The sequence below is a fragment of the Rattus norvegicus genome, chromosome 19, assembly GCF_036323735.1.
Source record: "Rattus norvegicus strain BN/NHsdMcwi chromosome 19, GRCr8, whole genome shotgun sequence".
In the NCBI taxonomy this organism is placed as follows: Eukaryota; Metazoa; Chordata; class Mammalia; order Rodentia; family Muridae; genus Rattus; species Rattus norvegicus.
Genome location: NC_086037.1, coordinates 13,362,910 through 13,504,267, shown reverse-complemented (window position 1 = coordinate 13,504,267; position 141,358 = coordinate 13,362,910). Strand labels below are relative to the sequence as shown.

At 47.8% G+C, this 141,358-nt stretch overlaps 4 protein-coding genes, 2 long non-coding RNA genes and 1 pseudogene across 32 annotated transcripts in view; 2 read left to right on the top strand and 5 right to left on the bottom strand.

Moving 5' to 3' along the window:
• The window catches only part of Mcm5 (minichromosome maintenance complex component 5), a 21,319-nt gene extending 5,864 nt beyond the window's left edge, over window positions 1-15,455 (bottom strand). The window contains exons 1-13 of the mRNA NM_001399204.1: window positions 15,403-15,455; window positions 15,115-15,289; window positions 14,796-14,922; window positions 14,582-14,710; window positions 10,403-10,575; window positions 8,829-8,984; window positions 7,200-7,366; window positions 5,224-5,395; window positions 4,000-4,111; window positions 2,588-2,731; window positions 2,231-2,296; window positions 1,791-1,967; window positions 321-433 (exon numbers count right to left, since the gene is read on the bottom strand). Coding sequence (NP_001386133.1) covers window positions 321-433; window positions 1,791-1,967; window positions 2,231-2,296; window positions 2,588-2,731; window positions 4,000-4,111; window positions 5,224-5,395; window positions 7,200-7,366; window positions 8,829-8,984; window positions 10,403-10,575; window positions 14,582-14,710; window positions 14,796-14,922; window positions 15,115-15,281 — 1,703 coding nt within the window. The 5' untranslated portion in view covers window positions 15,282-15,289; window positions 15,403-15,455. The remainder of the gene's footprint in view (window positions 1-320; window positions 434-1,790; window positions 1,968-2,230; window positions 2,297-2,587; window positions 2,732-3,999; window positions 4,112-5,223; window positions 5,396-7,199; window positions 7,367-8,828; window positions 8,985-10,402; window positions 10,576-14,581; window positions 14,711-14,795; window positions 14,923-15,114; window positions 15,290-15,402) is intronic.
• Window positions 15,456-24,444: 8,989 nt separating this feature from the next.
• Hmox1 (heme oxygenase 1) lies at window positions 24,445-51,903 on the bottom strand. Of its 10 annotated transcripts, XM_063277778.1 has the most exons (10): window positions 46,454-46,547; window positions 41,667-41,925; window positions 37,012-37,223; window positions 32,026-32,322; window positions 31,871-31,928; window positions 31,128-31,395; window positions 29,106-29,226; window positions 27,788-28,279; window positions 26,179-26,278; window positions 24,445-25,139 (listed from the first exon to the last, which is right to left on the bottom strand). In XM_063277778.1, exons 6-10 carry the CDS (start codon window positions 31,148-31,150, stop codon window positions 25,006-25,008), a joined length of 870 nt encoding a protein of 289 aa, XP_063133848.1. In that variant the 5' UTR covers window positions 31,151-31,395; window positions 31,871-31,928; window positions 32,026-32,322; window positions 37,012-37,223; window positions 41,667-41,925; window positions 46,454-46,547; the 3' UTR covers window positions 24,445-25,005. The 10 variants fall into 10 exon arrangements, with proteins under 10 accessions (XP_063133848.1, XP_063133849.1, XP_063133851.1 ...); XM_063277779.1 differs by lacking the exon at window positions 32,026-32,322 and having other exon boundaries at window positions 31,871-31,972; window positions 41,667-41,975; window positions 46,454-46,555; XM_063277781.1 differs by having other exon boundaries at window positions 31,871-37,223; window positions 41,667-41,975; window positions 46,454-46,557.
• Window positions 46,715-51,749, top strand: LOC134483111 (uncharacterized). The gene is made up of 2 exons (XR_010060044.1): window positions 46,715-48,039; window positions 51,069-51,749. It is a non-coding gene; the product is annotated as an uncharacterized LOC134483111 (long non-coding RNA).
• A 6,235-nt stretch (window positions 51,904-58,138) lies between the features above and the next one.
• On the bottom strand, window positions 58,139-93,041 carry Tom1 (target of myb1 membrane trafficking protein). 4 transcript variants are annotated; one of them, XM_006255145.5, is made up of 15 exons: window positions 92,902-93,041; window positions 77,937-78,021; window positions 75,749-75,827; window positions 74,533-74,664; window positions 74,115-74,249; window positions 73,878-74,024; window positions 71,029-71,145; window positions 68,873-69,006; window positions 67,943-67,976; window positions 67,508-67,601; window positions 65,852-65,972; window positions 62,609-62,684; window positions 59,882-59,941; window positions 59,073-59,112; window positions 58,139-58,984 (listed from the first exon to the last, which is right to left on the bottom strand). In XM_006255145.5, exons 1-15 carry the CDS (start codon window positions 92,951-92,953, stop codon window positions 58,830-58,832), a joined length of 1,461 nt encoding a protein of 486 aa, XP_006255207.1. In that variant the 5' UTR covers window positions 92,954-93,041; the 3' UTR covers window positions 58,139-58,829. The 4 variants fall into 4 exon arrangements, with proteins under 4 accessions (XP_006255207.1, XP_017456799.1, NP_001008366.1 ...); XM_017601310.2 differs by having other exon boundaries at window positions 74,515-74,664; window positions 77,937-78,032; window positions 92,902-93,039; NM_001008365.2 differs by having other exon boundaries at window positions 74,515-74,664; window positions 92,902-93,024.
• LOC102556139 (uncharacterized) lies at window positions 89,693-109,952 on the top strand. Of its 11 annotated transcripts, none has more exons than XR_010060043.1 (6): window positions 89,693-92,990; window positions 93,383-93,482; window positions 99,110-99,255; window positions 102,201-104,064; window positions 107,602-107,839; window positions 109,248-109,952. It is a non-coding gene; the product is annotated as an uncharacterized LOC102556139 (long non-coding RNA). The 11 variants fall into 11 exon arrangements; XR_010060040.1 differs by having other exon boundaries at window positions 89,695-92,990; window positions 102,201-102,286; XR_005496828.2 differs by lacking the exon at window positions 99,110-99,255 and adding an exon at window positions 96,963-97,052 and having other exon boundaries at window positions 89,696-92,990; window positions 102,201-102,286.
• Hmgxb4 (HMG-box containing 4) lies at window positions 94,962-133,709 on the bottom strand. Of its 5 annotated transcripts, NM_001415031.1 has the most exons (12): window positions 133,645-133,709; window positions 129,045-129,148; window positions 128,291-128,439; window positions 128,112-128,190; window positions 127,890-128,004; window positions 126,411-127,345; window positions 106,288-106,369; window positions 104,354-104,418; window positions 102,995-103,100; window positions 102,186-102,355; window positions 97,332-97,454; window positions 94,962-96,916 (listed from the first exon to the last, which is right to left on the bottom strand). In NM_001415031.1, the coding sequence occupies exons 6-12, from the start codon at window positions 127,275-127,277 to the stop codon at window positions 96,872-96,874; spliced, it is 1,458 nt and encodes a 485-aa protein (NP_001401960.1). In that variant the 5' UTR covers window positions 127,278-127,345; window positions 127,890-128,004; window positions 128,112-128,190; window positions 128,291-128,439; window positions 129,045-129,148; window positions 133,645-133,709; the 3' UTR covers window positions 94,962-96,871. The 5 variants fall into 5 exon arrangements, with proteins under 5 accessions (NP_001401960.1, NP_001401961.1, NP_001401959.1 ...); NM_001415032.1 differs by lacking the exon at window positions 127,890-128,004; NM_001415030.1 differs by lacking the exon at window positions 129,045-129,148.
• A 5,783-nt stretch (window positions 133,710-139,492) lies between these two features.
• Rps2-ps41 (ribosomal protein S2, pseudogene 41) lies at window positions 139,493-140,415 on the bottom strand (annotated as a pseudogene).
• Window positions 140,416-141,358: the final 943 nt, after the last annotated feature.

Here is a 141,358-nt window from a genome sequence, read left to right as displayed (position 1 = left end):
GAACAGACTTATAGGTCATTTATATACGAAGAACAGAAGAAGCACCATGTGCCCCAATGGCAGGTACACTGAAATGTACTGAGGAAGGCCTGGTGTGGGGAGGTGCCAAGAACTTAAACATAAGCCGTGGGAACTGAGGCTCAGAACACTTGAGCAACCTGCCCAAAGCCATAAACGTAAACTCATGGAGGGTCAAATTGACAGACGGGAATAGAACCAAGTTCAGAACAGGGTTATCAGGTAATCCCGAGTAAGGAACAGAACAGGACTGGGCTTTCCCTCCATCCAAAAAGCCCATGTTATCATCTCCCAGCACTCACGCTCGGCAGTAAGCAATGAACTTCTTCATCTTGGCAAGGTCGATCTCACCCTCCACAGCCTGTGTCTGTGTCAGTGCACTCACATGCAGAGTGATCACATGTTTGGCCAGCATCTAAGGAGCACAGGGAACACAGGATCAGCTCACGGGTTTAACAGACAAGATGAAATATGGCAAATGCTTCTGTTCCAGTCCCTTTGGCCTGTCCACCCTCACTGGGGCAAGTATCTAGACAAGCATGGACACTGGACATGTCCAAGCCAATGAGTCCACTCTGCCACTTCTGTCAGAACAACTGGAAAAGGCTTCCCCATCTTCCTTCCAGGGCAGTTACAGCAATAGCTAATCTTAAGATATCTGGTCACGGGGCTGGGGATTTAGCTCAGTGGTAGAGCGCTCACCTAGGAAGCGCAAGGCCCTGGGTTCGGTCCCCAGCTCCGAAAAAAAAGAACCAAAAAAAAAAAAAAAAAAGATATCTGGTCACACTGTGAACCTGAGATTTTTTTTCTTGTGTGGTATGGCTCAGCCCTTTATTCCCAAACAATGAAGGCAAAAGTTTGTTTGCAGAAGGAAACACCTATGCTTGAAAGTGATGTCTAAGTGGCGACAAAGTGACAAATCAGGGACAAAAAGGAATATGCCCAAGTCTCACATGAAAAGAGAGAAAAGAAAAGCAAGCTGCTGAAGGGGCGGGCGGTCCAGAGAAAAGAACAAGGCAGTTTTAGTGGGACAACTGTGGAAAGACAGGTTGCAGGGGAAGAACAAGCTAGACAGAGGTGAAGACAAAACAAACCAGAGAATAAGGAGGAGCCAGAAGATTAGAACACGTTGCCAAAGTTAGTTTGAGGCCAAGCAGAACAGCTCAGAGAAGCTGAGAGAAGCCATCTTGAAGGAGTCTGAGCCAGGCAGCCAGAGCTCAGAAAGCGTGTACCCCTCAGCCTGGCCAACACAGGCTTTGTCTTTACCACCGCAGGCAGCAAATGTCTGAGAACAAAGCCTCCAAAAGGGAAGCAGAAACAGACAGCTAGTCCAACAACCTAGGTCCTTATGGGCACTACACCTATGGACTTAGCAAGTTCCATAAGCTATTTTCTTTCAGAAATTTACTAACTAGGGTAGAAAGTGAAGCTCAGATTTTTAGCTTCTTGCTTAAAACACACACACACACACACACACACACACACACAGACACACACAGAGACACACACACACACACACACAGACATACACAGACACAGACACAGACACACACACACACACACACACACACACACACACACACAGAGCACCTCCCTCAGTGCATAAGTAGGACTAGGTCTTAGGACTCTAGCTTCCTCTCCAACTCTCCACAAGCCATTAACAAGTCATTTCATATGCTTCCTCTGATCACCAGCATTTCTGTGGCTAACTCTCTTATCCACCCTCATGACTATGAACCTATCTGTTGTCACCAGCCTAGCCCGAGACATACCATGTCCCTCTCCTCATTGTGCTCATCTTTGACGATAAAGATCATGTCAAATCGGGACAAGATGGTAGGCATGAAGTCAATATTGTCCTCCCCTTTTGTCTCATCCCATCGGCCAAATACTGAATTGGCTGCAGCCAGAACAGAGCAGCGAGAGTTCAAGGTGGTAGTGATCCCAGCCTGAAATAGAAAAGGGAGTAAATGGACCAAATAACCAGAAATCCTGGAACAGGCTTCCCCATCACATTTGAACATATGAACTCATACATTACATATATGCATATGCATGTGTACATGCTTGCACATGTGCGCTCTTGCTCCCCCACCCAGTTTCCAGGCCTGCTGCTGCTAGCACAGTCTTGGGCAAAGAGGACTTGGTTACATCCATCAGAGCAGCCTTAGAAGGACTTAGGATTGCTGAAGGGTGGGTGGCTGCCACTCACCTTGGCAATGGAGATGGTCTGCTGCTCCATAGCCTCATGGATTGCTACACGGTCATCTTCCCGCATCTGCATTGAAGGGTTTGTCTATCAGAACCCTCACCCAAACAGAGAAGAGGGCAGAAAAATAACAAGGAGCCGCTACCATTCTATAGTAGACTTCAGGCCAGCCAATAGCAGATAATCACAAGGGCTTGGCTTTCACTCTCCTGAATTTCCAGAGAACCCCAGAGAGGCGAAGCAGCCTATCCTAAGTTCCCCCAGAGTGATGGGTACAAGAACTACATAAAGTCTCTCAGAAGTGGTATCTGCTTCCACACCTGAAGCCACACACTCCACTCCTGTGACTAGAAGACTCACCTTGTCGAACTCATCAATACAGACAACCCCACCATCAGCCAGAACCATGGCTCCACCTTCCATGATGAAGTTTCGCGATGAGGGGTCCCGTATCACAGAGGCAGTCAAGCCAGCAGCACTGCTGCCTTTCCCAGATGTGTACACCTGGGGGAGACAGGAGGTGTCAGTACTCAGTACTAGCCCCAAGGGACAAGAGCTCAGAGGACTGTGACTTATCCACATCACACTGCAAAGCTGACTGAACAGTACAGAACTCAACTGTACCCAGCTGGGCCTCAGCCTTTCCTTCCTTAGAAGGAAAACGGCTCACTGAGCTACAGCACATCCCTGAAAAGGATGCCTCTACCCTGAGTCCATCATCTGTGAAGACCTGTATGCTACCAACTGACAGACCCCTTGAAATATATAAATCCTACCTGAGGTGCACGTGAGGCATGCTCAGATCACACTGTGCTAACAAGAATGCCAAGTATTCGGGGTTGGGGATTTAGCTCAGTGGTAGAGCACTTGCTTAGCAAGCGCAAGAGCCTGGGTTCGGTCCCCAGCTCCGAAAAAAAGAAAAAAAAAAAAAAAAAGAATGCCAAGTATTCAATACTTTCATGTAAAAGGCCTGGGATGTACCTCAGTGGTAAAATATTTCCCTAACATGCACAAGATTTGGGGTTCATCTACACTGAAAAAAAGATGCTTATATTGGACTTCAGGCTAAACAGATTATACAAATTAATTCCACCTATTCTTACTTTATAAATGTGGCTACTCTAATAAATATGACACAACTTACATTTTCAGGCCTTGATATTTCTATGGGACAGCGCCAATGTGGTTAACTTAGCACACCTCCTCTCCATCCAAAACCGCCACTTCCCATGGCACAGCCCACTGGTCAGTCATCACCTCTACCCTCTCCCTGACCCTCACAGACCCAGGGCACCTGGGTCATTAGACACACTGGCCTGAACCTCGTTCTAAAGTTCCCAGCAGTGGGATCTTAGCAAGACACTTCCTCCAAGGCACAACTGAACACTTCACAAGAAGACAGGTAAATGAGTAAGCCGTGGCAGGCACTTCAGCAAGCATCTGGTCCTTGATCCCAGCTATTATCATGAGCAGTGTCATTATTTAGCAAACGGGCAAGCTGATGCTCAGAGAATCTAGGCTACCTCTTCCAAGTCCACATGCAGCTACTGCCAGGCTAAGCAGCAAAGCAGGCCTGACTCAGTCCAATGCTCATACCACCCACCCCTACACACACACCCCCTCTGCCATCCTGACCACAGCCAAGATGAATAAGGACGAAGATCTGGTTGAACCAGATCCCATGCATGTCCAGGAACTAGGCAACTCTACCCTGTAGCCTTCCTCCCTGCTGGGGCACCTAAGCTAAGAGGAAGTTGTCCCCAGCCACTCACCCCAATAGGAGAGCACTTCTCCACAAACTTCAGAAGCTGTGACTTGGCTGTGCCAGGGTCCCCCAACATCAGCAGGTTGATATCACCTCGGCGAGTGAGTCCATCTGGGAGCCTAGAGACAACAGGTAGGTAGAAGACAAAGCAAAAAATCTACTTGAGGGCCATCCTCTGAACTAACTCATGATCTTCTCACCTCAGACTTCCCGATTCTAGGACTGTACGTGTGCATCAGCACTCCTGGCTTCCTGTGAGCTCCTCACCCTCCCCTAAGAGTCTCAGAACAGGTGGAAATGAGTTTGGCCCAGAAACAAGCTCACCAGTTATCTGGCTCCTAGCCCAACACTGGAGGGTGGGGTATATAAGAATGTAACAGAAATGGCACTGAGGGCTGTGTACACTGCAGAGTAGCCACAGGGCAGAATCCAGCCCAACCTGTTACCTCACGCAAGTCCTTTCGTTCTCTGTGCCTCAGTTTTCCTCATCCATGAAATGAATACAACACTAACATCCATATACACTGCTAAGAGGACAGGCTAGGCTCAGGACAGATTAGGCACTTACAAGAATGCTCTGAACATACAAAAAGCATATTTAACAGTAGCCACTAGTGTACACTATCATTGCTTCTCCTGTCTGAGCTTTGTTTTAGAGCTTCAAAGGGACAGACAGAGGAAACCAGGAACGGTGACAACACCTGTAATCTTAGAATCTTGGAGACTGAAGCAGGAGGATCATGAGTTTGAAGGACATTAAGACCTGTTTAAAACGGAAAAAAAAAAGGGGGGGGGGGGCTGGAGAGACGGCTCAGTGGTTAAGACCTCTTCCAGAGGTCCTGAGTTCAATTCCCACCAACCACATGCTGGCTCACAATCAGTTGCATTGTTATCTGATGCCCTCTTTTGGTGTGTTTGAAGAACTCGACAGTGTACTCATGTACATAAAATAAATAAATCTTAAAGAAGGGAAGGGAGGGGAGGGAGGGGAGGGGAGGGAGGGGAGGGGAGAGGAGGGGAGGGAGGGGAAAGACAGGACACCTTCTGAGTATCAGGTATTTCGCATGTCTTATTCTTAGACACTTTGGTTCAAGGTGGGGTCTCTCGCGCTAGACCACAGAGCCTAGGTCTTCCCAGTGCCAGCAGGCTGAGGGACCAAGGCTGGTCCTCATCACACAGATGTCCTCCTGGAGCAGCCTTGTCATCAGCACCCTCCCTCCAGACCCCTCACCTCTTTCGGGAACCGCCAAAGAGCAGGCAGGCAATGGCCTTCTTCATGTCCATGCCCCCAAAGATGGAGGGAGAAACACTCCTGGAGACAAGCTCATATATGTTGGGGAGGGCAGCCAGGCGACGGAATTCCTCCTCTTCCTGTGGGCTGACAGACCCAGCAAAGCTGCGGCCTAGGACAGTTTGCATAAGTGAGCAAGGGGCGGGCATCTCCTCCAGCCTACTGCTGAGACCAGCCTAGATCAGAAGCACCCTGACATGCCGTCAACACACCAACCGCTCTCAGCACCAGGACAGTCAGTCCCTCAGGAAAAGGAAAGCTAGGGCACGGGGCTGCATCAGTCTTTCAAATCTCAAGGGGCCAGAGAGGAAAAAAGTTCCAAACAGAAGGCCAGATCACATACTCTTGAGGACACTGGAAAGTCTCTCATAGACAGATAGTCAGTGCAATTGCTCGATCAAAACAGCTTGAGCTGCTGAGGAAAGGAGATGGGACAAGTGAAGAGGGTGGGACAGGTGAAGCGGGTGGGACCAAGTGAAGAGGGTGAGACAAGTGAAGCGGGTGGGACCAAGTGAAGAGGGTGGGACCAAGTGAAGAGGGTGGGACCAAGTGAAGAGGGTGAGACAAGTGAAGCGGGTGGGACCAAGTGAAGAGGGTGGGACCAAGTGAAGAGGGTGGGACCAAGTGAAGCGGGTGGGACCAAGTGGCAGAGGGCTTTAAAAAAACAACCCAGGAGACAATAGTGGGACTCAGAGCAGGGAGGTAAGAAGTGGCCATAAGGGCTGGAGAGATAGATGGCTCAGCGGTTAAGAGCACTGACTGCTCTTCCAGAGGTCCTGAGTTCAATTCCCAGCAACCACATGGTGGCCCACAACCACCTGTAAAGAGATCCGATGCCCTCTTCTGGTGTATCTGAAGACAGCTACAGTGTACTTATATATAATAAATGAATAAATCTTTAAAAAAAAAAAAAGTGGCCATAAAAGTAGAGCAGCCAAGCAGCTTGCTTACTGGGTAAGGGGATTTAAAAAACAACATAGGGAACTGAAGAGGATCTGGAGGATTTGCTAAGCAAGGGGAGGGAAGGCTAAAGAAGAGCCGCTTTCAAGAGATGGGAAATGCATGAAGTGATATGGCAAGTCAGGAAGAGTCCACGTCTGGAATATGGCCAGATGAACCCATAGCTTTTCCAGTTTTAACCAAGGGAGCTAGCTCCTACCAACACGAAATATGGACACAGTACTAGAACTCCATCACTCTAGACCAGAGGTAGGGACCATTCCTCAAGGCAGCTCCCGCTGTCCCTGGATGTAAGCATGAGATCTCTGCTCCATCTCAGAGTTGAGGCTCTTTACTTGACCCCTACCACTCGACCCTGTCACTTGCACCCCCACCCCCACCCGCCCTGAGTTCCCACCAGTTCTCCTTTATACTTGAAAGGACCTCCCTCACACCGACACCCTTCAAAGCCATTGCTCACACTCCTGATAGACGACTCCTTCCCACAATGCTCAATGGAATAAAGCAGTTCAATGTCAGATACCTGTCCCTTAGGGGCTCCTTTTCCAACTAGATCCTGTCTGCTCACACTTATGCACTTTTTCCTTTCCACCCACCAAGATGCAGCACAGGACACACACCTCATCCCATCTATAACACCAAGTCATGCAACTCAAGCATGCATTCAGGCAACAACTTAGGGCAGCAGCTACAAACTACACCAGTAAGTAGAAAATTTAGGGCAACAAACTGTTGCTGTAAAAATGAACACCCTAGGATAGGGAATACTGCTAAGTGGTAGAATATTTGTCTAATGTGGCGCGCGCGCACACGCACACACACACACACACACACACACACACACACACACACACACACACACACACACACACAGCACAGCACATCCTAACGGTTTGAGCAATTCAAGAATGCCTAGGTTATCACGTGAGCAGCTTGTAGAATTCAAAGCAACTCACCAGAACCATCTGTGTCTACCTGGATGCCCAGCACCCGGATATAGGAGCTCCGAATGCCCACACCCACTCTGTCCCGGCCCTTGCTGGGGTTCATGCCAAACTTCTTGATGGAATAAATGCCCATGATGGTGACCCTGTTCCCAGGAACAACCTTGTCACACAGGTACCTGGGTAAAGTGCAGGGAAGATAAAGATGAGCAAATGGGATTCAAGGTGATGGACGGTGTGGTCAGCTCAGTGCTTCTACCCTAAGTATCACTATCAAGGCAGCTCAATCCCTGTGTGGTTTAAGAGTTAGTAACGGAACCTTTCCCTGCTCCTGCTACCACACACGTCAGCCTGCATAGTTAGCACAGTGTCAGGATGTTGGCCTGACTCTCACTGAACTCAAGAGGTCAGGTGCTGTACTGGCAGAGGTGAGGCATGGTGCCCTTGCCAAGCCTTCAGAAGTCCTAGCTTATTTTAGCTGTGACCAGGCACCCTAGGGCAAACTTCCTCCTCAATCCCTTACGGACTACGTGCTAGCGCTACCCTCCCTCCCTTTCTGCCTCCACCATACTCCCTGAGCTCAGCGCGGTCAATCTGCCTCTAGTTTTCAGTCATCTCTTTAACAATAAGACGTTAAGCAGTTAAAGTCTCCATGTTTCCCCAGAATCAATATAGCTTAAAGGACCATAAGGTAGCTGTGTGAATTCAGAAGTCACTGTGCCTCTCTGAGCTTGAAAAGAGGACTCTGACTTGTCTCAGCTGTTGGGAATCAAGCAAGGTAACCAACAAACTGAAAGGTGTTCTATGTATATCAAATCAGTCTCAGCGAGGACAGATACTATCAAATCAGTCTCACCGAGGACTGTTTTTGCTACATACACTGTCCTATTAACTTCCTACCCATTCCACGATGCAACCCCCCAGTTCTCTGAATACATAAGAGAAGACTCTAATACAATATACTCAATTGTGTTAAACTCTTGATAATGGCTTTTCAGGCACTCTGTCTAGGAAAAAAAAATTGGGACTTAGTATATAGTTTCCCCAAGCTGAGTCTGCACAGTTTTGTCAATGATAAAGCTGACAACTGTGGATCCACTCCCCAGCAAGCTTTACATCTGATACTCATCCTCAGGTATATGAGCCCAGGGTAAAAACTCAGGGATCCGTAAGCCTTCATCTAGGTCATTTTGTGACTATTCAACAAAGGCCCAAACTAGATAGGAGCTAGCACTGCTTCTGGTTATCCAGCTCTGTACTAGGAGGGATAGAGACTGTCCTGGAAGACACACAGGCCTTAGTTCTACTCATAAAGTCATCTGACCTCCCTTAGTTTACAGTACCCATGTAAATAAAGTAGGAGTGGACATGCCTTGCAAACTATGGGAAACAAAAAATGACAAAGTCGGGGCTGGGTGGCTAAGAGCACTGACTGCTCTCCAGAGGTCCTGAGTTCCATTCCCAGCACCCACACGGTGGCTTACAGCCGTCTGCAATGGGTCCGATGCCCTCTTCTGATGTGTGAGGACAGCGGCAGTGGCTCACACATAAGATAATGCACCAGACACAGCGAGGGCTTGAGCCTACACTGCCACCAGATGGAGTGGCGTGCACACCAACCCACAGCCCCTGCACACTTACCTGTCACAATACAGCTGCATGTGCCTGGGCATCTCACCATGAGGGACTGCATCAGGCAGTTCCTGCAGTTTCAGGGTCTGGAAGTCCACACACTTGCACTTGTCAGGCATGATGAAATATGGGTCCAGTGGGCACTTTGGGCGCCCAGCCTGATCCCTGGGCAAGGGAAGAAGTGGTCACTAGAGCTACCCTGAGAACCCAAAGGCGGGACTCCCCCATTCAGCAGCATTATAAGGCAGAGCTGGGGCATATCTGGGAAGGCCTAGGAGTTTCCATGGTGGCAGGGTGCTAGACCCAAAGTCACATCTTCAGGTGTCTTGGCTTCTCCCTGTCACACTGAGGTGGCAGTCACTCATCATTCCCTCATGAGGCCTCTTGTCCTCACAGGTGTAGGAGGAGCTCTATCATCAAATCCCTTACAAAACCCTATTCTTAGCCTAGTATCTTTTCTGGTGAGATTTTACCACCTCTAGACCATTCTGAGGGTGCAGACTCTGAAGCCGTACAGTAAGTCTACTCAGCAAATACAGGTAAGGACACAGAGCAGTAAACCTAAGCCTCGGGTCTGGGAAGCTAAGTTCCCATCAGGATTGAAAAACATCTGCATAGTATAAAGGCATGCAGTAAAAACAGGCAGATTAACATGTGCAGGCATGTGTGAACCAAAAACAAACATGGGATAAGGAAGGCACCTTTGGGGACAAGGACATGTAAGGAGCTTGAAGCGGTAGGGACACTGTGGCAGCCTGAGGGAAGGCCACTTAGGGGAAGGCAAGTGCACTAGAGCAAGGCAGCCGATGGAAGGGCCAACCACTCTGCTCCTTTACAGGGAACAGACTGAGGAGCAGTGAAGGTGGACAGGGGATGGGGCCAGCTACCCTGTGGCAGCAGGTGAGGGTAGGCAACAGCCCAGGACAATGCCAATCTGCCTCAGGCAATACGGAAACTAGAAGAGAAAGCCAAAGCAGCTAAGATGTAAGTAGTCTGTAAGGCCAGAGTCAGCAAACATTTTCCATTAAGAACCATACAGTAAACTATTTAAGTCCTATTAACTGGAGGAAGTCCATGCATTCTGCTGCCGTAGTTAACAATATGCTAAGTATCAAGTAGTATAGCCGTGTTCTTAGGCAGTACAGTGAGCACACTGGGTTAGCCATCCAGTGGCTTTGGAAGATTCCATAAGCCAGGTGGCAATGGCACATGCCACCCAACACTCGGGACAGAGAGGCAGGCAGATCTTTCTGATTTCAAAGCCAGCCTGGACTCAGGCTGAGTGAGCTCCAGGATAGCCAGGACTACACAAAACAGTTCCCATATAGACTTAATCCTCTGGACTGCTTCCTCTCCAACCTTGGACTCCACAGAAGCCATGCGGATTATCTAGGTGGGATGAAGTTCAACCACATGAAGGGACACTGGCTGGGTTTGTTGTTCCTGCCTAACTCAAGGATATAGAGCTATGCCGTCTTTGCCTTAAGGTCTCCAACGAGCAGTGCAGGCAGCACTTGCCAGGGTTGCCAGCTTTTCTGCTACTTCAGGTCATTTCCCCCAGAGTCCCTCCTGGCTATACTCACATATTACACTTCCTGGGAAGGGCATAGCCCTCTAGGCCTGGGCGCATGGCGATGTTGGTGAGGGTGTTGTGGCAGCTGCGGCACTGAATGGAGATACGGGTAGCCTTGGCACGGACTGCAGAGGCCGAGATGATGATGCCAGGGATCTTCACCAGGTGTGACATCATGTCTGACTATAACAAAGCCACAGAGAAGCTTGATGATTAAGGAGAAGGAGGCGATATGGGAAGGCTGAGGAATGACATCTTGAGGGCAAGATCTGGAGGAATTGGCAGTCATGACTCACAGTTTAGCTCAGTTTCCAGAGCACCCACCTAATGTGAGGCCACCCGGACACCAGGCTCAGGGGCCTGCCCTGAACAAGCCCTCACTTTCCAGGGCCTTGCAGAACATGGCAAGGAACTGGGAGACAAAGGAAACATGAAACATTTAACAACACAACCAGAAGACTCAAACTCCAGCTCTGACAGTAGCTTCCTGTGCTGTTCCAGAGAACTGACTTGGACAGAGACCCTGGTTCTAGCTCAATCCTGTCACCAACTGCCATGGACATTCTATCAGCCTCAGGCTGAAGTGAGACCAAAGTTTAAACGAACCAGGGATATGTCTACCATGGCAACTTGATCAAGGTGTGAGGTCCCACCCACCACTGCCATCACTATTTATGTAATGTAAACCCCATTCCAGAGAAGAGTTTCCATAATGGTTCAGGCTTTTCTTTTCTCAGTATGAGATTCCTGAGGAAATGCCAATTTCTTAGGGGTCCATGTTTTAGTAGTCTTATAGCTAAAGTATCTCTTGAGAACGTATTCATCTGTTAGGACATTCAGTCAGGCTGTAAATGATCCCCTGAGCCAGGCACAGTGGTGCACACCTCTGATATCACTTTAAAGACAGAGGCAAGTGGATCTGAGTTCAAAGTCAGACATAGTAAGTTCTAGGACAGCCAGAGCTGCTACATAATGAAACCCTGTTTCAAAACAAAACAAAATAAGACCCTCATCTTTCAGGGATATACACTGTCAGGAGTCAGGTGAAATGACAAGATAAATCATCGGACTTGTCTCAAGAGCTCCAAGGCCTCCTACAGACAGCATGACTGCCCTGTTACTAGTCATTAAGCTGGATGACAAGTCCTCTCCTTTTTATATTCTATCTTCACTAATAGTGAGACATTCGCACACATTCCATTGCCTCCTGTGCCAGCCTCACCAGTCTACAAGACTGGGACAATCTCCCTGCCATTTCTCCAAGTTGGGGCATATTGGGCTTGATCAGAAAACAAACACATGCACAGGACTGGAGCTCTGAAACTATGAAAGGACTACAGGGACGCCAGTGATAAGAATGTAGCACACAGCACCAGCATGACCCATGAACATTTCTGCTCGGTATGTCAGACTAGAAGGGAACAAGACCTCTGAACTAACCGACCTCCAGACTGCAAACAGACTGAAGGTGTGCTTCAATCCAGCCACGCAGGCCACCGTATAAATCTACAAGGCCACACATTCCTACAGGACAAACCAGCCCTTCCTCTACTACAAACTAGAAACTGAGAAAGGAATTACATTCAGAGAGTAAGGAATGCTTTTCTGGAATGAGAGACTTAAGACCAATAACAACCGAATACAACATTTGATTTTTCCTAAAACACATCCCTTTAATCCCAGTACTCAGGAGGCAGAGGCAAGCGGATCTGGGTTTGAGGCCAGCCTTGTCTACAGTGAGTTTCAGGACAGGTAGTGCTGTTACACAAAGTAACCCTGCCGCCCCCATTCCCCAACTGCATACTGGGAGGCTAGCAAGAGAGCAGCTCCTCAATCTCCAGCACCCTTACGGTGGATGAGAACAAATTTCCTCATGCTGCCCTTTAACCGCCTAATTAATCTACACCATGTGTAATTTACTTTAAAATCCACTTTAGATTTTCTACGTTTATTTTGGGTTGTTTATAAGTCAAGATCTTACTATGCAGCCCAGGGTGGCATAAAATTTGTAATCCCATCTTTGACCTGTTGAATGCTGCAGTTAAAAGCATGTACAGCATTCAGCTTACAATTCTTCACGGGGGAAAAGCAGGAAAATAGGCAAGATATTAATACTCAGTCTCAGGAACCATACTGGGGCTCATTACATTTTCTCTATATACCTCTACATGTGATGGTTTTCATAATGAGGGGTAGGCTAGAAACGGCTCAGCAGTTAAGAACACTCACTGGCTACCCTTCCAGAAGTCCCAAGATCAGTTTCTAACACACACATGGTAGCCTACAAACACTCACCCATAATCCAATTTTGTCTTTCTGATAGCATAGGCAGCAGGCACATGCACTAATGTACTATACACAGACACACACACAGGCATACATATAAAACACCCACATACATACATACATACATACATACATACATACATACATACATACAGTCTAAAACAATTAACAAGCAACATTTCTCCTCCTCATCGTCCTATTTCAAGCTTTTCTGGGACAAAAGGATTACAGATTCACACCAGGCCCTATAAAATCTTAAATTTGGAAGAGAAACAAGGAGGGGATCCCCTGGGAAATAAGAGTGGAGGCACAAGAACCTGCCCAGACATTAGAATTTTTGAACAATCCACAAAACAAATTTTTGGGAAAATTACCTACAAGGGCCCAGGTATCCCAGTCCTCCGGAACACCACAAAGTAAAGAAGCCTGAGGTTTCAGTCACCCCTAAGGGGGAATCCCTCTAAAGCAGTGATTCTCGACTTTCCTAATGCTACGATCCTTTAATACAGTTGTCCAGGTTGTGGTGACCCCAACCATAAAATTACTTTTGTTGCTACTTTCTAACTGTAATTTGTTTCTGCTGGGAATCATAATTTAAACCCCGCAGTGGGGCTGTAACCCCCCCTTTAGAATCACAGCTTTAGAGATCCAATTACTCCTGCGACCAGGCCTTGCAGTACATTCCAGAGTGCTCTGTCCCTAAAAGAGGAACAAGCTTGTCTTTCCAATGAAACAGCAGCCTCCGCTCAGATCCAATGCCACCATCACACTGGCACTGTAAGGTGCAGCTCAGTTCTAGAGTGTGGGTCTCTAGAGCCTGCAGAGAGAGGACTCAGAGCTGCTTCTGGAAGATATGCTATCCGTGCTAACCAAGAGTAACTTGACTCCAAAAAAAGACCCAGAGCTCTGAGGGCTTCAAACAATATGAAATACAGCTTTCTAAGTACAACACACAATGGGTGGGTGACACCAAGTGAAGAGGTAACAAATGCCATGTCACTGCACTACTCGCAAAGCCTGACCCCGTGTCCTGTTCTTTTCTCATCAGTCCTAAGATAGAACAAGAAACATTATGTCCTCCTTCCTGTTTCCATGTCTGCCCACTTTATAACTCCTCTTCTACATACCAGCCAGAAGAATTGGACGAATTCTGAATTCGGGTATCAGAGTCTAGGGCTTGAGTTCAAGAAAGCTTTGCCTGACACAGAAGCCCTGAGATTAACCCCCATCCTCATAAAAAGAGAATGGAAGCAGGGCCAGCGGGACATCTCAGCAAACCCAGGAACTCACATGGTGGAAGACAGGTGACACCCAGGTTATCCTGGGCCCCACCTCCTCTTTACCAACAGGCAAACTCAGGGGCTCCAGACACACTGCTTTCTTTCCATGCCTCCAAACAGGCCACCACTGTCACCCCAGTGCCTCTGCACCCACTTCCAGGTTTTGACCTGACTGGCTACATATCATTCAATTTCAGTTCCAACAACCCTTCCTGTAAGTGCTGTCAACTCTCCACCCCTCTCAGTAATAGCTACAGTGTCCCCACCCACTTTCTTTTAGTGTTGTTTTGTTTTGTTTTGTTTTGTAGACATGGTCTCATCTCATATATACCAGGCCTCTACCTCCGCCTCCCAGTTATGGATGGTGTTTACTATTTTTTTTTTTTTTTTTTTTTTTTTTGGTCTCCCCAATGGATAGGAACTCACTGTTGTTCTCCAAGACTCAACTCTGCCTTCCTTTTAGGACATCGATCCACTGAGGTAATTTTACAGGATACAGGCTAAATTACGTCAAATGTCTCGGTCAGGGTCGCACATCTGGTACTCCAGGCTCTCTGTCTCAGAAGCCTTCTGCACCACACAACGGCCATGCCACCCTGACTAGCCATCCAATAAACTCCTACCTTCAGAATCCGAATGCTGGACGGGCTGGCATCTGACTTGAGCATGACCTGAATGTCCTGGAGCAGCTCATCTCCAGCAGGCCGGGGCCGGGTCACCTCATCAGCTACCTCCTTGGCAGCTTCCTCAAGCTGAAGAAGAGGAAACGAACGCATCAAGTTGCTGGTGATGGGGCAGGGCTAGGCTTTAGGAAGCTCTGAAATGGGTGCTACTCACCAGTTGCAGGTGCTCGGCTGGCTGTTTATACAAGTAATCAGCCAGTTCCTCGTCAAAGCTGGCCAGGTCTTCCATTTCCACCTCGATCCAGTATTCACCCAGGTTGTAATGCCGCTTGAGTTCATCCCTTTAGTGGTCAACAAGGGGGCAGGGGTGTCAGCAGCGGTTCACATGCACCCCGGCTTCGGTGTCTACATGCACCAATGGTCCCACCTCTCTCAAAACACACCTAACTATAGACCATTCTATACTTTAGGCCTGAAGAGAGGCTGTCAAGAAAAGGCGCCCCCCTAATAATGACTCACGGACGCTGTCCCACCTGTACTTGAAGGTGAAGCCCGTGCGATCGGTGCCCACTCGGTACTGTCGTAGGAACTCCTTGAAGCGCTTCTGTAGGTGCGACTTGCGAGCCTGGCCCTCTTCCGCACCCGGGTCGCCACCGAAGCTGTCGCTGTAGAAAATGCCCGGATCGTCGAAGCCCGACATGACTGTACCTGGGTCAAGGGAGACAGAAAAGAGAAAGAGCTAAGCGGCCTGGGGCGGCAGGGATGCTCCGTCGCACTGGCCTCTGCCCAGGCTTCCCTAGCCGGTCCTGCAAACCCCTCACCTCACAGAGCCGCGCCACACGAACCTCCACCCTCCTAGAGGAAGCCGACTTTCGCGGGAAAAACCAACCTGGGAGTTCGTCCGCCGCGGTCTCTGCGCTCCTATTGGTTCGTCCGGCCCCGCGGACAGCTATTGGACCGCTCTGCGCCAGTGGAGTCCCGCCTCCAAGGCCGGATTCCCAAGATGATTGGCTGGGGCTTTTTGGTGACGTCACTGACCAACTCTTTCCGGTCTCCATTTTATGAGGCGGGACGTTTTGGCGCGAAACTTCTGAGCTAGAGGGAAGCTGTGACCGTGGCGCTAGCTGAACAAAGATGGCGCAGAGGCTTGGAAGCTTTGTGCGCGTTTCTTAAGTCTTAGGTCTTACGAGAAAACCTAGCCCGGTGGCGCAAGTCTGTTAGCCCAGCTACCCGTAAAGTCTAGCAGGGGGATCGCAAGTTCAAGGCTAGCCTGGGTGACTCTCCCAAATAAAATGGTGGGATTAGAGAGATGGATCAGTGATCAATAGCGCTTGCTGTACTTTTACAAGACCCAGTGACTTACATGTAGAGAAAGAAAGATACAAATATGTATCTATACATACATATACTTTTTTTTAAGTAAAAAGAAATGGACTGGAGCAATGGCTGAGCGATGTAAAGTGCATTGGATACAGACACATAAATAAAAGGTAGACTTATCAGCCCTCACCCATGCCCGTGAGTATGGTGATTTTTTTTCTAGCACTAGGGGGGCTGAAGAAACCTGCCTTTAAGATAACATTAATCGGGGCTGAGGATTTAGCTCAGTGGTAGAGCGCTTACCTAGGAAGCGCAAGGCCCTGGGTTCGGTCCCCAGCTCCGAAAAAAAAAAAAAAAAAAAAAAAAAAAAGAACCAAAAAAAAAAAAAAAAGATAACATTAATCGTATATGAGAAAGTTACTCCTTTCAAAGCTGCTGAAGAAAGTATTCCTGAGAAGTGTCCTCTTGCTGCAGCCCAGCAGGAGGCGCCAGAGTGCTGTCTCGGCAACTTTTGAGCCAGGTGTGTTCCCACACAGCTCGGAGATTCCACCTCAGACCAGTCAGGATGGCAAAAATCAAAAACTCGGATGACAGCAGGTGCTGGCGAGGATATGGAGAAAGAGGAACGCTCCTCCATTGTTGGTGGGATTGCAAACTGGCACAACCACTCTGGAAATCAGTCTGGGTGGTTCCTCAGTAAATTGGACATAGTACTACCTAAGGTCCCAGCTATACCACTCCTGGGCATATACCCAAAACATGCTCCAACATGTAACAAGGACACATGCTCTACTATGTTCATAGCATTATTTTTAATAGCCAGAAGCTGGAAAGAACCCAGATGTCCTTCAACAGAGAAGTGGATACAGAAAATGTGGTACACTTACACAATGGAGTAACTAACTACTCAGCTATTAAAAACAATGTCTTTCTAAAACTGTTTTTATTTATTTACTTATTTATTTATCTATTTATTTATTATATATAAGTACACTGTAGTTGTCTTCAGACACACCAGAAGAGGGCATCAGATCTCATTACAGATGGTTGTGAGCCACCATGTGGTTGCTGGGATTTGAACTCAGGACCTCTGGAAGAGCGGTCAGTGCTCTTAACCACTGAGCCATCTCTCCAGCCCTCTTCCTGAACTTCTTAGGCAAATGAATGGAACTAGAAAATATCCTGAATGAGGTAACCCAATCACAAAAGAACACGCATGGTATGCACTCACTGATAAGCAGATATTAACCCAAAAACTCAGAATACCCAAGATACAGTTCACAAACCACAGGAAGCTCAAGAAGAAGGAAGACCAGAGTGTGGATGCTTCAGACCTTCTTAGAAGGGGGAATAAAATACTCAGGAGGAAATATGGAGACAAAGTGTGGAGCAGAGACTGAAGTAAAGGCCATCCAGAGACTGCCCCACCTGAAGATTCACCTCATATACAGACACCAAACCCAGACACTATTGCTGATGCCAAGAAGTGCTTGCTGACAGGAGCCTGATATAGCTGTCTCCTGAGAGACTCTGCCAGAGCCTAACAAATACAGAAGCAGATGCTCGTAGCCAACCATTGGACTGACCACGAGATCCCCAATGGAGGAGTTAGAGAAGGGACTGAAAAAGCTGAAGGGATTTGCAACCCCATAGGAAGAACAACAATACCAACCAACCAGACACCCCCAGAGCTCCCAGGGACTAAACCACCATCCCAAGAGAACACAGGGATGGACCTATAGCTTCATATGCTTATGTAGCAGAGTATGGCCTTGTTGGGTATCAATGGGAGGAAAGGCCCTTGGTCCTGTGAAGGGCTCGATGTCCCAGTGTAGGGGAATGCCAGGGTGAGGAGGCGGATGGGTGGGTGGATGGGGAAGCACCCTCATAAAAGAAGGGGGAGAAATTATGGGATAGGAGGTTTCCAGAGGGGAATAACATTTGAAAAGTAAATTTTAAGAATCCAATTAAAAAATAAACACTTTTACTAATTAAAAAAGAAGCAGGGCTTTGCAGTTGGCTTTGGCTGGTCTAGAGTTTTCTATGCAGATCAGGATAACCTTGAACCCATAGAGATCCATCTGTCTCTGCCTCCAGGATTAAAGGCATTTGACATCAAGCCTGGCTGGAAAGACTTTTTTTTTTTTTTTTTAGAAAGACACCCAGAGGCCCACCTGCCACATGGCATACCATGGGCAGCGCTATGATGTGCAAGTATGTGGTAGAGAGGTGGGAGAGAAAGAGAAGCAGAAAGCACGGTGAAGAGAGACAGAACTGGAGGTGCAAGAGCGATGAGGAACAGCCTGCACCACCATCTGAGGCCATGGTGAAGTCCCAGACTGTCCTGCTGCTAAGAGATACACGTGAGTCCATGACACCCAAGTCCCTGTAGATATCCCTGGTCTGGACTGCCTCCTGGGACCATGTTAATGTCAGCTGGCCCTGCCCTTCACCTGGGAAGCTTGAGTAGGGTGGGCCCTAAGGGTATGAAAGCTAGCCCAATCTTGCAGGCTGTTGAAGTGGAAACTTCTGGATCTTTGGAAAGTTAGTTATATCAAATGATGTTTTCAAATGATGTTTTGCTGGGGCACACCGGTGAAAGGATGTCCTGCTAAAGCAAACAAGTGGAAGACTGTTTTACCGAGGCAGACACAGGTGAAAGGATGTTTGTATATAGCAAACATGTAAAAAGAGCTCTTTTTTTTTTTTAAGATTTATTCACTTATTATATATAAGTACACTGTAGCTGTCTTCAGATGTACCAGAAGAGGGCATTAGATCCCATTACAGATGGTTGTGAGCCACCATGTGGTTGCTGGGAATTGAACTCAGGACCTCTGGAAGAGTAGTCAGGTGCTCTTAACCTCTGAGCCATCTCTCCAGCCCCATGAAAGAGCTCTTGATTAAGGAGTGTAAATATGACCCCACAGGCAGTGGGGAAAGAGCACTTAACCTTGGTTTAAATTGCCCCACCTTGCTAATCTTCCAGAAGTTCACGAATGCATTGGTTCACCTTACATAGTGTTGAGCTCAACTTGTGGTAACGCTGCCATTGAGAGAAACTCGTCCAAGAACCGCTCGTGAGGTTCCCTACAGCAGCTTGCCGCTTCTGCAGCCTTGCTGAGGGCTGGTTGGTGAGCCTGGCGGTTTCTTCAGTATTGAACTACAGTTGTTGGTTCTACCTTAAGTCTGCTCGCTGAAAGGACTGGACTGTAGCTGCCAGTTCATTCCTGATGTGTGCCTGGTGTCCGCCTGCCTAGAGGACTGGTCTGCCGTTGCTGAATCATATTTGGTGTTTGCTGTGGGACTGAACTGCTGCCCAAGAATATCAAGCTCACCCCAAAGAACTACTGCTGAGCAGATCCACTTACCCCATATCCTAATAACTTTTCTCTTCCACAGCCTCTGTTGGGTGGTGGGCTAGAGGAGAGGTTGAACCCTTACTAAAAGCAAAAAATGTATGCCTATGGTCTGGGGCACTTGAGTGAGCTAGCCAGAGCAGTGCCAGAGAGCTGGTCCCAGTGGTGTGTCCGTGAGGGTGTGGGTCCAAATGGCTTGAGCACGGGAAAGCTGGTCTCACCCCTTGCCTGGGCAAAGGAGGGGAACTGGCCCTGCTAGCTCAGGTGCAGGAGAACTGGTGGGACGACCAACTCAGTTACCAACCCAAGCCCAAATCCAGGGCTTTTGAGTTGGTCTGTACCAACATCTACCCCGTCTATGCACTACTGGAGCTCCTGAAGGGGTCTACCCGGCAAAAACAAAAGCTGCAGGATCTCCATGACACAGGGCAACAGCAGGATATCCTAAAGTAGTCCCTATGAAGATCTGCTATTGGTGTAGCAGAAGCCAGAAGCCTCCAACCAGATTCATCGCCATGAACATTTGCAAGTAAAAAGATGTGGACCAAGGGCTGGAGAGATGGCTCAGCGGTTAAGAGCACCCGACTGCTCTTCCAGAGGTCATGAGTTCAATTCCCAGCAACCACATGGTGGCTCACAACCATCTGTAAAGAGATCCGATGCCCTCTTCTGGTGTATCTGAAGACAGCTACAGTGTACTTATATATAATAAATAAATAAATCTTTAAAAAAAAAAAAAAAAAAAAGATGTGGACCAAAGGGTAGGCAGTGGGACACACAGTGCCACACTGCAGTCTCCATGGTGAGATGTTTTTTGGGTTTTTCGTTTTTCTTACTTTTTCTTCAAGGGCAGAGGTCGGATAGGAGGTGATGGGGAGATGGGTGGGAAGGGGGGTATACAGTGTCAAATTCACAAAGAATCAATTAAAATTTAAAAAATATATACATGGGTCTGTTTCCAAACTCTTCTCTGTGTAGCCCTGGTTGCCCTGGAACTCGCTCTGTGGACCAGGCTGGCCATGAACTCAGAGATCCTCCTGCCTCTACCTCTGAGTGCTGGGAGTAAAGGCGTGCATTGCCACCATGCAGGTCCATTTTTTTTATTTTAGATCAAAATAATTTTATCATACATAGATCACATGGGGATCTGATGCATCTGCACTCGTGAGAGTTAAGGGATCAAGAGATGACTTGGGGCTGGGGATTTAGCTCAGTGGTAGAGCGCTTACCTAGGAAGCGCAAGGCCCTGGGTTCGGTCCCCAGCTCCGGAAAAAAAAGAACCAAAAAAAAAAAAAAAAAAAAAAAAGAGAGAGATGACTAATTCAGTAAAACGCTTGCTGTGCAAACATGAAGACCTGATTTTGGTTGTTCTGTGCTCACTTAGAAAAGGTGGATACAGCGTTTGCTTGTAATCCCAGTCTGGAAAAGTAGAGACAGGGCAAATCTTCGAGGCTTGCTGGCCAGCCAGTCTAATCAGTTGATAAGTTCTAAATTCAATGAGAGAACTTGTTCCAAAAATTAGCACAGAGCTGAGAATCCAGCTCAGCGGTAGAGTGCCTTCCCAGCATGTGTGAGGACCTGAGTTCACTTCTCTCTCTCTCTCTCTCTCTTAAAAGACTTATTTATTTATTTATATGAGTACACTGTAGCTGTCTTCAGACACACCAGAAGAAGACCTCACATCTCATTACAGACGGTCCTGAGCCACCATGTGGTTGCTGGGAATTGAACTCAGTGAACTCAGGACCTCTGGAAGAGCAGTCAGTGCTCTTAACCTCTGAGCCATCTCTCCAGCCCTGAAACTTTGTTTTTAATTTTTATTTTATTTTATGTGTATAACCGTGTTTTACCTGCGTAATTGTTTGTGGATCAGGTGTGAGAGTCCCCGGAATAGATACATGTAAGAGTACTAGGAACTAAACTCAGAAAGTGAGCCCTAATCTCTCCAGTCCCCTATGTTGAAACTCTTGACCAGTAAGCTAGAGACATGAGCCAGATGTAGACAGGTGAGGGTGGTTGGGCTCCTTTCCTGCCTATCCCTGCTCTGCCTCTATCTACAAACACTTGACTGCGCGCTGATATTTGGAAAGGCTCAAGGCCATATCTCTAGCCAGAGAAAACTAAAGGTGACAAAATCTTGGTCACTGTTTGCTCCAGCCAGCCCTGGAACGGGACCTGTTGCCTAGTCTCTAAGATTCTCTAAAAGACACAGGGCAGAGGTTGGGGATTTAGCTCAGTGGTAGAGCGCTTGCCTAGGAAGCGCAAGGCCCTGGGTTCGGTCCCCAGCTCCGGAAAAAAAAAAAAAAAAAAAAAAAGAAACTAAAAGGCACAGGGCAGGCTGCGATTGTGGCTTAGTAGAAGAGAACAGAATTGGCATTCGTAAGGGTCCTAGATTTGATCTACAGCACTACATGTGCTGGAAAGTCAAATGCTTGTTCACCATTGTACAAGTAGATGGTGAGGGTGTTAGCTCAGTGGGAGAGCCTTGCCTAATGTGAACAAAGCCCTGGATTTGATTCCCAGCGCTGGAAAGGGGCAGAGTCAGGTCATGCTGGATATTTCTTTTCCTATTGATACAGTTATTCCTCTTTTTTTTTTTTTCTTTTTCTTTTTTTCAGAGCTGGGGATCGAACCCAGGGCCTTGCGCTTGCTAGGCAAGCGCTCTACCACTGAGCTAAATCCCCAACCCCAGTTATTCCTCTTTTTAAGTCAGTCCAGTTTTAACTCGTCTCCGGCCTTGACAGTTGACAGAAAGTCTATTCTTTTGTAAAATTCAAAATTGTTTCTCTTCTCTCCCTTTTCTTCCCTTCACTTGCCCACCCTTTAGGCACCAGCGTTTGAACCTGGGACATCCCATATGTTAGGCAAGCATTCTACCACTGAGCTATATATACCTAGCATTTTTGCTTACTTAATTGTATATGTATAGGGGTTGGGGATTTAGCTCAGTGGTAGAGCGCTTGCCTAGCAAGCGCAAGGCCCTGGGTTTGGTCCCCAGCTCCGAAAAAAAAAATTGTATATGTATAGATATTTTGCCTGCACACGTGTCAGTGCATTGCATGTGCACCTGGTGCCAAAAAGGACAGAAAAAAAAATCATTAGATCCCCTGGAATTAGAGTTAAACCGTTATGAGCCACCATTTGGGTGCTGGGAATCAACCCAGGGTCTTCTGGAAGAGCAGGCCGTGCTTTGAAGCACTGAGCCATCTCTTTAGCGCCCCTCCCCCAACTTGCCTTCCTTTATCACAATACATATTTTCACAGATGAGGAAACTAAGCTCAGGATAGGAGAGCTAGCTCAGGGTAGGAGAGCCATCTTTGCTATCTGACATCAATGTTTTGCATATATCTATACCCCGATCCTTAATTTCACTTTATCCTTAATTTCATAAAGAATGGCTTCTGGCCAGGTGGTGACGTAAAGACAAGCATATCTCCATGAGTTTGAGACCAGCCTGGTCTATGGAGCAAGTTCTACAGCCAAGACTTCAATGAAACCCTGTCTTGAAAAAACAAAATGACAACAAGAATGACTTCTGGACCTGGCTGTATGTATATGAGTCTTCCAGAATGGCCTTTCTTGTGTGGTGACTCTGGGACACCACCTCAGAGCTCTTTAGCTATGTGCCTCCTTGGAGTTCTGGAGTTTCTGTGCACAGACATCACCGGATTCCCTCCTCAGCTCTGAGAGACAGATGTATTGCTCATCTTTCCAGGGAGGAAAATGAGATTTGAAGCACTGTGCCCAAGACTTGGCAATAGAGCCAGTATGGGGGACAAAGACCCTCTGACCCCCAGCCCTCTAGCACTAGTGGGACATAGTAGGTACCCCATCCCCGTTCGGCCTTCACTGACGTTTTCACCTTCCCAGAGTGGGAGCTGTATGTCTACTGTTTGGGTGGCTTTCATCACCTGGGTCGAGCTCAGCAGACCTGGCTGAAACCCTTCCCGACACTGGGCAGATTGGCCGTGATGACCATGTACACAAGCATGACAGGTGACTGACTCTTCCAGTACGACAATCAGGAGACACTGGCCTTCTGCGCACAAGAAAGCCAGGCCTTGGATTTAACTTGCTTCTCAAGACACACAGGTGAGGTCAGCATCATCATTGTGTTATCACAGGTGGTGAGTCTGAGTCCCTGAGGGGTTAGGTGACCAACTCCGAAGTGGAGTAGCAGATGGTTCAGCAGGTCAAGGGCTTACTGCCCAAGCCTGAGCTCAACCTCTGGAAGTGGAACCTTATATAGATGGAAGGAGAGAACGGTCTCCCCACGCTGAGCGATGTGACTGTGCATACCAAGACAGTGCACTCACAAGAAGTGAAATTAGAGAAAACATGAAGCCAGGCACTTGCCTCTAGTTTCTAAGTATCATGATTCAGACAGAGCACATCAGCTTTACCCCAGAATCTGTCCATTTCTTCCTCATAAAATATATAAGTCTCGGGGCTGAAGAGATAGATCAGCCAGTGAGTTGGAGCCCATGTAAAACAGGCATCGTGGTGTGTGCTCGTAAACCCAGCACTCTAAAAACAAAGTGTACTGACCAGGTGTGGTGGTACATGCCTTTAAACCCAGCACTTGGGAGGCAGAGGTAGGAGGATCTCAGTGAGTTCAAGGCTGGCCTTGTCTACATAGCAAGTTCCAGGCCTGTCAGGACTACGTAAGAGAGACCCTGTCTCAACACACACACCATCTGTCTCCCCACAGAAAACAAGGTGGACTGGTCAGGTGTGGTAGCATACATATATAATCCCAGCATGAAGGCAGAGGCAGGAAGACATCTGTGAGCTCAAGGCCAGCTGGTCTTCATAGTGAGTTCCTCCAACCAGGGCTTCCCTAGTGAGATCTTGTCTAACTAAAATAAAACCAAGGTGGACCGTTTCTAAAACACACCTGAGGTTGATCTCTGGCCTCCACATGCACACACACACACAAGCATCTGCGTACACACAAACACACACACACACAAGTATCTGCGTACACACAAACACATACCCCCACACCCACAGTCAATAAGATCTGCCCAAATGCTTGAAGCTCACTTCCAACTCTCAGACACAGTGGACCGTCAAAGCTACTGATGCCACCACCACCTGCCCTCCTCCTGCCAGACACTGAAGAGACAGGAGGAGCAGGGCCCTGTTCGTGGACGGCAGAGACATGAACGAACTTCCGGTGATTATTAGATAATGCCATTTATTATTTCACACAGAAGTTAGAGACCAAGGTTACAATTATTAAATACCACCCACCCCTCAAAAGACAGCCCTACTTGGTTAGAATAAAAAAACAATCGATACAACAAAAAATACCATTACACTGGTAGAACTGGGGAAATAACAAAAACAAGACAGAAACACAAGACAGAAAATCTCTGCACACTGATATCAAAGTGGCCATGACGCTGGGGGAAAGCAGTCATGGTCAGTCAACATGGACGCCGACTACCAAGGGCACTGGGCTCAGAACAGCCGCCTCTACCGACCACAGTTCTGGGGCTCTGTTGCAGGATTTGGGGCTGCTGGTTTCCAAGTTCAGGCCCCTGGCTGTGCTTTTGGTGAGGGAAATGTGCCAGGCATCTCCTTCCATTCCAGAGAGACAAAGGAAGACACAGGAAGGGGGCGAGGAACCCCAAAAGCTTTCTTAGAGGCCCAAGAAAAGAGAGCCAGGCAAGATTCTCCCCTGCAGAGAGAAGGCTACATGAGACAGAGTTCACAGCCTCTGGGGGCCAACACTGCATTTACATGGCATAAATTCCCACTGCCACGGTCGCCAACAGGAAACTGAGTGTGAGGACCCATCGCAGGAGCGGTGTCTGGGATGAACTAGTGCTGATCTGGGATTTTCCTCGGGGCGTCTCTGCAGAGGTAGTATCTGTAGGAGAAACACAGACAAGGTCAAACACACAGCCTGGGGTGGATGACACTGCACAGAGCAGAGGACACTCGGTGCCGTGTCTGCTACAGTTCCAGTCCAAGGCCAGGATTCTGCTACAGCTTGAACCACTAGCCACTGCTTAAACACCTTCAAAGATAGGAGCTCACCAACTCCCCCACGCTGTTCCTCCTGTGCTCCGCCAGGCCGCAGCAGGTCAAAGACTCCAGACCCAAACAGGTAACTAATTCTATCAGCACTGACCATATTTCAGCCCACCAGAAACAGTACCACTAATGACAAGGTGGCGGGTCCTGCCTCCCTTGGGAGAGCCTTGGGCAAAAGGTGGGCCCATTCAAGCAATCAAGCTTCACGTAACCTGCCCTGCTCAGTTTCAGTCACCCACTCCCTGGGCCATACTGTCCCAGGGGTGATAGGCTCAGGGAAGGCACATTTTCTGCCACTTTGGTCTTTTTAAGAACCCTTACTCCTGCTCCAAGGGTAGTGTATCAAGGCACAGGAAAAGGGCTGACACTCCAGTAATTACATGAACTCCGTCGTGTCTCCTGGAGGGTCAGCGCTAGAAATAGCTTCCCAAATCCTTGCCTCATATGGGGCCTGCATGGGAGCCTTGAGTGGGCCTCAAAAGGTAAACACACCCTAGATTTTTATGAAAGATTGAAGCAGGAGGATTGTTTGACTCCCAGGGTTTGAGACCAGCCTGGGTCATGCAGCATGGCTCTGCCTTGGGGGAAAAGAAGTGGGAGGCGGGATCTAAATGAGAGGATCTCTGTGCCAGTGACTTCTGAGGGCTTTATATGCCCCTCAGCCAACGAGCTACACAGCCCCCAACCTCCTGATTTTCTAATGTGGAGAAACTAAGGTAGAAAAGTCTTATAGCTTACCCACAGTCATACTACAGACTTACCCTGGGCTCTTTTGTCTGCACCCTATCTCTAATTTAAAACGTTCAGAATGGAGAAGAGTAAAGAAATTCCAGCTGGGCTAAGGAGAGCAGAAGCCAAGAGGCCATCTTTACCTTGAACCAGGCTAGCAGGCCTCTGGCGAAGAAACTCTGTCTGTGAGGGACTCTGGTCTTTGTGTTCCTCTGTCAGCAGTGCCTGCAGCTCCTCAAACAGCTGAAGACAAGACAAGACACACTGCCTGTTAGTGATACTCACAATGTGGGGGGACCCCAGGGGAAGGCACAGCTTGAAGCCTGTTGGGAAATATTGTACAAATGACACGACTTGAGGAAACTATCGCATACCGCGTCTTTCACTTATCTCATGAGATGTGACAGGTTTAGTTGGCTCCCTGCCTGTGCGTCCCCGATACTGTCTGTACCCTCGCTTGGACCCCACCAGTAACGGCTGCCCTGAATAAAGACTTCAGGAGCTTTTCTGTATCCCTATGAGGAGAACCAGTTTGCCTCTTCGGAAATAACACACGAATGTGTGGGAGCCGTGCAGCCTACATCCCGTGCTCTCTTCATGACTGTACTTGAGCTCCTCCTTGCTAGGCGGTGTGTCGTGTCATGGAGTATGGTCGCTGCTTTTGCAGGTCAGGGAACCACAGCTCCTGGAGCAGGGCTTTCTTGAGATCGACTAGGGGTCAGGATGGAGACCCAGTTCTCAGCTGGGCCTGTGTCTAATCCTCTTTTCTTGTTGGTGTTTTGTTTTGTTTTTCAAGACAGGGTTTCTTTGTGTAGCCTCGGCTGTCCTAGAACTAGCTGTGTAGACCAAGCTGACCTGGAACTCACAGAGATCCTCCTGTCTCTGCCTTCTGAGTGCTGAGATTAAAGGAATGGGCCATCACTTCCCCACTTCTAAACTCATTCTTTATATCATGTCCTCGGAAGGCCTCAGGTGAACGGGCCTAGATGAATTTAGGACATCTGAAGGTTACTTCTCTAACAGGTGCTTGCCTGGTGGAACTTTTAAAGGCTCTCAGGCTGAAAGTGGGGAGAGACAGGAGGTCCCAAATTGGAACCCTGACCACCATAGCACCCATAGTATAAATAGGACAGTCTACTCCCCCAGCTCTGCCTTTCGGGGCCTTGCTCAAAACACCGAGCTAAAGATAGTTCAAAGATTAAGAGCGTTAGTTGCTCTCCAGAGGATGCGGGTTCAATTCCCGGTTCCCCTGTGGCAGCTCCCAGCTGTCTGTAGCTCCACCCCCAACGAATCTGACACCAAACAGATATACCCGTGGGCAACACATCAATGCAAATCAAAGAAAAGGAAGCAAATGCCACCTGGGACATGTCAGCATCCGAAGCCTGGACTGTGCTGGCCTGGCCATGCACCAGTACTCAGGCACCCCAGGTCCAGCTACACCATTGTCAGAGGATCACAGCCCACCACACAAGAGAGCAATGACATCAGGGAACTTCCCCTGTATCACTCCTCCCACAGGGACTGAACCACAACTTGCTTGCCCCTCTCGCCTTGAAGATGGATGCTATTATTATCCCTATTTTGGAGATTTAGAACCTGAGGATGAAGAGATTTGCCCACAATCACCCAGCTAGTTAAGCAGCAAAACAGGACCCTGGCTGGCCCCAAGTCCTTGTACTAACTGGGACTCTGGGGACCCTTCCTCCAATAACTGGAATGAATGGGGCTTGAAGGAACAGTGGGGCTCACCTCAATGTTGAGCAGGAAGGCGGTCTTAGCCTCTTCTGTCACCCTGTGCTTGACCTCGGGGGTCATCTCCAGAGTGTTCATGCGAGCACGATAGAGCTGTTTGAACTTGGTGGGGTTGTCGATGCTCGGGAAGGTGAAAAAAGCCAGGCCTTCCCCAGAGCTTGGCAAGGCCATGGCCTTCTGCGCAATCTTCTTCAGGACCTGACCCCCTGAGAGGTCACCCAGGTAGCGGGTATATGCGTGGGCCACCAGCAGCTCAGGATGAGTACCTCCCACCTCGTGGAGACGCTTTACGTAGTGCTGTGTGGCTGGTGTGTAAGGGATGGCCTCCTGCCAGTGGGGCCCATACCAGAAGGCCATGTCCTGCTCTAGGGCAGCCCTTCGGTGCAGCTCCTCAGGGAAGTAGAGTGGGGCATAGACTGGGTTCTGCTTGTTTCGCTCTATCTCCTCTTCCAGGGCCGTATAGATATGGTACAAGGAGGCCATCACCAGCTGAAAAAAACAGAATCAACTTGTCGCTAGAAGAACCCTTCTGGAAGGACGGTCTCCTGTCTCCACCACCCTCCACTCCCCACCCAGTCAGTGCTCTCTTCCCTGTGTCTGATGTTTGCTGCAGACATCAGTTCCACAGCTGGCAGGAAACAGGGTCTATTGTGTCTACTGTGCATTTCAGCCCAGCTGTCAAAACCCCATTCCTCAGGCAAGAGGGCTTGGGAGGTTAAATGAGGTAGCCAATCTCACTGTGGGAACAGGACACTGCAGGGCTAAGGCAAACTTCTCCTTTCCTTCAGAGGCAAGTTGAAATTGGGTCAGGAGATTTGGGTCTCCCATGGTCCAAATACCCGGGAGGCTGACGCAGGAGTATTGAGAGTTCCTGAACTGTGTAGTGAGACCCGATCTAGTAACCTAAGAGCTTGGATTGTGGGTCAGTGGTAGAGAACCTAGCCGGCATGTATGAGGCCCTGCGGTAACCAGGTCAAGAGCGCAAGCTCTGAAATTTGGCCATCTTTGGTTTTGGTCTTTTCCACTGAAAGCTGACAGGATGGCCTCTTTAACCTCTCTGTTCCTTCCTCTTAGGCACTCCTCAAGAACATAAAATGACCAACATAGAATACGTGTTCACTTAACCACCCCACTGCACCAGCTCCTCCACCAGCAGACCCTTTCCTCTCTGAGCTACAGGGTCAGCATTACCAAGATGGCGTCCTTGGACAGGCCCTCATCACTCCTGGCACCAACCTCCCCATTAAACTATTGGCTTAAGCCCTGGGTATACCTGCTATACCCCAGTGGTCTGGTCAACCTACACGTCACGTACCTTAAAGCCTTCCCTGGACACCTGACCCTTCTGAAAGTTCCTCATGAACTCAGAATTCTCTGCACGGATGTGCACCTCCTTGGTGGCCTCCTTCAAGGCCTCGGACAAATCCTGGGACATGCTGTGGAGGAAGAGAGGAGAGTCAGCCGGGGATGCCTATGAATGATTAGACCAGCAGAATAGCTCCAGCCTCCAATGTAGGCCAAGCCATGATCTTAACCATGCAAACAGATGTCAGTCATTAAACACTATGTGACGTAGTCCCCAAAACCCCAGGGAGGATTCCTACGCCAGTTATCCCCAGTGAAGAGGAGGCAAGGTATGTCCTGACCTCAGGGAAGAGCCACGCCAGTCCAAGGACCATACTCAAGGGCAGATTTTCTCTTTCCAAGACAGCGTTTCTCTGTGTAGCCCTGGCTGTCCTGGATCTCACTCTGTAGAGCAGGCTGGCCCAGAACTCTAGAGATGTGCTTCCCTCTGCCTCCTGAGTGCTGGGATTAAAGACATGGGCCACCACAGCCCGGCTAAGGGTAGATACTTTGGTGAGCTTTTAGATCCAACCTGAAGATATTTCTTAAAAAATTTCAGTTACAGATTTTACAAGCAGCAGGACGTGATGGTGCACACCTTTAATTCCAGCATGCAGGAGGTGGAGGCAGGCAGATCTCTTAGTTTAAAGCCAACCTGGGTCTATCTATATAGTGAATGAATTTCAGCACAGGGCTATGTAGGAAGAGTCTCAGCAAAACAAAACAAAAAACAAACAAAAAACCCATCCAAAACCAACTATACACTATACTCAAAGTTTCTGCATTAAATAGTCTATGTATCCCAGCTTTATTTAGAGAGGTTCTGCAGCAGAAGATTCAAGAGTTCCAGACCAGCCTGGTCAACTTAGTTAGGCACTGTCTTTAAATAAAAAAGGTGCTGATACTGTACCTTATGGGTAAAGCGCTTGCCTAGAATGTTTGAAGTCCTAAGTTCAATCCTTACTGCTAAAAGTTGGAGGTGAGGACTAGACAGTGTAAGCTCAGCCAGGAAACGCACTTGCCACCTGATAAGCCAATCTTTCTTGGAAGCCACATGGTAGACTGAGAAGTGACTTTCTTCAAGTCGAACTCTGACCTCCACATATTTAGTGTGTCATATATGTGGCCACTCTACATGCACGATAAATTAAATGTAACTCGAGACGCTTTAAATAAAAATATAAAAATAAAACTGGCTTTATAAAAGGAAAAAAAGAAAAAAGAGCTGGACAGAGTGGTGCAGGCCTGTAATCTCAGCACTAGGGAGGCAGAGGCAGGCAGATCTCCGAGTTCTAGGCCAGCCTGATCTACAGAGTGAAGACATCCAGGGCTACAAAGAGGCGCTCCGTCTCAAAAAAAAATCAAAGAGGAGAAGGAGGAAGAGGAGAAGGAGGAAGAAGAGGAAGAGGAAGAGGAGGAAGAGGAGAAGGAGGAGGAGGAGGAGGAGGAGGAATAGAAGCCAAGTGTGGTGGCGGGGCACCTTCAATCTCAGTACTCAGGAAGCAAAGGGAAGCGAACTGGAGTTCAAGGCCAACTTGATCTACACAGGGACCCCAAAGCAAAACAGAACAAAACACCAAGCAAACAAAAAACTTCCTGTCCCCCCCATCCCCAAACAAAAAACACCCAGCCTCAACACCCTCTAGTTCTGCTACGGCTGCCTCCCTGCGTCTTACAAGTCGTCTGAAGTTGGGAATTGATGTGACCACTCCGCGCCACCAAGAGGGCCAAGCTCCCCAACCCCCGCCCCCTAGAACGGTGAGTCCAGGATCCAGGACTCAGCACTGTTCATCCCTCAAACCTGGATACTACAAGACACACCCATCCGGTCACCTCCAGCGTGTCAGAGGGGTGAATCACATTTTCTCCCTCCAGCTGCCCATGGCTACAGGTAGACTGGGCGGCAACTCGTTCCTTGGTCCCGCAGCCTGCATTTCTAGGCTGGACAAGGGACGCGGGACATCACAGTTCCCGTCCCCAAGTAGTCGCTTGCCTGTCGAGCTGTGGGCGCTCCATCGCGGGACTGGGCTAGTTCAGGCTGGCTCCGCTCGCTTCAGGCTCCGGGCTCCGCTCGAGATGGCTCTGCTCCGGCAGGCTCCACTCGCTGGTTGGAGGCGGAAACTCTGGAGGCGACTGGCGACTGTGAGCGAGCAGCTGCCCGCGCCAGCCCTTTAAGTACTCGAGTCACGTGGTGGCCGCCCAGCTGAGCCGGCGTTCTGGCTGTTGTTGCAACACCCCGCCCCGAGGCTGGTCGGCCTGGCCTGTATGGGGATAAATCATATGACTCTGGCAAGCTCTTAAAAAAAAAAAAAAAAAAAAAAGGAAATCTGAGTGAATTGCCTCTTAGCAGAATTTTTTGGGTCCTTTCCAGAACCCTCTACTCTATTCAGTGATAGGAAGGCAGGAGTAGCCAGCCTCTCAGGAATCTGGAAGGTTCCAGAACTAGGAGACAATTCTAGCTGTGAGATGCTGGTGGGCAAACCCAGGGATTGACCCATCCGGGCCCCAAGTCTACATACTTGAGTCTACCTTCCCGGAACTCTAAGGATGACTGGTTTTCTCAATCCTTTATGTACATAGTCCTGTTTGTTTTACTAACACCTGCCTAGACTGACTTTTCCAAGGTTCATCCCCATGTGTCACAGTGGGGGATAGATGGCTCCAGTCTTACAGGCGGGGAATGTGAGCTGGAGGATGAAGCTTTCTGCCCAGGGTCTCATGGAGTGCAGCACCCACCTCTGGCGCCTCCTTGGTGCTCTCCTAGAACCTGGGCCACACTGTGACTTCCTGGTGCCTGAGTACCGGAGACTGAAGTCAGGACACATGGCTCTGACACATCTATAACGGCAGATAACCCACCGAAGCTCAGAGGGGAGGACTTGGACAATTACCCTCCGAATTCCTGGCGAGCTGGACCTTTGGTACAGGACAGAGAATACACAAACATGCTGGGTGGTTCTTCAAAGCCTCCGTAGTTCTAGTTGTCCTTTTTTGTTATTGTTAAAAGTATTTACTTCTTAAAATACCTCTTTAAAAAGTATTTACTGTTTTCCAGGTAGTGATGGTACAGGCAGGCCTTTGAGCCTAGCACCCAGGAGGCAGAGGCTGGCACATCTCTGTGAGTTTGAGGCCAGCTTGGTCTACAGAGGGAGTTCCAGGACAGCCAAGGCTACACAGAGAAACCCTGTCTGGAAAAGACAACAACAACGAAAACATATTATTTATTTTATGTGTGTCTGTAGACCCAAGTAAATGTATGTATGTATTCATGCCACGTGCATATAGATGCCTGAGAAGAAAGAAGAGGGCATTGGGTCCCCCATGACTGGGAGTCACAGGGGGTAGTGAGCTGCCCATGTAGGGAACTGAATTCAGGTCCTCTGTAAGGGCAGCAAGTACTGTGAACCACCCGGCCATCTCTCCTACTCTAAAGTGACTTTTGATCTCAACAAGGACTTCACTTTTTGTGTCTTTGTTTTGTTAATCCTGAGATTCTCCAGAAAAACCAACTCTAACATTTTGGAAATTAGAAGCAAGCTTTAAATATTAAATACTAACAAAGTAATGGACTTTGGCCAGGTATATTCTCTAGAATTTCCCAGTTGAAAATGGCCTTGAGCCGCATGTTGCAGGGGATTATAAGGACAAACCTATAGGACCCCGTACTTTCCCGTGAGGCTTTGTTGTTGCGACTTACAGGTTAATTTTGGACATCATATTTTCTCCCCGCAGCCCCCTCCCCCAGACATGGTTTCTCCATGTAGCTCTGAATGTCCTGGAACTCACTTTGTAGACCAGGCTAGCCTCAAACTCAGAGATCTGCCTGCCTTCTCCTCTCAAGTGCTGGGATTAAAGGCCTGAGCCACCATGACTGGCTCTCCTTCTGTTTTAAAGGCTAACATTTAGAAATGGTGGTTGTACCCCAGCTCTGAAAAAAAAAAAAAAAAGAAAAAAAAAAAAAGAAATGGTGGTTGTAAGTCCTTGGCTCTGAGAAAAGGAAAACGGTGGTCAGCAAACTGCCCATCAAGGGTTGATTCCCCACAGAGGAGAATGCAAACTCTCACCTGCATATACCCAAGAATCTGTGTCACTTGGTAAAGAGAGCTGCCATCCCTCTGTCACTGGAATCAGTGACAACAGAATCGCAACTCACAGTGACTGAAGGACCCCCTGCCCCCTGCATGCACAACTCATCCCACACTCTCAGGAACTCCACCAAAGACATACAGGGAGTAGCTGGCTTTACAAACCAGGAAACTGAGGCTTAAGATAAGGGTGTACAGAATTCACTGTAACAAGAGGACTTTCGCATTCCTTGGAAAGCAAGTGGCATATCTTCTGCCTTCGAATGGTGCGGGTAAGAAAAGAGGCTATCACCACTGCCAACAAGCAGGTGCTTTTCTAGTTCTTCTGGAAAGGACCGTCTTCCCCGGGGTGACCCGGAAAGCAGGTGGGCAGGGACACTGTGCCCTTTGCTTTATACATCCCCTGGGCTGGACCTGTGCCGGGCGGGCAGCAGCAGTTACTGCCAGAATGAGTGGCTGCACCAGGGCTCCCCGTGGGAATGGGGGTGCAGCTGTTTGGCTTTCACGCCACTGAGGTGACAGAAAGGGGCTGAAACCAAGCTGTGATGGAACAGTGTGAAGCCAGCCAACCTTTGTGGAACACCCGCTGTGTGCCAAGGCTCTCCTACCCTGATGGCAGCCCACAGGTTCTGTACAACCGCCACTGACATCTCTGTTCTGTCTGCTTGATTCTAGTGAGGAATAGGGAAGCCAAGGAATTTTCTTCTCACGCAGCAATATTGACGGCAGAACGGAATTCTAGTCCTGGTAATAGAAAGTCAGACCTCCCCAGTCACCCTATCCCAAGCTCCTTCAGAGAGGGTCCAGGACTTTAGGGGGATAATGAGACGTCTGTAGATCTAGAGCCTGTCATTCAAGGACCCCAGAAAATGACTCCACACAACATGAATCCCCCTTTTCACATGGAGAGCTGGGGCACCCAAAGACTGAGACACTGACGCAGGCTGCACAGAGACACACTTGCTGAGCCTGAGTTTCTGACTCCTGGTGCCTAGCTTGTTCTCTGCGATCCCCGGATGTAGCTAGAAGATAAACCACACAGGATTCGGGGACTGAAGTAGCCATACCTGGCTGTTCTGGTCCCTTCTCAGCCTCCGTCCCCGCCCCTGAGCACAGACTGACTTGACTTCTGGACTTCCTTGCCTCCTGCATCAGAAAGACCCCAATCCGTGCCCTTCTTCCTCCCGCAGTGGTTGACTGAATATCCCACCACACCCTGACATCAGGACCAGACAGAGCTTCTGAGGGTGGTCAGAGGGTTCTGCAGATGTGACGGAGTCCTAGACCGTCCCTCAGGATCCAAGATCATCACAAAGTGCATGATGGGTTCAGACACAGTTGATGGATGAGAAAGGAGAGGGGCAGAAGAGGACTAGAAGATCGCTACCCTGCCTCCTCTAAAGATGGGGGACACAGCCACAAGCTGAGATGCACAGGTAACCTCACAAAACTAGAAAGTGCCCCCCCCAGCCCATCTCTCAGGGCCCCATGGTATATTTCAGAATAGGACAGACCTAAGAGAGGAGTCAGCCATAACTCCAATGCTTTCCATTAAACAGATAGAATTGCCAGCTTCTGTAACTGAGAGTCATGGTGGTGGTAGTGGTGGGGGGAGAACAGCAGCAACTCTGTGTGTGTGTGTGTGTGTGTGTGTGTGTGTGTGTGTGTGTTTACCAGTTTAAAGTGTTTCAGATAGGGCTTTGCAAACCATTTAAAACCAAACAAGAAGCTTCTGTGCCTTTCTAGAGCTTTCATTTCCTTCTGCCCGAGGTTAAAGCCGTCCCCTTTTACCAACTATTCACAGAGGCAGAAGAAGCAGAGCGTGACTCAGCAAAATCCGCCTTCCGCTCTGTCTGCTCGTCACCCCTCCCAACCATGACACAGCATAAAATCAGCTTCAGGGCAGTGAGGAAATCACAACTCAGCATTCCAGACTCTGTGGTAAAACAAAGTCCGGATATGGTGGGGGCTGGAACCCTGGGCGGCGGGGGAAGGAGCTCTTTGTGTCTTTTGTCCCAGTTAGATGACAGTAAGGGAATTTGTGTGGGTGTCTTCAGGCAGGGATCCTCATAGGCGGCAAGCAGACTGACTACGCTATGCCTGAGATAGACTAGGACGGAGACAAGTCCCTAGCCCTGGAAGTGGGGCTTTGCAGCCTACATATACAGTGTATCAACAGGGCAGACAGTCAAAGCACAGGAAGCACCCAATAGCTGATACAAAGACACGGAATCCCAAGGACAGAAGCATCCACGAGTAAGGTAGAACCCTTACAGGCAGACAGATCTGTGCCGCCATACATGTAGGGCAGAAAAGGAAAATTCCTAATAAAACAACTGCCCCAAGCAGAAAGACCTCACAAATGACAACTGCCCCTGGTAGTCCCACGGCAACCTCTCCCACAAACAGCAGCAGGACAGCTGAATGAGAGAGGTGGAGCCCCTCCTCATCCCCATTTTCTCTTCCTCCTGCCTAACTTCAGAGGACAGTAACAGTGGCAGCTGCGGCCCCCCCCCCCCCCCCCCGTCAACATCTTTCAACTGCTCCTGGCTGCTCCTCAGGTAAAGCCCCTTTATCCGGGCACCCCTGGCCCCGTCCTCCGCTCCATTTGCTCCTCCACACCAAATGTGCCCGACTCAAAGGCGTGCACTCCAGCCCTGAACCGGGAAGACTCTCACCCTCAGCCTTCGCTAGCCTCCCCTAGAACACGTTTGCCCAGAGACTCCCGTAGGTGCATGTTTGTAAACCAGCACTTGGGAGATGTAAGCAGGAAGAGCCTCCAAGTCGCCAAAGACATAAAGTTCACCACCCGTACACCCACTAGAACGGGAAAGGACACTGTGAAACGCACACTCAGAGCACAGTGAGATTAGTCCTCACTTATAGAAAGGCTTAATTAAAGAAGATGATGCCGGGCACACGGCTTTAATCTCAATCTCAGCTGTCGGGAGGCAGAGGCAGGTGGATCTCTGGGAGTTTGGGGCCAGCCTGGTCTACAAACATGGTAAGAAAGAAAGAAAGAAAGAAAGAAAGAAAGAAAGAAAGAGAGAGAGAGAAAAGCAAGGAAAAGATGGGGCTAGAGAGATGGCTCAGTGGTTAAGAGCACTGACTCCTCCTCCAGAGGTCCTGAGTTCAATTCCCAGCAACCACATGGTAGCTCACAACCATCTGTAATGAGATCTGATGCCCTCTTCCGGTGTGTCTGAAGACAGTGACAGTGTACTCATATGGATAAAATAAATACAATCTTTAAAAAACAAACAAACAAAAAAAACTCTTGCTCTTCCCTTCCTGTTCCTGCTCTGTCCCCTCGCCCTCCCCCGCCCAGGCTCATGTCTGGCCTCTATTTCTCTATTTCTCTTCTCTTCCCTTCCCTTCCCTTCCCCCCCCCCTTCTTCTACCCTCTTGACTACTCCCCTCCCCATACCCTGAATAAACTCTATTCTACACTAAAAAAAAAAAAAAAAGAAAGAAAGAAAAAAAAAGAAAGAAAAAAAAAGAGAAGATGGATGACCCCTATGTGCTACTGATCTTGAGAGTGAATACAACTCTTTTTCATTGCAGGTGGTTACAATGTTGTCCTGATATATTCTGTGTTAGCATAGGATTGTTTTGAATTGAAGACAATAAGCCCCACAAAAACTCTGAGCCCTCCCTTCCTCATGTGCCCCAAAGCAGACTTAGTGTTATCATAGTGGATACAAACATTAGATCTTCCCCAAATCCAGAGAAAGACCCTAAGGAGTCTTTTCTTTTAATTGTTTTATCTTAGGTGTTCGGGGTTTTACTTACATGTATGTCTGTGTACCACACTAGTACCTGATTTCCAAGGAGGCTAAAAGAGGATATTAGATCTCCAAGAACTGGAGTTACAGATGTTTGTAAACTGACATGAGTGTGCTGGGACTCGAACCTAGGTCCTCTTCCTTCTGAGTGCTGGGGTTAAAGTCCCGCTTCTTGCAAAGCTCCATTTGTTGTCGTTGCTTTATTTCCGGCCAGGAAGCCTAGGAGGCAAAGGGAAAAGGTTTCTAGACCAAACCATTCTCATAGAGTTTCTTCAAGTACTAATCATACACCTGCTACTCAAACAGGGACTCAGACGGTGGCGACTGTCGAGGGATGTTCATGGCACCTTTATCAGTCATAGTCTCACAGGGCGATAGCCCACATGTTCCTCAGTATGATGGTTACTGGACAAACGTTAATACTATAAATAGAAAGGACTACTGACTCACACATCCAGTCCCAAGTCTTCAAGATAGCTATGCTGGATATAGATTAAAAAGGTGTGCTGTTTCTCATGCCAGCACTCTGGAGGCAGAGTCAGGCTGGCCTTGAACACACAGCAAGTTTCAGGATAGCCAGGGCTACAAAGATAGACCCCGTGTCAAAAAAATTCCCCAAAGAGGAGTGGGGAGCTTGCTTTATAATTCCATTCAGATAGATGGCTCAGTGGTTAGGAGCATTGACTGCTCTTCCAGAGGTCCTGAGTTCAAATCTCAGCACCCACATGGTGGCTCACAACCATCTGTAATGAGATCTTATGTCCTCTTCTGGTGTGTCTGACGACAGCTACAGTATTTATATATATAATAACTCTTAAAAAAAAGGTTTGAGGGGTTGGGGATTTAGCTCAGTGGTAGAGCGCTTGCCTAGCAAGCCCAAGGCCCTGGGTTCAGTCCCCAGCTCTGAGAAAAAAAAGAAAAATTTTGAAATATACATAATGAGCATGAGATAACACATGCATAACATATAATAAACCAACATAAAAATCTAGAAAGTGCCAAGTAAGTTAATCAGATAGGGTGTCACCTTGTCGAAGGCGGGGCTCACCAAGGTGAGAAAACCTTTAGGAGTGACAACTATGCTCAGAACCTTGGTGGCTGGATGATTTCATAGAGTATGGCCCTGAACTCACCAGGCTTTGTAAATATGTAGCACTCGTTACAGCTCAGTGATGGCTCCGTGAAGCTACAGGAACCTTGGCTGAGGCTTTCCTCTTCTTTCCAGTCCTCAGTCATCCTCTGGGGCCTGCCTTCCAGGTTCATGTGCCCCAGTCATCCCTACCCTACCCAGCTGTGAGCAGCCCAATATCCGGCAGCGATGACACAGGCATCACCTTTCAGAGTCAGAGCTTGCTGGTACCACATAGGCATTGTCTGCAAACTTAATGTAGGAGGCTTGGAATGTGAGGCTCAACTTCTGGCAAAGGGCCACGTGTTCACCTAAAGTTTGAAACCAGATGTGCTGGCCTCCAGTATTTTCACAGCAACCCACTGGGCTGAAACAGTTCTGGGTACCGATAGAGCCACACCCTTTTCAAACATCATCTGGCCTCCCAAGGCATCCGACAGGCTGGAGGTCTGGGGTTTGCATATCCAGACCACAAGGATCCTATGCGTGATGGCTTGCATATGCATAGTGCACAGGGTGTGGCACTATTAGAAGGTGTGGCCTTGTTGGAGGAAGTGTGTCGTTGTGGGGGTGGGCTTGGAGACCCTCCTCCTAGCTGCCTGAGGATGCTCAGTCTGTCCCTGGATTCCTTCCGGTGAAGATGTAGAACTCTCAGCTCCTCCTGCGCCATGCCTGCCTGGATGCTGCCATGTTCCTACCTTGATGATAATGGACTGAACCTCTGAACCTGTAAGCCAGCCCCAACTAAATGTTGTCCTTTATAAAACTCATGCTGGTCATAGTGTCTGTTCCCAGCAATAAGACCCTAACTAAGACAATATGGAATCTGGCTATAGTTCCAAAGTCCTTCTACTTGGCTGTACTGAAGGAGGGACTCCTAGGACAATATAAACTAGCTAACGAAACAGACTTCAAGCAAGGGTTTGCCACTCAAAGCAGGATTCCGACAAATAACCTGAACCCCCTGAGCCTCTATTTCCTCACTTGACAAAATGCAAATTAGAAGGGCGTTGTCGGGAGGGCTGCTCAGTAAGAAACTCAGCAGAGGGCAAGGCTCAGAAGAAGAATAAAGGAAGTGTCCATTATGATGTGTGGTCAGAGAGAGCCAGTTCCCCCTTCCCTCTTCCAGCCCAGTGTTTCTCTAATGTAGAATTTCCATAGGGTCCTGCTAGGGTGGGGCAGTCAATCGCATCTGGTACACCTTTTTCCTCCACTACAGTTAGGAATATTAGCTTCCTCGTGTCTCTCTTCATATGTTTCCCTAGCAAGATGGCCCAGTGGGTAAAGAGCAGGCCCGATTACTGAGTTTGCTCTCTGGAACCCATGTAAAGATGGACAGAGAAAACCAATGCCATAGAGTTGCCCTCTGACCTTCATGTGTGAACCACCTCCTGTTGTAGGGGATCTACCTGAGAAAACTACTGTGACATGGGTCTAAGCCAATAGGAAGTCTTTACTAGCTGGTCAGTGACTCCATTGGTGTTCAGAATCCCAGGGTAACCTTTCTCAGGCTGAGCTTTTAAGCACGAAGACCATGTCCTAGGTTGATACAAGAACAGTTAGCCAGAAGCAGAGCTGCTGAAGCTAAAACGCAAGGTTAGGTCCATTTTGAGACTTCCCCAGAACTATGGACTTTGGTGGATTAGGTCTGTGTTTTCGTTTTGGCAGGTGGTGCTTGTTATCTATGTGCTGAATTTTATGGCCCGAGTTCCACTTCCCTTACAGACTTAGCTGTGTTAAGGCCTGGGGGCCTGTTATACTTCTATCCCACGCAGAGAAAGGTAAACCTTTCTTGGGAAGTAATTTCAAATGTCCAGAGAAGCAGCAAGAAAACAAAAACAAATAACAAACACCACCGACACCAAGGAATTTCTGTACACCTTTTTTTTTTTTTTAAGATTTATTTATTGGGCTGGGGAGATGGCTCAGTGGTTAAGAGCACTGACTGCTCTTCCTGAGGGCCCGAGTTCAAATCCCAGCAACCACATGGTGGCTCACAACCATCTGTGATGAGATCTGATGCCCTTTTCTGGTGTGTCTGAAGACAGCTACAGTGTACTTAAAGTACCCTTAACCACTGAGCCATCTATCACTGTACACCTCTCTGTAGACAGAGTTTTGTCACATTTATTTGTGTCCCCCACCCTTGCTCCTGCCCCAACCAAAGAGTAAACTGCAGAACACTTTCCTTTATCCTTAAATTCTCTACCACGTTATGCCCAGGTGACGGATTCTTTGTACTCCTGTACAACTGTAAACTACAGGAGAGTCAACTGATTTGGTTCTTTGCATTTGTAAGAGGCAAAGCATTCTTGGTACCGCAGCCTTCTGCCAGGTCTGGGAGTTGACTGATAGGAATGACTAGCAGGGAGCAAGTATGCAAGTGTATGTAACATGAACGGGGAGAGAGTATACACACGTGGGTAACGTGAATGAGTGTGACACAGGAGAACTCAGAGAAGCAGAGAGGAGAACCACTAGGAGCCAGGCATGACTATGCTGAGTTAGGCTAAGAGGTAAGGGGATCTATAACAAGGCAAGGAGGGTCATCAGGAAGAAAGCATCCATGTACCAGAACTCACAGATAACTCACAGAACTCACCCTTCGCTCCTACTTCCTGAGCTCCAGGAGCCCACTGCTTTCCTCCTGGCCTGTGAGTGGTTTCCATCATGTGGAAGCTGGATTTCCTGTCTTTGTTGTTTTGTGGTTTGTTTTGGCGCGAGTGCGTGTGTGTGTGTGTGTGTGAATATATATATATATATATATATATATATATATATATATATATATATTTTTTTTTTTTTGAGCTGGGGACCGAACCCAGGGCCTTGCGCTTCCTAGGCAAGCGCTCTACCACTGAGCTAAATCCCCAACCTCCCCCCCCCCTTTTTTTTTAAAGGATCTTGGCTGGCCTAGTTCTCACTGTATAACCCAAGTCTAGCCTTGAATTTCCTAGCTCGCGCCTTCTGCCTTAGAGTCCAACTCCCAAGCACTAAAGATTTTACAGTGTGAGCCAACATGCCCTGCCTTGTTTTCCTTTTCCAACTAAGCTTTTTTATTCATTCATTAGTGGCGGTGTCCTTAATCCCAGCGCACAGGAGGCAGAGATAACTGAGGCCTGTGAGGGCTACGTAGTGAGAGCCTATCTTTTTTTTTTTTGAGCCTTTAGCACAAAGGGGCTGGGACGATGGCTCACTGGGGTTAGTGCAAGCCTGACCACCTGAGGTCACTTCCTGGAACTCTTGATAAGGTAGAAAGAGGTAACTGACTCCACAAAGTCATTCTCTGACCTTCATTCAAGTGCTTCCCCAACACACACACACACACACACACACACACACACACACACACACACACACACACACACACACACGGTGATGGTTGTTTCAAACTAACTTATTAATTTAAAGGCAAGGTCTCCGGTAGCTTCGAGCTGATCCTCTTACTACCACTGAGTGCTGGGATTACAAGCCCGTGCCACTAATCCAAGACCTTCTTGTTTACTATGAACACATTCTACCAACTGACTCACCTAATTAATAAAGTCTGGGGCTGTCAGTGCGGCTGGATGGCGGCGTATGTGCCTAGCACGTGTGAGGCCAGGGTTTAATTAACAATTGTTAAAAAAGAACAGTTGCTCTGGTAAAAAGCAATCCACCAGGAAGCCGAAGTCGAGCCTTTTCTGCTGAGTCAAGGTCCGGGGCTGCGTGATGCTGAGTCACGGTCCCGAGGTCTGTTTTCGCTGAGTCATGGTTCCCGTTGCTCGGAATTGAACGCCTAGGGGCGGAGTCCTGGCAAGAAGGAGAGCGGACGTGCTGGCCTGACACGTTCCTTCTGTGGACTGGGGACAAAGAGTTCAGTCTCGGATCCTGCACCTAAAGGCAGGGAACTATGGCGGGACAGCAAGCAAACAGCTATTTGCTGGCTGCTGCTCGGTCGCGGTCGCGGCCGCTTGCTCACTTTTCACCCTCGCCCCTGCTCCTCCCCATCTCTCTTTGAGCCCTGGAGACTTGTTTGGGAGACGTGATCTGAGGGACCCTGCCTCCAGCTTCAGGAGGCTGGGAACCAGTTGCTGTCACCACCGAGAATTCAACAGGGTCAGTTCCGCACACATAGCTGTTTTCCTTAAAACTGTTAACAGTCGGTCGTGGTGGCGCTTGCCTTTAATCCTAGTACTCAGAGGAAGAGGTTAGTGAGTCTTTGAGTTCAAAGGCAGCCTGGCCTACGAAGTGACCAGGACAGCTAGGAAGGACTACACAGAGAAACGATGTCTGGAAAAACAAGGAGACTAAACACACCCCCACCCCCACCCCCTCCCGGATCAGGAGCTGGAGAGGTGGCTCAGCAGTTGAGCACTGGCTGCTCTTCCAAAGGATGCAGATTCAATTCCCAGCACCCACATGGCAGCAAAGAAAACTCTACTTGGGGAGGAGCCTGGAGACAGCATTCAGAAACCTGGGAAAGGAAAGGAAGAGGGCTGGAGAGATGGTTCAGCAGTTAAGAGCATCAACTGCTCTAACAGAGGTCCTGAGTTCAATTCCCAGCAAACACATAGTGGCTCACAACCATCCGTAATGGGTTCTGATGCCCTCCTCTCATGTGTCTGAGACAGTGACTGTGTACTCACATATATAAAGTAAATCTTATTTTTAAAAAAAAGGGGGTAGGGGGAGGAAGAAGCCTTGGGCTTCTTGGTATTTGATATTTGGTGTATTTGTGATACCATATGAAATGTGGTAGCATGTGTAAATGATTGGTGAAATAGACCTAGGTGAGTTCTCTCTACATGTGGCCCTGTGGCTGCCATGTGGCCCTGTGGCTGCCATGTGGCCCTGTGGCTGCCATGTGGCCCTGTGGCTGCCATGTGGCCCTGTGGCTGCCATGTGGCCCTGTGGCTGCCCAGGTGCAAGGAACTGGGCGTCGTTGCCCTGCACATCAAATTCTAGCCACAAGAGGAATCAAGACCAAACCCTGGAGCTCGGTCAGCCCTCAGAGCTCTTACTTGCTTAGGGATGAAGATGGGGCGGATTGAGGATGTCACTTCACCCCCTCTGAAAGCAAGAGTAGGGTGGAAAAGGGGGGTCAGTGTGGTTGAACAGGTCTTCTCAATCGCTTTGTGTAAACTAAAAACAACTCAACGAGACCGTTCTTACTTATTTTATGGATATGATTACATTCCTGGTGTCTGAAGACACCCAAAAGAGGGCGTCAGACCCCATTACAGATGGTTGTGAGCCACCATGTGGTTGCTGGGATTTGAACTCAGGACCTCTGGAAGAACAGTCAGTGCTCTTAACCACTGAGCCGTCTCTCCAGCTCAAATGCACTTTAAAGCATGCGCAAAGTCCACGCTCCATCTCCGGGCAGAGCAAAAAGGAAAATCCCCAAACAAAACACATTTCAGACCCGCTGGTTGTGAAAGTCATGCCTGGTGGGGTGGGTGCAGGAGAAGTTGGCTAGTGGTCAGATCACCTTCCTTAGCAGGCGTGGGCCACCATGCCCAGCCTGCCTCCTGACTTCTTATCTTTATACGCATCTCTCTGTTCTCACCAGAGAAGTTTCCTTTTTTGCAGGAGATGGAGATTAACACAGAGAGTGAGGATAGGGCATTAAGCAGAGAGTAAAAAACTGTGTGGGCAAAGAAGGCCTCAGTGAAGGCTCCTGGGGCAGGAGACAGTGGGATAGGCACATCTATCTACACAGCAGGATCTTGTCTCAACCAGATAAATCACACACCAGAAGGAAAAAAAAACAACCCTAGGCCTGGCTTTGAGTCCGTCAGTAACAAACCATGGGGTTAAACAGGACTTTCTGGGCTGGAGAGATGGCTCAGCAGTTAAGAGCCCTGGCTGCTCTTCCAAAAGGACTCAGGTTCAAGTCCCAGCACCCACATGGCAGTTCACAGCTGTGTGTAATTCCAGTTCTGGGGGGTCTGACACCCTCACACAGCCATACATGGAGGCGGAACACTAACATGCATTAAACAAAACAAAAAGCACAAGACTTCCTTTCCTCTTCATTTTTTGTTGTTTTGCCCCCCATCTTCACCCCGCTCCCTCCCAAACAGGGTTTCTCTATGTAGCCCCGGCTGTCCTGGAACTCCCTTTGTAGAGCAAACTGAACTCAGAGATCTGCCTGGCTCTGCCTCTGGAGTGCTGGGACGACAGGCACAGAACAGCATCGCTTGGTTCCTCTTCTTATCGTACAGTTGTTTGCTGGGTGGGTCAATAGCATGCATGTGGAGGTCAAAGGACAATTCACTGGAGTTGGTTCTCCTTTTCCTCCACGTGGGCTCTGGGGACTAAAGTCATGTCCTGCTCAATAGGAAGTGCCTTTACCCGGGGAGCCCTCGGTTGGTCCGTCTTCTTCCTTCTATGGTGCTATAACTGGAAAACCAAGGCTTTGCTTGGGGTCAGCCCAGAGACCCAAGCCCTCTCTCCAGCCTCTGCCAGACACAAGTGTGTCCCAAGAACAAACCATGCTGTTTCCTGAGTCCCCCCACTCAGTGCTGTGTCATCTGTTCCTCCTCTTGGTGCTTCCTCTTTCTTCCTCAGCCCTCCCTAAACACTCCAGCTGCCCTCCCTTCCCCAGACACCTTTCAGCTTCCATGGGCAGGCGACAGGTCAGGAGGAGTAGGGGTTCTCGCTCTCATAAGCAAGAGACATAACAGGTGGGCCGTTAGGCTCATAAAGCAGGGGGCAGAGGATCAATTGCAGGTTGTATGAATGCTGTCCTGTGATGGTGGTGAGGGGTGGGGACTACGTAACATTGATTATTGTGGCTGGGGCTGGGGTGGGAGGGCTGGGGCTGTCCCCTCCTGTTTCGGAGGCTACACAGGTGAGCCCCCTTAATGACCATCAGACTTCTGGGAGATGTTGGGAGGATTTGAGTGGGTGCTGGGTGTCCCCATAGAGACTCTAGATCTTTCTGTTCCCAAATGAGTTACTTACAGTTATTTCTCTGCCGGTGAAATAAGTCAATTATTCAAGCCAGATTAAAATATATATATAAGGGGTTGGGGATTTAGCTCAGTGGTAGAGCGCTTGCCTAGCAAGCGCAAGGCCCTGGGTTCAGTCCCCAGCTCCGAAAAAAAGAAAAAAGAAAAAAAAAAAAGAAGAAAAAGAAGAAAAAAAAGAAAAAATATATAAACACAGGTTTATTGGGAAAACTGCTCTCGGGTGAGCAAGTTCATTGGCCCCAAGGAAGGAGGCCAAGGAAGTGGAGTCCCCATGGGAAGGGAGACAGAGGGGAGGGGAAAGAGAAAACACCAGTGCAGAGAGAAGGTAAAGGGAGCAAAGAGCCCAAAATGTCTGGATTCTGTAGAAAGGAGCCTCTCGGGGAAGGGCAGCCGGGTCCCATGGCTGGAAAGTTCAGGGTAGAAGGCTTGGTTTGCTAGGTAGGCACTGAAGGGTGCTGAGGGAATCTAGGAGAACTCAAGTCTGCTTTGGTATATAACACACATAATGTCAGTCCTTTGTCCTGGGCCTGAAACCCAGCTCTCTGTGTGACCTCGGGAAAGCCGCTTGCACATCAAACTCATTGGCGATATCAGGATGTTAGATTAGAATGCAGGGGCCCACAGAGAGAACAGGCCATGTGACTGACAGGTGTTGGTGTGCAGGGACTGTGGCCTTATGGGAAACAATGATCCTCTGTTCCTAAGATGTGTATTGGAGACTCAGCAGCAACATCAAAGCAGAATTTTTCAACTATGCAAAGTCAGATGTCAGCTTAAAAACAAACAAAAAAAAAAAAAACAAAAAACAAAAAAAACCCCAAAAAAACAAAAGGCAAAAACTCCCTAGGACTTGAGAGGCAGAGCCAATCAGATCTTTGAGTTCAAAACCAGTCTGTTCTACAGAGGGAGTTCCAGGATAGCCAAGGCTATACAGAGATATTCCCTAATCTTGAAAACCAAAAATTTAAAAAAGAGAAAAGATTTAAAAGAGAGAGAGAGAGAGTGCGCGCAAAACGATGCCTGGTAGCAAGTTAGCACAAAACAGTATGTTTTTTGTAGTGTTTTTTGTTTTTTTTGAGACATGGTTTCTCCATGTAGCCCTGGCTATCTTGGAACTTACTCTGTAGACCAGGCCAGCCTGGAACTCAGGAGATCCTTTTGATTCTGCCTCCCAAGTGCTAGGATAAAAGGCATGCACCACCCCCACCCTCAAAACAGTGATTTTTATAGTTCCAAATCACAAAAGATTCTTACCCTCTTTCCCCCACAAGCTGACATTCCAGGGACAGTCTCTTCTGCTAGTTCATCTAGCATAGCCCCAACCTGAAATCCCCCATCTTCCTGGGGCCCCAGTTCCCTACCTTCCTCCTAGAGGACTCAGTTGTGTAGCTTTTCAACTCTGACCAACGGAAATAGCTTCTGGCTGCTGGGGATGCCAGGGCTCTAGTGCCTCCTGCTTCTGTTACTCACTGATAAGCTGTAACTGCACATCACACTGAAAACCAGAATGATTTTATTTCCTACAAGCCAATAGGACTCACATGCCTCTATCAAAAAAGTATCGGGTCTTAGCTCCAACAGATTCTCGCCAAGGTCTCATGTGGCCCAGCTAGCCTTGAGCTCCCTGGATAGCCAAGAATGGCCTTGAGTTTCTGATCTTCCTGTCTCTATCAAAGCCAGGGTTACACCCCTAATACACATTTACAATCTCTAATAAAAAAATTATAAACCTTTCATATAAGATATACAATAGATTGAACTAAAGAACGAAACAAAACGAAACAAAGACCAAGTCAGCCAGTGGGGACTCACACCTTTTTTTTTTTTTTTGGTTCTTTTTTTCGGAGCTGGGGACCGAACCCAGGGCCTTGCGCTTCCTAGGTAAGCGCTCTACCGCTGAGCTAAATCCCCAGCCGGGACTCACACTTTTAATCCTAGCACTCAAGAAGCAAAGACAGGCAGATCTCTTGGCCAGCCTGATCTACAGGACAGCCAGAGTGACATGCAGAAACACTGTCTTGAGGAGAGAGAGAGAGAGAGAGAGAGAGAGAGAGAGAGAGAGAGAGAGAGAGAGAGAGAGAGAATTTTCTAAAGGCTGGTAGTTTGAGGTTTGAGGGTCTGGACTAGCCTGTACCTTATTCTCCAGTTGCCTGTGCCCCTGGGTCCTGAAGTGGTGGCGGCTTCAGTTATTAACATCTCCGGCCACCTCACCTCTTTTTTCCCCCGCATATGCTGCTCTGTCACCTGACATTCCCTAGAGTTCAGTATAGCATGGGGCTCGTAACATCCTGTGCTTTTGCTGTCCAGGAGGGCAGGCAGGTCACCAAGGCCAATACCTAGCAGGTCAGCAGCTTAGCTGGCCTCATGAGGACAGGAGTCCTCAGTTTTTATCAGTCCATTTACCAGTCCCGCTCACTGTTTCCCGACTGTCCCCATGTCTATGGGGTCAAGGACAGTGACTCTTCTGTGGGTACATTCCCAGCACCCATCTCGGGATCATAGCTCAGGAAGGTGATAGCAGGATAGCCTCTGGGGCAGGGGACAGAGGCGGGTTTGAAGCTGTTGTGAGCATAGATGACAGGGCTGAGAGCAAAGGTGGGATGGGTCTGCACCAAGTTAGCTCTCTTCGTCCACTGCCTGTGGTGCTGCGTGTGAAACCAAGGGCCTTGTCTCTCCTGCTTGCAAGCGGGGCAAGCACTCCTCTTCCAAGCGGCATCCCCAGCTTCCTGTCAGCCCAGTAGCCTTTACCTCCTCTCCAGCTTTCCACATGGACAATAGATCCAGGGATGGTGTTCAGAGTCACGCGCATCCAAGGTGGAGTAAGCTACCTTATGATCCCTGTATTCGTCTTGTCATTATAGTCACAGAGAATCCCATGATGGGTGAATGTCAGGTCAGGATGTCGGGGGAATGACTTGGCTGGAGGAGGTGACCCACTGAGGAACAGGTGAGATAATTTGTGGGAGGGGCGTGGTCTACAGGGAACAACAAACATCTTGTACGGAGGCTATAGAGTCAGACCATAAGACTGTGAGGTGTGTGTGCGTGTTGTGAAAAAAGCTTGTATTCTGGGTGTTTCTGGGGCCAGACCCAGGAGCTTTGGCCAGGCCAGAAAGTGAGTCTCTAACTTGGGTGAAGGGTTTGATTTGGTTGAGGTTTGAGGATACTAGTTATTTTAAAACGTGCTCAGGGTCAGTGAGATGGCTCGGCTTGTAAAGGTTTTTATTGCCAAGCCTGAGGACTTGAGATAACCTGAATTTGATCCCTGGGATTCACACAATGGAAGGAGAGAACTGAAAATTGTCCTTTGACCTCCCCTAGCAGGCATGCACACATATACACATGTAAAAAGACAAACAATTTTAAAATTAAAACAAAACTTACTGGGGTGGGGTTTAAAGAGATAGCTCGGCCATTATAAGAAATCCCAGAGGGCACAGTTTGGTACCCAGTATCCTGACCCTCCATCAGGTGGCTCGCAACCACCTGTAACCAGGAAATCCAATTCGCTCTTCAAACACAAACTACTCTCACATGCACATATGTATACACAAACACACATAATTGAAAAGTTAAAATAAGAGACCGGAGAGATGACTCAGTGGTTAAGAGCGCTAACTGTTCTTCCAAAGGTCATGAGTTCAATTCCCAGCAACCCCATGGTGGCTCACAACCATCTGTAATGGGATCCGATGCCCTCTTCTGGTGCATCTAAAGACAGAACACTCATATAAATAAATACCTACATAAATAAAAATTTTTTAAAAATTAAAATAAGTATGTGCCGATAAAATATTTTTAAGAGCATTCTGGCTGCATGGGAGCGTCTTGGGGAGGTCAGTGCCCAGGGTCTGTAATTTGTTCTACAAACCCTAACATCGGACGGACGATAGTCCAAAGACTCCCAGGAGGTTTGGAAGCATGGGGGTCGGGGGGAGGGTCACTTCTGCTCTCACCATGGAACCCAGGAGCCTCCATTCTTCACAGGCCTTCCTGTTCTGTGCTGTGCTGACTCAAGCAGGAAGTGTCACTCCTTCTCCAGTTCCACAAAGTGCCACTCTTGGCAAACATTTGTAGGCAGAGCATCTGGGGTCACTGGGAAGGTTGACAGTAAGCTACCCGGGAAGCAAAGCAACATGGACCTTACGTTCTTTTGGTTGGGTTTGGTTTCCTCTCCCATTTATCAGCTCCTGAGCCTTGAGATGATTTGTCTGGTCTTAGCTCACTGGTGGACTCCTGGGATAGTGTGGACATTGACCCTTTCCTGGCAAGAGTTTCAGCTCTTCCCTGTTTGAGCTTAAAGATCCCACGGCACGATTCACAACCTGAGCCAATGTGGTTCCATGTCTTCTAGTTACTTCCTGAACATAGACAGCCCCTTCCTGGTCTTTTGCAAGCTTCGTTATAGCTCAGACAATGCCACTCACTTTCTTCTCCCTTATGCAGGAAGGGTCTAGCCTTGGCCTAACAGGGTAGCACATGTCTGTGAACTAGCTTAGGAGTTAGAGGAGAAAGGATCAAGAGTTTAGACCAGCATCAGCTACACAATCATTTGAGGCTAGCTTTTGCTACATGAGACTATGTCTCATAATAATAATAATAATAAAAAAAAAAGGCCAGGAAGCCTCAGGACTCACATGGTGGATAGAGAAAACCAACTCCTATAAGTTCTTTTCTGACCTCACATGCTCACTTGTGGCACATGCGCACACTCTCAGACTGTGTGTGTGCTTGCAAGCATTTAATGTAATAGAACAATAATTTATAACAACAACAACTGTTGTGGTTTGCCCTGGAGTTATCTATATTTTGATGCTATCTAGTGCCCCAAGGACGGCTATCTAGTCTTGTACTCAGGACTCAGGTGACTTCCCCAGAACCTTCTCCCCATTTAATCTGTAAAATACAGGTGAGGGCAGGTACAGGATAGAAGGAGGCCTGTCATTGGACGAGAAGGAAGGATGGGCGGGAGAAGAGTTTGAAGGAAGAGGAGGAGACGGGGGTGGGGGGGATGGGGGGGTGGGAGGGTGAGCAGTAGCCAGTAGACAACATGGCAGGTGATGTTAAGATTCCGCTCTGTATATTTACAGGTTGTTATTAATGTTCTTAAGGGATGGACGGTACTGGGCTTTGTATGTTTAGGTGGGCAATTATATCTTATCAATTGGGTCAAAGGTTATTGTGTTGTGTGTTCTTTCATGTGTAGATTTAAGCATAATGGAGTGTGGGGTGGCTGGTCTGGGCCACCATGGAGTTGGGATGTATATTTCTGGCATGGAAACCTGCCTTGGGAACTGGATAGGTAGAGAGGTTGTTGCCAGGCTCAGAGAGAAGCCTTTGGCAATGTGATACGGGATAGAGCAAAGCGGGTGAGAGGCTTTGCTGACTGAGAATTGACATATCCAGCAGATCTCTTGGGGCACAGCGGTGTAGACCTAGTGGGGATAAAAGATATCTTTTTGGGGTTGGGGATTTAGCTCAGTGGTTAGAGTGCTTGCCTAGGAAGCGCAAGGCCCTGGGTTCGGTCCCCAGCTCCGGAAAAGAAAGAAAAAAGGATACCTTTTTATTTGTTATATTTTTACAACAACAACAGCAACAACACTATTAAAACATACAGGGGCAGGAGTGATAGCTCAACTGTTAAGAGCACTGGCTGCTGATCAAGAAGACCAGCGTTGGGTTCTAGGTATCCGTATGTCAGCTCACAACCGAGTTCCGGAAAAACAAATGCTCACTTCTGGCCTCCATGGGCACCGTATGCAAGCAGTGCACAGACATTAATCAGGCAAAACCACCGATACACATTAAAAAATGATTTTTAACAATTCGGTGTGATGGTTTGCATATGCTTGGCCCAGGGAGTGGCACTACTGGAGGGTGTGGCCTTGTTGGAGGAAGTGTGTCACTGTGAGGGTGAGCTTGGAGACCCTCCTCCCAGCTGCCTGAGGATGCTCTGTCTGTTCCTGGATTCCTTAGGATGAAGATGTAGAACTCTCAGCTCCTCCTGCACCATGCCTGCCTGGATGCTGCCATGTTCCTGCCTTGATGATAATGGACTGAACCTCTGAACCTGTAAGCCAGCCCCAATTAAATGTTGTCCTTTACAAGACTTGCCTTGGTCATGGTGTCTGTTCACAGAAGTAAAACCCCAACTAAGACATTCAGCTTCGAGGGTAGAGAGATGGCTTAAAAGTATCTTTTGCTCTTACAGAAGAACCAAGTTCAGCTCCCAGCACTCATACCAGTGGCTCACCAACACCTGCAAAGCCAGTTCAACGCACACATGTGGTGCACATGAGCTCACACAGGCACGCATGCATGCACATAAACTGAAACAATAAATTTTTTTCGTTATTTGCTTTTTTTGTTTTTCAAGACAGTTTCTCTATGTAGCCCTGGCTGTCCTGGACTCACTTTGTAGACAAGGCTAGAATCGAATTCACAGAGATCCACCTGCCTCTACCTCCCTAGGGCTGGGATTAAAGCTTTGCGCCACCACGCCTGGCCCGATATACTCTTAAAAAGTCAAACCTTGAAAGTTTCACCTCAGATCTCATGAGTGCTCTCTTCTTGTGCTCCTGGGATATGCCAAGAGGACTCCTGCTGGCTGGAGGTGTATGGACCCGTGTGCCGGTGCTCTGCGTGGATGTATCATGGCAGCATGTCAAGTAGACCCAGGCTGAGTAGAGAGGAATCTGACAGAAGAGGAGGGGTGGGATGCGTCACTGATCCTCAGCTTCAATCTGTCTCTTCCAGGTCTTTGCCCTTCAATAAGGCACAGGCTCTTGCTTGCTGGCTCCTGGAACAACAGTGACTGAGGAGGGGGTCAGGGCATGGGTGCCAGGAGGGGATAGCAGAGACAATGGCAGTAAAGCGAGAAGTGAAAGGTACCAGCTCAGCACTTTGCAAAGCCAGGAGCAAAGCCTTCAAGGACAGAGCAGGGCTAGGGTTTCCTGAACGAACATGTCCGTCAGGCTGAGGCCAAGGTTGGCAGGCGTGTTTCAGAGCCTGTAGCCCAGTGAGTCTGGTTATTCTCAACTCCTGTCCTTTTGGATCAGGGGGGGTCTGCCTCAACCAGCAGGGCTGCACAGACGGAGGCTAGCCAGCCAGGGTGCCTTTGATGGGTAATACTGGACCCAGTCTGATTACTGATGTGTGAAGGGGAGGAATAGGAACTGCTCAATGTATTGCAAAGTATCATGTAGACAAAAACACAGAAGGGAAATATCTATGCACACGTATGAATATCTATGCACTCGCACAGTGACATTTCCAGCCCCCGTGCAGCTCTATGTTCAGGTCCAGGCCCAGCATTTAGTACACACCAGCCGAACAGCATTAGGCTCCTTCCCTGGGAGCTGTTAGGGACCTTGCCTAGCCTCACTGATCTTCTTCCTTTTTATTTATTTATATGAGACTGTAGCTGTCTTCAGATATACCAGAGGACGGCATTGGATCCCATTACAGATAGTGACTCACTTTGGGAATTGAACTCAGGACCTCTGGAATGGCAGTCAGTGCGCTTAACTGCTGAGCTGTTTCTCCAGCCCCTTGATTCTCTTTAAATACACAGGCTTCTGGTCCTGTGTGCAATAGGAGCACAGCTACCTATAATGCCCTTCATAGTCTCTTTTACTTCCCCTTTCTGGGGGTGGGAATAGGGTGCAAGAAAAGTACCCTAGCCTGAATTTCACCCTCCCTGCCCACAACGAGACAGAAGATGTAGCCCTGATAGTCTTGGAACTCGCTCTGTAGACAAGGGTGGTGTCAAAGTCAGAGATTCGCCTGCCTTTGTCTCCCCAGTGCTGGGATTAATGACGCACCACTACCCAGCTGGGCTCGTTGTCATTTGAGGCCAGCTGTCTCCTCCCCTCCACCTGTCCATCCACCTGCTGGCAGATGCTTCCCTCCCTTGCTGGTCTGGAGGGCAGCATAGTTTAACCAGTTTCCTGCTTCTCCATGTCTACAGAATTCTTGGGCTTTGATTTACTGGCTGATCTTGTGTATCCATTCAACACAAGTTACAGTCATCAAAGAAGAAGCCCCACTCGAGGAAATGCCTTCGCAAGATACAGTTGAAATGATTTTTTTCAATTAGTGATCCATGGGATTAGAGCCCAGTCAATGGTGGTGCCATCTGTGGGCTGGTGGTTCTGGGTTCTATTAAAAAACAAACAAACAAACAAACCCCCCCCCCAAAAAAAAAAAACCAGGCTAAGCAAGTAAGAAGTACTTTTCCATGGCCTCTGCATCAGCTCCTGCTTCCAGGATCCTACCCTGAGGTCTTGCCCTGACTCCCTACAGTGATGAACAGTAATATGAAATGTAAGCCAAATAAACCCTTTCCAACTTGCTTTTTGACATAATGTTTTATTGTAGCAATAGGAACCCTGACTAAGAGAGGCTTCTTGCCTTGTGCTGTGTTTTCTCCAAATCTTTTTGAGACAGGTCTCCTTCTGTAGCCCAGGCTATCCTGAAATAATGTGATCCAGGTTAGCCTTGAACTTGTAACAACCGTCTTGTCTTAGCCTTCTGAACATGGGGATTATAGGGGTGATCTTCCCCCTTCCACCTGTATCATTCTTTCCTGAAGGGGGCAGTGACATTTGAAGGCAGGCTGGGCAGAACAGTGGAGTGGGGTGACATATTTATGGGTTAACTGAGGCCCAGAGAGAGGAACCACACAGCACTGTGCACGATGCGTGTGGCAGACGTTGGGCCTGCTTGCTGACTCCCAGGTAGAACTCCAACTACAAAGTGATTTCTTGGAAAAGGTAGCCCTGGGAGTCCTTATGTTCTGGTCCTGTGCTGCTGCCTGGCACTCAGTCTGGGTGGGAGCTGCCTTGTCCCAGAGCCAAGTTAAGATAGTGGTTTAGGGAGAAATCCAGGTTCAGAGGTCACCCGACTCCTGATTTTTGTATACTCCCCTCCAAAGATTGCACTAGGGACACATAGTTAGGAATAAAAGTAGAGACCATTTATTATGAAAGGACAAACAGCCAGGCACGTGGTGCACACCTTTAATTCCAGGACTTGGGAGGCAGAGGCAGGCGGATGTTCGAGTTTGAGGCCAGCCTGGTCTATACAGAGCAAGTGCCAGGACAGCCAGGGCTAGTTAAAACATGTGATCCAGGGCTGGAGAGATGGCTCAACGGTTAAGAGCACCTGACTACTCTTCCAGAGGTCCTGAGTTCAATTCCCAGCAACCACATGGTGGCTCACAACCATCTGTAAAGAGATCCGATGCCCTCTTCTGGTGTGTCTGAAGACAGCTACAGTGTACTTATATATAATAAATGAGTAAAAAAAAAAAAAAGGTAAAAAAAAAAAAACAAAAAACAAAACAAAAACAAACAAACAAAAAAAAATGTGATCCAAAAAGACCTCAAGACTCCACACCAGCCTGCACGCTCCACTCACTTATGACGCCTAGGCAGGGAAGTGTTTCCAGTCTTTGTCACCTGGTTTCTGGTATGTTGATCTCTGTGTTTTGTTTGCACTATGCCTTGGTACCATGTATACATCTGGGACCCACAGAGGCCCAAAGAAAGCTCCAGATTCCCTGCAAGTGGAGGTAGAGATGGTTATAAGCTATGATGTGGGTGCTGGGAATTGAACCCTTGTCCTTTGCTATATGCAACCGTGGGGACTGGGATGCAGGGTGGCCTCTGGCAGGTGCAGAGCACAGACAAAGCCAAGGAGGGGAGGACGGGGCTCCAGATGGAGGGCAGTGACGTCTGCTTGCTCACTGCTAGGTGCAGCTTTGCAACGGGTAGGGAGTCCTAGGGAGCAGGTAGAAGCCCCAGTCAGACTCCCTGCATTTGAGTCCTTTCTGTCTTCTCTTCTGCTCTGACCTTGTGGCTGGTTCTTGATGGGTTCCCATGGCTCTGGAGATGGGTTAAGTTATGATCTCTTAGTCATTGCAAATCTCCAGGAGGACTGGTGGAGGCAGGTCTTACATGCCACTGCTCTCTACAGCGGAAGGAATCTGTGTGGTAGCCATGGGCAGGATCTATCCTTCCAAATGCACATGTTCAAGTCCTCAGGACCTTACAGTGTCACTGCTTTTGGGGACAGCAACTCTAAAGAGGTGACTACGGGGAAGTGTGGTCATTAGATGAGGGGCTAATCCAATATAACTGTCTTTCTAAGAGGAGGAAGTCAGGGTGAAGATACGTGGGCCAGCGGTGACAACACAGGGTGAAGATGGCCATCTGCAAACCGAGAACAACCCTGCCACACCTGGATCTTAGGACTTCCAGTTTATAGAGTGAACAAATGTGTTACTCAGCCAACTGTGGCCCTTTGCTGGGGACCCGTGCAGGGGAACTGCATGGACCAAAGACTTCTGTGGAGCTTTTTGATGCTGGAGGTAGGGAGGCTTCCTCCAGGAACAAATCCCAGAACCTCCCCACGTGGAGTTTACCCAGATGGTAGGATGTGGGTGCCACTCTGTCCACAGTAAAGCATGCCTCCCCCTTTCCTTCCCTGTCCCGAAGCTCTGAGTGGCAGAATGGCCACTGGCAACGAGGGCACTGCAGCAGGCAAGAGGGGTTGAGGAGCTTGAGTTGAAGAGAGACTGGTGTTTGGACAGGGCCGTGGGGTCCAGCAGAAGATGGCCTGGGAAACATCAGATAGGACAGCAACAGACTGGTGGCGATGGGACGGAGCAAGAAGCAGTAAGAGTGGACCAAGCTAGGCATGGGGATGATGCTTGAGACTACAGTGCTCAGGGTTTGAGGAGGGGGGCTAGGAAGTCTGCTTGCTCAAAAACAAACAAAAGCAAGAACCAAAAATTAAGCTAAGCAGTGGTGGCACACACCTCTAATTCCAGCACTTGAAATGCACGGCAGGTGGGTCTCTGAGTTCAAGGCCAGCCTGGTTTACAGAGACATTTCAGAACAGCCGGGGCTACACAGAGAAACTCTACCTCAAAAAGAAACACAAACCAAGCCAACCAACTGCACCCCCCAGCCCCCTGCCCCTGTGTTTCATTACTGGAGAAGGGAAGAGCACAAGAAGCTGGGATTGGAGAACGGTGCTGGGCTGTCCTCGGTGCCATGGTACAGTCCTGACTTCCTGCACGGAGCATCAGTTCAGCTGTACATTTGGGCAGAGGGGCTGCTAGTGTGCACCAGGAGATGGGTGCTACCTATCTGATGCTTAATGGTCTGGCTAGTTCTGTGCATCTTTTCTATATTTTATGCGCATGTGTGCACGAGCACGTACAAACACACACACACAGCACACACCCCCCCACAGCACACACACCCCCACCCACGCACACCCCCCACACCCCCCCCACCACACACACACACACACACACACACACACACACACACACACACACACACACACACACACACACACACACACACGGGAGCACTTTCTTGAGCCTGCATGCCTAAAGGGGAAGGAGAGCTCCCTGGAATGCAGCACTGCTGCCACCTTGTGGTCACGATGGAACACTGGTTCTGAAGCCAGGCTCACAGAGCAGGATAGCCTTTCAGCTGTCTTCGAAGGCTTCTGAAGACATGAAGTGCTGGCCTGAGCAGAATTAGAACCACCGCCAGGCCCCGCTTCACTCCCATTGCTGGGATCTGGTCGGTTGTGGCCTTCTTTGCCCAGGCATCCAAGGCGGGGAGGAGACTGGTGCTGCCCACTAGGTCTCCAGCACGTGTCCTGAATGGACGTTGGGAGCTGGGAAGCAACAGCACAGGCTGAGCTGAGGAGCCAGAGCAGCAGTGCTGTAAGCTGACCACTGGGGTCTGCAGCCAGTGCCTCGTTTCCCATCAGCCTTCCCTCCCTTCTGCTGTCTGCTTAGTCTCCAGAGGGAGAGCCCTGGTAGCTCTGCTCTGTCTTGGTGGAAGTCTGGGGGACAGTTAGCCCAGGAGCCCCTTGATCTCGGATCTGACCTTTACTGTCCCTTCCCTTCTACAAGTCCCCAGGCAGGCACACTTGCCATATCACCATCCGTATCACCTACACTGCCCACCATGTCTGCCGTACAACTACCAGTCACAATTCCAACCCCGGGTAACACACAACCTGGTCGTGTAGCTATTGGTAGAACCCTAAGCTTCTGGAGTAGTCAGGGAAAATTCCCCGAACGTTCCGGCTTACACAGGAAAGTAGCAGCCTTGCCTTTGATCATTCCCAAAGTCAATTTCCCTAAAGGGCTTCAGACATGGAAGGAGTAGGTAGAAGAGTATGTGTGGGGGTCCCTCTCCTCTAGGACCTGTTAGCCAGACAAGGCCCCGCTTATCCACATGTAAAGGATAACCACACCAGGGATGTTGTGGGAGCAGGCCAGGGGTGGTCAGGCCAGGTCTGGACATGTACTCTCAGCCCTTCTCCTGCACGAAGATGGAATATCCCAGTCCCATGCAGGCTGTCCCTAACCTGTTTCCTTTACTCGTGTCCCTAGAGAGCTGGGCCAGGTCTCAGAGTACAGGTACCAGATCCTGTGCTGACCCCTGCTTTCTGACTTTGAGAAGACAGTGCAGAGTCTAGCCTTCTGCCCACTTGCTGCTAAGGGCTGGGTCTGCATGCCTTTCACCTAGAAACGAGGTCTCTTGAGGGCCGTATAGAACCAGGGAAGGTCTGGGTGCCCACAAGTGATTTGGATGGCCCAGTGCCCAGGGCTGTGTGGCACGGCAGCCGTGAGTTCCAGTCGGGGCTGATAGTGCAGTTACCTGGGCCATGGCTGGCACCAGCACAATCCCTGTGGCCTCCTGCCCCAATATGCCAGCACTGTCCACCAGTACTTGCCTCTATCTCTTGACCAGCTAATATTGTAGGATGGGCAAAGCCAGCTGCTGGGGTAGTGGTACCCAAACAGGCAGATGGCCCTGTTGGGCAGAGCAGAGGGAGGCTGGACTTGTGTGGTGAAGCAGGGACGGTATCTGTGAGTTCGACTGTACGCTCTGCCTTGCTGGGCTGTGAGTGGCTTGCAGACACCCACCACTCAGACGGCCTTCAGTTCAAAGCAGATGCCCTACCCCCAAATTGCTTCCTGCCACAGCAGATCATGCCGGCAAGGCAAGTGGTTTTCTACTTTTATTTGGGGATACAAAAGGCACCTCTCCCTGTACCTGAGGACTCATCAATCAACAGATGAGCCCCAGGTGGGTGGAGCCCTTGCTGGAGGAACAAAGCAAGGATAGGGGAAAGGCAGTGGAGGAACTGGGGGCTCTGGGCACCCAGAATCCCCGAGGTCTCATCTTGACACCTGGGCAGTGAGGTCTTTCCTCACTGGGTGCAGCTTCGTACCTGGACAGTGGGCAGCTCAGCAGGGGCCACCATTGCCCTTCCTAATAAGCCACTAAAGCCCTCTTCAGGCTCCACTCTGCAGGGGGATGGGATAGGCCAGGCTGTGGTGATGTCTTCTCTAATGCCTAGACTGGTAGTGTAGATTCTGAAGGGCTCCTGTGGGCTTCTCTGGGGAAGGGAGCAGGGGAATTCCATGGAAGCAGCCTTACACCAGGTCAATTAGGTCGCATCAGGTCAGCTCGTCTGGGGCCCCAGGTCTCAGTAAAGTCATAGTCGGTAGCAGGATGGGAAGAAGGCAGAACCAGTCAGGATCCCAGTGGAGGGTTGACTTGTTCCTCAGTTCATCCCACTGCTGCCCAGGCTCTGGGAGAAGAGAAGCGGGGTAACGAAACACCCCTAAGCAGCCTTAATGCCAAGGGAGGGAGGCCCAGCGGGTAGAGAGTCAGGCCCTGGGCTGGGCTGCGTTCATAAGGCAAACAGCACATCATCATCCTTCTCCTGCGTCTTCCTCCGAGGGGCTGCTCCAGGACACGGTCTGGGGGGTCCCTCGGCTGAAGGGCTGGCCAGGTTGGGAAGTCGATCGGCAGCTTTGGCTCTTTCTTCCAGGAATTTGTCAAATTCTATAGGGAAAGAGTAGTAGGCTAGTGCTGGGGGAGAGGCAGGATCATTACTTCAGGGGAGGATTGGGCAGATAGGGTGGACGGTTACCTTCACTGGTGACACCAGAGGGCTCCTCAGCACTGCTCCCCTGAGAATGCAGAGGGAAGGGAATAGAGGTTATTACAGCTGGCTACCCAGTGGGCTTTCAAGGGCAAACCCTTGGGGTCAGGACCAGTGTTGTGCTTATGCTGACCCTGACACAGGCTTTTGCTTACACCCCCTATGCTTCAGGACCCAGGGGTTCCAGTTTCTGAGCCGTGATTTTATTTTTTCTCCTTTGAAACAGGGAGACTGGGCCTGAAGAAATGGCCTAGCAGTTAGGAGCTCATACTATTCTCACAGAAAACTCAAGCTCAGTTTCTAGCGCACGTATCAGACAGCTCCTAACAGCCTGTATGCCAGGATCAGGGGACCCGGTGCTCTCGTTTGGCCTCTGGGTACTGCTTGCAGCTCTGGGTACACTCACTCAGACACAAAACAAAATCAGGAAGGTGATCTAGCTCAGTGGTAGGGGAGAGGCCCTGACACAGAACTGACTCGGAATCCTGCTACTTTTGCCCTTTGGAAGAAGCAAGGCCTGGGGCTGGAGGTCTGGTTCAGGATTTCTGTCTTCTGGTCAGGCCTCTTTAGAGAGTGGTGGCTGTGAGCTGGGCCCCCTTTCAGTTACCAGCCTTTTTGATAGGGAATGGGGTAATGATGATGCCTCCCTCTGAGGGAAGTTTAGGACCCCCGCACCCCCACCTCCAGCCCCCACACCTCCATCCATAACCAATGCCACCTCCCAAGTGATGGTGGTGACTAGGGGAAGACAGTAATACTTGCCTCTCCTATCAGGAAAGGCATGAGCCCCAACTTACCACATCGGTGGACAGCCACTGCTCAATGTCCTCCATGATGCGGGCCTGTGTGGCCGGGATCTGGAAGGAAGACAGCAGTGAGGCAGGAAGGGCAGTGGGTGAGTGACAGGAAGGAAGCTGAGCTCTTCCTCAAAGTTACTCATCCACCCTGATCTGAGTTTCTTCTGTATCCTCCTGGGGTGCAGATCCTGGGGTTGCCTCTTCCAGCTGCTTGGGACCACTCTGCCAGCAGCTGGAGCAGGGCTCCATTCCCCACATGGAGAAAACGGGAACTGTGGGGAGGTGTTCAACTGGAGAAGGCTTTAAGCCATGGTCCAGGACAAGGACAAGCCTGGTCACAGGTGCTCACAGCAAACAGGGAGACTCAGTTAGTGGCACAAGCAGGAATTTAAGAGGAGGGAGGTTCTCAGAAAGTCCAGGCTGGTCGGCAGTCACAGGGACAGCTTCCAGAAAGTCCAGGCTGGCAGGCAGTCACAGGGACAGCTTCCTGGATGGGAGTTTTTTATTCTGGGCTCAAACACATGGGCTCTCGAATGGCGGCTCCTCAAAGGAGCAGGGGCTGGGGGCTTCGTCTGTAACAGTTTCAACAATATCAGTCTGGCATGTGCACACACACGGTCTGCTATGGACCTCGGGGGACTCCTGGCATCTTATGTAATGTCTCTGTACTTGTCTTCCTCTCCTGGCAACTGTCATCTGGCTGGAGTGCTGTCAGGAGGCGGTAAGGCCAGCAGAGAGTCTGGCTGGAACTTAGAGAGGAAGGCTGGGAATGCTTACGTTTCTGTTTGACAGCTTTTGGACGGAGGGAGAGCTAGAGTCTCTGACCAGACCAGTTTAGCGTCCAATCTTATCACCTAAGCTACCCAGGGTGCCTCACTATGGGAGAATCATGATGACGCTCCCTACCTTTCTGGTTGACTGGTCACAGCTCTTTTAAATGTCCCCAAAGGGAGGCCAGCCAGCCAGGCAGGTGGAAGGCCAGGGCTGGAGGGGTGGGGCTGGCACCTGGCAGCTAGACGTGGCCAGGGAAGCAGTGTGTGGTGTGACTGAGGACTGTGCTAGACAACTGTTAGGTCGGGGCCGTGTGGAGAGCAAATCAAACAAAACAAAACAAAACACTCCTCGACTATCCTAGGGGACCCCGAAGGGTGGCCCCCACACTCTAAGCTGAAGAGCAGCAGCTGTCAGGCAGCCTGGTGACTACCAAGGCTCCTGAGTGGCCCAGGGTTTAGAAAGGTTGCTTCCTCCACCAGCTCATCATCGCCAACAGCAAAGAGGCGGGTGGTGGAGGGGCTTCTGCCCGTCATGCACTGGCCTCTCTGTCCACTCTGGATGACAGTCACGTTGCCAGGTGAGGAAGGCAAGTACAGAACATTATCCACGATGCAGGAGTCATGACTAGTGCAGGCCTAGCCCACTGCAGCACCAGGGAGCAAAGGAAGAGAAGCCGGTGTGACGACGTCACCCATTACACAGGCTGAGCTCTGCTGAGCCTCAGACAAGGCACTGCCCACCAGCTCCAGTCTGGACTTGGAGTTTGCGATGCCATCCCACAGTCAGTGGGTTTACGCCTTTGCCTCCAGTCAGGCTCAAGCCCTTGAGAGTGGGTGCCAGCTTGGTCTTCAGACATCATGCCCAATTGGTGGCTGCCCAGATAAAGGGCGGGGGAGTGAATGCAGTCATGCTTGACAGCAAGGGCGGCTGCGTGTGTGCTGTCCACTGTGGGCCACTGCAAGGCGCTGCGGGGACCTGGAAACTCAACACTGGTCCTCCTCTCGGCTGCTGTTACTCCTGGGAAGATAAGTCTATCTCTGTGTGGCAGCAGGAGTGAACTGGGTGGTGATTCCCACGAGAGGAACGTAAGGCTTAGCACAGAGCCAAACGTAGAGAACAGGCTCACAAAGTGATGGCTCAAAAAGCGTTCAGAGGAAGCGAGGCTCGGAGCAGGTGTGCTCCGAAGGTGTGCTCAGGGGAGGCCCTTGGACACCGTGAAGCCTGCCAGCCTGCCTACCCAGAAGTGTCCTGTGCCTGTTCTGCTCTGAAAGGATCCAAGCAAGGAGCTGGGAGGTCCAGACCCTGCCTCGTGTGAGCAGGACCTCTGCTCAAGGCTTTCAAATGGCTTCTACCTCACCCAGGACAGTGTCCACTGTCCTAGCTACCACTTAGACCTCTTCCCACTTCTCAGGCCCACCTGCCTCAGACTCCATCTACCACACTTCTCCTGTGCGCAGTCCTTGCCCACCTCTAACTTCTGAGAGCAGTGTGCTGTTTCTAGCTGTGTCATTCACAGTGGCTTGGGATCTTGCCAGTGGGGAGGGTACCCACTGAGGGCTCAGTTCTGGCCATGTGGCTGCCACTCAACACACAGTCAAGGAATTAACTGGACTTAAAAGAGTATGTGGGCATTCTGATTGTTGTTCTAGGGTCTCCTTTGCTCCCCTCTGCAGGTTCTTGTTAGTGAAAGGTGTCTGGAGAAGTGGTGATGGGGAACCATGACAGGTGATGAAGGGGTGTGAACCCAGGACCACACTGGACTCCGGTCCCTGAAGCAGGATTGGCTCACTTGTTAGGCCAGTGCCTCTTTAGCTCTTGACTGGGAATAATCACACTAGCCACACGGGCCTACTGAGAGCCGATGGAAACGAGCTGTACCCAGTTAGTTAGTTAAGCCCCTCCTCTCTGGAAGGCTCTGGTTAGAACAGGTTAGAACAGGTCCTCTCTACTCACCGCCCCGGTGCTCTGCTGCCGGGCATCCAGGGCCCCAGCCAGGCCATCTGTGGTTTGGGGAGCCTCGTATTTGACCCTAAAATACAGAGCAGTATGGTGTTAGATGCTGCTTGACCGTACCAGACCTGACAGGCAGCATGAGGGACTGAGGGTGTCAGGTGAGCCTGACTTGGGGACTTGGGGTGGCCTGGGTAGGAATGGCTCAGGTCACAGAATGGCCTGGTCTGAGGCTCCTCCTCTCCAAGCCTGGTACAGGAAGAAGAGGCTCCATTTTTTGCTATTGAAGATTATGTTCAGATATGTGCCCCATAATGACACGAATCAAGGAAGCATGAGAAGCTAGAGACAGCATGTGACCAGAGACTAGGATCAAGCTCACACATGGCTGTGACCACAGTGGTCCCAGTTGAGGGACCGTGACCCCCATGCTCATGGGTAAGTTTTATAGCTTCCTTTTTGAGCAGTTCCCATCAGAATTTCATCAACAGTGGCTCTGTGTAAGGATGCATTTGAATAGGGGAGCTCCTTCCACTGCCAAAAGGACTGTGCAAGCTGCTGAGGGCCCATTGACACCAGCTGCCATAGGAAGACACTCCCCACTTCTCTGATGGACTGACTGGTCACAGCTCTTTTAAATATCCCTAAAGGGAGGCCGGCCAGGCAGGCAGGTGGAAGGCCAGGGCTGCTGGCTGCTGGCTGCTGGAAGATGAGGACAGGGAAGGAGTGTGTGGTGTGACTCAGAAGAACCTGGGGGAGTGAGAGGGAGGCTGGGGAGGGCCGACCTCATCTGTCCTGGTCGGCTGAGCCTGGAGGTGATAAAGGCAACCGGGAGGTTTCTATCTCAAGGGGAAGACAGGCACTGTCAAGAGTGGAGAGGAGCTCCTTTCCTGGGGCCCCATTAATCTGCTAAGACCAAAGACTTCAGGAATGGAGGCCATAGCACTGAGCTTTGCAGTGCTGATGTCCTTTCCTGGGGCCATGTGGGCCATTAGGAGGCTCTTTCCCAGGCAGCCAATCCAGGGATGATGCTGTCACTCCCTTCCCAGGAGGCCCACCTACCACAGACAAGACTGACGGGCTCATTTCTCTCGGCCACACAGCTCCTGAGCAGGCTGTTGATATCAGCACCATGGGGCCCAGCATCTCTAACCAAGTCTGAGCCAGGACAGCCAGCAAGAAGGCACCCATGCCAGGGACTGTCCATTTTCCTAATTACTCCTGACCACCACTTCCCTGCTCTCAGTCTTGCAGTGGAAACTTAGCTATTTAAAAGGCCTAGTATGTTCCTCTGGAAAGCCTAACTTGACCTAGTGAGCTACAGATCCTGGGCCAGGGGTTGGTCATCCCATGCCTAGGTAGGAAGAAGGGAGTCTCTACCCAGGTTGTCCCAGTTGGTTGTTTGGCAGGGCTGGGTCTGAGGGCACTTGGGACAGTCCTTGTCTGAGTGCTTCTGAAGAGGATGCTGTGCAGACATCACTGAGGAAGGATAACTAAGGATAGTAGGGAGGATGGAAAGGAGGAGCATCCTGACCCAGGATGCCCAGGCCTCTACTGTCTTCCTTCGTAGAAGGGCCTGGTTGGAGAGGCTGTGGTACTGGATTTGGTAGCAGCTGAAATGAAAACGGGTATTGACAAGAAGCTGGCTTTCCTGTGAGGCCTGACAGAGCCAGTTGCAGGCTGGCATGGAATGAGGAGGCTGGGAGGGCAAGGAAACTATCTGGGTAAAAACAGTTATACAGGTGACCAGAATGGGAGGGTCTGTTATAGCATGAAGATGTGCTAGGTAGGCATGGGAACAAAGCACAAGGCCCTCAGAGCTAAGAGCCCATTCCTGTCCCTGTGGGTGCATTCTGTAGGGTTGGGACCAATGCACAGTAAGTGGTGCAGGAAAGCCAAAGGCCTAAGAGGGCGCAGGGATGCTATGCCAGCCAAAGGGAAGAACTTGTGTGTGATGCTGTCAGCATCTGCTCCCTTACACAGACGTGTGCCCTGTGAAGGGCTAGAGCTCAGCTCGTCTACCTTGCCTCTGAGCCTTTGCACTTCCTGTTCCTAGAACCAGAAATGCTTCCGAAACCCCAGTCTGGCCTTGAGCCCTCTGAAGAGCTATCTGCCTCTTCATACAACAACAGCCATGTATACCACTACATGTGTGTGCCTGGAGGGCAGGCTACACGAGTACCTTCCCTGTAGAGGTATGTTGGTGAAGCAGTGCACCCCAGCCATGCTGTCAAGAGTTAAACACTAGGGACTCTCCTGTGTGCTTTGCTGTTTTGTACACTGGGGCCTATGTAGACACGCCGCCCTCCCGAGTGTGGGTCCCACGACGCTTGTTAGCTTTCACCTGCATAGCAGCCTCAGCGGCATCCCTAACTCCATGGCTACTGTAAGCTGTAGTCCTGAAGCCTCGGGGCTGGCGGGTACAGACTGCTTAGGGTAAAGCCAAACCTGACTTACAGCTCAGTGTGGAGCCAACTGGCTGCAGACTGTCAGAATGTACCTGGATCTGCAGTGTGAACTGGGAACCTTCTCTGGCCAGTGTCTGCTGTCCACTGACCACGAAAGAAGAGGCACTAAGACAGCCAGTGGGAGCAGCTGGGAGGCTTTTTTTAATCTAGAACTTTCCTTGGCTGCAAGAACCATAGCTGCCCACAGCTCAGCCAATAGGGTTATAAGCAAAGGGATGAAAACTATTAGCTAAGCTGTTTCCTTTGACGAGCACATGTGGAGGGAGAATAAGATCTGCCAGACCAGGGGGTGCTCTTGGGGACCTGCTCCATTAGAGGGTCTCACTGATGGCAACATCTCTCTGGAAATGGACAGCTCACAGGGAAGGACATACTGCAGTGGAACCAGAGTCTCCTCTGGGGGTGAAGGATGGCTGTGAGACAATGGTCAAGACCTAGAGGTCAGTACTGCTGTCCTAGGGGTCTTCCTTGCCTTTGGGGGCTTGGTACTGGCTGCACATTGTGTAAGACAGTGGGCCAGCCAGATGAAATGTTATGTAGAGGTGGTCAGAGACTCCCAGCCTTCCAGCCCCTCAGAGGCTTGGTTCTGGTTCTGGTCAGATGTTGGTATCTCTTTCTGTCCCTGGACCACAGTGTAATCCAGGCCATGCTGAACTGAACTTAGGGACTGTGTGTCTTTCTCCTGCCCTGCCCATTCCAGATTCAGGGATCCCAAGAGATGCTCTTGCCAACAGCGAGTCCTCATCTGCAGGAGAGCAGGATAGAACCGGCAACTCACCCTTTCCGTTGATCAGCCAGGGAGCTGCCCCGAGTCAGAGCAAACATGTCAAAGTCATCTTCCAGGTGACCAGACGCTTCCAGAGACTGCAGGCCAGCCCTCACCCTGCTGGAGCCAAGGTCTGCAGAGACAGAAAGGCCAGGCTGCTGTTCCCATGTCCCATGTGGGACTAGGGCTGTTTGCTTGAAGAGCACTAGGGCTTAGGTGGTGGGGCTCGGGTGGGAAGCTGCCTACTGCCTGTGAGGAGCAGCAAACATGTCGGTTCTGCCGTGTGCTCACCTCTAAGGTGGCACCACACTCGCCTCCTCCCGCTGTAGTGAGGATTAGAAAACAGGAAAACACTGCCTGTGACACCTGCTAGAGCAGCGTCACCCATGGGTTGAAACCCCTTTGGGGGTTGAATGAGCCTTTTCCAGGGTTGCATATCAGATTCATTATGGTTCATAACAATAGGAAAATTGCAGTTATGAAATAGCAATGAGAATAATGTTATGGTTGGGGGTCTCCATGGCATGAGGAAATGTATTAAAGCCTTAGGAAGGCTGAGAACCACGGAGCTGACGGAAGGGGCTGAGAAGCAGAGCAGTGATCGGATCTGACTGCTCACAGGTGAGGGTCAGTTATTCAAAGCAGGAGCAGAATGCGTTTCTGCGGTTGGGCCTGGAGCAGGCAGTCAGGAACATTAAATCAATCCTAGGCAGACCTCGTGGTGCCGGCCTGTGATACCAGCTCCAGGGGAGACCGAGGCTACCCTGGTTACTAAGCACATTCGAGTGGAGGACTCTGGGGAAGTTTGTGAGGCCTTGTCTCAAATCAAAGGGCTGGGATACAGGTTAGTGGTAAAGTACTGTTTAGCATGCTTGAGGCTTAATCCCCGGAATGAAACAAAACGCCAAAAGTAAACAACAACAACACCACAGCAGCCCAGGGACAACAAAAAGGATCCTGACTGCTAACACTTATCGAGAGTACAGCTAGGTGCAGCAACCTAAAATCTCGGCTTTTGGGAGACTGAGGCAGGACGATGGAGGAAGTTTGAGGCCTACCTAGCAGGCTGCTAAGCACTTAGCAAGAACCTGGCTCAACAGCCAGCAAAATCAAATAAAACCTAAATTATCTACTCTTCTCAGAACAAAGCACCTAAGGAAAGCAGGCTGGAGTTCAGCTCAGAGGGAGGATGATCGTCCAGCATGGGCAAGGCCTGAGTTCCACCCCACAGTGCTACCAAAGCAGAGCCTTCTGGCCCAGCCCTGACAGACGCTGTTTCCTAGCAGTCTCTTTCTTGCTTGGCCCTCCCGACCTTGAGGAAGGGCTCTTTCCCTCTTCAGGTAGGAACTGATCGCTGAGGCTGAGTGGCAGACTGTGTGACGGTCTCCAGGTTGTTAGGTGAGGTGGAGGGAGGGGGTGTGGAATCAGGGCAGAGCAATGGTCAGAGTGCAGTGGGATTTATATTATCCAAGGGGCTCGGGGGCCTTGGTACTCCCAGGGCATTCTCACAAGTTTTGCCCAACCCTGCATAAGATTTGGCTTGGATCCCAGCAAACTAAGAAATGGACCAATGTTGTGCTGTTGGCGAGCACAGGAAAGCACCCCCAGAACTTTGAGGCTACCCACACATTGTGACATACCCTTGGCTGACGTCCCCAGCACACTCACCCACTCCTGCCAGTTGGGATGAGAGGTTGCTGGTGGCTGCGGGGTCAGGGCCCATGTCAATCAGGTCAGCTGCTAGCTCAGCTTCACCGGAGGCCTGAGGTGAGAGGAGATGCCTGGATGAACCTTTCAGGATGCAGTGATCTGCCTCCAGGCCCCAACATGTCTGAATGGGAGCTGGGGAGTTTCTTCTCCTCCACTGGGGCTCCAACTCAGTTAAACCCCTGGGAGACTGGGAAGGCCCTGAGGTACAAACTGGTGGTGACAGAGCCTTATTTCCCTTAAAGGCAGAGTGTGTAAGAAGCCAGAGACTTCCCGATGAGCCTAAAAAGAAGCACCAGTGCCCCGTACCAGGAAGGCATCAGGGAGAGGGTGAGAACGTCCCTCTCACTTCCCATCAATACAACATGACAGAGTTCCAGAAAAGATACCTCTTACCTTGGCAGTCTGGCCTGTTCGGAAGCGTTCAAACCTACAAGGCAGAATACCCCAGTCAAAAGAACAGATGGACACAGTCCCCAAAGGACCCCAGATCACTACTAGGATGACGAGATACACTGGTCTACCTTACAGATGCAGTGCACGCTCGCTGTTCCCATGCAATCACTAGCAGAGCCCGTTTCATTTACACAGGGCTGGGAAGTATATGATCACTGATAGGACTACCTTGCAATGGTCATCAAGCAACAAGGTGACAGCAACAGAAAAGACAAGGTGACAGCAACACAAAAGACAGGGATACTCAGCAAGCAGAGCTGAGTGTCGTTTTGCCAACTGTCTGGTTACCTACTCTACATTTGAAGATGTGTGGGTGGCTCTCCAAAGTGGCCACTTGTTTCTAACCCTGACTACTTAAGGGCCAGGGGCTAGCGAGGTGGGAGAAGACCTTTAGTGTACAGCCTGTTGGGATTCTGGCCTGACATAAAGGCCATCACTTTTGAATTCATCTTCTGTGCTAGTGTCTCTGGGCGATGACAGAGTTGAGACACTGAGTAAGGGTGAATGATACTGGAACAAACTGGGCCTGATGCTAGGGTACTGGGGGGCTACCACACAGTGCACCTCAAGATGGCAAGGGGGAAGACTTGTATCCTCCTGGGCTAGTGAACAGGAAAATCTGGCCCCTCTCAACTGACTGCAAACCACATAGCAAGTGGGGAACACAAAAGACAGGAGGAGCAGGAGGTGGCTAGATAATAACGCGCTTCTAGAAGCAGAGCACTGTGCTTCTTGCCTTTATGACTACCCACTACCCAAGCAACTCAGCGATGGGCAGAGAGCTGGAGGCTCTGGTAGCTTGCTGATGTCTGAAAAGGGCCCAGGGAGAATGGCTGTGGAGAAGCCCAGGGGAAGGAGTGGCGGGACTACCGTTCATGGCGCAGAAACACATTGTTGAGGTTGTCATTGATCATGAGAAGCTCCTCTGTCAGCTGCTCGTTGGAGATGCGTGGGATAAGCTCCAGGATCCGTTGCTGCATGGCGCGGCAGGTGCGGTTGAGTTCCTACAGGGAGAAGTGAGACACTGAGGCCACGTGCAGGACAAAGCTGCTCCTCCGGAACTGTGTGTCGGTCCTGGGGGAGGGGTCTTCGTGGTGAGGAAGGTGAGGAGGTGAGGAGGTGAGGAGGGTGAGGAGGTGAGGAGGGTGAGAAGGGTGAGGAGGGTGAGGAAGGTGAGGAGGGTGAGGAGGGTGAGGAGGTGAGGAGGGTGATGGACCTGAGGATGGGGTGGGGTGTGAACAAGTTGTAACTTCTCAGACTGTTACCCCATACATCTGGACTTGGAGTTTTTGCCTCATTGTCCTCATGGGCTGACTTTTTTCTCTTTTGATAAACTTCTTATTTTGGAACAATTTTCCAATTTATTGAACAGTTGCAAAGGATACAGAGGCTCTCACATGCCTTCACCCAGTTTGACGTTTGTCAAAACTAAGGCGTCAACACCTTAACTACTTCCTTCTGCTAATATCTTTTCTCCCCCATTTCTAGCTCCTACACTTCATTTAGTTCCTGTTGGGTTTTAATCACAGTTAATCTTCTTAAGAGGTTGGGTGTGATGCTATGCACCTGTAATCCTAGTAGTCAGGGGCTGAGGCAGGGGGATGAAGAATGTGCGAGACCATGCTTGGCTACATCATGAGACCTTGACTCAAAAATAAGTAAGTAAAAAACAAACCAACCCTTGTTTGGCCTGCAGGCAAGTGTAGGAACTGTCACGCTTGCTTTTGTAGGGTCAATGAGGAAGCACTGCACTGATCTCTGGCTTCCTGTGGACCTTCTTCCCCATGTACCCACCCAGGGCTCCTGGGCTTTCTTCATCTGCTCAAGGAGACTTACAACATCCCTAGGCCCCCCCTTCTGTTCCTCTGTGATGAAGCATAACTGACATTAGTTTCTGCTTCCTCATGGGCCCTGCTGGACAGAAGAAGGGCATAGACTGAAGTCGTTGCTCCACGACACAAATCCTGAATTTGCTACCTTCCAGCCACCATGACCCTAGATGTTACATGTCCTCTTTTGCCTTAGTTTCCTGATCTGGAGAATGGGTTTGTTTAGGGCTATGAATGAATGTATATCAAGCACCTATATTGAGCTTGACACAAAGAGTACTTATGATGCGGGCACTGACTCTGTGTCACCTTGCCAGCTGGCTCCAGCCTTCTAAACTGAAGATCCCAGACTACTCATATCTACGTGGACTTGGACATATAAAACTAATAACAATTCTTCCTCTCCTTTCATCTCCAACATCTCCTTCTTTCATCTAGTTCTCACACTCAAGAGTCCACTCAGCTGAGACGCTTCTATTTTATTCCCACACCCCAAATAGAAGGATCTCTGAGCAGTCACAGGGGCATAGAGACCTGGCTTCAAAACTGCTCTCTGAGGGTTGGTGGGAGAGCGATGCAGACGGCATACAGAGCATCCTGCACACAAAGACTTCTGTCCCTCCACACATTCAGGAGACCCTGGCTTTGTTGGTTCCCAACTTTCTCACTGCCTTTCTTAGTGTCTCCTACAGAAAGACCGGCCAGCCCCACTCAGTCCTGCCCCACCCCACAGGAAGATCAGGGAAGTATCTAATGACATCCAGTAGCAGAATCTAGCATTTCCCATGGGCCTCAGCTCTCCAAGACAGGATGCTCACTTCTCTCAAAGCCCACACGGCTCTGCCCCTCCTGCTTGCTACGGCAAACACCGCGAAGGGTGGGCAGCAGGCCTTCTGGCTTTCCCCAGTGCTGTCCTTGCTCATCAGCACTGGGTCGGGGAATAGATGTACTATCTCATTTAACTCTCATGTCCCGCTGTATCAAAGTGGGCCGTTTTGTTCAAGTCAGAAAGCACATGTGACTAGGATGTGAATTCCTGTCTGATGCAAATCCAAGGCTCCTGGTTGTAATGTGTTCTATTGCCTAATAGCTCCCAGCAAAAATAAAAGACTGCAGTGTGGACAGGGAAGAAACAGGTGTGGATGCATACAGGGTCACCCGGTCGGGGCTGAACCTGGAGGCAGGCTGTTTGCTCACCTGTAGTAGCTCCAGGTCTGCGGGCTCTACCTGGGTGGGCACCAGCTCTGTCAGCATCTCTGACATCACTCGAACATTTCCGTTCACCATCTCCAGCTCACTGCGCAGCTTCCCAATCTGAAATGCACCAGTGTAAGGTGAGGTGGGGGGGAAAGCCAGAGTCCAGCCCATGTCTCCTCCACAGTCGTGTGGCCCAGAACTACCCAGCCAACACTTTCTCCACAGAGCTTCCCTCCTGACTCCTGCAGCTAATTCTGGACTCAAGAGCCTGCAGAAAGTTCCTCCCCCTCACGGCCCCTCACAGCCCCTCACAGCCCCTCACAGAGGTGCCACCAACCGGCGCCATCGCCCAACCAGCAGCCGGGAACAGAGGCAAGCTGAAAGAAGTGTGACAAATGGAGGGGAATAAGCCAGTGAGTGTGGTTGGAAGAGTGCCAGCATCTCTTGAGGCCACGATGACAGTTAATGAGGCCCTAGGGATGGCAGTTCTCCTAAGGAGTAGCAAGGAGGTTGCAGTCCCCTTATGCCTGGGAGCACAGAGTAGGCTCTGTCTGTGTTTTTCCCTCCTGAAGAGAATTCCAAAAGTAAGTCCCAGGCCTGCTACCCATGTGAACATGAAACTCAGATCCAGTACTTGTACCAGTGATCAAAGGGAACCAAGGTTCCAGGCCTGGGGACACATAACAGTGAAGGTGGTCAGTGTCCTCAAACAGGTGGCAGTCTGAGGGTTACTGTGCAGTGTCTGTTGTGACCCCTGAGGGACTTTATATGTTCATGGACACTGTGTTCACTTTGAATATTGAGAAGCAGACGAAACCCCCCCTCCCATTTACCTGGCTGAAGAATCCTCTTACAATAGGACAGCTCATAAATCTAGTGGCTAAGAGACTACATTTGGGGAAATACTGGTATATTCTAAATTGTGTGACTGAGTGACAACAAGCTTCAGAATTTGAATTCTTGACGGTGACAGCAGCTACCGTTTACTGACTAGCTAATGAGCGCAGCACTGAACACACATCATCACAGGGAGGCTCTGCCACCTTTATTGAGCTCAAGGATGAAGAAACAGGCGTGCAGAGACAAGTACCATATCCACTGATGTTGACCAACGGATCAGCCCACAGTGTCAGGCAGAATGACTTGTCTAATAACTCTTGGTGTGAGTGGACGAGCTGCTCATCACCAGACTGCATCTAAACCCAAAGGGATCTAACCACAAAGGAGCCTGGGAGTTACATCATCCCACCACAACATCCTCAAGTGCCCACGAGGCAAAAGGGGCTAGAAAATCAAACAAAAGCACTCAGTTTTACTGAGCAAGAACCTTCTGGGGCTGGAGAGATGGCTCAGTGGTTAGAGCACTGACTGCTCTTCCAGAGGTCCTGAGTTCAATTCCCAGCAACCACATGGTGGCTCACAACCATCTGTAATGGATCTGATGCTCTCTTCTGGTGTGACTGAGGACAGCTACAGGGTACTTACATATATAAAATAAATAAAATAATTCTTTAAAAAAGAAAGAAAGAGGGCTGGAGAGATGGCTCAGTGGTTAAGAGCACCCGACTGCTCTTCCAGGGGTCATGAGTTCAATTCCCAGCAACCACATGGTGGCTCACAACCATCTGTAAAAGAGATCTGATGCCCTCTTCTGGTGTATCTGAAGACAGCTACAGTGTACTTTACTTATATATAATAAATAAATAAATCTTAAAAAAAAAAATCTTTAAAAAAAAAAAAAAAGAAAGAAAGAAATAAAAGAACCTTCTAGCACTAATTAGTCTTAATATACAGACTTTAGAAAAACTAACTAAAAATCAGAAGCAAAGTAGATAATTGTTTTGTATTTTAGAGTGATTTTACAATTCTGTAGGCTTTAACTACACGCTCAGGGAGCCAGCCTTGTCTAGCCATGTCTGCGCGGTGAACAGTTTCAGAGCTTGGTCTAGGATGGCACGAGGTTTCTCTTTGTGGGGTTGAGATTGTGCACTGCAAGGTCAGAGGACGGTTCCTTGGACCCGTGTCTCTCATGTGCGTCACGTTTGTGAATTTAACTCACGCAGCAGCTAAGTCCTTCTACTTCACTGGTGATGGCCTACGGTCTGGGAAGGCCTCAAGCCTAGCCCAGGACCACCTCTCAGATGACTAATAATCTACATTACAGCCGCCTGGCCTGAAGTAGGTACTACTCAAAGCTAGCCAGAGGCTAGGGAAGCTTCCCCAGAGCCTCATGCTAGGCTTCTAAGCTTCCTCATGAGGAGGTATGGGAGGCCGCACTGCAATGCAGATGCAGTTTCTCGTTTTGTGAAGATGCAGATCGCTCTCTCTCCCTCTCCCTCCTTCCCTCTATGACAGGTTTCACTATGCAGCCCTAGCTAATTTCAAAGTCTCCATGTACATCAGAGGGTTTGAACTCACACACATCCACTCTACCACCCAAGTGCTGGGATTAAAGGCTTGTCACCAACCTCAGCAAGCATGCAGATCTTTGAAGGTTGTCGAGTCTCAATTCAGGTGAAAGTCTATGTGAGTCCATTAGCACACAGATAAATTGGAGCGGCCCAGTGGAAGGGAACACTGGCCTACTGGCCATTTCCTCTCCCTGGTGCTGCATGGAGGGAAGACTCTGGAAAATGACAGTGCACTGCACTCCAGGAGTCACAGAGATGGGACTTGAACCTTAGCAGATTCTGATGAGCTGTGTGATTCTGAGCTAGTGGATTTGCCTGTCTGGACCTTATCCAGAACAATGGACAAACAGTACACATCTATGGAGTTTTCACAAGGCTAGGGGCCATCTCTGACACCTCCCTGGACCTTCCGGTTCTGCCACAGGCCTGTCTGTTTACCTGCTCAGGAGTTGGTGTGATGGGTGAATCACCAGGGAGAACAGCTGGAGTGGGCAGTGGGGTGGCATGCTGGCTCAGGTCTCCGCGATGACTGCTGTTGGAGACCACGGGGTTCTGTCTGGATGGTGTCTCTGAGTTGAATACAGTCTAGGGGGCAAAAGACAGGGTGAGTGAGGCTTCTGGAAAGGCACTGCACCCCTTCCGGAGAACTCCCAGCCCAACCAAAATTCTCCTTACTCTCTGGGGTGTATGGATGGGCGACAGCATGTCCAGGTCAGTCATGGGAAATTCTAGGCCCTTCCTTCGCAGGTCCTCGTAGACAGCAACAACACCTGTCAAATCAGGTGAGCTGCGGAATGCGTCTGCCCAGGACTGAGAGGGGACAAGGGGACATGGCTGGTAACCACTGCTCACCTTCTTTCCTGTGAGCTTGCCCCACCCTGGCACCTAGACAGAAGACAGAGTGCTTCCCTCCCCCTCCTCCTGTTGTCTGACCCTCTAACTCGATGCACGAGGTTCAGCACACTGTTAAGTTCCGCTGCACACCTGAGCAGTTCACGGCCCAGTGGAAGAATGGCTCCCGTACTCCCCCACCCCTTGAGGCCACCGAGACGCCCTACCCTGCCATAGAGCACACCTGGATGAGGTTCAACACCTTGTCATGCACGATGGTGGGTGGATTGTTCTTCGGCAGGATGGTCCTCACCAGCACATTCTCTACAAAGTCCTGGCTGGCCACCAGGACATGGAAGCGGTGCCCGCAGTTCTTAACACAAGTTTCCAAGACCTGCAGGTCAAGGTGCCCAAGAGAATGCCCTGTCAGGGAAGGGAAGTGGCCTCCTACTCCTTGAGACTCCTGTCCTATGCTAGAGGGAAGCCAGCAGAAGATGGGAGGCTTCCAGAAGGGAGTCCCTAGGACATAAGAGTAGAAGCAGTGATGGATTTGGGGGCTTGCCTCCTAGGGTACTTGGACATTCAGAATGATGGGACAGACAAGACTCCCTTCCTACTAGGCCAGGGCCTACCATAACCTAACCCTGGTTTCTCGGTCACATTGTCTAGAGCAGTGGTGCTCAACCTTCTTCATGCTGTGAGCCTTTGATCCAGTCCCTCATGTGGTGGTGACCCCCCCAACCATAAAATTATTTTTGTTGCTACTTCATAACTATAGTTTTGCTACTGCTATGAATCTTAATGTAAATATATGATAGGCAGGATATCTGATATGTGACCCCTGTAAAAGAGCCATTTGATCCCCAAAGGGGTTTCGACCCACAGGTTTCGAAACCCTGGAAGCTTAGAGGTTCAGGAGGAATCGGATACAGCTTAGGTAGGTAATAGCAGGACCCAAGGACCAAGCACTGACCCCTCTTCCCATGGCCTAGCAGGAGCTGCTTGTGCTTTGCAGGGAAGCAGGACCATCTGGACTTAAGCACTACCATGTGGAGGCTGGGTAGGGAGTTCTCGGCCACTTTCCAGCCAGGTCGTCCTGAAGACAGGGTGTCTGATGCTGGGCTATCCTGCCTGTCAGTACTGAGGTCAACACTGTTCTTAGACGCTGGCATTCGTTTTAGGTTCATTTTTTAGGGTGAAGTTTCAGAGGGAAGCGGGCCCAGTGTATCTATTCCCCATGTTAAGGCTGGGAATTCCTTTCCGGATCCCTTGCTCAGTCCTCCTTCACCAACAGCGAGGACGGGAAAACAATTTGCCACCCATGGTCCTTTTCTCCTGGGTCTTCTGGTGAGAAACCCAAGCACGACGGGAGTCCGGCTGGACCTAACTAAGGAGAAGCAGCTTTCAGCAGACCATGGTCCAGCCGTGGAAGAGATCATGGAGAGATGGATAGACAAGAGAGGTAACAGGATATTCACCGTAAGGGCCAGCATGACCTCATGGAAATTCTTATTCCCCACAATTCGCTTCTTCACTGCTCGGAAGGCATCTTTGGGGCTGGCAAAAAGGACAAAAGGAAGGATGGACTTAGGCATAGAAACTTGGGCAAGGGCCCAAGATCAGGAGAGTGAGCAGTGTGTACTCAGAGCACCTTGGACAGCTACCTGTCTTTCCCTGGCCAGTTCCAGTGGCAGCGGGCTTCAGTTCTTGGTGTCAGTACTATTATACTGCTGATACCCAGAATGTCCTCTAGAGATCCATGTATTTAAACAATATTTTCACCATCACAGTGGCACCACTGAGACCCTTTGAGGTGGGGCTTAGGCTGAGGCGACAGTTCAATGGCACTGCCTGTCTAGCATATGCAAGGCCCTGGATTGGGGTGCGGTCGGGAGAAGAGCTGGAACCTGCTGGGTGGTCTTTTTGTCATTAGAGATGTGACTTTGAGGGGCACCATGGAACCTGGCCATGTAGTGAGTGAACTCATCACCTACTTTTCATGATGTGCAACATTAAGACTGAAACAAAATAAAAACTTCTGCTTCAGCTCCACAAACAAAAACCAAACCAAACCAAACCAAAAATGAGATAAAAATTTCTCTTTACAAGCAAATCATCTCAAGGGCATTGTTGGTTATGAAGAGCTAACTGGCCTGTGGACCACTTTAGTGTCTGAAAGGCACTGAGGTGGCCTGGAGAAAAGGGGGCAGCACTGGCAGGAGACTATGTACTGCACAGACACAAAGTGTATGACAATGGCATGATTCTGACAAAGACAGAGATTTAGGTGAGATGTCATGCCTGTCATTGTCTACGGCTGGCTCCTCCATGCTGTGGGTAGTGTCTGGAACATTTAAAGTGCTCAGATGAACTCTGTGCGTCCCAAGATCACCATGGAGTTCGGACATGTGATGACTTACTGGCCCTAGCAGAGGCTCAGTAGGTTTTTCCTGTGGTTCTGTCGTCTGTCCCCTTGCACCTTACTCTCACTGGGAGTCCAGATGCAGATGGATAGGAATGAACCACACGACACAGCTGAGGAGGACTCTGGGGGGGGGCCTGGAGTTACCATCCTCTCTAGCCTAAGACACCCACATCTCCCCGAAGTTCAGGCTGCACTCCCTGCCTCCTGCCCCCCTGTGCCAATCTGCACTTAACTGGGAGAATGGTCTGATTAACCAGAGCAGAGGCCTCATCCAACTGCCCTCCCACCCCCCGCCTGCCATGGCTACTCACATCCACCTCACCCTACTTTCTGCTCCACTCAAGAACTAAGGCTAGAACTTTGGTAGGATTTAACAGAGCTCTTTTGAGGAAAAAGTCCTGGACAGGTAATGTGACTTGTCCATAGTCCCATCCCACAGAGGAAGACAGTACTCCAACACTTCTCCCACGCCATGGTCTTTCAGCTGGAATCAGCTTTCTGAGCAAACAGCAGGGCCCTGTACCTGGTCACCTGAAGGCACCCACTCTGACCCACAGCTCTGCTCTGATTCACGCTGCCCTCTGGGAACTCCTTGATGGACCTGCTAGTTTCTACCTTAAGGAACTGAAAGTGTGTTCATGTTCTCGGAGAAAAGCTTCCCAAGACTCTAGCTTTCAGCATCCAGAAAGGTACCATGAGTCTCCAGCATGTTTTGTCCCAGGGAGGTGATGTACCAAGGGTAGAGCTCTGGATCTGTGTGACATCTGGCTTGCTGTTCAGAGACACCATGTGGGTCACAGCTAGTGACCCTAATGGCCAGCTGGACACATGTTGTCTTTTTTTTTGAGACAGGGTTTCTCTGTATGGCCCTGGCTGTCCTAGAATTCTTGATGTAGATCGGGTGGACCTCAAATTCAGTGATCTCCCTGCCTCTGCTTCCTGGGTACTGGGATTAAAGGCACGCACCACCAACAACTGTCTTGCACGATATCTTTGAACTTTACATCTCTGAGCTTTTCATCCACTCAATGAAGGCACTATCCTGGATCATGGCCCAAAGATGTTTAAAGTGCCATGCTGCTATCTAGGATGGAGGACAGCAGGGTTAGACTTTGTGGCTACAACAGTAGGGGCTATGGAGGATCATCTGGTGGGACACAGGCAGGAATCAGCGCTGGTGTGTACTGTAAGAGTTGGCTGTCGCAGCCTGCATTCCCACCCCTCACCCCAAGGGTCCTTACCCTTCCTCGGTCTCATTGATGATGTCACAGATCTCCATGTTGAGGGCCCAGTCCTCGCTCTGCAGGGAGCCATCTGTAGCTTTCTCTGTGAAGAAACTGTGAGTCACAAAGGTATAGGGGAGTCCTGGATGGTCAGACTCAGACAGTGGAGTGAGGAGGAATAGATAAAGCAGAAGGTCACAAATGCTTCTGGGCACCCAGGCTTATATGCTGTTCCACTTGTCACTGGATCATGCCAACCACATGAGGCCAGAAGTGTGCTTGCTCTTCCACAGAGAAGGAAACTGGCCAAGTGGATGAACGGGGCTAAGAACTGAGGGGCCTCTGAGGGCTTGTTTGTGACAGGATAGCTTTGTCTGAGTAGGTTCTACTCCTCTTCACTTCCTATTATCCCTTGGGTTGAAAGTAGTCACATGGTTCAAAACAAGAAAGTTCCAAAGACATAGTCAATGGGGAACAATTATCCCTGTTCCTGTCTGTCTGTCTATATGTCTGTCTGTCTGTCTGTCTGTCTCTCCCTCCCTCTCTTTCTCTTTCTCTCTCTTCCTCCCTCCCTTCCCTCTTCCCTCCTATTGGTTATTTTGTTTATTTACATTTCAAATGTTATCTCCCTTCCCAGTTTCCCCTCCACAACCTCCCCATCTCCTCCCTCCACCCCCTGCCTCTATGACGGTGCTCCTCCACCGCCCACCCACTACTGCCTCAGTGCTCTAGCCCTCCCCTCTGCTGGGTCATCACAGGCTCTCATTTCATCCAGGCCCCCACTGTAATTGGTTTCTTTAACTTTCTTCCAGAGGCGTTCTTTATGTGACTTGGCCTCCCATGCCCTCTTGAGGCCCAGTTTTTCTCCATAGGTTGTGTCAGTGTAAGATTGGCCTTGAGGGCAGCTGGCGTTCAAGTGTCACTCTCTCAGAATGGCTGTGCAGTGAATGTAGGGGATTACTGTTTTCCTTTTCTGGCACTGGGGCTTGATGCAGGGTCTCATGCATGCACAGACAAGTGCTCTACCACTAAGTTACCTTCCTAGGCCAAGTCTTCCTTTTAAATTAGCACAAGTCATCAACATAGAGTACCATCCTTGATTGTGTAATCGCCTGGTTCACTCACAACACTGTGGAACCCCTTTCATGCTGAGCGATCCTTAGGATAAGATATCTGAGCTAGGAACCAGCTGCAAAATTCTCAAGGCTTGTAATGGGGAGGTGAGCATGGTGGTACATGCATGCAATCCCAGTACTTACAAGGCAGGAGCAGGGGGACTGGGAGTTCAAGGCCAGCCTAGTGATACACACCAAATCCAAAAGCAATCTTACATGATAAGACCTCATCTCCAAGGGCATCAATGGGTGTTATGTGAACGATGAATCTAGGTTCAGAAAACGTGAGTCCTTCACCAACCCCCCATACACATGTACTGCCACGTCTACTGTTCATACATAACACTCAATTTTGTTCCACCTCCTGCTGTGTCCTGGTTGGCATGGCAAACACATGTGAGTAGTGTGACAGGTTAACATTTTACCACATGTGAGTAGTGTGACAGGTTAACATTTCATATCCAGAGGGTGAGATTCTTAGTGTTCACTCTAATTCCCATCCTCCTCAGCAGCCATGCTGTCTCTTCTGGCTTTCAGACTCTGGCTGAAGATGTTGTGTGCACATCACACACACACACACACACACACACACACACACACACACACACACACACACACAGAGTTTGGCTGCTAGTGTCACTTGTCACACAAGGAAGACAGACTTTATAGGTGGGTGGTACTGGTGGCTTACCATTACAGTTCTCTGTAAGCCACTTCCACTCCAGGCGCTGAGATGCCTGGTGGACAAAGAGACAGTTCTTGCTCCATGGTGTCCAGAGCAGGCCTCACAACACAGCACACTCTTAGCAGCACTAGGAGAGGATGACTGGTGGGGGCTCTGTCTCTTCCAACCTGCTGCAATGCTCCCGCTGGGCTGGTCAGGCAGCTGGCTCTCTAACTGGCATCCCTTCTAGTCCACTCTTGCTTCCTGTAGCCAGGCAGGTGCTAGTGTGTCCCAAACACATGACAGGAGGCTGAGACAGAAGGGCGGATACCATGCCACTGGCTTACGGCCAGGGAGGAGGCCAAGAAGGTGTCCCTTTAGAAGGGCTGGAAGACAAGGCCTGTTCTTTCCACAAATATCTACTGAGTGTGGCTTCTGTGCCCCAAGCCCTTCACGTTGTGGTCAAGAGTCCCCTTGAGCAGGCTATGACTTGCTACAAAGTGTATTGGGGTAGGGTGTACTTAACCATGAAAACCTGCTGCTCTACAGGCTACCCTCAGCCAGATGGCCAGTGTTGAGTCATCCTTGAGCCCAGACCTGTGTCTAAGCGTCCCAGGGCCCTGATAATCCCTTTGCGAGTCCGCACTGTGTTCATTCGCTTTCTCTCTCCCTATGTCCACTCGTTCCACTCTTCATGCGGCTGACCGTGGCCATTTTCTTCCTGAGCCTCAGAACCTTCCAGGGTTCCCTAGTCTTTGCCTGGCCTACACACCCTTCTGTAACATTTTAACCTCTTAAGCTATACATTATATAATCACTGTAACTATAGTTATAATAAACACGAGATTGAATTGTCACCTTAAGCGATATATACTTCCACCTCCACCTCACTAATGAGGACACCCAGAGGGACCAGCACCGTAACATGACCAGCCACAGTGATGCACACCTTTAATCTCAGCACTTGGGAGGCAGAGGCAGGCTGATCTCTGTTACGTTAGAGGTGAACCTAGTCTCCATAACAAGGCCATCCAGACCTACATGGTCAGAGCCTATCTCAAAACAAAACAAAACAAAAAACAAAACAAACCAACCAACCAGCCAACCAAACAAAACTCATAACATACAAAACACCAGCATCCTTATGGGGAGGGGTGGCTGGTCATTTGCCACAAACTTCTCATGTCTGTCTTGCTGCCTGGCTGTCACTGGGGTCAAGGCATTATCACCGAATCATCCTCCTGATCTTCCCCAGGTTGTGTACTCTGTCCTCCTCAAGCCCAGCTCAGACAAAGGTCTCTCAGCCCTCTCGTTGGCTCTGTTGAGAGTCATCAGCACACCCTAGTAACTAAGCACCTTCTTTTCCTGGGAAGAGAGCTGAAGTTCCGGAAGGCGCTATAGCCATGTGCCAAGGCCAGTGGCTGGGGAAGGAGACTGGGACGGGGCAGGTGCAGAAGTGGTCTAATTAGTCTTGTAAGGGTGCCAGCAGAGCTGGAGACGTGGGTGACAAGCAGTGAGGAGGAGGACTGTGACCCAAACAGGGAGGGGAGGAAAAGAGGAGGTGGTGGCAAAGGTAAGAAGATCATCTGAGCAGCTGAAGAATCGCAGACCCTCTTCTGACTTGCCCTGAGATGTGTGGTGGAACTGTGGAACGCAGGACTGTCATGTTTTGTTTTTAACCATGAAAGTAACTTTCTATTTTAAGAAGGGAAGAAAAACCCTTACCAGCTTCCCAGAGCATCACTGATTCTCTCCTCTACCTCTAGCTGCTGGCCCCAACTTTCATGGGCTGCTGGGCTCTTGTCTCCCAGTCTGGTCTCTGTTGTCATTACAAGCTGGCTAATGCCCAGGAATAGCAGTCTGGGATCAGACCGGGTCATGTGCTGGGCCTGAGGCAGCCATATTCTGCCCAGAGGCAACTTAGTGACTTGATCTGGGCAGTGGCCCCACATGCTGGCCCTACCTCCTAACTCAAGGATGTTCACATATGGGTCATGTGTCTGTGTGTCAGATCAGGTTGAGCCTGCCTTCTTCATACTGTAGCTTCTCAATGACAACTGTCTGAAGTCATGTGAAGGCCGTGAGAAACATCTTCGGATAACAGGAAGGAATGAGCCTTGGACACAGGTCATGCACTTGAGCAGTTGCTGGGTGCTTGCCCCTGCCTCTGACCTGTGCATCTTCAGTGGTGACCCAGAATCCTTGGCAGGACACATGCCCTCATGGTCCCAGAGGAGCCCTGCTCTCCTGTTCCTTGGAACCATTCTGTGGGTGCTCAGTGGAGTCCAGACAGCATTACAGCTACGACCAACTGCCGTCCTGTAGCCATATCAGCTGTCTCCTCACCTGCACAGGCCAGGAGCTGCTAGGTCTGCTGTGACAGGGCTAACTCTGGACCCGTGCCATCGCCTGCCTGGGCCTGAACTGTTAGCCGGCCCTTCTCTTCAGTGCAATTCTACGAGAAGTTATCTATTGCTCCTGCTATCAAGGGTCATGACCGGATTCTTCAGAGTGAGAGGAACAGTCAATACCAAATCCCCACCTCCTGAACCTTTTTCTTTCCCATCCCTGGTGCTGCCTGGAGGGTCACCCTTCATGCAGCCAGATACCCAGTTCACAGACATGCTCACTGGGCACAATATGAACTGAACACAGGACTGAGAATGGCCTGCACATAGTGGCACTCACTCCCCTCAAAACAGAATAAAATCCAGCAAACATAGGGCTTAGACTTGTCCATAGCTACATGGTTGGTAAGCTGCAAAGCAGAGATTCACTCTCCAAAAGGCTGCTTCTCAAACCCACTCACTGTTTTTTATTTATTTTTTTTCTTTTAAGGAAGGATCTTACTTTATTATTACTTCCCTGACCTGGGACTTCTGTAGACAAGGCTGGCCTAGAGTTTACTCTGTAGATATGGCTATCGTGGGACTTAATATAAAAAGGACTGGCTTGAAACTTACTTCCTGCTGTAGACAGGACTGACTTGGGACTTACTGCTGTAGACAGGACTGACTTGGGACTTACTGCTGTAGACAGGACTGACTTGGGACTTACTGCTGTAGACGGGACTGACTTGAGACTTACTGCTGTAGACAGGACTGACTTGGGACTTACTGCTGTAGACGGGACTGACTTGGGACTTACTGCTGTAGACGGGACTGACTTGAGACTTACTGCTGTAGACAGGACTGACTTGAGACTTACTGCTGTAGACAGGACTGACTTGGGACTTACTGCTGTAGACAGGACTGACTTGAGACTTACTGCTGTAGACAGGACTGACTTGGGACTTACTGCTGTAGACAGGACTGACTTGAGACTTACTGCTGTAGACGGGACTGACTTGGGACTTACTGCTGTAGACGGGACTGACTTGAGACTTACTGCTGTAGACGGGACTGACTTGGGACTTACTGCTGTAGATGGGACTGACTTGAGACTTACTGCTGTAGACGGGACTGACTTGGGACTTACTGCTGTAGACGGGACTGACTTGAGACTTACTGCTGTAGACGGGACTGACTTGGGACTTACTGCTGTAGACAGGACTGACTTGGGACTTACTGCTGTAGACGGGACTGACTTGGGACTTACTGCTGTAGACGGGACTGACTTGGGACTTCCTGCTGTAGACGGGACTGACTTGAGACTTACTGCTGTAGACAGGACTGACTTGGGACTTACTGCTGTAGACGGGACTGACTTGGGACTTACTGCTGTAGACAGGACTGACTTGAGACTTACTGCTGTAGACGGGACTGACTTGGGACTTACTGCTGTAGATGGGACTGACTTGAGACTTACTGCTGTAGACGGGACTGACTTGGGACTTACTGCTGTAGATGGGACTGACTTGAGACTTACTGCTGTAGACGGGACTGACTTGGGACTTACTGCTGTAGACGGGACTGACTTGAGACTTACTGCTGTAGACGGGACTGACTTGGGACTTACTGCTGTAGACGGGACTGACTTGGGACTTACTGCTGTAGACGGGACTGACTTGGGACTTACTGCTGTAGACGGGACTGACTTGGGACTTACTGCTGTAGACGGGACTGACTTGGGACTTACTGCTGTAGACGGGACTGACTTGGGACTTACTGCTGTAGACGGGACTGACTTGGGACTTACTGCTGTAGACAGGACTGACTTGGGACTTACTGTTGTAGACGGGACTGACTTGGGACTTACTGCTGTAGACGGGACTGACTTGAGACTTACTGTTGTAGACAGGACTGACTTGGGACTTACCTTATAGGTAAGGCTGGCCTGGAGCTGATTCTGTAGGCAGGGCTAGCCTGGGACTTACTCTGTAGACAGGACTAGCCTGGGATTTGTATTGATCCTCCTGCCTTTGCTTCCCACTGGGATTATAGGTTCAAACAGACCTGTAGCCACAGTTTCATGCCTCCCAAATGTCTTGAAACATGTCCAGACTCTGGGGAGATATTGGGGAGCAAGGTCAACCAGGCCCTACTACCAGCAAGTGTGCAGCCCAATGGAGGCTATGGCGGATAGTGCAGAAAGGGAGGCTGAGTCAGCACATGAGCTGTAGGGCAGAAGAGGAAATGAGTTTGTTGATCCACACTCCACCCTTACCTCACCCACACCCATCTATAACCATCACCTCACCAGTCTCCTCCAGTACCATGAGATCACCAGAAAACAAGGATCAAATGACCAACACTCAGAGCTCCATGACCCTCCTCTCCTGTCCCCCCAGCTGGTGTGTTAGCCAATGCTGAACAGCATCTACCCCAGAGTGCTGGCCGCTTTACTCTGCCAGCTGAAAGCCCCCTTCCCCTGTCCAGCTCAGAACCCTCCCAGGCCCACACTCTGGGTGGCAGAGGACAGTGCACTGTCTCCAGGCTGCCACGTGTGCAGCTCAGCTCTACGGCCTGGACCTTGCTGCTCTCCCCAGTGTTTGTTGCACTCACTCCTCTGCCTCCATGCTCACGACAAGGAAGCCCTGTGGGAAGGACATTATTGAGCTGGCAGCCTGTGGAAAGCTGCATCTTTCCACATTTCCCGAGAGGTCAACACGTGTACAAGGCTCAGCCTCTATTGGTTTCCTGCTGCCAGCGGCTCGAAGCAGGGCAAGCATGAAGCAGGGCAAGCTCGAAGCAGGGCAAGCTCGAAGCAGGGCAAGCATGAAGCAGAGCAAGCTTGAAGCAGGGCAAGCATGAAGCAGAGCAAGCTTGAAGCAGGGCAGGCTGGGTGGGTTCTGCTCTCAGGCCCCAGTGGCTGCCTTTGTGGCAGGGTGGCTGTGCTGTGCCACCTATAGCAGGGATCTAGTGTCCTGAGCTTCCTGGAGTTTGGCAGTCAGGACCCAAGGCTGTGATGTGTCTGAATCTCACATAGCTCGGCTTTCTACGGGCAATGCAATGGCCTGACGGCTCTCACTCAGGCCACTGTTCTTCTGAACATGCTCAAGTGGTCTGGGACTGGGCCCTGGCCCTCAACTCCTAGCCCAGCAGTAAGGCCGAATCGCTTCCTGGGTACCTTGAGTTTTCCTTGCTTGCTCCTGCACCAACGTTCTGCATAGAATGCAACTCTCAGCTGTGTCTAGTAGACTCCTCAGAACACGGTACAGTGTTGGTCCCTCCCATTAGGGTAAGAGCAGATCTGCGGGCACCAGCTCCTGAGTTTCCCAGTTCTCCACACTGGAGGATGTGTTTGCTAAGTGACCGTGTGATGCTGCTGTTGTATTTTCAGCACTGTTACCCGTACAGCACCGTGGTTAAGAGATGCACCTCCACTTGGCAATCCTTGACCCCTCACAGCTACCTGTTACAATTCCAATCTGTCAGAAAATTCCAAGTTCTTTCTTTCTTTCCTTTTTTTTCTTTCTTTCCTTCCTTCCTTCCTGGAACTCACTCTGTAGACCAGGCTGGCCTCAAACTCACAAAGATCCACCTCCCTCTGCCTTCCAAGTGCGGGGATTAAAGGCGTGTGCCACCACCTCACCTGGTCCAGGTTCCTTAGTCTGGACATGATCCTTCCCAGCCAGCACCACTCTGAGTGACCGACCCCCTGGGATGCAGACTAGCTGTGCAACTGAAGTGCAGGGTGGGAAGCCACAAATGGCTGCAACTCATCTGCCCACAACAGACACTGTTCTGTGGCACCTGCTCTAGGACATCCATGAACACCACACTGACCTGCTACTGTGACAGACCCCCTCCCCTGGCTTACACTGTTTGCTTTTCCTAGTCCCTGTCCACTCATTCCTAGCTACTTGAACACAAGGAGGAGTCCCTGGGGGCTGGGGGAGACCTGTAGGCTCTGTTCTTCTGGTAAAGAGAGCCATGCTGCTGGTGCCCTCAGCAGAGCTCCCTGCCCTGAGGACACTGGTATGGAAGGCAGGAATACAGGAGCCACTGGTGCACACATCACTCTAGATGATTACCCTGTGACTCACCTCACGGAGAGGCCAGTGAGTCAGTCCCTTTCAGTCCTGTGGGACATAGTGAGGAGGGAAACCAGAAAGATGGGATGTGAACAGACAATTTGCAGTGTAGGCCCTGACGGCTGTGTGACCCTGAGTGAAGCCTTGGACTCGTTAAGCCTCATTCCTCCTGTGCAGAACAGGGTACCTCAAGTTCCCACTTTCCGAGGGTCATGTGAAGGAGATCAAAGTGTGCAGACTAAGCATGCTGTGCCCACTGACTACAGCATAAACACCAAAACAAACGTTACTCACCACAAAATACCAGCCACAAACCAGCCCAAAATTTCAAGCCTTCACATAAAACATACTCTAACGTCATATAGAGTAGCCAACTTTTTTTTTTCTTTCTAGTCAGCAAGTTGTTATGAAGTCTACTTTCCAATGAACAATTCTTTCCAGAACCAGCCTGGAAAGTTCTATCAGTTTCCTAAGTTGCTGAAATGTCCTTTCTTAAAACCCTGGCTGTCTCGCCCCTGTCATTTTAAACCACAGGCCACAAGAGAAACCTTAAAATACCTCATGGAGGGTATTGTTTCCTCAGTCCACAGTTTTCAAGTTGATGTAACTAACTATAAGTCCTTGCTGAAGAAACTTTTGGTTAGACAAAGGAGAGTTTCCTAAACTGTTCAAGCAGGAGGGACCAAGACCATCCACAGGCTGACTCTCTACCCAACCCACGATTGAGCAAGCTGTGAGGACAGCCTGGGCACGGGAGGTGCAGAGGGCTCTGACATTAGTTAGGGTTCCGAGAAATGGAGAAACGGGTTAAGAGATAGTTTGGTGGTCAAGTGCTTGCTGTGTGAACATGAAGAAGTGGTTTCCCGTCCCCGGCACTACATGAGAAGCTGGGTGTCTCGTGTGTACATGTGACCACAGCATTGGAGAGGTAGAGATAGGAGAACATCAGGAGCTACTGGGCAGGTAGTCTGCAAAATCGGATTGCTCCAGGCTCAATGAGACAGCTACTCTCAAAGAGGCGAAGAGCAATCCAGGAAGACATTCAGCACTGACCTCTGACTTCCACACACACATGCACACAAATACACACAAAACTGTACACATATGTGTGCATTCATATACGGTGCAACACACACACACACACACACACACACACACACACACACACAATAAAAAATAAAAGAGAGGGCTGGAGAGGTGGCTCAGCGGTTAAGAGTCCTGACTGTTCTTCTAGAGGTCCTCAGTTCAATTCCCAGCAATAACATGGTGGCTCACAACCATCTGTAATGGAATCTGATGCCCTCTTCTGGTGTGTCTGAAGACAGCGACAGTGTACTCGTATAAATAAATAAATCTTTAAAAAAAAAGAGAGAGAGAAATGGAAGACTGAGAGAGTACGAGAGTGAGAGTGACAGAAAGAGAGAGAGAGAGAGAGAGAGAGAGAGAGAGAGAAAAGAGAGAGTATCATTGATTTTAACTTTAAGGCATGCACTGACAGGATTGCAGAGGCTTGGTAAGTCCAAAGTCAAGTCAGAAGAGAATCATTGTCAGAGGTGTTGCCTGGCAGGGTTTCCCTTGCTCTGGGGGTGCCAATTTTTCCAGGAAAAAGTCTTCAACTGATTGAGAGAGGACCATGCACACCATGGAAGACAATCTGCTACTTTGTTATTAATGTCATCTAGAATTGACCTTCACCAGGCTGGGTGATGGCTCAGGGAGGAAAGGTGCTTGCTGCCATGACATCATGGACATTGTTATGGAGGATGGGACTAAAGGAGTGTGGATGAGCAAATCCAAGGAAAGCACCGTGGAAAGAACAGAGGAGGCACACAGATACAAAAGGTCACAAGGTGGCAGTTGGAGAGCACTGGCCCAGATCAGAACCCCATCAGAAGGCTAGAGTTAGTGTCCTGAATCCTTATCGAGTGGCAGCCCCAAGTTAGCTACACACGGAGGGTTTTACTTTAGCTGCCTGAACACGACCTCCGAGACCAGAAATTCAGGATTTTATTCTTAGTTCTCAGTGTTCCATGTGGGAACGAAACCTATTCACCAGCTCAATCCACAGTCAGGCTGAGCCTTCAATGCCCAGGAGAACTGGCTCCACCCTACTGCCTGAAACCTGACCGGCTGGCGAATGTGCATCCACCCAGCCAGTGACTGCTCACATCGCAATGACACAAAGACCAAAACAAAAGCTGTACTGGAGTAGGCTCCTGCATTGTTACCCTTAGCTGGGCCACTAAGTGCGCCCTAGGACCAGTGACACCACCTACAAGAATCCCCAGGGCTGGCAGCTGTGGATGCCTCCGGTCTGGCAGGCACAAGCCAAGTGCTTCAAATGCCACACACGGTACACACAGCAACCCCACCTGACAGGTGCTATTATTAGCCTCCTTGTAGAGATGAGGAACTAGAGATAGTGAGGTTAATAACCTATTCCAAGTTCTGAAGCTAGGGTTCTGACTCAAGGTCACCCTGGGCTTTACTAGTATTTGTCCAGCCAAGGCAAAGCCCTATGTAAACACTGTGTTGAAATAGGGTCTCACTATGCAGACCAGGCTAGCCTGGATCAGCCTGCCTCTGTCTCTGTCTCCTGAGTACTGGGATTAGAGACGTGCAGTACCACACCCGAGAAGAATGATGTTTAATGACATATGGCGATGACACGAACTCAAATACACGGCCCATACAGTTTTATTGGAGCATGGTCACACCCATTCTTTTACCTATTGTCTTTGGCTGCTCTGCAGAAATGATCCTGTTGAGTATTTCAACAGAGACCAGATGGCCTCTAAAGCCTTGAGGATTTACTGTGAAGTCCTTTGCAGAGTAAGCCTGGTCTAGTCCACCCCGATAGTCATGTGAGAGTCCTCTGAAGTCCTAGCCTTTGACCTCTACCTAGCCAGTCTCTGACAGGTCCAGGGTTGGCTGCCTAACCTGGCACTGACTTCTTGGAATAGTACACTGCCCCTCTGTGCTGTGCAGCACTAACCCTTCCCCATTCTCATTACCTTGCAGCTGCTGTTCACCAGCCCTTTGGGAAGGAAAAGTGGGGGTACGTCCGTGTTCCATTATAGATGAGCAGGGGAGACAGGGCTGCAATAGTTGGGGCAGACAAGGGATACTACCTGGTATAGGCCACTGGACGCTGGGGGCCACAGGCTGCGGCCGCCCTTGTGGGGCTCTTCTAGAGTGACTCGGAGGTGGGTGAAAACTCACCATTATGCTATAATCTTTGGTAGATTAATAACACAGATTAATCCTGCGGGGTCCTGCTGATATAAATTCAAGCTAGGACCAGAGTAGACTGGTGTGTTCAGAGGCAAGGGAGAACGTTGTGACCCTGAGTAGTTAGGCTACTCTCCCACCAGTTAAGGCTCAAACCCCAGACCAACAGACACGCCCGAGGTGCTTATTTAACATATCGAAGCGAACCTGGCCTCCAGGTTCTCCCAGTATCCCTCAGTCCCTGCGGGTTGCAAGGTCCTCCTGTCCTGCACATTCCAACCCCTGCCCTAAATTTCTCCAGCCCAGGTATTAGCCTAGACTTCCCTCCCCACAGCTGCCCTTCCCTACACAATCTAATAATTTTGGTTCTCTGGTCTTTTTTCATGTACCTTTTACCTTGCAGGCCTCTTGGTGTGGCTCTGCTCCCTCCCTGCTGGGCACCCATGTTCACTCTGAATTCTCCCAGAGGTCTTTGCTTCTGGCTATGCTTTCCCTTTTATCTACAATAAACTTTCTCCTTCACCATACTCAAGACCAAGCCATGTCCTTCCTTTTTTCTTTTTTTCCTGGTCACCTCCTTCTAGGTGCTGAGGCATCAGGAAAGAAAAGGAGAGCTCCTGCTCTCAACTCATGCCAGGCTGGGGACAGCCTTTCAGGGACAGTGATACATCAGTGTGATGGAGGTGGAACAAGAACACGAGGTGGCGGGAGCTGTTTCCCATACCCTCTCACTGCACAGGCACTCTGAAAGACTGGCTTCCTTATAACCTCTCTCAGGCAAGAGCGTTCAAGTTTACAAACTAAAGTTCCCACGAAAGCTACACCTGGGTTAAAGATGTTAGAAGGTTGACTACAACTTTGTGATGGCGGAGAGTTGGAATGCTGCAGATCTTGAGACAAATTACCTTGCTTTAGACCCTTAGTAACCACTTATTGCTTATCTTGTGTCTGACCTAACATTTCTGTGACTACCAGGTAACGCCTTTTGGAATAAGTTAATAGAAAACTAGTGTCTACCAACCCAAACTTAGTAATGTCATCAGCTAGCACCTGAGACATGGAGCCTAGATTTTCATGCTTTGCTGTAGCCTGAGTGTCTGGTTTATGGCTTGCTTTTGTTCTCTGCAACTACAAAAAATATCATGAAACCATTTCCACATTGGACCACGTTATTTGGGGTGATGCGAATCTGTATTCTTGGGTCATGGCAATTCATATTTGGTCCGGGGATAGAATGAAGTATCTCTGATTTCCCTTGAGGTGAGAGCTGTTTTGTGCCTACAGGACGCAGACTGAGGACAGAACACAAGAGCAGAGATTGGGTCAGGAGATGGGACACGGCCTCAGGGAGGAGGTGGTGCCCAGTGCTTCCGGGCATGAGCCCAGCTCCTCACAGCAGCAGAAATTTCCAGTGAGACCAGCCAAGTGTCAAGGTGTATGTGAATTGTGAGGCCAGTGACACTGGGCCCTGATTAGCACCACTGAACGACTGCTATCCCCTAGGATGTTAATCCTATAACACTCCACTCTTAGGGCAGGAGGTCAGCAGACCTGAGAAGATACCACTTTACTCCTGCAGCAAAGAGGGGCCTGGGCTATAAAGAATACAAGCAGCTAAAACCTGGCCACCAATCATCACAGCCAGTCAGGTCTTCGCCACTTGGAAGCTGATGGGGGAGGACTGCTTAAGGCCTGAAGCTCCTGACCAACCTGGTCAACACTGAGAGACCCTGTCTCAAAAAAACCAACGCAGGCTCAACCTCCAGTGCTTCTATCTTGACACACGGAAGAGTATGGAACACTGCTGTTGTTCTTCAAGGTAGGGTCTCTCTCTGTAGCCCAGGCTGGACTTGAACTCAAAATCTTCCTGTTTCAGCCTCCTAAGTGCTGTTCCACCACCCCTGGCTCTTTTACAGCTTTGCCATCTCATCGCACTGCACTGGATTTTGGGGGTTCCTCAGTCTTCACCCCCTTCCTTCTGTAGAACTTGATCTCTTCCTCTCAGTAAAGGGAAGGGCCACGGGACAGAATGGACTGGTGTTTTGTTTGAAACAGGGTCTTACACTGCAGCTTATGCTGCCCTGCAATGAATTTCAGAGTCCAGTTAGCCTGGGACTTTGTGGCAATCCTCCTGTCTTAGTCTCCTGGGTGTAGGATTACAGATGTGAGCCACCGCTTCTGGTGGGAGGTTTCGAAACGTGTGCTCTCCCAGCCAACTGCAAAGAACATGACTGGGAACCCTACACCTGCCCATCTGAGTCTTGGATCGGTCCAACCTATTCTGACATGAACCCCAAGGCAGAGAGGGTCCAGCAGTGAGATTTAATCAGCGCTCCAAGGTACTGATGTAGCAGCACTCTTATCCAGGAGTATTTTTTGCCCGAGGCAGGCAAACTTTCAGGGCAGGAAGAGATGCTGAGCTTTGAACTGAACGGCATCTTAAACCCAAATGAGCTTATCCAGGTCTCTGGACTTTCAGGCTGGCTTTGAAGGCCAGACTAATTTGCCTTTGTCTTTACATAAGACATCTGAGAAGAGGGCTGCCTTCTCTTTCCGGGTCTCAAACAACGATTTATGGTGGGGTTTTTGTGAAGCACCTGGGCTCCAGGCGCCAGAGTTCCCTGCAGAGAACTGATGAGAACCTCAAAAGAGCCACTAACAGCTGCAGTGGTGGTTACAACACAGCTGGACTAACGACTTCGGGGAAGCCTTGGCTTTCAGATCCAGCCTTCCCAGGCTGGACCAACGGCGAAAAAAAAACATCAAAAATAATTTCACAATGCGGTCAGATAAAGGGGATGTGTGTCACGCCCAGACCACCCATTCCTGGGTAAATGTCGCCAGCTGGCCTTCGCCCGAGAGTAGATGCTGGGCGCCGGCATCTTCCCATGGGCTCCAGCTTCAGTAGGCGGTACCTCGTTGACAATGACAGGCGTTAGCCATGTGCCAGGAAACATCCTCAATGCCTCGCGCTTATTAATGCATTTAATGATCAAAGAAGTCCAGCAAGGCCATGCCATGATCCTTAAACTATGGGCGAGGACCATCAAGGAGGCGACGTCACATAAACCCGAGTCTCCCGACCATGGGGACAGAGGCGCGGCCGAACCTAGATACCCCGGCGTCTCGGAATGTGAGCGGCGGGTGACGCGGCGAATGACCCAGGCGCCGCCAGCCCGGGAGAGGCTCTAAGCCTGCGCGCGCCCAGCGGTGGCGCGGCCCAACGCCTTCTCACCACAGCAGTCCCTTTAACCCAAACTTTCTCCCTCTACTCTGGACCCCAGCACGCACACATTGGCTGAGCCACATCCGCCCAGAACTGTCTCCTTCTCCTGCCTATTGGTTACATCAAGCATCAATCCCCATATAAGAATTCCGATTGGCCTGTGCTCTTGTCAATCAGGTGGGAGTCATAGGGTAGGCGGAGCCCAGAGCGCCGCGCCAGCCTCGCAGCCTAGCCTCCCTCCTCCCAGCCCTGACTGTGGACTCCGACAGGTCCCAGGGTCGAGGCCAGAGCGGCACACAGGGGCGGGACTGCACGCGGCTCCCGGGACTCACCGATCCGCTGTCCCACGGGAGAACTGAACGGGTTTCCCAGGAGAAAGTCCATTGCCGCGGCTACCACTGCCACCAGCTCCCAGAATCAGGTGACAGCAACCGCCGGCGCCGCCGACCCGTCACGTGACCCGCTGGCCGGCCCGCGGGGAGGTGCCGGCAGGCGGGGGCTCTGGGGCGCAGCCACGAGCCCCGCCCCCTACCGGGCTGCCCCTCGGCAGTGGCTGACGCCACACCAGGGCGGGGCCTGGGAGAGCTGGCTCCTAAGCCACGCCCCCGAAACTTCTATGTGCGCCGCAGTGGAGCCTAGAAGTCTTCACATCCGGAAACTGGGTCTCTGGCCAAGGAAAGACCTGGGTCAGGTTACGCAAGATAACGAAAATATTAGCATCTTAGCCTTTAGTCTTGGGGACCAAGCCCTAAGGACGATAGCCTCCTGTCCAAGTCGGACTCGAAATTTCTATTTGATGTCTCCCTGCTCCAGGAGCCACTCGTTTGTGGCCAAAGAGGAGGCAAGGACCTGGGTTTGTGCTCCTTTGAGACAGAGAATGAACTGAACATACTGTGGCAAGTTCCTTTACCTGGTAAGCCACCTCATCCACCTTGGCTCTTGGGAAACCAGAAAAGTGCTTTTTCTTTACCTGTTCCCCTCATCTGTAAAGGTGGTGGTGGGACGACCAATATCCATAATGTAATGCTTTCAGAGTATTGAGATGACATGAAAATCACTCAACAGGCATTCCGCGATGGTTGCTTCTTCCTTGCTGTATCTTTGTATTATGTTTTTAATTTTTTTTAGATTTATTTATTTATGTATGAGTACGCACTGTTGCTGTCTTCAGACACACCAGAAGAGGGCACTGGCCCATCACAGATGGTTGTGAGCCACCAGGTGGTTGCTGGAAATTGAACTCAGGACCTCTGGAAGAGCAGTCATTGCTCTTATCCTCTGAGCCACCTCTCCAGTGCCAGGCATTATGTTTTAAATTTGTAATTTTTAAAAATCCTGTATGTGTCAGATCGAAACTTACGAGGAATTGATTCTTTCACATTTAATCTCTTGAGATTAAACAAGTACCGTGGGACATCTCACTTCCTCTCTTCCATTCTTGGCAGGGCTGGGGCTCATCCTAGGACCTTGTCACATTAAAAGCCAATGCTCTGCATCCCGTTTTTTTGGACACAGTCTCCCAAGGCTGGTTTCAAACTCAGATCTCAGGGGTGTTGGAATTAAAGGTGTATGTACATTACAACATGCAGCCTTTAATTATTATTCGTGTTTTGCTACTTATGATTTTTAACATCTTGTATTTCCATTAACTTTTTCCTTAGCCATGAAAGGCCAAATTTCCATATTTCAGTGTTTATAGTATTAGCACACATTCACGTCAGGCCACATGGCTGTAGACTCAGAGACAAGGAGGTGACATCACATCCCCATTTTTTTTTAAATAGACAAGACTCTGGAAAGATCCTGGGATATGAACTACTTTTTAGCATAGGATTTTCATGCAACCCTGACAAAGATTGATGGATACTTCTTGATGTAGGCCAATAACATATTGTATATGGTTTCATCTGCCAAGCACTAGAGCCACACTTATCCGATTCTCTCCTTTTATAATATAAGAAAGTGATATTTGAGAGCCTTTACATATAAGGTGTGTTCAACCTGAGACACAGGGCTGCATGGCTCAGGATCGATAGGAATGTGGTAACTTGGCCTTTATTTCAGGTTTTGGTTTAAAAACTTTAAAATTTTAATTATGTTTGGTGTGTACCTCTGTGTGGGTGTATGCACTTGTGTGCCTGTGCCTAAGGAGGCCACAGAGGGTGACTGATCCTCTGGGACTGGACTTACATTCGGTTGAATGAATGCTGGGATCTAACTTGGGTCCTTTCCAAGAGCAGGAAATAGTCATAACCAATGAACCATCTCTTCAACCCCCCCACCCCCCGCCCTTTTAGAGAAATGCTAGGGTAGAGTAGAGTGAATGACAGGTTTTACAATTTTATAGCAACTATGACTAGCCCAATTAGGGAAAAGACAGCTAAGACTGGACTATAAATATTAAAAATGAGATCTTTAATATAAGTACAAAATTTTGTTTCTTTATACAACTGTAATAGGATTTGGATCAAACCACTAGGATTTATTTAAAAAACAAAATAAAACAATGATATAAAAACAGCAAGAAGGCCTGAATCCAAAGTTTTTCCTCTAATAGTACCAAATACCACAAGGTACAGATTATTATACAAATGTGTACAAATCTTTAATACAAATACAACAGGGCTAGGCTTCAGAGGAAAACAAACACGAAAAAGCCCGTTCTCCTCAGGAGTTCACAACTGTCTGTAGCAAGGGCAATGGAGGACTGGCTGCTTCCTAAACGATACATGCCTTCCTTGGCCTCTCCTGGGTGCCGTTCCTCACAGCAAACTTCTGCAGGTTCAAAGGAGGTTCTGACATGTTAACTCAAATTTAAATTTCTGCTTTGCTTGATTTCAGTTCCCACATATTCCTGTTCCTGTCTCCATTTCTCAGATTACATCTCAGCACTGCTCTGAGCTGAGATGGGGACAGAGCCTCCAGAACTCCTGTGAGAAGCTCGGCCATGACAGCAGTCGGGCTATGGGAAGGTGTTACCTAGGATGCCAGCTGGCTACATGGTCCCCAGAGGTTTACAGTGATGCTGCCATGTTCTTCCAGGCCAGAGGAAGAAAGCTTGGCTAACTCACCACATTTCCAAACAACCCTGGAGTGTTGAGATATCTTCTCTCTGATGGGAAGCAGGCCTGGTTCTTTGGGAATAAGGGCAGTTAGAATGGTGCCATTCCTTTCTATTTCACTTTCCTAACATTATTGAGGGCCATGAAGTTCCTTTCTGAGTCACAACACCTAAACATATGGACGACTTGAGGCTTTTAGACAGACATTAAGAAATGACAAATCTGTATGCTCCACATGTTCCTGCTGCTGGAGGCTTGTTTTTAAATTATATGTACAGAAATTTACAGGATAAATTAAAATCTAAGAAATTCTAAAGAGTTAAATACACATAATTAAAATATACACTCAAACACACATATAGATAACCCTACTGAGAACCAAGGACTTCTCTGTGGTCCAGCTCCGTGTGGAATGCAGAGCACAAAGTACCCACCAGGGGAACCAGAGCTGAACCAAGAGCCACCAGGCAGCTAAGCTGCAGAATCTCTCGGGAGTTGGTGGGCACCCAATGCCGCCAGTGAAAGACGGCAGCTTTGTGTTTTGTACACCAAGCCTTGCTGGCCAGACAAGCAGGTTCAACAGGTGGCACCAACAGCTTTGGTTTCTCCAAGGTATTTATTTTTCTGTGGCCAAGAATCACACACTGAGGCTATAGATGGTGCCCACGACTCTGTGGTACTGTGGGTACAATAAAACTGGAGACACAGATACCTCTTTAGCAGGAACGGGAATGAGTCCCCTACTCAGTCCACCTAAGCTCCACCTCCCCCAGATTATCCCATGTTGGAAAGTCTGTAGTCAGCTGGCCTCCTCCCATGATCTTCACTACACTTCTGATTCTAAGACAGGTAAGGCAAATGGTCAGCGATGGGTCTGCAGGCAAACCCAAGCTTGGAAAAAAAATCACATTTTAGCATTTTACAAGGAGATACATATGGCACCCAGAATAAGCCCCTAGTCCCCAAATTACACTGATTTTTTTAAGGCAGATTTTTTTTCACAAAAAAATAATTCCAAGCCCACATTCATGCCAAAGTTTCCTTTTAGCTAAACCTTTGCCATTTCATAAAATTATTAAAAGCAAAGTAGTTATAATCCTATGTATATACTATACATTATATATGTATATATAGATATAAAAATTTAAAACCTACACCCAGAGGTCAGTGGAAGATCTGGAACAGTCATATATACATAAACGAAGGGGTAGACAGTCTTCTGTCCCAGGCTTCTTGGAGGTCACAGTCCGGGCATGATGTATGCAATGTTGTCCAGCGTGTTTGACTGCAAACAAGGAGAAAGGGCTCAACCGCGGGACACCTCATTGCAGTTCCTGAGACGCGTCATGCTCAGGGGAGAGATGGGAAAGAAATGGACCAGACACACCAGCAATGCTGCTGTCAGCTGCTGCCCTCACGGGGTGAGTAGGACTACTCTCTCCAAAGTACTGTTCGGGAACGGCATGTTTTCTAGTTTCCCTGAGACCATGCAGTTGATAACACAGTGTCACGTGCCGTGGACAGTATGTAATGGTTGATAACACAGTGTCACGTGCCGTGGACAGTATGTAATAGGAGCGCCATGGCCTCATGAGTGGTGGCTGGCAGTGCTCACTGAGGTAAGGCTTTCTGGCTCCCAAAGGCTCCAGCCCTCAAAAGTTAAGGGAAATCACCACCCCCATCACAACAACAACACTCACCAAGACCTGTTTAGGACAGCCATTCAGTTCAGGTAGTTGTGTGGTCAGGCATGCCAAAGGGCCAAGAGCACAGATAATGGAGTCCAGGAGCACTGACAAGCTTCCGGACACTGCTACCATGCCCTGCAAGAAAAGCAGACGACTGAGTCACACGCAGTCGCTCTTCTGTTCAACTCTCTTTTATGTCCTCTCAATAACACACAGTAACAGACAGCAGTGTGGGTAGACAGCAGAGGATCTGTGAGAGGCTGGGCCCCCAGGCTACTGGAATTCACTCCCATGTAAGATCTCAATAACCATTTGTGTGTGTGGCTTGTACACTGCACTGCTGTTGTACGTTCTCCCCAATACTCGTCTCTTACAGTCGCTACATGAAATACATGTGCTCAGAAGGCCAACAGGGACTCTAATCACCCTCCCTACTCAAAAACTCCCCTGAAGCTCCCGAGCAGGAACTACAAATACCTCAGTGTCCACCAAGACATCTGGCGTTGACATTTCGTCTCGTCTTCCTACCTTATGTGCTGTATGCCTCCGCCTCAACAGTTAAGCAGGAAGAGTCATCTTGAGACCTGTTTAAAGTAGGGCTGGGAGCCTAAAGCCTCAATGGACCTCTGCAAAAGACTCCAGCGTAACAGGCATGTGCTGTCTCTGTTCGAAACTTTTCTCTCTAGTTCTCTAACCCACACCCTTCCTTCTAGGCCTTTGGCTTCCCTAAGCTGGCACACTGCTCACTCTTTCTCTCACTGAGTCAGGCCCCTAGCAGTAGGACTACAGTTCCATGTACAATGCCTAGGTGACACTCTGTAACAGTCTTGTAGTTACGAAGAGCAGCACAGGAGAGCTGCTCCGGGAGGGGAAGGACAGTTTGGCTCTATTTTTGGTACTGAAAGTTGTGTAAATTTGTGATAACGAGGCTCGGATATTCAATGTCTACATTAATGAACTATGTAAATCAGTATTCTCAGTGTGGTATGCATGTTAGGTGACATATATTTGAACTTCAACTATTTTAAGTTACATATCTACTAGGCTGTGTATTAGATAAAAGTCAAGGGACTGGAGAGATGGTTCAGGAATTAAGAGTACAGGCTGCTCTTCTAGAAGATTTGGGCTTGATTCCCAGCACCCACATGGTAGTTCCCCCCCCCCCCCCCCGGAGCTGGGGACCGAACCCAGGGCCTTGCACTTCCTAGGTAAGCGCTCTACCACTGAGCTAAATCCCCAGCCCCCCACATGGTAGTTCTTAACTACCTGTGCCTCCAGCTTCAAGGAAATGGATGCCTTCCTTTGGCCTCCAATGGACACTGCATTTTTGTACTACTCATTGGTACACTATGTACTGTGTGTGTATGTGTGCGTACACACAAACATACAATGAGAAACAACTGCTAATGGGCTTGAAGTTACTTTCTAGAGTAACAAAAATGACTTAGAGATAGTTATGGGTCCAAAACTGTGAAGCGTATTAAAAGCCACCAATCCTGCATTGCTGTAAAAGGGTGAATGTCTTGGCACATGAAATGTTTTATTAAGGCTGGTACAAATGGTAAGGGCTAACCGACTGTGCAAACTCTCCCTGTCTGGTTATGGCACCACTCCTTAAATGCAGTTTCCCCTTTTGGTTATGGTACCACCCTTCAATGCAGTTTCCCGTTCTGTGATGGTTGCTCAGGATTTGGAGGCAGGACGGGGTTTGCTACTATTTGTTCTTATGTATTGCTATTGCTGCTGCTTTCAAATTCGTGATCCTCCTGCCTTCCCCTCTTCATTTCTAGAGTTACAGATGTGCTCACTGCTCAGCCTCAATTCCCATCTGAACTGCATGTGCTGTGGGAATAGCATGATGTAACCTCGTCCGTGCCGCATGGCTATCTGCTTGTATCTGTATCTGCATGGGCTGTAGCTGTCGTAGCCACCTCAGGTACCAGGTCAACACCGAGGCATCGCTATTCCTGAAGAGGCCGGCCCTGTGCTTTTAGACATGCAGCTGAGTGTCTGGAGCCTGTGCTGTAACACAGACTCTCGAATCAGCTCTTATATGTGTGTGTAAGCTGTCAATCACATAAAACTGCCTTTCAAATTAGACTGCAAAAGCATCCGAAGACAGCAAATAGACACTTAGATTTTTCCACAAGTTCTTGGAATAATCTCCTAAGGAACTCAAAAGTTTCTGCCAAATGAAAAAGAACTATTTGGGAAAATGTGGACAATGAATGGTGCATAAAGCTTTAATTTTCAACTCTTAAGGAAATATAATAATAGTTAAATGCAAAAATACAATAAAGATTGCAGGTTATTTTATTCTGAAAATACTTTTACCCATCTAGGTATTTGAATATGTTTAAGAATGCACACATTTTTTTCAACACCTGCTGCCTTTTTAGAAACCAGCCAAAGAACTCAGATACAGATGCAACACCTGTGGCTTTTGCCATTTTGTCTGTGGAATGACAATTTAGGTTTTGCATAAAAAACAAGTCATTAGCCTTTATATTTCTACACTGTCTAACTTAAAATGTCTTCAGTGGCATACATTAACTTTCTGCTGAGAAGTCTCCCAGCTGAGAACTGAGCTGCCCCAGCACTGAGTTAGCTGAGGGGCAGAAGCGTCAGAAGTGAATTAAAGCTCAGAAGTATAGACTCCTGTCAGGTACACAGCATTGTACAACCTACATGCACAGAACAGGTCCATTTACTGTCTGCATCCTTTTCTTCCTTTGACTTTAATTAAACAACACCAAAAGACTGTGTGTCTGTGGCCCAAGTTTGTGCGTGGTTAAAGAGGGCCTTTGGATGCCCTGACACTGGTGCTAGGGACAGCTGCAGGCCACCACACGGCTGTGGGGCTAAATCTGTGACGTTGGAGAGCAGCTGTGCCTTTCCCCACCCCACTTTCTTTTTCTCTTTCAGTTTTTTGAAACTCTATGTAGCCTGGCTGCCCTAGAATTATGTAGAAGCTGCCTTGAACTCAAGAGACCTGCCTGCCTCTGCCTCCCAAGTGCTGGGATTTAGATTTAAGGTGAACATACATCTTTCATCTTTTGAGATTGTAATACAATCACCCCCCCTTCCTCCCACCAAACCCTCCCAAGTTCCCCTCCGTTCTCTTTCAAATTCATGGCCTTTTAAAAGTCATTAACTGTTGTTATGCATATGGGGGGTAGTGCTTTTCTCCTAAACACATAAATATAACCTATTCAGTGTAGGCGACGTCATTAGACAGGTAAGGGCTGGTACAAGTTAGGTCAAGGCCACGATTGAACAGGACAGGGGCAAAGCTTTTGCAAGGCACAGAGAAGGGGAAGGAGGAAGAGAAGGTGGAGACAGAGAATGACCCATATCTGGGTGGTCTTGAATTGCCAAGGTAGCTGGGATGGATTTCTGTAGGCAAATTTATCTCATCTAGGTAGGCGGCTTATATCTTTATCAATTGGTTGTGGGTTCACTGTGAGGTTGTATTGTGGATTGAGAATTTAATATGTAAATCTGATTGATAAATTACAGTTTATTGACTCATGATTTCACTGATTGTTGTGAATGTGAGCGGAGTCCATGGCAGGGAGCCGTGATAGGCCAGCCCACGCCTGGACTTCTCAAGCCCTGATTTTACCCGGTAGTTGGGACCAGAGGGTTTGAGGCTAGCAGAGAGTCTCTGGGAGAGATACTAATCAGAGATAAATTATGGTTAGTTCCATTTGGCCCCACGGGCGCTGGAACTAACACTAGAAAGCAGCGTGGCAAGGTGCTGCACTGGAACAAACAGCCCCCGTACCACCCGAGTTAGAGTACTTGGGGGCAGTGTGGAGCGGCTGAGAGAAAGACACCCACAGTGCCAGGCGGCCCCACGGTTGCGGGCATTGGCATGGGATAAGAGGTTTAAAGGTTTTTGAATATTTACCACAACAGTTCAGTTTGTATGTTATTGGTCTATTTTCAGAGCTGACCCGTTAGTGTTAAGATATCCAATTGGTATGCTTGTCCCTGGGAAGACTTTCTTCTGCTCTCAGCAGTCCTTAGGTACCTGTAGTTTTTGGTGTAGGTTGAGCCCTGTGAGCTTTTCCACAGCACAAAGGTAGGGTCTCACTATATGGCCCCGGTTGACCTCACACTTGAGATCATCCTCCTGCTTCTGGCTTCTGAATGCTGTGATTTTCAGAGAATTTTGGGACCTCTTCTCTCTGTATAATCTTGTCTGACATTTCAAACTACACAAAATGCACTAAACAATTCTGCTTTTAGAAAGTACCAGGGTGTTCACTAAGATTTTCATGGCATTTTAATTTACTTGGGTTTACTTATTTTATTTGTTTTTGAGACAGCATTTCAGTGTATAATCCAGGTTGATCTTGAACTTGCAGGAAATCTGTTTCAGTCTCAGTTCTGGGATTAGGGGGCTGAGCTAACTTTTTTTTTTAACATTAATTTGTAGGTCTTTTTAAAAGATTTATTTATTTTATGTGAGTCCACTGTTGCTCTCTTCAAACTTACTAGAAGAGGACATCCAACCCTATTACAGATGGTTGTGAGCCGCCATGTGGTTGCTGGGATTTGAACTCAGGACCTGTGGAAGAGCAGTCAGTGCTCTAACCACTGAGCCATCTCTCCAGCCCTCTGCTGAATTTTTAAAACCTAGCGACAGGTATCTTGACTTCTTTCAGCAACACTGTTTCTACTGAATGGTATAACCATAATGTCTGAGAACGGATGGACAGACTTGCAAATCTTTAGAAATTTTTTAGCGCACTGTGGGTTCCATGGCATAACTTTAGGTAAAGTAGTGGCTTGTTAAACGAACACACGGATCTAAATAATATAAGAAACAGGAGCCCTGCTGATGAGCGCTGTGCTCACCTCTGTCTCCTGCAGGCGGTGTCCAATGAGGCTGAGGGACTCTCCCAGCAACTGGAGATGAGCGGCGACATCAATGGGCTCGGTTTCAGGAGCTTTGGCTGGTGAGGCTGGCAAAAGCATTGTGGTCGGTGGGGACTTCTTTTGGGGTGAAAGTATTCCCACAGAAGAAGCTGAGAAGAGAGGATGGAAATTTACCTATGGCCTTCAGTGTCACAGTAATGACTATTTTCCCTCTTGAAACTGTAGCATCAGCTACCCTATCCACATGTGTGCAGTTCCCACAAAGGTCAGGAGAGGGCAGCGGAGCCCCAGGAACTGGAGTTATAGCCTGCTGTGAACAAGTCAGAGGCTGGGATTTGAACCCTAGTCCTTTGCAAGAACAGCTAATGCGCTCAACAGCTGAGCCGTTTCTCCAGCCCTAGCTGTGGTCATTAAAAGGCTGTGAGAAAAACAAAAACACATCATGTGTGCACGTGTGACTGGGAATGCACACGACACACAAAGGTTCTAACACTCACTCTCTGGGTCTCAGTGGAGTCTAGACTTGTCTATTTGCTGTACTGCTCAGGCTGGCTTGAACTTGCTGCTCTCCTGTTTGCTGGATTACGCGGAGGCGGAAGGCCCAGTCTTTGCCTTAGATTCTGGATCCTTACAGTCAACTCCATGACTTCTTAGTTTCTAAATCTGAACTACTTTTATGCAGCCTGCCACATTCAGTAATACTTAGTTAGACATCAAGGCCCACTTCTATTATAAGCTGCTTGCTCTCCCAACCTTCTAGCAAAGCAGAAGAGACAAGTGTCTGCTACCTCTGACTTTCATGGTGCCTTCTGCACTGGACGCTTTTCTTTTCACAGTTGTGGCTTCAGCTTTGTTCTGTTTGTGCTGCAGATACTGAGCCTTTTGCTTCCAGATCTGCAACAGATCACAGAGAGTTAAACAGATCTGCAACAGATCACAGAGTTAAAACAGGTCTGCAACAGATCACGGGGAGTTAAACAGGCAAAAGAGGAAACAAAGGGAGCAAGGAGCCAGGAGAAGGTTGGAGAGGGGGCAAATAGTAACTTTGGATTGTGGCTTCACTACAGTGGCTTCAAGGCTGATGAGCTGATATCTTAAATGCAGGGCTACAAGCATCCACTCTCAGTGCTAAGGGTCAAGTCTCAGTACTGTTGAAATACTTTAAGGTTAAATGTACATTATACAGTGGAAAACCTAATAATGTCCTGTGCCTAACCTTCCTCTCTACCTGCCTGGTAATGGAAAACAGCAAGCTATCAACAACCATCTGGGTAGAAAAGAGCTATCTATCTAAAAAAGCCATTCTTTAAATGATGATAATCTTCAAAAGAATGATAATTCTTGTGGTTTGAATATGCTTGGCCCATGGGAAGTGGCACTATTAGGAGGTGTGGCCTCATGGGAGGAAGTGTCACTGTGTAGGCAGGCTTTGAAGTAGGGCTCAAGCCCACCCAACGCAGAAGATAGTCTCCTCCTGGCTGCTTCCAGATCAAGGTGTGGACCCATGGCTTCTCCAGCTCCATGCCGGCCAGTTGCTATGCTTTCTGACATGTTGATAATGGACTGAACCTCTGAAACTGTAAGCCAGCCCCAATTAAATGTTTGTCTTTATAAGAGTTACCTTGGTCATAGTGACTTCCTGGCAATGAATCCTAAGACACCATAACTACCACTTACACTGGCTGGGATGTGACTGCACGAATCACGTAACTGTCTGTCTGTGACTTTTCTTTTTGTTTTTTTAAGACAGATTTGAGATCAATCATATTAGTTTTTCATAGAGTAGACCTCTAATGGAGATGAGAATGGAGATCCAGAGTCTGGCTAAAGGAATCTGATGGCTTTTCTTATCTAGAAGGTGATGCTCTCCAGTTCCTAATACTATGCCTGACTGGCGCTGCAACTTTAGATTTTTTCTTTTAGAAATATTTTAATCAACTCGGATCTTTTTACTTTATTTAAGTCTGGCTTGGGGACAAAAGGTAGACAACAGTAGAAAAAGTCAGTCTCCTCATAGCAAGAACAGTCTGACAACGACAGTGGCCATGTCCTCTACTAACCACTGCTACTGCTTCTTTCTCACTGTTTGAGGGTTGTGTGACTGGCAGGTAAAACAAAATGAAAACTACGTAATGAAATATACTTACCAGTTTGTCTTTTTCTGGCAACTGCTTCCATACTTCAGCCAATTTTTTACTAAGTTCCCCAAAATCTGATATAAAAGAGTTAAAAGAAGAAACAAACAAACAAAACAGAACTGTAAGAAAATAGAAGTCTGGGGAAGCAGACACTAGAAAAGGGATTGGTGGAACAAATTTCTTTTTTTTTTCTTTTTTCATCTACTGAGAGAGGGTCTCTCTGTACAGCCCTGGCCTTGGTCTCAGACTCAAGAGATCCATCTGCCTCTGCCTCCTCAGCGCTGGGATTAAAGGCTGTCACACCATGCCTGGCAATGCCTAATGTTTCACAGCACCTTTGTAGAGTGGAAAGCCATTTTCTACATAAACCCAAGGAGACTGTGGCATAAAGTGAACTGTGTAAGGTTGCTCATCTAAGTGCTTACACAGACAAGAACCAACACAGGGAGTTCAGGGAAAAGGCTGTGCTCTTGGAAAGAGCGTGCATGTTTGCATGTGCATGTGCAAGGATGCCCAGGATGCCCATGCTCTTTCATTTGTTTCTTTTTTCTTTTTTTTTTAAACTGGGGAATCTTTTTTTTTTTTTTAAAGATTTATTTATTTTATTTATATGAGTACATTGTAGCTGTCTTCAGACAAACCAGAAGAGGGCATCAGATTTCATTACAGATGGTTGTGAGCTACCAAGTGGTTGCTGGGAATTGAACTCAGGACCTCTGGAAGAGCAGTCAGTGCTCTAACCACTGAGCTATCCAGCCCCCCTTTCATTTGTTTCCTTTGAGACAAGATCTTGCTGTACAGCCCTGGTTGGTCTGAAACCTGTGATCTTCTTAGGTTAGTCTTCCCAGCCCAGAGGTTACTTTATACTTTCCTCTTTTATGGTTAAGAAATACACACTAGGAAGATGGCTCTATGGTATAGTACTTGTCATGTAACTCCAACAATCTGAATTCAGATTCTCCAAAACTGTAAATGCAAAATTTTACAAGAATGTAAAAGTCAGTTGTGGCAGTGCACGACTAGAATCTTAGCACTGCAGAAATACAAGGAACCTTGGAGTTCACTAGCCCTCTAGGCCAGAATAGATGAGTTCTAGGCTAAATGAGAGACCCTGCCTCAAAAAGTAAGATGAGGCTCTGAGAGTAAAGATACTGACCACTAAGCTTGATGAACCCAAGTTTGATCACACACATGGTTTGGAGAACTCAATCCTACACATTATCTTCTGACCGCCATTGACATGCATGTGCACACGCAGACAAAATAATACATAAAATTCAACAAAAAATAAGGAAGAGCTAGACACAGTGGTGCACCTTTAATCCCAGGCAGGGAGAGGCAGGTGGCTCTGTGAGTTCAAGAACAGCCTGATCTACACAGGAAGTTAGTTCTAGAATGGCCAGAGCTATATAATAGAAAACAAAACCAAACAAAATTCTAATAATAAAAATGAGGAGAGCAATTGATGGAGGTAACACACACACAGACACACACACACACACACACACACACAGACACAGAGACACACACACACACACACTGACACACACACACACACACTGACACACACACTGACACACACACACACACACACTGACACACACACTGACACACACACACACACACACAGACACAGAGACACACACACACACACACACTGACACACACACACACACACACACACACACACACACACACGGTAAACTAAAGGATGTGCAGAACTCAGGAAATACACTTGTCTTTTGTTTGAGCCTCAGTTGTGGCCGCAGCCTCAGCCTCAGCCTTCCTGGGACTATGGGCCACTGCAGCTGGTTTCAATTTGTATTCTAATGCTATAGGGGGAAGGTGCCCAGTGATCAAATAATCAAATACCCTGCTTCAGAGAGGAGAAAGTAAAAACAAAACAAAAAAAACAAAAACCCCAAACTCAGAAAGGTTCTTACCTATACCTGGATGGTCAGCCACAATGGTTACCCGGTATTCCTTACAGAATACCTGGTAGGCAGACATGTTCTTCTTTTTCGGCTAGTGCCACAAAGAAAATAGAAGAAGGCAAAAGTTGATTAGGACACGAGTAGTACATTTTCAACATTCTCCAGTCACAGAAGAGTTCCAGCTATGAGCAGCCTCCCTGAAGAGGATAACTTAATTTTTAATCCATGTTACCTATTACTCAGGTTAATTATCAGATCTAACTTTGGAGGTAAAGACCACATGCTAAAACATCTATGAATACCTTCTTTCATATGTAAAAATCCCATGTTGCATATTTCTTTAAGCATCAAGTACTAACAAGATCTCCACCCTCTTTGGAGGAGACTAATTCATGCTGGAGAATCAAAATCACATGACTTCCTTTTCTTTCTCTTTCTTTTCTATTTAGGCTTTTCCAGATAGGGTTTCTCTGTTTAGTCCTGGCTGTCCTGGAACTCTGTAGATAGGGGCTTATGTCTAAGGGCTCCACCTGCCTCTGCCCCTACAGTGCTGGAATTAAAGGGGAGTGCCACCACTGCCCAGTGTTTTCAGTCTAGCTTTTCTCAACAAAACACCATGGAAACCTGACAGAAACTCAAAACCAAATGAAAGAATAACAGGGAAACCAACCAACCAAAACCCTCTCCACTTTCTTCATGTAGAAGCTTCAAACTATGGTGATCTGCTTTGCCTTAAGGGTCAGAGTCAGACTTGTGACTAAAACGCAAGTAACAACATCCCCGCCCCCACTCCGTGTCACTTCACAGAGCTGCTGGTTTGAGCAGGGAAAGCTTTCTGCCTTGCTCATCAACACTTACCTGAACTAACCGTGTGTTCACACCAGTCTATCTTCACCTATTTGCACGCTAACCCTTCTCCCATCCAGATAATTTGTACAAGTCTGTACATTACCCGATCTCCCCTCCTGCATGATCTATCTCATTGCTAATTCCTCAGTATTTAGCAGAACATTAGAAAGAATATGAATACGGGAACTTTCCCCCTCACTGGGCCATACCACAGGCCTTGCAATAGGGATTCTAACCTCTAACAGTGCTGTCTAAACACAGGGCAATAGTTACTTTCCCCCTTGCCTCAAAACCACGTAGAGTTTAAGATAAAGTACCTTCATAAAATTAATCATAATTTTTGGTCAATGTCCGAAGTCATATATTGAATTCCCGTGTTAGAGAGGACTTTATTCATTATAAATAGCAAACAAACTGGTATTTATCAAATAATTATACTGGGTAATGGTTTAGTAAAATGAGCTTGAATCTCAGATCCTTCAGGAAGAAGATCAACTGTGGGGAACATGTGGAACTTTGCCTCTGAAGGCCCACCACCATCTTATCCAGCTGTGCTGTCTACTACATGGCTGGTCTTGAGTAAGCACACAAAAAACAGACAGCTTTTCTTACACGTTGCAGTAAAAGTATTTGTACCAGAGTGGGGTGTTTCACACAATCCCAGGACTCAGCAGACGGAGGGCAGGAGGACCGACGTGCTCTCCAGACTGAGGTGCGTATTTTACATATCAAAGCAGACCTGTCCTCTAGGTTCTCCCAGCATTCCTCATTCCCCACCTGGCATACCCTGCCCCCAACCCTGAACTTCCCAGTCCCTGGGCTGCCCATTCCCAGAGGCTCCTTCCTATAGAATCCAGACATTTTGCACCCCCCTTTTCTCTGTGCATACACCCCTTTCTCTTTTTCTCCCCCCCCCCCCACCTTTCCCCATGGTGACTCCCGTAGCCCCGGTCCTTGGGGCCAGCGAACTTGCCTGCCTGAGAGCAGCTTCCCAAAAACTTTGCCTTTAATATGATCGGATCTGGTTTAAATTGGTTCATTTCACCAATGGCAGATAAATAACCTATCACATATAATCTAATCTGGCTTAAACTGGCTCACTTTACCGGCACAGAAATAATCTATCAATAGGATATATATTTGACACAATAATGCAGAATTTGAAGGTCGGTGGTAGTGCATGATTTTAATGCTAGCACTGGGAAGAAAGAAGTTGATGAATCACCAAGTCCAGGCCAGCCTGATTTACAGAGTGACAGCCAGGGCTACACAGAAAAACCCTGTCTTGAAACACCAAAACAACAACTGGCAGAATTTGGAGACTAACAGGATCTAAACAAACTAAGCACCAGGTACACAAATGTCTTCATGTTCCTGAGTTTAGTTTCTTTAAATAAAACGTAGACGTCTGATGTGACAGCCCACTGGAAGAGCACTGGTCAGGCATGCAAAGACATTCTGTACCATTCGGGAATGCAAAGGTGGGGTCAGTCAAATGATTTATCTAAATCAAGGCAAGTCATTTCTCATGTCACGCGTATCATTCCACAGAGAAAGCTCTGCATCTTCTGGGCTTGAACGCCAGACTGACTGTGCCCAGGTTGTCATGAAGACCAGAGCCCACGGGGAATGGTTGGCTGATGGACGCTGTCATGTTTAATAATACACGACTGCTAGGTTACTCCCCAGACCTCTGACTACACCGACAGCTAAGGTTAACACTAAGAAACAGACCTCTAGACGCAGTTTCTAACAACTAGTTCAGCACTAGACGTGAGCACACAGATGTAATCGGTTACTTCCTCACCTAAACTCACCACTCTATGATCCAACTGTAATCACGCATTCTTGTTCCTTCTGCTCCACAAAAAGCTCATCTTAGAGAATGTTTATGTTGTTAACTCATGCTGTTATCTCTTTTGTAAACTTATAAGCTACAAGAAACCCACTCAGACCAAATAGACTACACCCAGATAAGTACGTCTGCCTAAGGTTCCCACTTATTACCTATTCCAAAGGGGATTCCTCTGGGTTTCAAATGTACACATAAGAAAATTTTCTTTTCTCCCAAATGCAATTACTCTTATTCTCTACCTATAATAAATATATATGTGTTTCAGCATCTTGTCAAGTCCAGGCACTTACTACACCCAGGACAGCTCCAGAGAAGTGACCTCCAGATGTTCAACCTCCTCACAGACGCAGACACTTCTATTGGACCTGTTCTTCCTGACCTCTCCTCAGATGGTTCCACAGACCCCGGACAACAAGGAAACAGCCACTCTCCTTAGACTGGACAAACACCCCAGACCCACTTTTCCAGGTTCCCTAGAGACACGTGTCGCCAAGACAAGCAGGAAGCAGTCAAAGACCACGACCGCCCTATTCCTGCTCCACATTCATCTTTCTAATTTCTTTTTTAATTAAACCCAAACGGGGGATGTTAGCATTCTGTCTAAGCTCCACCCCACAGTTACCTGGCAACAGCCAGGTGTGCCCGACACTCTAAAAGGGGCTGCTGGCCCCTCCTCACTCTCTTGCTCTTCCCCTCTTCCCCCTTTGTCCCTTCTCTCCCCATTCCCCTCCCCCTCCCCTCCACGTGCTCATGGCCCGCCTCTACTTCTCTCTTCTACTCTTCTCTCTCTCTGCCCTGCTACCCTCTTAACTCCCTCGAGATGCCCCACATAAACTCTATTCTATACTATTCTATTCTATACCATCGTGTGCTGGTTCCTGGGGGAAGGGGTGCCTCAAGCATGGACCCCCCACATCTCTACAGAACATAATCCCCCTTTATCTTCTATAAATACAACATCCACACTTCAGCAAGTGCTCTGTGACGTTGTTTTTGTGATAGGAGGAATTCTAAGATGTCTTCCAAGGCTTTCTGGTATGCCTTACATCTGTCCTTTTGTGAACAAGGTGCTAAATAAGAAAGGTACTGGTTCCTGTCTATTGTATCACAGGGCGGAGGAGACTGTGCATACAGAATGAGATCTGAATCTATCAATCAGAAGGAAGGTTTTCCTGAATAAGGAAGGCCTGCTTTCTCAGGTGAGCCCTTAAAACACTCTGGAGGCAGAGGCAAGCAGACCTCTGTGAGTTCCAGCCAGGCCAGTAGGAGCTACACAGTGAGACTTGGTCCCAAAACACAAAACAAAACAACAACAAAAGAAGACAAACCTACCAAGTTATTTAGTAGCTATGACAAACTGAATCAAAGTTTGTATACAGAGGTAAGAGACCCAGAAGAACCATCACGGTCCTCAAAGAATATCCAATGGGCATCCCTTACCACAGTACTGACTGGCACAAGAACATTTAAGCACAGCAGAGAGCCCAGATCTACAGCAATGCATGCACTCAAATGATCTCTGCCAAAGGAACAAAGGGAACACAACAGAGAAGAGACCCTATTTAAATGGAACTAGATAGTCACAAGGTGGTGGAAAATGTCATCACTACAACAAGACCTTGACACAGACTTTATACCCTTCAAGATAATTATCTCAAAATGGGCTTACATAAAATACTAAAGGGCCAGCAAGATGGCTAGGGTGGGGGTAAAGGTACTTGCTGTCAATCCTGAGGACCTGAATTTGATCTTGGAGCCCACTTGATGGGAGGAAAAAAACAATTCCTGCAAGTTATCCTCACACATACACACCTGACAAATGCACCCCCCACCCCCAAGAACTGTAAGATAACACAGCAGAGAACCTCCATGACCTGGGATATTTTAGATAAGATACTAAATGTTTAAGCCCCACCAGAAAGAACTTACACGTGGGACTTCCTTAAAATAAAATTAATCTGGGTATGTATGGTACATGCCTGAATTCAAACTTGTGCAGCAAAGGCAGAAAGATCAGGGGTTGAAGGCCAGCCTCAGCTTTTAAAAGAGACTAACTGGTTCTGCAAATGGCACTGTTAGAAGAATGAGTCCACAGACTAGGAAAAGCACTTGCATAAGACCTACCTGATCAGGTACTGTTACCCAAATCAACAAGAAAATAATACAAACTGAGAGAAAGCTAAAAGACACCTTGCCAGGAAAGATAAGCTGACAGTACACATACACAAATGAAAAAATTCATATCATCAGAGAAGCATGCCTTAAATACTGAGGTACCATTCAGAAAACTGGCCACACACGCTGCTCCGAGGACGTGGAAGGACAGTAGCTCTCGGTTGGTGGAGGTTTGAAATAACCTTTCCAGGTCCTCTAGTAACTCTGGCCACCTACGAAGGAGGAAGCTGCGGACAGAAAGAGCTAAGAACAAAGGAGATGCCTTTACAGACTGGAGGGGAGGAGGGCTCCAAACTCAGAGGGAGGGGTCTGTTTAGCATAACAGTACAGTTACTAGCTAGGAGATTCTATTGCTCCACCTTGCCTGCAGCTGCCCCGCTAAAACTTTAGCTGATTAGGGAGGGTACTAGATGGATTCAAGGTGTGGCCGGATATCCACTCTAAGGACAGTAAAGTTGTCACAAACTAAATGCACTTCATTGCACAGTCAGTCCTTCATGCCTCTCGGTATATGCTCACTGTAACTGAGAACGTCTCTCCACATAAAATAGACACATGGGGGTTGGGGATTTAGCTCAGTGGTAGAGCGCTTGCCTAGCAAGCGCAAGGCCCTGGGTTCGGTCCCCAGCTCCGGAAAAAAAAGGAAAAAAAAAAAGACACATGGATTTCTACAGAAGCTTGATTCTCAACTGTATAAGCTGGTGGTGAACAAACGAACTGTGGTTCAACCTGACAACAGAACACTACTTAGAGCAGAGAAGACCAGAGACAAATTAACATTTTAACCGGAAAAGGCCACCTACAAATGATACTAATTATGTGGCACTCTTAAGAAGGCAAAATATGAAGGAAAAAAAGTGTGAGGTGAACAGGTGAAGAACTGTTTTTAGGGTAGTTTAAAGTACCTTGTGATACACTACAGTAAGAGACAGCATTTTCCATACTTGTATAATGGATACCAGTGAAAACCTACGTATACTATAGACTTGGAGAGATAAAGAAGTCTGAGTTTAGGTTCATCATGGGAACATTATTGGGTGTTGATACTGGAGAAGGCCAGGCAGGCATGTGTGAGACAGAGACGGGGAATATATGAAAAATGCCTGTATTTTTTTTCTCACTCTCACTGTGACCTAAAAAAAAAAAAAAAAAAAAAAAAAAAAAATTAGGCCTTAGCACTTAGCAGGCCTGGAACTTAATCCACCTGCCTCTGCCTCCAGAGGGCTGGTGTACCACCATGCTTTGCTTAAAACTTTAAAAATTTTGCTCTATGAAAATAGTTGAAAAGTTTCCTTCCAGGTGTGGTGTAAGTACAAGTATTGCTAGTTCAAGGCCAGCCTAAGCAACATAGGAAACTATCAAAGAAACTAAGAGTATAAAACAAAAACAATAAAACAAACAAACAAAAAAAACCCCCACAAACCATGGCAAAATATCAGATGTAAAAGAATAACATTAGTGGGCTGGAGAGATGGCTCAGCGGTTAAGAGCACTGACTGCTCTTCCAGAGGTCCTGAGTTCAATTCCCAGCACCCACATGGTGGCTCACAACCATCTGTAATGAGATCTGATGCCCTCTTCTGGTGTGTCTGAAGACAGCTACAGTGTACTTATATATAAAATAAATGAATAAATCTTTAAAAAATAACATTAAAATGGGATGTCAGAGGGAAAATAGATGTTCTATGGATTCTACAGCTACAGGAAACTGAATGCCAACAAGTGGAGGAAGCCTCATGAGAATGCCATCAGCTGACCATGACTATAGTCTTGTGAGGTCCAACATACAGGACCAGGAGGAGCTACTCAGGCTTGCACTCTACAGAACTGGGTGCCAACTCACGGCTGCTGTTCTAAGCCACCACGTTATGATGCAGAAGTAATTGACTAGTTCTCTTCATTCCCTTCATACATTTAAAATAGAAGCTGTGGCATCCTGGCAGCTAACACAAACTGTTCTAAAGGGAGAAACGGTGGTAGGAGAGGGCTGAGGGACAAAACAGGGAAGCCCCAGATTTAGAAAATTCATTTAAATAATAAAGGTCCCTTGGGAGGTGTTACAGTCCTCAGAATTTGGGAGACAAAGGCAGGCAGTTTTAATTCAGTGAGTGTAGGCCAGCCTGATCTAGTACTGAGTCCCAGGCCAGCCCAGACTGTCTCAAAAGTACATATATAAGCACACCTGGGAGCCCTCACATTCCTCTGACCAGGGAAGCAGGTAGGACGACTATACATCTTCCCATCCCTCAGGCTCTTCACAACCAGGCCCAGTCTCATTTTCAGCTCTCCAGGAGTCCACCAGTGCAGTCCCTGCCCCCCATTGCTAGTAGATCCCATAGACCATTGCCCCAGCCTCCCTTTTCCCTCTCATTGTTTTATTCCAGCCCCGCTCTGACCAGGGACACTGAGGGAACACACAGCTTTCCTCTTTTCTGTAGATGCCCCCTCCCCTCCTGATTCCTAATTCTCAGCTCCCAGTAGCCAGGAATGTTTTAGATGGACCGCCCAGTGGCCACACCTATCAGGACCCTAGGGGAATTTCCTACAGGGCTATTCACAGCCACTACACTTTCTTAAGAACCAGAGAGGAAACCAAGGAACACTCTCCACCCAATACAAGACTAGACATCAGCACCTAGAATTACAATTTTCCCAAACCCAGAAGACCGGATGCCAGCATAAAAACACAGTTACAGTCAGGACTATTTAAATCATCAAAATCAGAAATAAAAAAGAAGGACATATAGTCCACAGTGAAATAGAAGTAGTCATTAAAAGCCTCCCAACTGCTGATTGTGGTGATCTTCAATCCCAGCACTTGGGAGGCAAAAGTAGGCCTCTTTGATTTCAAGACCAGTCTGGTCTATAAAGCAAGTCCCAGGACAGCCTGGGCTGTTAAACTGAGAAACTCATTTTCAAAAAACAAAATAAAACAATTTTCCCAATCAAAAAAGCCCAGGGTCAGATGGTTTTAGTCAATATAAAACAAATTGGAAATTTTATATAAACAAATTGGAAAGACAAAAGCCCTATGATTGTATCACAGATGTAGAAAAGGCCTTTAACAACACCCAAGAAATACCCCACCCCTGATAAAAATCCTGGAGAGATTAGGGATACAGGGAATGTGCCTTAATATAATAAAGGCAATTTACTGTAAGTCTACAACCAACATTAACTGAAGTGGAGAAAAACTCAAAGCAATTCCACTAAAATCAGGAACAAGGCAAGGCTGTCCACTTTCTCCAAACCTATTCAATAGAGTACTTAAAGATTTAGCTAAAGCAATGAGACAACCTAAGAATATCAAAGGGAAACATAGTGGAAAGGAAAGAGTTAAAGTATCTTTACTAGCAGATGATATGGTAGTATACATAAGTGACCCTAAAAATTTCACTAGGGATCTCTTAGAGCTGATTAAAAAAAAAAAAATCAGCAATGTGTCTGGATACAAGATTAACTAAAACAATTACTAATCCTGCTAATACAGAGTAGTACAAATGGCAATGGACCGAGAAAGAAACCAGGGAAGCAACGCCTTTCACAATAGCCACAAATCACATAAAATATCTTGGGGTAGCTCTAACCATGCGAGTGAAAGACTTGTTGTATGATGAATCTTCAAGTCTTTGAAGAAAAAAATGAAGATATCAAAAGAAGGATGCTGGGGATTTAGCTCAGTGGTAGAGCGCTTACCTAGGAAGCACAAGGCCCTGGGTTCGGTCCCCAGCTCCGAAAAAAAGAACCAAAAAAAAAAAAAAAAAAAAAAAAGAAGGAAAGATCTCCCACACTCATTTGTTGACAGGACTAATACAGCAAAACTGGCCATGCTACCAAAAGCAACCTACACATTCAATGCAATCCCCATCAAATTACAACACGATTCTTCACAGGGCTTGAAAGGCCAATTCTCATTCTCTGTCTCTGTCCCTGTCCCTCTCTCTCTCACTTAAACACACACACACACACACACACACACACACACACACACACCCAGAACACAGAATAGGTAAACAATACTGACTAATCAAAAAAAACTGGGAGGCATCGCTATGATAAAAAAAATCATCACAATGGAATCAAATTGTATAAAGACCCCTACATTAATCCTTGGATACCTGATTTCTGATAAGAGTTCAGAAATACAAACTGGAATAAAAGATAGCATCTTCAACAAATAATGCTGGTTAAACTGGCAGCTGCATGTAGAAGAATCCAAACAGATCGATACTTATCACTCTTCACAAGATTCCAAATCCACCAAAGACCTCAACACAGAACCACGAGACTGAACCTGAGAAGAGCGAGTGAGGATGGCCTTGTATGCACCGGTAATGAAGACGGCTTTCTGCACAGAAAGCACAGACACTAAGGCCAGCAGTGAGTAAGTGGGACCTCATCAAGGTGAGAAGCTTCTACATGGGAAAGGATCCCATCATTCTGACATAGAGGCAGCATCCAGAATGGGAAAAGATTTTGACCAACTACACATCCAATAGAAAGCAAATATCCAAAATACATAAAGAACTAAAACACAAATCAAGAAAACAAATAACCCAATTAAAAAAATGGAATACAGATCTAAATAAGAATTCACAAACGCGGGGTTGGGGATTTAGCTCAGTGGTAGAGCGCTTGTCTAGCAAGCACAAGGCCCTGCGTTCAGTCCTCAGCTCCAAAAAAAAAAAAAAGAAAAAAAAAGAATTCACAAATGGTAGAAAAACACTTAAAAGAAATGTTCAACCAATATCCTTAGCCATCAGAAAAATGCAAACCAAAATTACTTTTAGATTTCATCTTCTACCTGTCAGAATGGCTACGATGAGTAAAACAAGTGGCAGTGTGTGCTGGTGATGTGGAGTAAGGGGACACTCATGCATGGCTAGTGCATGAGTGCACAAACTTGTACAGCCACTGTGGAAATGCGTGCTGCGGCTTTAGGAAGATGGGAATAGACCCACGTCAAGATTCAGCAACACACACAGGATACTTCATCCTACCACAGAGGCACTTGTTCAACTATGTTCACTGCTGATAGCCAGAAACTGGAAACAAGCTAGACGTCCCTCGACAAAAAAGAACCAATAAAGAAAATGTGGTACAGTGGAGCATTACTCGGCCACTGAAGAAAGTGGCATCATGAAATTCACAGGTAAAGGGATGGAAATCGAGAAAACAAATCATCTTTTTTTTTTAGAATTGTTTATTTTATGTATATGAGTAGTACACTGTAGCTGTCCTCAGACACACCATAAGAGGGTGTCGGATCCCATTACAGATGGTTGTGAGCCACCATGTGGTTGCTGGGAACTGAACTCAGGACCTCTGGAAGAGCAGTCAGTGCTCTAACCACTGAACCATCTCTCCAGCCCAAAACAAACCATCCTGAGCGAGGAAATCCAGACCCACAAAGACAAATAAGGTAATGTATTCACTTGCATGTGCTATGATAACCAAGCTACCACTCAGGTTAGGGAGCTGAGGTACAGATAGAATGATTAGGAAAGGGAAATAAAATAAACAATTATGGATGGAAGGATGGGGGCTGGAATGAGAGGCTTAGGTGGGGAGGATGAAAGAAAGAGGGGGATGAGGGACGGAATACAGAGGGAGACATCTAAAATTCAGGGCAATTTGAGTGGTATGATGGAAACCTAATACAGTAGAAGCTTCCCAACACACACACACACACACACACACACACCACACACACACACACATACACACCACACACACCACACACACACACACCACACACACACACACACACACCACACACACACACACACACACACACACACACACACGAAAACAAACAAAAAACCCTGATCTACATGAAACTGCCAATGGGAAAACAGAGTCCCAACTTGCCATCTCATTTCCAAATGAAGCTGTTGGTCAAAGGGGTCAAAGGAAACCCCAAACAACCCAGCTGTTACTGAGACTGTAGGCTGCTCTCCACAGACTGACAGGGCCCACTGCTGAGTACGACACACGCATAGCTCATTGAACAAGAAGAAGGTGGGGGTTGGGGATTTAGCTGGGGTTGGGGATTTAGCTCAGTGGTAGAGCGCTTGCCTAGCAAGCGCAAGGCCCTGGGTTGGGTCCCCAGCTCCGAAAAAAAAGAAAAAAGAAAAAAAAAAAAAAAGAAGAAGGTGAACTGGGGCCCACATGGAGCCTTCAACCATACACTGTCGTGTCTTTGATACAGGAAGGTATTGTGGATGGTCGACCCATCCACAGACCCTCTGACATACAGTGGTGCCCCGCCTGCAAGGGGCTAAGGCAACAGTGGCGTGAAGTTGTGAGAGTAACCAGCCGATATCTGATCCCATGAGGCTGAACCCATACTTGACACTGGTTGGGAGACCAAGAACCAGAAACCAGATAGCCCAGGGGCCTAGGGTAAAACTAAACAATGCTGGTCTAAAAAAAGAAAAGGTGGCTTCATGATGTTCTGCTGTACTCATAGATCAATGCCTTGCCCAGCCTTCACCAGAGACGCTTCCTCCTGGACCAGATGGGAATAAATAGAGACCCACAGCCAGACACTACAGAGAACGAGAGGTCTCGGAACATTCAGTCCTAAGTGAGATCCCTATCTAATCCCTCCCCTCAGGGTTCAGGGAACCCCTTGGAAGAGGAAGCAGAAAGAGCATAGGAGCCAAGGGGAATGGAGAACCATGAGAATAAGGCCTTCTAAATCAACCTGATCAAAGCTCATGAATTCACAGACTGAGGCAGCATGCACAGGATCTACACAGAGCTGTACCAGGACCTCAGCAGACTAGGGTTTCCAGGTTAGTTTTTAAACGGAGTTCCTGAGCATGTGAACGGTGGGTCTCTGGTTCTTATGCCTTCTCTTGGGCTATTTTCCTTCCGTCTTGTAAAACTGTAATGTAGTATTTCCCCCTTATTCTATTTTACTTTGTAATATTTTATTATTATGTCTTAGAAGCCTGCTTTTTTCCTAATGAGAAAAAGGAAGTGGGTCTGGATGGGGGAGGGGGAAGGAACTGGGAGGAACAGATGAAGGGAAGACATAATCAGGATATGTTATGTGAAAAAATATCGTCAATAAAAAGAAAAAAGGAGCAAGCAAGCACACAAAAAGTAAATAATAAAGGTCTGGGCTAGCAAAAGAGCAGCAGTTTAAGACACCTGCCACCAAGCCTGACTGACGACCTAGTTCAATCTCTGGTGCCCATGCTGTAACAGAGAGAGCCGTGTGCGGTTTGTGACACTACATGATGCACATGTAGTAGCATGTAAACCAAAAAAATACTAAGTAACCAACCGAGAGTAAAGGTCCCATATCTAGCATCTTTATTTACTCAGCAACAGGTTGATTGCCCTGAATTAGGAAACACTTTATTTTGTTTCAAATTATGTGTGCCTGTGTGTGTGCGTGCGTGCATGTGTGTATGTGTGTGTCTGTCTGTCTGTATGTGTGTATTCAAGCAAGCATATGTACAAGTGCATGCGTGCACAGGAAGCCCTGTGGGGGACAGAAGTGTCTGCGCCCTGGCGTTGGAGTCAAGGCACTTCTGGGACCTGAAATCAAGTCCTCTGCAGAGTAGTGAATGTTTCACCTGCTGAGCGTCTGTCTCTCTAGCCTCGTTCCTAAAGGGATCTTAACTAAGACCCTTCTTTCCATGCTCTTACAGGGACCAGGACAGAACAGCACCCCCCCCACACACACCCCAGCTGTCTCACTACACTTACACACATGATAACATGATATATGGGGTTGGGGGGAAACGTCTCATGACACCTCACCCGTCACTCATTCTACCCTAAGAATCTATCCCCTTGAGTAAGTGTGACAGGGAAGTTAAGTCATAAATCTGTCTTTCCTAGATATCTCTATGTCTCTCTCACTATCAAAGTAGCATTCTGATGTTCGGTTAAAAAGATGATATAAGAACCCTTTTTAAAAAATACAATTATGGGGGTTGGGGATTTAGCTCAGTGGTAGAGCGCTTGCCTAGGAAGCGCAAGGCCCTGGGTTCAGTCCCCAGCTCCGAAAAAAAGAACCAAAAAAAAAAAAAAATACAATTATGGGGTGTGGGGCTGCTCTGCCAGAGGACCCCATTAGGTTCCTGCACGGAAGCTCACAACCATCTGTGACTTCAGTCCCAGGGCATCTGATACCCTCTTCTGGCCCCTAAGACAGCAGGGGTCCCAGTGGTGCATCTGCATGGCAGGAAACTACCCAGACGATAGTTTGGGAGGGGCGCAGCCTCTGTGCTGTTTAAGGCATATTAAATATAAGGCTGTGTGTGTGTGTGTGTGCATGTGCGTGTGTGCATGTGTGGGCATGTGTGTGTGTGCGTGTGCATGAGTGTGTGTATGTGCGTGTGCATGTGTGTGTGCATATGTATGTGGGTGTATGTGCGCGTGTGTGGGCGTGTGTGAGTGTGTGCATGTGCGTGCATGTGCGTGTGTGTGCGCACGTGTGCGCATGTGAGTGTGTGTGTTTTGGGAATCTGGAACATTGGGTGGCAGTGAGGAACAAACATCACAGACGGCAGAGCGACATAAATAAATGTTAAAAATTAAACCAACAACTAACTAGAAAGGAAACACTTAAAATCATTTTGTACTTATTTAAGCTTTGCTCAACTGAGGTAAATTTTATGCTGAAAGAAAGAGACTGAGAGCCAGAGTACTAGACTAGGGGCCAGTAGGGTAGCCCATGAACACAGGAAAGCAGGGGCCACACAAGAATCTGATACTTGGGGGCTGGAGAGATGGCTCAGTGGTTTAGAGCACTGACTGCTCTTCCAGAGGTCCTGAGTTCAAATCCCAGCAACCACATGGTGGCTCACAACCATCTGTAATGGGATCTGATGCCCTCTTCTGGTATGCATGAAGACAGCTACAGTGTACTTACATGTAATATATAAAATAAATTAAAAAAAAAAAAAAGAATCTGATACTTGTCTGATCTCACTTGACTAAGACCCAAATTGACTGAAGGGAAAGGAAGACCACGGGTTAGTTAGGTCTTCACACTCTTTCTAAACCCGAAACCGGGGAGAGCTGACACTGTCTTCCTCCTCTCTGTCCTTGGCATCTGGCAAGTGCCCGACTCTATACAGTGCTGGACATATCTGAATGAATCGATTGGACTACTCCATGTCTGAATGTATTGATTGGACTCAATGGACAGCAGCGTCTCAGCAGTGTGTGGAAGAAGCCAGAGAGTGCACCGAGCACTACTGTCCCACAGGAGTCTCTCCATTACTTCTGTGAGTGAAGAGACTGGGTGCCAGGTCTATGAAGGAATAGGAGAGGGTCCTAGGGCCTCTGCTGACCATGACTATCTGCTGACCTCCTGTGACCTTCTGGAAATGTTTATAATGCCTACATTTTTGCTTCTCATTCCCCCTACCACCTTTTTACTTCCCCTACCCCAACAACCCATGGCACCTCGGTTCCCTCTGAAGCAATGTATTAGATACACAAAAGCAGTCCCCTGGGAACAAGATGGCTCAACAGGTCTGACAACTGGAGTTCCATACCCATGGTGGAAGGAAAGAACCAGATTCTGAAAGTTGTACTTTGACCTACACATGTGTGCCAAGGCACATGCACCTACACACATGTGTGTTACACATGATCTTTCAAAGTCTCTGTGCTTAATCTAATGTGTGAAATGAGTGCCGAAAGCTTTAAAAGCTGTTTTCATGTAGACTTTAGTTTTTGAAACTCTTTGATTCTTAAATTAGACAATGTTACACTTGTCAATAGAACATGTGTAACACCAGGATGCTCAACTGCCCCACACTGAGGGCTTGGTTACACAGCTCACTATGGCCTCAAACTTGTGCTCTTCTTGCTTCAGACTAAATACTAGGATAACAGACATGTGCCATCATGATTATCTCTGATATTTCATTTTCTTGAATTTATAAAATACTTTTAGCTTTGTCAAATATGGACTATGGGACAGGGATAGTGGTGCTTGCCTGTAATCTCAGCACTTTGAACGTTGAGGTAGGAGGATCATAAGTTCAAAGACAGATTGGGCTATATATTAAAACCAACCAACCAAACAAAACAAAACCCCCCAAAGATTGGGGTGATGTTAGTGGTAGAGCATTTGTCCGAAATGCACAAGGCCTTAAACAGGTTTTGTTCCCCAGCACAGGAAAATGAACGTGGTGCTCAGTGAGCATGCATAAATCTTTGTGTGTGTGTCTGTGCAAAGTTAGAAGCACGGAGAGAGGTGGGATCTGGGCTGAAGTCTGGCTCCACACTATTTCCTACTTTTGTCAAATGAGGTACTGATCAATTATGATTGATGACTAATAGATAAAATGCCTTGGAAAGACTGACACAGGCAAGAACTCAACAGATACTAATTCTTACCATTTATTCTTCTTACTCAGCCTTGATTTAGCCAGAAGGAGAACTTACACAGGGCTGTCCTAGGTCTAACTGTATCATAGAGTTGACTTTCTCAGTAAACCAGTAAGCAATGCCTAAGCATGTGGTAACACACACACACACACACACACACACACACACACACACACACACACTCACACTCACACACGCGCGCACACACACACACAAATAACTATAATAAAAGTTTTTAAAAGGAAGACGTCTATCCCAATGGGATTAACTTTAGGTAGAAATGGAGATATCATTATACAATTTCTTTATTTCATAGAGAGCAGGTCTCAGTCAGCTGTGAGCCCCCTCTTCCTTCTGGTGTACTAACTAGTACTAACCAGGCCCATGGCATCCCCTCTTTCCCATTCACACATTCGACTGACCCTAGTTTCAACTAGTCTCCCAAATTCTGGGTTACACAGATCACTCCCTGACTAGGTAATGATTTTAACAACTAGCATTTATTGAAAGCTACCTAAATTAAAGTGAAAACAAAATTCCCAAAGGTTCCTAGTTTTCAGCGTCTTAAGTGTTTTTCACAGTGCTAGGGACTGAACCTAAAGTTTTGGGAATGAGACACGTGGCACTTACTTGTTTTGATTTTTTTTTTTTTTTTTTTTTTTAACATCACGGCAATCCCAGAAAACCCCATCTTTCTACAGACAGTTGTCAGGGGAGGCTTCTCCCCTTGAAAACATCTAAAACATGCAACAGTGGCTGGGGCAGGCCCTATGAGTTTACATGCATTTAATCCTCAACCGCCCTAAGCTGAATACTGATGTTACCCTGGGCAAGATGTAGATGTTGTCTAACATCACAGAGCTTCTGTTAAATAAGATTTTTAAATTACAATTTATTTCTTTGTTGGGGGGAGCACACATGCTGTGCATGTGGAAGTCAGAAGACAACCTGTGTGCCAGTTCTCTCCTCTCCTACACGGGACTTCACGGGGAGCTCAGGTTGGCAGATTCCTCCACAGGCACACAAACCAGCTGAGCCATCGCTGGCTCCATCCCACTTCTAAACCCAGGGAGTGCGGGACTCACACGCAGTGGTCTTGGCTTCTCAACCCGCTTCCCTATGCTTCCCTATGCTCGTTTCTCAGAAATCTCAACGGAAGTTACCATCTGCCGAAACGGCGACTCTTCTCATCTTTATGTTTGCTCTACTCCATCACAGAATCTAGGGTGAGGTGGACCGCTGAAGTTTTAGCACTCCTCCGAGGTGCCTGTGCGGTCAGTATCCACCTTCAGACTGAGGGAGCATGCCCGAAACGCTCTTCCTATTTCCGGATGATCCGTTCCCTAGATTTTTTTTTTTTATTAAATATGTATGCGCATGTGCAGTTACAAAAAATCACCAGAAGACGTCAGAACACCCAGTGCTGGAGTTATAGGCAGTGGTGAGCCAAAGTGAATGCTGGGAGCCAAATTCAAGTTCTCTGCAAGAGAATCCAAGTGAGCTAAACAAACAGCTGAGCCATCTCTCCAGCCTCCTTCCTGATTTAATAAAAACCAAAGCCAAAACATTTATTTATGAGTGTGTGTGTGTGTGTGTGTGTGTGTGTGTGTGTGTGTGTGTGCATGAGAGTGTCACAGTGGAGAGGTCATAGCACAACGTGTGGGAGTCAGTTCTCTCCTACCGTGTGGACCCAGATAGCAAACTCAGGTCATTAGGCTTGGTGGCAAGTGCCCTTTCTGACTCTCTGAGCCATTCTGTCCCAATATTCTTTTGTATGTGAAGACTCAGGAAAAGGTTCACTCTGCACTTCACAGGGAACTACTGTCTGCCTAGGTTAGGTAACGAAGCATCACATGTGCATATGAAGATTCAGACAAGACTCTCACCTCACACCTCAGCTGCTTCCAGCTTCCCGCTTGTTACATCTACCTTTCCTTCAGTCTCCCGACTCTCCCTCCCTTTCTCCCAGGGTTCTGTCCCTGTCCTCTGCAATACTGCGATCCTAGCCTGCCGGTGGTCTATTGGACTCTACTTGTCCCTGACTAGCTCTGTCATTTCATTTTCAAATTACCAGAGGGAAGCACACCAAAATGCGCCTTAGGAACCATCGTTAACTGCCTTAGTTTTCGGGTTGGGGATTTAGCTCAGTGGTAGAGCGCTTGCCTAGCAAGCGCAAGGCCCTGGGTTCGGTCCCCAGCTCCAACAAAACAAAACAAAACAAACAAAAAAAAAAAACCAAAAAAAAAACTGCCTTAGTTTTCATTTAAGAGGTTCTCTATGATCTGACCCTACTCTACCTCCCAATACTATTTCGTCTGTGCACCCACTCATCTGACATGCTGACGGAGGACAGTCACCAAAAAGGGCTGTCAGGTTAACACAGAGAAGAGGGAAATGTAAAAGTCAGCCCTAAGGCTAAGAGTGGGACAGCGGGGCCAGGGAACTCTGTAGAATGAGGTAGTATCTAGCTTAAAGGTGTGGTGACACAGGTATGTGCATTTGCCAAAAATCACCAGATGGTAGCATTCTGCCCTATGTAAGTTTTATCTGAAAATAAACAAACAAAAAGTCAGTCCACAGGTGATAATCTCATCAAGGTACCTTCTTGAGCAGAGCATGTCAATAAATTATAAGGAAGGAAGAAGGAAGGAAAGAAGAAAGGAAGGAAGGAAGGAAAGAAGGAAGGAAAGAAAGGAAAAAGAAAGAGCCTTAGAAATGAATGTTCAACTCAAGTTAATAAACGCACACGTTGAAGCTGGCCATGACGGTGACCCTATAATCCCAGCACCCTTGAGGTAGAGGTAGGAGGATCATCTCAAGTGTAAGGCCAGCTACGGATACAAAGCTAGATCCTGTTTCAAAATGCCAAACCAAACCAAAACCAAAACCAAAAAGCAAAATGTCAACTGAGAACTCTTAAACAAAGGCATATGATGCTCACTATAAATTCCTTTAATTCTTTTTCAGCAAACATCATAAAACACCAAGACGCAAGTATTTAGCTTTGAATTTGGGCTGACTGGGAATATAGAGGGAAACCGAAAAGGTGTGGATCTTGGAAGATGGACTCTGCCATGACGCAAAGATCTGAGGCACGGGATGGGGGTGGGGTGGGGAATGTGGTGAGGTCCAGGAGAAATACGAGGAGCAGAATGCCAGGGGTCAGCTCCTGTGCGATTTAAACACCTCTGCGTTCACGCCTTCTTTTAACCTCAGTTCTCTTCTTCAAGCCACTTCTGAAGGTCCTGCCTTCCATGCTCAGCCCTGGGATTTGTTTATGGCATTATCATCTACTCCTGTCATAGGCAGGGCTGAGTCACACACACAGTATCCGTCTGGATTTCATAAAACAATTTGCAAATGAACAAATGAGAACCTGCCGTAGCCAGATGTCTGCTCACGAGGACTCTTGTACCCAAGGTATAGCTTTTACATCCACACCCGTACACTTAAAGGCACACTGTACGTGGGGAAAATAGCTTGTAACCTGCCCTTTATAAACAGGGATAAAAATGTCATTCCTCAATTATTTCCCTTTTATTTTAAACTTTGAGACAAAGTCTTGCTATGTAACACAAGCTAGTCTTGAACCTGATTCACCTGACTCTGTTTTCCAAGTACCTGCTACCATATCTGCCGTTTCTGGTTTTTTCTTTTTCCTTTTGAAACAAAGTCTTACTATGTAGCCCAGGCTGGGATGAATTCCCCTACCCCAGGTTCCTGGTGCCTACGGTTCCAGGTTTATATTCCACGTGGTACCCAAATTCTAAATATAAATATGGTTGGTTATCCTTTTTCTTAGTTGCTTTTCTTTCAGATTTTATATATTTTACTTTGTAGAAATATAAACAAAGGAAGAGAACGGTATGGTTGGTTTTAGGCAACAAAATTATATTTTCTATTATTGAGAGGGAAAAAAATCATAAATTTTTCCTTTAGGGCTCTAATAATTCATTCGTGGAATATATTCATAAGACTTCCTCATTTTATTTCTGAGTTTATACATTTATTTTTCCTTTTTTGTTTTTTTCAGATGGAGTCTTACCTATGCTAGTTTTGAACTTTTCCTCTTCCTGCCTCAGTGTCCTGAGTGTTGGGAGTGTCCTGAACGGGCCATCACCCCCAACTCTGAGTTTATAAATTTCCAATAAAGATAGGTTATCAATTTTCTAACAGGGTCAGTTGGAGTGCTTCCCAGGTAGTGAGGTGACTAGCCTCTCAGTCCCATCTCCCCAATAGACAGGGAGCTCCCTAAGGTCAGGAACTGTGCCCTTGGGCTGGAATGACACTCAGCCATTAAGAACACAGATTGCCCTTACAGAGGACACAGACACACGGCAGCTTGCAACCATGCGTAATTTCAGTTCCAGAGGGCTGATGCTTTTTTCTGACACACAGAACTCAAGCACATAAAAGTACACATAAATAAAATAAGAAAGAACTGTACCCTGTTGATCTTTGCCCCTAATCACACAGTAAGTGCTCCAACAGTGAAAGGGTAGACTAGACAAAGAGAAGATGAAGGGATGTCTCAACCCACACCAGTTACGACAAAGTCGTGAGCTCATTTTATTAACTTGATCGGTTACTACTACTTTTGATTTCTCCTCCAAGATGACCCAAAGGGTACCTTTCCTATGATTTCTAAGAGTCATGGTGTCCTTAAGCCTCTGATCAACAGGCTAGGAGAACAGCTCTGTTACGAGAAGCCAGGAATGATTAAACTGCTGTCACTTTTCCCTGGGTAAATCTGGCCACTAGTAATACTTTTTGCCTTGTGCCAATTCCAGGTGCTATCTTACCAGCTCAATGGTGGCTATCATTGCCTTGGCTCAAGCCAAGGTCTCAAAGAAGAACCTGTTTCATCAAGACCCCTTTTCCTTACCTTTTCTCCCCTCTCTCTCTCTCTGTCCTTTTCTTCCTTTTTCTTCTTCTTCTCCCCATGTCCGTCTGTGTGTAGAGCAGGAAGTGGCAGGGTGGGGATACTGGAGGCAGGGCTGGATACCAGCATGTGCTCTCGGGCAGTGCCATGCTCTCTGGTAGAGCTCCTCTTGGTCCGGGAGTGCCGCTTCTCCTTGTGTCTGTCCTTGTCCTTCTTCTTCTTGCTCTTTTTTGACTTCTTCTTCTTCTTGATCTCCCTGTAGGAGTCGTCTATCACCAGCTCCCCGGCCTCCAGCTCCCCAGCTGAGGACGACTCTGACTCCACTAGGATTGGGTCAAGCCCTGTGATGTCGAGATTGGCACTGTGGGGTTCTGGAAGCTGGGAGCCATCCGACCCACAGCCTTCTGGGCCAGGAGAGGAGTGCGAGTCCGAGGATGACTTGTGCTTCTTCCGGGCCGTTTTTAGGAGGCTCTGTAGCTCGTGTCCTAGGAGTAAAGCACCTTGCTCTTCTCGAGCTAATTTCTTGGAGGGCTTCTTCAGAGAAGCCTGTTGGGCAGGGTACTGAAAAGCCTCCTCCTCCACTGAGCTGCTCCCCTTCTCCTTTGGTGAGAGAATAAGTCTCATCTTTAAGCCGTCAGGCTCTCGGAGAGTCAGCGTCTCTGTGTTCACGTACAATGGCTTCATTCTTTTGGGTTTGTGGGCATTGCTGTCATCCAGGGAGGGCTCTCCAGTGCTGCCGTTGCCCTTCTTCTTGTGGTGTTCCTTTCTGCTCTCTGAATGGCTTGAAGAACTGCAGGATTTCTCCCCTGCCTTCTTAGAGGACTTGGCCCCTGCTGCCAGCGGGGAGGTGATAGCTTTCAACAGGTCCATTGCTGTGTCAGGAGACTGTGGACTAGATTTCTTCTTTTTCTTCTGTGATGATTCCAAAGTCGAAATGTCTAGAAATAATTGAGAAGTACGGTCAACAGGACAGGAAGTAACTTGTAGCAAGTGCCCCCTCTCACCAAAACCCAACTGCCACGAGGAAAAGGCTAACGTGAGTGATTTTGAGGGGAGACACTTTGGTTCCTGACATTCAGAGAGAACCCCATGTACTTCTTGGCTTGGTGGATTCAGCTTTGGCCTTGCAGACCATTCTTGCCACTGGAGCTGATTCTATCCCTTGAGTCTTCACAGGAGACAGACAACTTAGGACAGACAACTTAGGACAGAGCTGTGGGATTGAGGGCAGTTACAATCTCGATCAGATTGCAGACAGAGTGTCACTGGTTCTTGTGCTGAGGACAAATTCATTCTAGTGAGGTTAGTCTCATTAGCTACACATAGAGCATAGCTAAGAAAATGGGTTTTGTGAGTACATAAACGCTGGCTGAGAAACGCCTCATAGATATGTAGCGGGCCCAAGGGCTGCATCTGGCAAAGGGATGCTAAGTAGCAACGGCACAGATAAGTGGATGGTTGAGGGGAGAAGGGACCTGGTACCTTGTGTATCACAAATGAAGACTGTTCTTCTATGCTGAGTCCTCCAAAATACCAGCCCTGCACCTCTCTCCTCCTCCACACTGGTTTATCGGCACTCAGAACAAGAACCACTGTCCTGTTAAATAGGCCACTGAGTCAGCGATATCTGGGACCCCTTCCCCTACCCCGACTCCAAGAACCAGAGCTGTGCATATCCCCCCTGCAGCCCATCCCCGAGCTCACCTCCATAGTAGAAATCATCGGGGGAGTGCTTCCTCTTCTTCTTGTGTGTGTCCGTCCCCAAGAAGAACAGATCACTGTCCTGTGGTTAAAGAGAAGAATTGGCGACTAATAAGATGGCGAGGGGACGGTTTGGAGCCATTCTTCTGGGATCCCGGCTTTGACAGACATCTGGGACTGACCTTTGACTTCTTCTTGGAAGAACTCCTGACCTGCGCAGCAACTTCCTCCTCTTCCCTTAAGAAATCTTTGTAAGACCGCTTCTTTTCTCGTTGGCTTCGGCCAGCTGCAAGTCCTATGTCCTCAAAGCTGTGATCACCATCAAAGCAATCTGGGAAGCACAGGTTCATTTAGGGATGGAAATGACAAAAGCACATAACAACCAAAGGCCAACAGCCCCATTTCCAAGTTACGGTTACGTCTCAGTGCGTCCACTGAGATGCAGGGCTAAACCCAGAGGGCCAAGAAGACATCTGCCGACCTGGCTGCAAGCACAAGACTCAAACCTGAAAACACAATGCTTCCAAGCTAGCGTCCTCGGACATGGTTTCTTAGTAGTGATCTGGAGGTAGATACAGACTTGCGAGGGAAGGCTGACAAGGGTAAGGATTCATGTGCTGTGCTGCTCTGTGGGAGTCCAGTGTAAGGTTCCTAGTCCCAGACTCCTGCACACTGGAGCTGGCAAGGACTATGAGTGCTGCGGGGATCACCCCAAAAACTAAGACTCTCATTTCGGACTCTTGTGTAGGAATCCCTGTCCTGGTTTTCATGTCCATGGGCTCAGTCTGGGGACGGTGTGGAGGCTGTGTCACACAGTCCTCTGGAGCATCACTTGGTCTAGGCTGTGGTGCCCAGTCTTGGTCTCTATATCCATGGACTGCAGGGACGGAAGAGGAGGTTATGCCCTTTGGAATGCTTCTGAGTAAGGGGTCATACCTTCTTTCTTCATGGAGTCATCATAAGCCATGGTGGTCCTGCAGGGCCTTTGAGAATGTGCTGTGTCACTGTGTCCAGGCTCCTTCCCGTCTACAGGACCAGGTCTGAGAAACAAACAAGGAAAACCTTCCTGTAATGTGAAATCACTGTGGAGAAGCAACCTTCCAGGTGGAAATTCCAAGTAATCCAAAGGCTGACTGGAACACAGGAGTGCCTTGTCAGCTCCTCCCTCTGTCTGTGCATTTACTGGAGTTGAACTTGCAGGGAGGACGATAAGCTTAACTGGAGTTATCTCATGTCTTAAAGTTGACATTTGAAGAAATATAAGATACTTCTCAGTTTTAAAAAAAACTTCCAAAATTAATGAGAATTTCTGGAATGCCAACAGGACTGATGACACTAAGACAGGGTAGAAACTGACATTAAGTCAGAGGCATGGGTTCGATCATAGTCACAGGATGTACAGATAAAGCCAGATGCAGAGGAGGACAGAGTACACCAATAGTGGAACACCACAAAGTCCTACTGATGAGACTGATGAACTCGTAAGCGTTGCTGTGTCATAAGTTAAACAGCACACATACAGATATTAATAATCTTAAAGCTTTGCATTCTGTTGGGCTTTATGAATTTGTTCAAAGTAACTTTACCATAAATATGGGCATACTTCTCAAATGTGTTGGCTATATGGAAATTTCCAACACTCACAAGGCTAGTAAGAAATATGGAGAACGCCATTCACCCACTGGTGATAAAATTAATGATTTTAAGATTTTTTTCATTATTTAATAAGTACTATAATTTAAAAGTTCTAAGTATTGGGTTTTGTCTTTTGAGACAGGGACTCCTTACATCACCTTGGCTGGCCTAAAATTCACTATATAGATCAGAGTGGTCTAGAATTTATTCACCTACATCTGTCTCCTGAACACTGGTATTTAAAAAAAAGTTCATCTTACATAGTTCTAAATATTTTACTGTTTAAAGCAGCAGGTCTCAACCTATAGGTTGGGTATATCTTTGGAGGGGTTGTGTCAAACAACCCTTTCACAAGAGTTGCCTACGACCATCAGAAAACACAGATATTCATCCATAAGTGTAGCAAAATTAGTTATAAAGGAGCAACAAAAAGGATTTTATACTTAGGAGTCACTACAACACGAGGAACTAAAGGGCCATCAGAGCATTAGGAAGGTTGAGAACCATTCTTTAAAGCTTTTGTGGCATTCAAGTTCAGATGTCCATATTGACTTTGAAGATGATAAAGTTATATATTGCATTGTAAAGTAAATCCTTAAAGTACCTTAAGGACAGAAAACATTTGCATAATTTCTCTTTTTTGAGACTGTCTCAAAACAAAATAACAGAAAATGTTGTTTACAAGCCATATAAATACAATGCATAGGTAGGCCAAGGTTGACAACACAAAGAAAAGCATTGCCATGGTTTTCAAAGTCCAAGAAACACAAAATGTGAAATGAAGGAATTTGCTCAAAGTAAAGGAAGAGGGAGTGAGGTAAATACACAGGAAGCGGACTATTGATTATTAAAGAGTGGGCATGCTGGTTGTTCACAGGGCTTTTTTCATGAAATGAAGAGAACGTAGGGTCAGGCCTCATATAAGAATAAAAGGAGACAAGATACACATGGCCAGTTTTTCCTGTTGTAGTGTTTAATTACTTAACTTTCTTAAATAGAAACTGTTCTTCACTTCCAACCCATTGGTGTTATCTTAAAAGGGAGTGAAGGTAGGCCACTGAAAATGCTACTCATTCATTTAAAGACAACGATTTTTGCCAGGTAGCACACACCTTTAATTCCAGCACTTGGATAGCAGAGACAAGTGGCTATCTTGTGAGTTCAAGGCCAGCCTGATTGACATAATGAATTCCAGGACTATTTAGAGAGAATCTCTCAAACAAAACAAGGGCAATATTCTCACTAGTTCAAAAACGATGAGTTTATTAGAAAGCCATACAGGTCCCCTTGGCTTTCACAGGCTGATACTAGGTAAAACAATTTTAGACTGAAGTTTCAGGCTTTTCATGCCAGATGAATTTTGGCATAGAATTCTTGAGAAATAATGCCCTCTTCCTTCCCAGTCCAACAACATCCATATTTAGTCTCATGATACAGCCACTAAAAGTGTATTGGTCAAACACCAATACACTTTTAAACGTAAGTAAAGGCAGGCTCAGAGACTCATAAACAGGTTTTCCTCCTTGAGAACATTAAAACTGATGAGACAGAATTAATCAGTATCTTACTGGTGTGGGAGCTGACTGAACTTTTTACTAGGTATGAAAAGTTATTTCCTGACTGCTGTGAAAAACTAGTAGATTTTTAAAAATGGTTTGGAAAAGTAAAATCAGGGAATGTTCCTTAAGGCAGGTCAACACAGATGTGCAGGCTTTTTGTATTAGGGTCATACCTGCTACTACTGGAACTTTCTCAAAACAAAGACCAGATGCTCATGGGAAGAGTGAGTGAGCCCTGAACACAAGTCCAGGTCACCAATATGTAGGGAAGTCCAGAAACCGAGAACTACTATGGACTAGTCACAGGCCGGGCAGATTGGCGGGCCCTGAATGGTGGCTCAGGGTTCCATGGTAGCTGACTCATAAGACAGTACCAGGGGAAAAAGGTCTCAAGCAGCAGTGTGAAAGAAAGCAGAGTTCAGGAACATTTATACAAGATTAGATAAACACCAATTAAATTGAGGACTCCGGGGTAGGAAGTAAACTGGGAGGGTTAATGAAGATGAAAAATTTAGGTTTGATTTTCACATCAGAAAACTACATCAAATGTTGGCAACATAAAACAGGCGCCAAAATCCATTCTCTCGAATTCCATAATTTTGGAGTTTACAAAATTCAATGTTGTCAACTTCTTGGATCAGGATAATCTTACAGTTAGTGTTTGTCTTGGTGTGCAAAGACATGACAGCATAGAAAAGCTCATTCATTGTTTAATACTGTTTACGTCATTATATATAGAAAGCGAATGCTTAGAAAACGTGAACACGGTGGCTGGGCTCTTCCAAGGCTTTTCTTCAGGGTATGGGAAAGGAGAAGCAGGCTCTTAATTCCACTTGACAGTAAAACTGCAGGTCAACCTTCAGCACAGGCTTTTGGGATAACCAAGTAATTATGAAAAAAGTTAAAATCTTCAAAGGTAGAATTTTGTTATTTTGGAAATTCAAAGTGTTAACTATAAAAAAAAAGTTTCAGAAAATGAGTTTTTTGGAGGTAATCTCTATTCCAGCAATCGCTAACAGTATCATCATCATCATCATCATCCCAGAACAGATTGGAGAATTGAGAAAGAAAATCCACCTAGTAAACTGGGCAAGGAAGGTCTCTGTCCTCCAGATGGGGGTTTCCCCCAAGGCTGTTTCTAGGAACTCAGATTGCCAGTCCACGCAGTCAAAGGAAGAAACACTTCCAGATGTCCACAGATTCTGATATTTTGTTGCTACTTCTACCGTAGCACAGGTGAATTCTTGTTTCAGTGGGTTTCCTTCCTTATCCGATCTCCTGGAGTTCTTCTCGCCACACCCTTTTCCAAGGACCTACCTAAGCAGCACTCCAGCCCCTGCCAGCTTCGGAACTTGCAGAGATCTCTACAGCCAGAAACGCGCACTGAATCTTCTCGTTGCAATGCTAATAAGTGTAATCACGACCACAGCACAGATTGGCTAATAACACACTCGGTTCCACGAAACCTGCGATCCAAATTTTGACAAGCCATGCGTAATCAACAGGCTTTACTTTGGATGCAGTTTTTAAAAAAATTTATTTTGCTACAAGGGAATAGAATCAGCCAGTACTAGAAACAAGGGTAGGGTGGGCGGTAGACATATCTTGTCTGATGTATGATATAAACTAAAGTGAATCTACAAGTAGTGGTTGTGGAGGGGGAAATGGGCCTGTATGGAGATGACTCCACTTAAGACATGTTCAAACTGAGTCGCACGCAAAGAACACACACAATACGAGATTGTTTATCCACACAGTCCCCAAGACCACCGTTCCCGGGGTCCCCGATTTGTTAACCTCGGCAGGTCTGCTGCAACCGCTAGTTCAACAAAGCTCTGCGCAGCTCAGGGAGCTCCGCGCATCCTCTCCCGCTCGCCGCGCGCCCAGCCCTCCCGCCCGTCGGCCCGGGACCTCTCCTCCTGACAGCCCCAGGTAACCCGCGCCTGGGGTCCCCAGCCGCGCTCCTCCCGACCCGAGTTCCCGCGTCCCGTCGGCCTCCGGCGCCCCGGAGCGCACAGACGGCGGCGCAGGGGGAGGGGCGGCGCGGGCCGCGGGTCCCTGGGGCGGCCGCACGCCCCCTCCCGGCCCCGCAGCTTTCCCGCCTTCCCGGTTTGAACAGCTCCCGCCGCCTTCCTCCTGCGGCCCGCTCCAGCCCCTTCCCCGGGGCGGCTGCGGCCGCTACTCCAGTTCCCGGCTTGGCCCCTGAGCTAGGCCGCGGCGGGCCTGAAGAGCCTCCGGGACGGTGTCGGGGGGCCGGAGCGGTGGGCGGAGGCCGGGCAGGGCCGTTGCCGCCCCGGGGTGGGGGTCCGGCTGGGTCTGGTGGGGGCTCCGCTCGCCGCTACCTTCACTCGGCTCGCTCGGATCCCGCCTCAGCGCCGCCGACCGCCGCCATCTTGGAGAAGGAGAGAAAAGCGCGAGCAACCAGGGAGCCTCAGTCGAGCCCAGAGCGCAGACTCCTACCGCGGTGCTACGGCGCCAGCGAAAGAGCGTCGAGCGCATCGAATAGCTTGCTGAGCGCGGTCGCGGTACCTTTTGAGGATACACCACTCCTTGCCAGGTTTAGTCTAAAAATCTCTTCTCGACCTAAACAAATAATTGCCCAAGTTTTCTGACTATTCCTGAATTAAAAAAAAAATCCTTTCTGCAAAGAAATCGCAAATAAAAAATGTCAGGCAAGCAGATTAATGTAGCCAAACACCTGCCCCAACCCAGAGTCTTCACAGGTCCGTGAACTATGCAATTAGAACAGAAGTTCTGAAACTGTGGAACTTCACTTTGGATTTTACACGTTCACTGTCAACTACATTTTTATGTACTTATCTACCACGTACACATACAAGCCCGGAAAACTCCATGGAAAACTTAGAATTAGAAAAACAATTAGCTTTGTATTCTCTTTTACGAACTCATGGGTCCTTCTCTGCATTCTCTGTTCTTTCTGGTCACCTAATAGTAGCCCTTCTTGTTCTCTTTTTACCCCTAAGTCTTCAGTATTTAAGGCAGAATATTATGATGTGTATTTCAAGACAGTCTGTTCTTTGCTGGATTCAGAGTGATGAGGATTAATAGCAGTGTGTATTTGTAATTTAGCATCTACATCTGGATAGCATCCCCGGTGAGGTGGAAGATACGCTGTTTTCTCACCAAATCACTACATTTCTATTGCTCACACACATTTTTGTTTAAGTGTTAAGAGGACTGGCGAATTGGTTCAGTGGGTTAAAGTATTTTACACCAAACCTCTGGGTATGTGTTTGACACCGGAAGCCTACATGGTGGAAAGAGAGAACTGATTCATACAAGTTTGACTGCCACAGGAATGCCCCCCTACAAACACACAAAAAAGAAATAAATAAAAGTTACTCTTTCTCTAAGAAACAGGAGGAAACACAGTTTCTTCTGGTTTGCTGAGGAGAACTTAGACCAGTAAGCATTTGCAATGTCCTGAGCCTGGTTTAATATAAAGACCCTGTTCTTGTAGCCTAGTGTAAGTATATAATAGCCTTCCATGTGAACAGTGCACACTCGATCAGAGCAACCAGAAGCTGGTCCCTTGTTACTAAAAGACCCAGCCTTCATCTGTACTGCTAACAGCACTGCTATAGGGAGGAAGTTCTTTTTTTTTTTTTTTGCTTTGTCAAAGTCACAGGACTTAGGTGTTTTGGGGAAGTATTGTGGATGGAGGAAGGGGCAACCCTGGCTGTCCTGGAGCTCATTATGTAGACAAGGCTTGTCTGAAACTCACAGAAATCCTCCTGCCTCTGCCTCCTGAATGCTGAGATTAGAAGCGTGAACTATTAATTTCTTTATTTATTATATATGAGCACACTGTAACTGTCTTCAGACACACCGGAATAGGGCACTGGATCCCATTACAGATGGTTGTGAGCCACCATGTGGTTGCTGGGATTTGAACTCAGGACCTCTGGAAGAGCAGTCAGTGCTCTTAACCACTGAGCCATCTCTCCAGCCCAATTCTTTTTTTTTTTAAACAAAAAATTATTTCATCCCGTTCCCTACTTTCAACCCTTTCCACTTATTTCTCTCAAACTCATGGTCTCTATTTCCTTAACTGTGGGTGTATGTTCGTGTTCATGTGTGTGTGTGTGTGTGTGTGTGTGTGTGTATGTGTGTGTGTGTGTGTGTGTGTTCATATACGCATACTCATGGAAGCCAAAGGAATATACTGTAGATTTCCTGGAGCTGGATTACAGACAGAGCTGTACTGGGTGGAGGTAAGGCTGGAGAGGCTGGCTCTTTAAAATATGGTCAGGGCTGCTTCTTGTGGTGAGATGCTGGTGCCCGCTCATCACAGAATTTTGGTGGGCGAGGTTTCACCACTGCTGTGGGACATTCTGGCATGGCTCTCTGGAATTTGGTGATATATGGTGGAAGACAAGAGCTGACCCCACTGAGTTCTCCTTTGACTTCATGCAACATAAAGAATACATTCATTCTATTGATTTTAGTTGTTGGTTGAGGTTGGCATAAATCAAAACTCTACCAAACCTCGCACTTGAATAGATGACAATTTGAGATGTTTCAGTTGTTTGTGAGTAAAGGCATCAAAGTGTCATAGAAGAGGCACAAATCCAACTTCAAGATAGGAAAGCTATAATGCCTGGGACACCTGGATAGAATGAACAGCCAATAAGATGACAAAGAGGGGCTGGAGAGATGGCTCAGTGGTTAAGAGCACTGACTGCTCTTCCAGAGATCCTGAGTTCAAATCCCAGCAACCATAGGTGGCTCACAACCATCTGGTGTGTCTGAAGACAGCTACAATATATATATATATATATATATATATATATATGTATATATACATATATGTGTGTATTATATAATATATAATTATATGTAATATTAAAAATTAATATTATATAATAATATTATAGAATTATATTATTAAAATTAATATTATATAATAATATATAATTATATAATATTAAAAATTAACATTATATAATAATATATAATTATATATAATATTAAAAAATTAATATTATATAATAATATTATATATAATTATATATATAATCTCTTAAAAAAAAGATGACAAAGGGGAGATCTCTTTAAGACCCAGCAAAGACACCAGCTAAATGAAATATACAGAGAAAAGCCCCCAAATGAGGCGTCAGTGACTATGGGATAACGTTGAGGATAAAAGCAATCTGAGAAGCTGAGAAAGGAGATAGAATGACTTTTTATTTCATTATTATTTTTGACGTTGTTAAAATTAGAGAGCTACAGTGGTTAAGAACGCAGGCTACTCTTCCAGAGGACCAGAATTTAGTTCCTAGCACCACCCCCTAGCGCACAGTAGCTGTAATTTTGGTTCCAGGGGTGAGGATCCAGTGCCCTCTTCTGGCCTCTGAAGACACTGCACTTGGGTGGTACAAAAATCCATAAGCGGGCAAAGCATACATAGACATAAAATAGAAATAAGTGGAATATAAAAAAGACATTTAGAGAGCTAGGTATAGTGGTACATACCTGTAGCTACTTGGGATGCTGAGGCAGGAGGATTTCTTGAGCCCAGTACTTTGAGGTCAGCCTGGGCAACCTACAGAGAGAAACTCTTAGTTCTAAAATGTCGGCATTGGAGAAAGGTGAGCAGGATGTGTCAGTGGGCAAAGGCAACCCTGTTGGCCCGAGTTCTATCCAGGAACCTGGCAGTAAGGAAAGAACGGACTTCTGAAAATTATCCTCTGACTTTCACATACACCTACAGGCACACGTGAGCGGCACCACATATGTAGGATGATGTCACAGGTGAGGCAGGTACAGGATAGAAGGAGGCCTGTCATTGGAGGAGAAGGAAGGATGGGCGGGAGAGAAGTTTGAAGGAAGAGGAGGAGACAAGGGGAGAGAAGAGACCGGGAGGAGGAGAGGGGGCTGAGAAGTCGTGGCAGGACAAGATGGCAGGTGATGTTAAGATTCTGCTCTGTGTATTTACAGGTTGTTATTAATGTTCTCAAGGGATGGATGTGTACCGGGCATTGTATGTTTAAGTGGACAATTATATCTTACCAATTGGATCTAAGATTATTGTGTTGTGTGTTCTGTTATGTGAGGGTTTGAGTGTAGGAAAGTGTGTGGCTGGGATGTGTTTCCGCCAAGATATCTAGCAGATATCTGGAGACCGAGGTGCGGACCTAGCGGGGTAAAAGACAACAATACCCATTATTATTTTTATATTTTTACAACAACAGATGGTGAGCCAAAGTGATGGGCAAGAATCCACTAGTAATCCTGAGAGTTGAGAGAAAGTTTTTATTTTCTAAGTAAGAGGAGGCCGGCGCCATGTTAAGTCATGTGATATCTTAAGCGAGGGAATTCAAACAAAGAAAAGGGAAGCCACCTGGGCTGGCAGGCTGTAGGTCCCCTGCTGTGTGACAAGTAATGGCAGCTCAGAGAGTCAGAGATTAAAAGCTGCTTTTTAAAGAAAGTTGTTTAGAAAGTCTTTCAGGATACCATATTCTTTTTAACGTGGGCTCCACGGGAATTTTGGGTTGAAATCCTAGTTAGACAAGCTACTTCTTAATTACAGGTATTATTAAAAGGTGATTGAGTTTGTTTTTAGAAAGACGAGAGTAAAGAGATTACCTGAGTCAGGTGGGGATTTTCATCCATGGTTCACAACTTAGGGAAAAATTAGTCACTACCTCCAAGTAGAGAGTTGTGATGAAATGTCTGTAACACCAGGGAGAGTGAATGCAGGCATATATTTTAGAAGTTATTAAGGTTAAAGAAAAATCTGTGGCTCCGGGTAGAGAGCTTAACAGATGGATATATTTTGGGTTAAATTCCTGAGTTTTAAGTTGTTTATTGGTATAGAATTGATAGAAGGTGTTTAAGTTTGTTTTAAGGAGAGTAAAGAGATTACCCGAATCACGTGGAGATTTTCATCTATGGTTCGGAACTTAGATAGGGAAAAATTAGTCACTAACTCCAAGTAGAGAGATGTGATTAATGTCTGTAGCACTGGGGAGAGTGAATGCAGACATATATTATAGAAGTTATTAAGGATAAAGAAAAATCTGTGGCTCCGGGTAGAGAGTTTAACAGATTGAGATATTTTGGGCTAAAGTCCTGGTTTGATATGTTGCTTATTGATATTGGAATTGATAGAAAGTATTTGGTTTGTTTTATGAATTACCCCGCTAAAGGCCATATGGCTCGTTGATGTCGACTAGCGAGGGTTTGTGGTTACTTTTGATATTTACCACAACAGGAAGCTTGAATTCTCTTAACGTGGGCTCCACGGGAATTTCGGGTTAATTTCCTGATATCATAGAGTACAAAAGCCTATCAGGCTCATGTTTAGCTTACTTCCTTTTTAAAAAATTGTTTAGTCTTCATGATGGGTGTGACTTTGAATTTTATGGTTATATTATTACTCTGGGAGAGAGTGCAAGATATAAGCTTTTCTGGTTTCAGACTAAGGAACACAGTATTTTGGGAGAAAGATTTTGTCTTTGTGCTTTTAAAAAGTATGATTAGGCTCTGGAAACCTCACAGAGTCATACTGATCAGATTTGATAGAGGTAGACCGCCTGAAAAATTTATTCAGGAGAATCAAACAAAAAGATATCTCGATTCTAAACTTTTGTCTTGAGAGTTGTATTTTACAGAATGGCCTACTTGGGATCCTGGTCTCAAGGACTTTCAGCTGGGTCTAGTCAGGACACATCCTGCTACAGCATTTGCTTCATTCTTCCTACTCCCTACCCCTAAGGATATCTCAACGCCCATGTACAGCTTGAAGAAGTTATAGAGGAGTCGTCGCCCCAATTCCCTGGACTTTGGGGGGCTGAAAGTGGTTATTCTAAAGTTGTTTTTATGAGATACTTAAAATTGGTTGTAATTTAACAGGAGGAATTAGGTAGATGATTGAGTTATACAGTCGTAATCTTATTTGTTAACTAAGCTAAAATCATATCTTTGTTTTTTTTTTTTTTTTTTTTTTTTTTGGTCCTTTTTTTCGGAGCTGGGGACCGAACCCAGCATATCTTTGTTTTGATATAGAATTTATTTGTTGAAAGAGATTAAAAGTACAAGGTTTAGAGCCAGTCCTTCTATTGATGTCATTACAAACTTCTGAGTTGATTACACATGTGAGTTAAGGGCCAGATAGCAAATATACTACTGACTTTTTTTTTTTTTTTTTGACAGACTTAATTCATTTATTTTCCTTGTATAAAAACCCTTATGTGGTAGCCACAGCTGGAGCCTGGGTCCTCTGAACAGAGACTCTGGTGTGGGTTTTCACAAGATGGTCAGTGAATTCCTGATAAGGAGACTTGGTGAACACAGTCTCTTTCCAGAGGTCAGGGGTCAGGTAGCTGTAGGTCTTGGAGATGGCATCAAAGGTGGCCTTGGCAAAGTTGCCCAGGGTGGCAGTGCAGCCCCTGGCTGAAGTGTAGCAGTCATCTATACCGGCCATCATCAGTAGCTTCTTGGGCACAGGAGCAGAGACAATGCCAGTGCCTCTGGGGGCAGGGATGAGACGAACCAGCACAGAGCCACAGCGGCCTGTCACGGCCTGTCACCTTGCATGGCACAGTGTGGGGCTTGCCAATCTTGTTCCCCCAGTAGCCTCTCCGCACTGGGACGATCGAAAGCTTGGCCAGGATGATGGCCCCTCGAATGGCAGTGGCTACCTCCTTGGAGCACTTAACACCAAGACCAACGTGGCCATTGTAGTCCCCAATAGCGACAAAGGCCTTGAACCTGGTCCGCTGGCCAGCCCGAGTCTGCTTCTGCACTGGCATGATTTTCAGAACTTCATCCTTTAGAGATGCACCCAGGAAAAAGTCAATAATCTCAGACTCCTTAATAGGCAGGGAGAACAGGTAGATCTCCTCCAAGGACTTGATCTTCATGTCCTTAACCAGGCGGCCCAGCTTGGTGACGGGGATCCACTCCTTGTCTTCAGCTTTACCTCCACGAGTCCCGCGGCCTCGACCGCGGCCACGACCGCGGCCCCTAAGGCCGCTGCCGAATCCTCCGCGGAAGCCGCCGCGGCCTCCTAATCCTGGGCCCCAGGGTCCTCCGGGCCCTCCCGCTGCACCGGCGTCATCCGCCATTTGGTGTTTTCCCGAAGAAGAAGAAGAAGCCTTTTTTTTTTTTTTTTCTCAGAGCTGGGGACCGAACCCAGGGCCTTGTGCTTGCTAGGCAAGCGCTCTACCACTGAGCTAAATCCCCAACCCCAACTACTGACTTTTGAGAGAACTTTCAAGATATTATTAAGATATAAAGAAAACAGTACAGATTGTCTTATACAGGTAGATGGCTTTCAAAAACGTCAGAAATCCACAAAATTTGAGATTTAAAGTTATTTATCTTTTGTTGAGACATATCTGCCCCTAACAGTTACCCTTTGGTGGATTTAACGAAGAATTTGAACATCTCTATGTCCAGGTGAGGCAATACTTTGTGTCTAGGCAGCTACCGGATAAAACTGCCTGTTTCATCTGCAGACTAATACTACCCAGAAAAGGACAAATTATGCAGAATAGTTGACTGATAAACTCTGCCAAGACAGGGTGATCAACCCTTCAAAATCTGCATTTCTAGAGTCTGTCAGTTGATTTTGGGCCAGAAGGCTGAAGACTTGTGCTCACATGTTGCTAACAGGGGACTGTGCTAATGGAGATTTGTCTCTACAACCTCTCAGTTCTGGAAGCCGTGTTAGGCTTCCTATGTGTATAGATATTTGGTCATTCCCAGATTTCTGACGGGGTTGAAGACATTATAGTCTCATAGCCTATCAGGCTGTTTAACTCTAAATATACATATTTTATTGGATAGTTATCAGGTAGTATACAAGCTAGCCAAGGTATAATACAGATTTTAAGCCAGAATGGATAACTGAATGTTCTGTTTAACTGATATAGTGTTGGACTGGGTGTTAGATATATTTTATGCTCTTAATTACAAAATGATAGTAGTTGTGCTCAGCTTATATTTGAGAGAAAAGTTTTTTTTTAATTAGACAAAAAGGGTGAAATGTAGGATGATGTCACAGGTGAGGCAGGTGCAGGATAGAAG

Coding starts and splice junctions, on each gene's coding strand:
- Hmox1 (XM_063277782.1), bottom strand. CDS start 31,150: ATGGAGCGCCCACAGCTCGACAG. Junction 29,227..31,127: donor GAGCGCCCACAGCTCGACAG/GCAAGCGACTAC, acceptor CTTCCTCCACAG/CATGTCCCAGGATTTGTCCG. Junction 26,279..27,787: donor CCTTCCTGCTCAACATTGAG/GTGAGCCCCACT, acceptor TCTTGTCTTCAG/CTGTTTGAGGAGCTGCAGGC.
- Tom1 (NM_001008365.2), bottom strand. CDS start 92,953: ATGGACTTTCTCCTGGGAAACCCGTTCAGTTCTCCCGTGGGACAGCGG. Junction 69,007..71,028: donor CAGACCTGGAGCTACTACAG/GTGAGCAAACAG, acceptor TTCTCCCTGTAG/GAACTCAACCGCACCTGCCG. Junction 58,985..59,072: donor CTCTGGTGTCACCAGTGAAG/GTAACCGTCCAC, acceptor CTTTCCCTATAG/AATTTGACAAATTCCTGGAA.
- Hmgxb4 (XM_063278001.1), bottom strand. CDS start 129,357: ATGTCAACTTTAAGACATGAGATAACTCCAGTTAAGCTTATCGTCCTC. Junction 128,191..128,290: donor CTTCCAAGAAGAAGTCAAAG/GTCAGTCCCAGA, acceptor CTTTAACCACAG/GACAGTGATCTGTTCTTCTT. Junction 127,346..128,111: donor CGATGATTTCTACTATGGAG/GTGAGCTCGGGG, acceptor AATTATTTCTAG/ACATTTCGACTTTGGAATCA.